A 109,889-nucleotide genomic window follows, 5' to 3' on the forward strand; every position below is an offset into this window, starting at 1 on the left:
GTTGGTTGGTAGGCTGGTAGGTTGGTAGGTTGGTAGGTTGGTTGATTGGTTGGTTGGTAAGCTGGTACGTTGGTTGGTTGGTTGATTGGTTGGTAAGCTGGTAGGTAGGTTGGTTGGTTGGTAGGTTGGTTGGTAAGCTGGTAGGTTGGTTGGTTGGTTGGTTGGTTGGTTGGTAGGCTGGTTGGTTGGTAGGTTGGTTGGTTGGTTGGTTGGTAGGCTCATAGGCTGGTTGGTTGGTTGGTTGGTTGGTTGGCTGGTAGGTTTTTTGGTTGGTTGGTTGGTGGGCTGGTGGGTTGGTTGGTTGGTATGTTGGTTGGTTGGTTGGTAGGCTAGTGGGTTGGTTGGTTGGTAGGTTGGATCCCTCAACCACTAGGGTTGTAGGGGCACGATCTCGGTTGCCCTAACCGCCATAGTCATAGGGGCACCATTTCGGTTGCCCTAACCGCCATAGTCATAGGGGCACCACTTCCTGTGGCGTGTCTTGCGCAAGTACAGCCCATTCCTCTGAAAAAACGTTTCTTTGGTTGTTTGCTCCCCTATATGAAAATGATTGGAATGGTTTCCATGGATACCAGTAGCAGGAGAAGCCTCTTGATCTGAAATACTCAAATACAGCACCTTCATCATTTGGTCGCTGTTATTGTTTGTGTAAAGCAGCAGTTCTGGTTCTGCACTTGCACAACCACCAAATTAGGGAGCAGTGGCACTGTCATTGGCAATGTGTGCTGTTTAGATTTAGCCTCCACGCAGTTCATACAGCACACAATACGAGAATTCAGTATGAAGTGTAAAAGACCCTCAAGTAACCCCACGAAAAAATATTTTACACGGATGTAGACGGATAGTAATGGGCAAAATGAAGCCTCATGAACCAATTAGACCTTACGTGACATGTTTCACTACTCTGTGTTTCATATATCTCTCTACTGAACTCTGCTGCAGTAATGGAGTATTGCAGCTACATCATTGGGATCCGGCAAAAACAAATCTTAATTGTTGATAAATTGTAATTCCTCGACAAATAAAGTCAATAATAATAATAATAATAATAATAATTTCCTTGTATTGTCATTCTGTATAACAATGTACACAGAACGAAATGTCGATTGCACCTGACCCGTTGTAGCGAGCCGATGCAGCCGCAGCCAACAGAGGGCGCCGCCGACCACTTAATAATGCATGCATGTCATTTTTAAAACAACATTTGATTGATTTTTATCCAAGAAAACAAATGTGTTCAATGCAAAGGGACTTAATCTTCTACGTCTCTTGGACAAGGTTTCTCCAGCCTAAACTGAGTCAATAAATACAGTTGGCTGACTATATAAGACATCACTATTGCTGACTAAGAATGACTGACTAAGTGAAGGACAACAAACAATCAAAAACAACTCTCTTCACATCCGTGTGGAAAAAAACATTCTGTTTCACTCGCTGTATCTGCACGCCAACTCGCTCCTCGTGATGTGTCGTTCTTGAACAAGACGGCTCTATGAGCCGACTCTTGAAAGGGGACGATAGGAGCCGGTTCCCCTCGAGGCGTTTTTCTCCCCTTGTGATTGGCCGATATGCTATTTTCATGGATTCTGTGTTGTCAAAGTTAAATCAAAATCGTTTTGTATTTATCTTTTTCTGTAGATCTGTAAATATATTAATATGTTTCAAGGACAATGTATGCTTTAAAACATCTTTTCACCATTACATTTTTTACATTAAAAGTGTAACGTTTATACTTGTATTTTATTAATTTGTTGTTGGACTGAAAATTCCATGTTTTCAATCCATGTGAGATGTCAGATATTCTGAGTTGCTCGACTTCAAAGTTGCTTAGTTTAAAAAGGTTTAAAATGCAAATAAGTTAAAAATTTGCTGTGGCGTAAAACAATACATCCGTCCGTTCATCCATCTATTATCTGCACCGCTTATCCTCAATAAGGTCGCGGGGGTGCTGGAGCCCATCCCAGCTGTCTTCGGGCAGGGGACCCCCTAAACTGGTTGCAAGCCAGTCGCAGGGCATAAAAAAATATATGGTATTATAATTTAGTCGAATTTTTTTGAATTGATTTATTTTGTGCATAATGTTACCCAATAATTGGAAAAATATGGATTAAAGAAACAAAAGCAATCTAAAGGGCCGTTTAGAAGCTGAGAAGGCCGGCTCTTTTAATGAGCTGAGCCGAAAAAGACAGTTTTATAAAAAGAGCTAGAACTCCCATCACTACTTTCTCCCCGTTTGCACCGGATCCAAGCCCTTTCTCTACCTGCGTGACACGTCAGCAAGAGTGAGCTATGGGTCGGGCCTGGTCAAATGACCAAATCCGCTCGACCGAAAACGAGGCTTCATTTTCCCAGTCACGTGATGCCACGTCAACGACAGACGCTTCGAGCAGGGCTTCATTCGTCACGCCTTCTCTACACAAGCTACAAAGCCCCGCTCCATTTTGCCCATCACTCAAGACAGGCGAAGAAAGACTCAAGAGTAACAAAAGTCTCCTCCCGAAAGCTAAGTTTGACGAAGCGTACGAAGCACTTCACTGCAACCACTGTCATGATTGCCAAAATGAAGACACCTGGGGCAATCGTTTGGCGCACAGGAGCGCTTTCTCTGATTGGCTGGCACTCTCCTCTTAAGCTGTCAGTGCCCAGAGGAGAGTGTAAGACCGTGCTTGTGTCTTTCTGTGTGTTTTGCCAGATTCCAGTACCAAAGACCTTTCCTGTTTGATTCCTGTCTGCCTTCGGTGTCAACCTGTTTCTGCCCCACGCTTCCGACCTGCTCTCCTGCCCTGGCCATCGACCTGCCCGCTAAGCCGTATCGATTCTGCCTACCTGTCACGGAACTGCCATTGCTTCTAACGCTGCTAGCGACCGACAATCATCGGCTTTCTAAGCAAGCTCTGTCAGCTCAATCCAATAAAGATTCCTTTAAAACGAACGCAATTGGGTCCGAGATTCCATTCTGGTTCCTGACAACCACTGAGGTGGAGATGAGGAAAGACTAGATTGCTTGCTTTGTTAAAACTGTTGTCAAGAAGCAAAGCGATGCTGCCACTACTAATAAAAACAAAATTGAATGTGCAAATAGGCAAAAATAAATAATAAAAGTATGAAATGCGCAAATCTACATATGATAACAAAAAAACTGACTACTATTAGTAGCAATACGTTTAACGTTTATTCTGTTTATATTACTGTAAGCCTGCAATGGGGGTTACATAAGAAGCTAGTTTTCTGTTTAGTTTCGACTATTATTGCACACACCATTTTGTTGTTTCGACTGTTATGAACTGTTAACATCATTGCCACTCCCGACCAACCATGTTGCTGTTCTTTGAGGTTCACGGCCTGTAGAGCTGATAGTCTTTATAGCTCTGAGGAGAGCCTTTAGAACAGGTTGGAAACTCTTATCTGAGGTTTGGCTTTCTCTCCCTGTTCTTCTTGCAAGTTCAAAATTCACTAATGGCTTTTCTCCTTATTTTGAGTGTCTACTAAAGGGTAAGCCTATCAAAATAAAATAAAAACTAAAGATGATCTAGACTTTCATGGAAATTCAGATTATAAAAAAGGTCAATTTGACATTGAAGAAAAAGGTTACTGTACTTTAAAACGTCTTTTTAATTATTTTTTTTCTGCTATGGTGTACGCACCCCAAATAGTTGTACAGTGGAACCTCGGTTCTCAACCGTTATCCGTTCCAGAACCCTGTTCGAAAACCGATTCGTTCGATCACCGAAATCATTTTTCCCATTAAAAATAATGTAAATCGTTTTAATCCGTTCCAACACCCTGAATGTTTACCTTGAATGTTTAACGTAAACATAAAGCTAACCCAGGCGAATCGTACGTTCGCGTTATCGTAATCTTCCGTACGAAAGATTACGCTAACATGAACGTGTAAAAATTAAAAAAAAGGATAGAGAAAAGAATTATGAATAGGATTTCTTACCTTTGTGGTGGTCAGCAGAAGGCACAGGTGGACGGTGGGGTATTCTCTAGCAAGATCAGACACTCCACCTCCTTCCTATTTTGCTATTATTTCTTTCTTAAATGCAATAGTTGTACGCACTACTTTTCTTTTTTCACCTTTAGCAACTTTGCGGCTTGCACTGACTTTCTTCGGAGGCATAATTAGGGGCTAAAACACTTCGTACACCTATATTAAAAGCGAAAGCAAAACGAAGCACATCCGCACGCGATAACAGTTAGTCACGAAAAGAGCCATCTACACCCGTACGCCGCTCAGCATCGCACCCTAGCGTACGCACTCACGCATTACCGGCGTTCGAACTCCGATTTTTTGACCGAACAGCGAAGCAAGAATTTCTCGAAATTTTGGGTCGGACTCCGATTTGTTCGAACTGAGAGGTGTTCGAAAACCAAGGTTCCACTGTACTTGGTATTGGTGTCTACTTGAGGATTCATAGTGGTCTAAAAAACAGTGTTGAACACTCATTATGAACGGTGTTGGTAGTAACGCTGTTGTAAAGCGTTATTTTTTCAGTAACGGGGTGATCTGACTCATTTTTTTTCTCTTTTTTCCCTTATTGTATTCCCTCCCCCATTTTCCTCTTAATTTATTAAAATCAGTTTATACTGTTTAATGCTGGTTGTTATTTGATTATTCATTCATTATTCATTATCTGCACTGCTCAAATTCGCTCACTCATTCACACCTAGGGACAATTTGGACCGGCCAATTCACCTGACATGCATGTTTTTGGAATGTGGGAGGAAACCGGAGTGCCCGGAGGAAACCCACGCAAGCACGGGGAGAACATGCAAACTCCACACAGGGGGTTCGATCTCATGACCTCAAAACTCTGCCGCACACGCGTTAACCACTGCTCCGCCGTGCTGCCCGTTATTTTATCATATTGTTTACTATTTTTATTTGTTGCTTTTCAAATATAGGATACATCTATTGCTGGCAATAAACATTACAGGGTTCTATTACACTAACTACATGTCAGTTTTTCTTTAATCAACTGACTCAAACACTGTTCATAAAATTTCCAATTCTTTGACATACAACTTCTTTTAAAAGTAAAGAAAATTATGACTTTCCCTGGTAACTAGTTTCTCATATTATAGAATAATTGGGTCACTAACTCAGTTACTTTTTGAAAGAAGTAGTGAGTAACATTTTTAAAGTAACGTGCCCGACACTTTATAAGTACGAAACGGTTCTGGATCTTCTCACAATAAAGAACCAAGTTGAATTCCATCCCAAGTCTAAGCTCTTCAGGCATTTTCCAGGAAATGTTTGTTTTGTGAAGCATGACATTCACAAACAAAACATTACCTAGTTGGCACTGCAAATAGACCGACTAGTTCTGTTGAACTCTGAGCTCAAGGCAGCGATCACAACACGAAGGTTCTGTGACATAATTCAGAATGATCCAATTATTCTGTTTTGGATTGAACTATTGTAGAAATCACTGTGCTCTGAATGAATTAATCTTTTTATTTCGAACATAACATAAAAAAGCAAAAATCAAAATAATAAAATAAAACACACAATGTTATCGTACACGTTCGAAAGGGAGTAGGAAGAAGCATATGCTAATTAAATCCTAACCCTTTGACTTCATTAATAATTGTGTCTCACAGTTAGCTCTTTTGTGTATTTACATACAACAAACACATATTTAATATACATGTTTACATTGGCTCTGTGGATACAGAGTCTCTTTATTATCATCATCACTACTTCCATCACTTATTTTACCATCATCTGTCAGGACCAGAACGGAGACAGGACCCACTTGCGTGTGTTTCTCTCAGTTTTATTGGGAAGAAAGGAAAGGATTGCACACACAATCCGGTGATCGCTGGTCGCGGGAGACAGGTCGCTCTGAACGCGGAAGCGGCACTTCCGTGGCGAGCGATGGCGGTGTAGGGAACGGAAAAAACGGGTCAGCAGCCAGGACAGGAGAGCAAAAGCGTGGTCGGGATCAGCAACGAGTCGAAAGCCAGGAGAGGAGACTAGACGTGGTCAAGATCAAAAAACGGGTCGAAGCCGGGAAACATACGGGAGCAAAAACAGGAGTGAGTCAGCGTCGAAAAGCTTGAGAGTAAACTGAGGTTCGCAGACGGACTGACAACAGGGGACGGATAGGAGTGGGTTAAAATAGGGACTGAGAGCCAATCAGAGTCCAAGGTAGTTGGCGCCAAAGGAGCAAGAAGCAAATTGGTAATCATGACATCATCATTATCATTATTGCTATTTACACACATTTTCGGCATATCATAAAATGAGAGTATCTATTATGATAACATAGTTCTCTTTGTTGCTCATGGGGAAACTGATTGCTATGTGGTGTGCGTTTTCCGTCATACGAGTATCTTTGGACCTGCTACCTCAGGGGGTCCGCGTTCAGGCAGCAGGACCACCATTCTTGAGTGTCCTAATCCGTGCATTGAAAAGACAAGGTACGGGAACTTGAACCAGATGCCTCCAGCATCAAGCTCCCAATTGTCTGCCCTAACCCTGAGATGTGAAGAATATGTCTGTTTTGTGTTCTTTTTAAGATGTATATTTATGTGATCGTATCCCCATTTATTAAGTTTTTGTTTGTTTTTCACCATCCTCACCAACATATTTATTTACCTCATAGTTTTTGTTTATAAATATAGGTCCAGATTGTGATGGATTTGCATAATATTATAGTGACAGTTATATAATAACAATTTTCATCAATAGCAATACGCATAGACATATAGTTGATAAGGATAACAATAACATAATAGTCATTATAGTTGTTGCAATAATAATGAGCTTAAATATTAGCTTGACCCATCTCTAGATAAGGTTTCTGCTCACGTGCATTATTTGGATACCAATAATACTACTAATAATAACAAGAATAGTCACATAAATGTAATAATAATAATAATAATAATACAAGGTTAATTTAGTTTAGTTTTACTCATCTATTAACCATATGCTAGTAATCACTAAATATCATTCAGACACCTATAATGACAATAATAACAATTAGTGACAGTTATAATATTTATTATCAATATCATAATAATATAATAATGACAATAATAATGTTGATTTGTTTGCATCTTCCATTTGCACTATTATTCAGACACCATTTTCTTCTTCTCTGTACTTTGCCAATATGCAGAACAAACGAAAGGTGCAAGACCTTTTTAGGTAAAGACTGTCAAGTATGTTGCTGATAAGAATTGAAAAAATGTATGAGTACATCTGGTATCTTATGATTTCGGGGCAAGATGGCGGAAGGAGTGTTCCCTAAACAATAATGTAAGTTGGAAACAGAACTCCTTGTAACCCACTGGAATTTGACTCTGCGTCACTCAACTACTGCCGAAAGCTCGAAAATACCGCCCGAAGTTTCAGTTGCATCCTATTTTCGACGAATTGTACCCACGTCACATTGCGAAAATGAGCAAAGAAAAACGAGGAGCACTTTTGCAACATGACTACTTCGAAAAAATTGAAACAAATGCCAAGGGACAAAAAATGTCTTGTCGTCCTCAAAAGTGGAAACAAAAAGCAGCTGTTGAAAATCAAGGGGATTATGCCGCTATTATGAAGAAAATGGAAATATCCATCTATTATTGTCACGGGACCAGACCAGATCGGAGGCAGGAGGCAGGAAGGATGAACTCATTCGCGTTAACGATCAGTACTTTTATTTAGCAAAATAAAAGTTGTCCAACACTCAGGGACAAAACAAAACAAAAACAGGCTTACAGGCAAACAGGAACTAAGACTAGGGATACTCACAAAACAGGCTTTTACTCAAAACGTGCAAACACAGGTTTCCTCCGAATCAAACAAAACAGGACAGAGCAAAACAGAACAGAAAATGCAATGAACCAGCAACCGGCAAACCCCAAAACCCGCCTTTAAGAAGCACACACGCTAATTAGATGATCTACTACAGCCGGTGCCCAAGGGGCGGGGCCAGCCGGTCGCCACGGCGACCATCCTGGACATGACAATTGTCTGCACCGCCTATCCTCAGTAGGGTCGCGGGGGTTCTGGAGCCCATCCCAGCCATCTTCGGGCAGTGGGCAGGAAACACCCAGAACTGGTTACCAGCCAGTCGGAGGGCACATAGAGACAGACAACTCGTTAGCTCATTCACACCTAGGGACAATTTAGACTGGCCAACTAACCTGACATGCATGTTTTTGGAATCTAGGAAGAAACCGGTGTTCCCGAAGGAAAGTCACACAGGCACGGGGAGAACATGCAAACTTCACACACGGTGGTTGCAGCAGCTGGAATTGAAACCTGGGCCAGCATTTGTTTTAAAGAAACTTTCTGGGTGCCCGGAGGAAACCCATACAAGCACGGGAAGAACGTGCAAACTCCACACGGAGTGGCTGCAGTCGCTGGAATTGAACCCTGGACCAGCAGACATGCTAACCACTCAGCTACCATGCCCCCAAACTTGAAATACTGCTTGATGAATTTGAACCCATAGAACTGGCGCTAGAAAAAGTAAAAAAGCTGTAAGTCAACACTCTCAAATAATCGTGAACATCACACAAAATATTGACAAAGTCGCTAAGTCAGTGGATGTCATCAAGCAGGAAACTAAATATCGCTAGAGCGCTGGATGCTGAAGTACATCAACCCAAAAGTTGACAATTCTGAGTTGGAGAAAAGGTTGGCTGAAGCTGAAAGATACAAGAAAAGATGGAATCTGCGTCTGAATGGATGGAGGACAAGGAAGAAGACACCTGGGTCATCGTCATGGAAATCATCTGCAAACTAAAACCAAAATGGAAGGAGAACATGCATTTCATCGTGGACTCAACACCCCTGGTCCACATCAAAACATCATGCAGTTCATTAAGACGCTTTAGAGCTGACATCTGGAGGAGCACCAAAAACCACGCTCTCTGCAAAGAGATCAGCATCTCCTTCACCGAAGATCTCACCAAGGAAGATCTTGAGGCCTTGGAAAACGGTGTGGCCCAAAGTGTAGAAGGCAAGAAAAGTGGGACTGAGAGCGGTTCTACAGAGGTCCACATGCGTCGATCAATGGACAGAAGGTCATGCCGTAATCAAAATTAAAGAAAGTTATTTTGCAGCTAATTCTTTTTAGATATAGGGTTTAGCTACAATTATTTATTAACAATATCGGATAAGACTGACATTTGTTTTTTTCTACAAAAATAGTTCTAATATTCATTGTTCAATTTGTATTTTTTCTTTTTATGAACGAATTTAGCACCAAAATTTCATTATTATCCGTCAATACAAGGTGTTTAAAAACATTACTAAAAGAAAGTTTTCTGTCTTGAAAAGGACAAAATTATGAGATCATTTTCCATCAAGAAACTCATTCTACAAAAGAAGATGCTGGATTTTGGTCCACTCTACACCATCTATTATCTGCACCGCTTATCCTCAGTAGGGTCGCGGGGGTGCTGGAGCCCATCCCAGCAATCATCGGGCAGTGGGCAGGGGACACCCTGAACTAGTTGCTACTCTACATACACAATGGGCAGATCAAATTTATTACAGCCATGGCACAACAAAGTCAGCAGGGGTCGCCATCCTACTAAATAATTTTACAGCCGAAATCATATCCTGTATAGCTGATTATATATATAAAATATGTATTTCTAGACTTTTACAAAGCTTTTCATTCAGTGAAAATTAGATTTATCCTATCGATGCTTGAAGAATTTGGCTTTGGATTAATGTTTAAGAAAATGATTGAAGGTTTATACCAAAACATTAATAGTTTTGTGTCCTTACTTCAAGGTACACCAAGTTTTAAGATAAACGTTGGTATCCCACAGGTAGTTAATAAAATTAGTTTGAGACGCCATCTATATCAAAAATAGCCAATCTATTGTAAAACCTAAAGTTCTAGGCCCTGAAATAGTACTTTAACTTGATTACTTTCAATTACTTTTGGATTACTCCAATACCAAATATGCTAATAGAAGACAAAAGAAAGTAAATATGAATAAAATGATTAAATTTAGTGCAGGCTTGAGGAGTAACGGAATACAGGGAACGGCAAAAATGATGTTGGCAAGCTGTTTGGATTGATTTTCATTTTGTTTCTGTCGCATTTTATGTTAGTTTTGCCGGAGATCAAAGAGATCAAAGCCAGGAGAGAAAGCTTACCACGTGTTGTGAGTCATCATTGTATTCATATTTAGTTTCTTTTGTCTTTTATTAGCATTTTTGGTATTGGAGTAATCCAAAAGTAATCGAAATAATCAAGTTAAAGTAACCCTACCCAACCCTGTAAGCCAATTGGCTGATGACACAACTCTTTTCTTTCAAGTTCCAATTGCACAACACAACAACAACAAAAATAAAAGTAAAATTTTAGCAATACATCTGCTAATTTAAAAGACATTGATAACATACCGATAGAAACAACCGTAAAATACAACAAAAAAAAGAAAAACAAAATCAAATTCCGAATTTGTAAAACAAAATAAAACAATGTACATTTTGCTCCCGTCTGTTCCCCAGCTTCGACCCGTTTTTGATCCTGACCACTTCTACTCTCCCGTTCCGGCTTTCGACCGCTTTGTCCCCGGCCACGTCTACTCTCCTTTTCTGGCTTACGACTCGCCTACGACCACGTTTTTGTTCGCCAGTTCCGGCTACTTACTAATTTTTCCGTTCCCGACACCTCCATCGCCCGCCACGGAAGATCCACTTTCGCGTTCAGAGAGACCTGCTTCCCGCGTCCAGCAATCACCGGATCGTGGGCGCAACCCTTTCTCTTTCTTCCAATAAAACTGAGCAAGTGGGTCCTGTCTCTGTTCTGGTCCTGACACCTACCTTGTGGAGACATCCGACCAATGCCTAGCGCGCATGCGCACAAGGCTGATTGCAATTTTCTAAGGACAGTACTTAAAATCTTTGTTTTGACCAAGTCTTATTTGGTTCTTTGACCTCTTCAAAATACTGTTTTCTGAAGTAGCTTCTAAGCAGTGTTCCCTCTAAGCTGCGCGCGTGCGCAATTGCGCACAAGAAAATCTAGCTAGCGCACAAAGATGAGGGCTCAAAATTACTAATTAAGAAGCGACTTAAGTCAAAGTTACAGTGCATGAAGGTAAAAATACACGGGTTTCCCTGACGTGTCCTAAATGCGGTATTTTGAAGTTGAGTCGGGGTAGAACGAAGTTGAGTAAAGTTAGTAGAGCTTGTCGAGAACAGTCTTCTTCGGCTCGGCTCACTTAAAGGAACAGGCTCTTTCGGGTCCTAAACGGCTCTTCCGGTTGTTTTTGCTTCTTTAATCCCAACATGAACAAATATTATGTAAAATTATGCACAAAATGACTTAAAGGAAGGGGGGAATAGAACAAAAAGAAAAAAATATCTAAATGAAAAAGTAGTGAAAAACTGAGAAAAAAGAAATCAAAGGAATAGAAAAAAAGAAGGACAAATTTAGAAAAAAGCCAGAAAAAAAGAAAAGAAAGAAATGTAGGAAAAAAGTAAATAGAGAACAAAAAGAAAAAAGTAACAGCTCAGAAAAAATAAAAACAATGAGATTTCTTTTGAAGGAATTTAAAAAAAAGTAGAAAAAAAACACGGAAAAAAGAAGAAAAAGTTTGTGTTGCATTCAAATAATTTCCTATTATATCAAGTGAATCTTGTTGCCAACATTGTACTTCCACTAAAAAATGCGATTAAGTACAGTTCTGTATCTTACAACCGACTAAACAAGCCTCCAAAAATGTTAATATTATGCGACAAAATATGTCTGGAAATAAAAAGAAATGGATGTCTTGTGAAAGAATTGTAAGAACAAACGACGTTTGTAGGCCGTACAACCTTTGCAATAGTACATGAGTCAATTCATTCAAAAGAGAAAAATCATTTTGCATTGCCGGAAACTCAGCAAAATGTAACTTAATGTCAAGTTTTGGACATGTTTGATAATGAATTATCTTGCCACACCTGGGATTATGGTTGCTCACTGTTGTTTTAAGCGTTTCTCACCGACTTTGGCAGCACGGCGGCGCAGTGGTTAGCGCTTGTGCGGCACAGTTCATGTCATGGGAACCTGTCGTGGGTTCAAATCCAGCTCCAGACTTTCTGTGCGGAGTTTGTATGTTCTCCCCGTGCTTGCGTGGGTTTCCTCCGGGCACTCCGGTTTCCTCCCACGTTCCAAAAACATGCATTTCAGGTGAATTGGCCGGTCCAAATTGTCCCTAGGTGTGAATGAGCGCATGAGTTGTCTGTCCCCGTGTGCCCTGCGATTGGCTGGCAACCAGTTCAGGGTGTCCCCTGCCCACTGCCCGAAGATGGCTGGGATGGGCTCCAGCCCCCCCGCGACCCTAATGAGGATAAGCGGTACGGCTAATGAGATGAGATTGCTTCTAAGCCTAGTGTATTTTTCCGTGGTTACTTCTTAGCATGGTGTTAGTTGACTACGGTAATTACTGTATTTTCCGCACTATAAGGCGCACCGGGTTATAGGGCGCACCCCGAAAAAATAGATTTGGTCCTATATTTGACATACATAAGACGCAACGGATTATATGGCGCTACAATGGGAACGTGGACAAAACAGTCAGATAGTTCAGTCCAACTTATTACCCCCTTAACATTCCCAAAGCTTGCAAAGAAGCAAATGCATGTTGAGAACACGTGCGGATGCGTTGTCCGTACGATGTCACTCAAATGCATCGTTCCAAATATCATTCGGAAGGTTAAAGTCTTGGGATTCAAGAAATGCCAACCATTCCTTAGTTTCTATTTTCTTTTTCGCTCGCAACTTTACTGTGCATATGACAATAAACACTTGGAATTGAGTTTAATTTAAAAATAGACACTCCATTCCATCCATTATCTGCACCGCTTATCACAGAAACATCGAGTTCAGTCTGAAACAAGATACAGGGAAAATATATAGCCGGAGTAGCTCACCGAAGTCGTTGTGTTCAATAATAATGTGCAACCATGGTCCTCTTATATCCGTGAGTGTAGTAAATCCAGGAGAGTAAAATATCTACAAATACATTACAGAATAGTAAAATACTGTTTTCTCTATGCCGTCAACCCAACGTGCTATTCACATTCATCTTTTTCGGCCAATTGCAGGCTTTGTTTTGCCGCTTTAGCCTATGCCAGCCTGTAAATGATAATGAATAACTTTAGCCAATAGTGATCGATTCAAATAATGATTGACACATTGGTTAGCCAATGAAACGCCGGTAAATAAATCCCAGCATACACTGCGGACTACTTGGCGTTCGGGGGAATATCTAGTCGGCAGCTGCTGCATTACTTGCAAGACTTTGCGACCTAATATTGATCCCTTAATAAGGCGCACTGTATTATAAGGCGCATGGTCAGCTTTTGAAAAAAATAAAGGCTTTTAGGTGCGCCTTATAGTGCGGAAAATATGCTACACAGTGTATGTATGCATGCCAACCCTCGTTATATATCACGAGTAAAAGTTCTGTTTGCGATAAAAAAACAAAAAAAATACATGTGGTATAATATTTAGGACTCTATTGCCCCTCTGTAGGGTCCACCAATCAAAAGCATCCAGTTGGGTGAAGCTTTATTAAAAAGCGATACAAACTCCAAACACTAGTCGCATCTGTTCACAGTATATGACAATCCTTCACGTGCCATGAGGTCTTGAGGTAGATGCATATGTTAAACACATTCAATATGTAAATGACACTTATTCTGTTAACGTTTTGTTAGAAAATGACGATGTTGATGCGAGTTTTGCTAGAAATGGCATCATCTCTGAAAAGTCTATCAAAGAGTCCATATAGAGGTTACGTATTCCTTACGGCTCCGTGGTTTTACAGGGCCGGCGTATGACCACATCTACCGGTCCCGGTGGAAGTCCTCGGATCAGAGACCAGGCTTCAAGGCGGCGCATTCCCACCATGCTCACACTTTGGATCTCCATCACCTCGTCGCCGGGATTCATCTTATCCACTGGGCCGCCTGTGGAGAAGTCTCTATGAATTCAAACATTTCCAGTATGGTTTGGGGCGGTTTTTGAAAGGCCACCTTGAAAGATCTTCTTTACGGTGAGTGGTTTGTCCCCAAGACCGACGCCTCCATCCAGACTGAAGCCCAGATCTCGGCCTTTTTTCTCCAGGTGCACGTGTATTCGCTGACCTGAAATAAAGACTTAAGTAATCTTGCTTAAAATTCCACCGTAAATTTTATATTTATTAAAAGCATGTTCAAATGAGAGTTTTGTGATTGAGACCATCAACAATCCTTTAAATACATGAACTCGAATTTGAAGAAAATCTTGACAGATGAAATAAACAAAATTTAAAAGGTTTGATGAACCCAAAGCTAGCAAACACTTGCTAATCATAGAGCATCTAATTCAGGGGTGTCAAACTCATTTGAACTCGGGGGCCACACGATAGAACAAACATTCTGTCGGGGGCCGGACTAGTAGAGAAAGAAAGAAAAATAGATGAATAAATAAGAGAAAGAGGGAGGGAAAAGGGGAGAGGGTGGGACACAAAGAAAAAAAGGAGAGAGGGAGAGAGCGTGAGAAACAAAAGTGATAAAAAGAGAAGTCGTGAGAGTGGGGGAAAGAAAGGGAGAGGAAGAAAGAAATCCAAAGCGAAATAGACAGAAGGAGAGAAAAGAGAAATGAAAGCGCGAAGGGTAGGAAGAGAGAAAGAGAAAAGAGAGAAAAGGAAAAGAGGAAGTTAGAGTAAAAGAAGTTAAAAAGGCACAGGGAGAAGGAGACAAAGAGCAAAAAAGAAAAAGAAAAAGAGAGAAATAGAGAGTGAAAAAGACAGAGACAGAGAGTGGGAGAAAAATGGTGGAAAAGAGAGAGAGTGAGAGAGAGAGAGAAAGAAATACAAGTACAGTGTCTTTGTTTGAGGCACCTGGCTTTGGCAACATCAAGTTGACATATTTCAACCTGCAGCTTATTTTTCTCTTGCGCTTCTCTCAGTGTTGTCTCGCGGGCCGGATTCAATCCCTTAGCGGGCCTGATCTGGCCCGCGGGCCGCCTGTTTGACACCTGTGATCTAATTCATCCTAATTTCAGATGTTTGCTTTTAAGCAAAAGCCTCAGGGCTAGCCGCTAAATACTATGAGTTATTCATTCTAGATCAGGGGTGTCAAACTGATTTGAAGTCGGGGGCCACACAATAGAACAAACATTCTGTCGGGGGCCGGACTACTAGATTGAAGAGAAAGAAAAAGAGAAAGAAATAAGAGAAATAGGAAGGGAAAAGGAGAGAGGGCAGGAAAAAGAAAGAGAAAGAGAGGGAGGGAGGGAGGGAGTGAGAGAGCGTGAGAAACAAAAGAGATAAAAAGAGAAGTCATGAGAGAGGGGGAAAGGGAGAGGAAGAAAGAAATCCAGAGAGAGATAGAAAGAGCGAAGGAGAGAAAAGAGAAAAGAAAGCGCAAAGGGCAGGAAGAGAAAGAGAAAAGAAAAAAAATTAGAGCAAAATAAGTTAAAAAGACACAGAGAGAAAGAGACAAAGAGCAATAAAGGTAGAAAAAAAAAGAGATACACGGATAGTGAAAGAGAGTGGGAGAAAAGAGGTATAAAAGAGAAAGAGTTAAAGAGAGAGGGAGAGAGCGTGAGAAACAAAAGATAAAAAGTTGTGAGAGAGGGGGAAAAGAAAGGGAGAGGAAGAAAGAAATCCAAAGAGAAACAGAAAGACAGAAGGAGAGAAAAGAGAAAAGAAAGTGCAAAGGGTATGAAGAGAGAAAGAGAAAAGGAAAAAAGGAAGTTAGAGCAAAAGAGGTTAAAAGACACCAAGAGAGAAAGAGACAAAGAGCAACAAAGGAAGAGAAAAAGAGACACAGAGAGTGAAAGAGACAGAGAGGGAGAAAAGGGGTGGAAAAGAAAGAGAGAGAGAGAGAGAGAGAGAGAGAAATAAATACAAGTACAGTGTCTTTGTAAGAGGCACCTGGCTTTGGCAACATCAAGTGGACATATTTCAACCTGCAGCTTGTTTTTCTCTTGCGCTTCGCTGAGTGTTGTCTCGCGGGCCGGATTCAATCCCTTTGCGGGCCTGATCTGGCCCGCGGGCCGCCTGTTTGACACCTGTGATCTAGATGAAGAAAAACAGCCAGGAAGCATGATGATGGGTCCACCATCATACTTTACTGTTGGTGTTTGTGTCACAGAGGGAAACTTTTAGGAATTACCGCGCCAAAATGTAGCCAGGCTTGAATGTTTTACCTTTATTGTTTAAAATATTTTTGTATCGGACCTCCAGCTATTAATGCCACTTGTCATAACCATGTGTAAAATACAAATGCTTTGCAATTTGAAGTAAAATACAACGCCATGCGCTTTGGAAATTGTCCTTGGACTGTGCTGTTAGACAATAATTCCAGAAAAAGCATACTATAAAGTAGATCAGGCTGAAAAATCCAGCCCGACCCGACCAGCCCAAGCCAAATTAACTTTGAGGGACTGAGTCCGAAGAAAACCCTAATGTGCCTGTTTTATTTGTGAGAGTAGAGCCTCTCTCCCTCTGATTTTTTTTATATTATCCACCCATCATCGTTCTTAGTTTATTTTTCTTTGTGGCGAATCTGCAAGGGCGATGAATTCCGTCCCCCCTTTAACGCAACACAGCACGCTTCCGTGCTTCGCTTGGTGAACGTCCATGCGCTTGGTGTGAATCAGGGACAGAATCCTTTGCGTGTGCGGATACTCCACCGAAAATAAATAGAAAAAAAAACAATGACGGGTGGTTAATTAAAAAATGTCTGCTAGAGAGAAGCCCTCATCCTCACAAATAAAAAAAAGTCCTCACAAATAACATTTTATCTAAAAAAGTCAGCAAGAGAGAAGCTCGGCTGAAAGCGAACTAAAGATTGTCATTTCAGGCCCGACCCAAATTTATGTTCGGCCCAGGTTGGCTTCAGGCTTAGGATCTTACCTCTACTATAGTGCTTAAATGTATTTATCCAAAGGCACATTAAATCGCAATAAGCAGGTGCTAATTTTACAGTTTCAAAATAAATGTCATTTTGATTACTGTAAATTCCGGACTATAAGCCGCTACTTTTTTCCCTAACTTTCAACGCTGCGGCTTATTCAGTGATGCGGCCAATTTATGTCATTTTTCTAACGGCCGCCAGCGGCACTCGAGTTTTGCTACCATTAACTGCCCTGTCACAGTCACCGTTTGGGATAAAAGCTATATTATTATTATTAAAGCTTTGAAAACTCTCTCAGTGTACAGTTTTTCTTTGTAAATATGTGTAACTCATGTATAATATGTATTTGCAACTGTATATTTTTGTAATGTATTTATTTTAGACACTTATTCTGATATGTTTTGCAAGGGTGAACGAAAAATGAGGGGCGGAACAAACGCGGGGTGCCGAGTTTAAGTGGGGACCGCTAAAGGTGAGGGACAAACAAGGAAAGAAGAGGGGCTAAAAAGTTGGTTAAAGAAAAAGGAGTTGCGTGAGTAAATGTGTTCATCTGATATATTTTTCCCACCCTTACCTTTGGAAATATACACTTTTTTCCTTGGATTACTTTCAACGGGACCCGGACTCTGCCGGTCTGCATCAAACCTTAAGTACCGGTATCATTTTCCGATCATTTTGCCGGCTGTGATTTTTGGACTGTGTACTTTAATGAAGGACATTTAGTTTCAATCGCGGGACTTGAAGTCGGGTTTGTGTTAATTTTGTGTTTGTGTTACATGTTTAAATGTGGGCGTGTGCGGCTTATATACAGGTGCGGCTTGTGTATGTACAAAATTGGTCTTCCTCTTAAAATGTGGTGGGTGCGGCTTATAATCAGGTGCGCTCTATAGTCCGGAATTTACGGTACTCACATCCCTGTAAGACAGTGTGCAATCTTAGTCGTTGATTTGAACTTCCCTTCTCAAAATTATAGATTTAAGTTACCTTCCATCGTGACAATTGATCATCTTGGTCTCATTTCAAATCACATAGCCCAACATTTGAACCTGGCACTGTAGACATATCCACTAGGTTAATATCTTAACCAGTTTCTGAAGTCTGTGTCAGCGTTGGTTGCCGAGTCTGGACCTCGTTCCGATTCGAAGTGCTTCTTATGTCACCCCTCCTGAGGACAACCACTCCCATTTCTCGAGTCTTAGCCCGTCTTAAGACCCTCAGAGCCTCCCAGTGAGTGTAGGCCCCCAGGGCAGTGCCATTGATGGATAGGATCTGGTCGCCTTCTCGGATAGAGCCTTCTTGTGCTGCCACGCCGGTAGAAAAGACCTTGTGGACCTATGATGGTCACCAAAGAGAAGAAAGTATATTACGCAACTATATTTGAATATTTTGGGTGAGTGTGAAGAGTTATTTTACTAACAATGACTGGTTTGTTCTGGTCAACGCCCCCAGCTATACTGAAGCCAAGGCCGACCGCCACCTCTTTGTGCAGGACAACCACATGCACATCATCCTGCATGGACATTAGACATTATGTAAGACATCTTATACAGTGTTCTCGTTTGCCTGCGTCCCTGCGTCCTAGACGCATCATTTTTGCTGGGGACGCATAGTGTCCAATCAACGTGCGTCCCCGGGGCGCAACTTTTTTGACACAAAATTGTCATTATTACCCGATTATTTTTTTAACAAAGATTTACCGCACTCCAAACTTTTCGTCAGGCAGATCCGCCATTGTTGTTTTGGTCTCGCGGTTCGAGTTTTCGTCTGCGCGCCGATCTCGGCCAACGAGATCTTGTTGCTTCGAGATTACGTCATTGTTGTGGTGCTTGTCGTCGAGTTAAGGTGAAAATCAACCCAAAATTGGTAATTTCTTCAGTGTCGGTAATAAGTCAAAACATAATGCAGAAAGCGGTGACGACGGCAATAATTCCGGCATGAAAAAAACGGCGGAGAAATTCTTCAGAAGACCGCGAAGGCAAGGAAAACACGTGCGTTGAAGCGAACGATTCGACGAAAGAAAATAAAAGGATACTCTTAGCAAGAAAAGGACTTTTCTGCCAAAATGGACTAAATTATATTCCTGGTTATGCTATGAGGAGGATGATAATGGAGGATACATGTTCTGTGATGCGTGTACCCAGCGTGACAAAAAAACTGGATTGCATAAATCATTTTACAATACGAACTTTCAGAACAGAACATTGGATCGGCACAACGACAATAAAAAACACAAATTAGCTATGGAAATTCTGTTGTTGCAGGAAGAGAGAGGCAAATATGAACGGATACGACATCAAAAAGAAGACTTGGCCATGCTTTCACTGCTAAGGATAGTTAAGTAGATGGCAGTATTTTGTATAATGTACAATATTGTGAACTGAAAAATCTGAAGAGATAACTGATTTGTATTACCAATAAACTGTGATGATTAAAATTGAATGAATATATAGATTTAAATTACATATTTGTCGCCGATTTACAATTTCAACCTTGATAACACTAAATTTTGGGGACCCATAGATCTCTGTTGGGACCCATAGATTTTTGAGCATGCGAGTCCCTGGGACCCATCACTTTTCACAGGTAAAATGAACACTGCTTATATTGTGATGAGCAATGTTGATTTCTGGGTAACTTTTAATTATAGGATTCCCTGTTAACAGTAGTGTAAGCCAAAGTGGTTACTGCTAGGTATTTTACCCTGACTATTGTGGTTAGTCTAATCAGTTTAGAAAGACTACAAAGCTCTGTGACCTTGAATAGAACTAGAAGTCCAAAAGTAAAAATGCAACAAGTTTCACTTTTGAGTATGTGCACCTGTAGACTGCTGTCTCCCAGACTTCTGACATCTTCCAGCAACTTTTCGAGCTCATCGCTAGGCAGCACAGACACGCATGACAGCGCGGACACTTCCGAACTCAGAGAAGCAGATCTCCTGCCTGTCGGTGGGCTCTCGTCACTGTCATTCTCTGAATCTGAATCTGCGCCAGTGAAGTGACATAGCTCTGCAAAGCTTAAGACGCAAGGACATTTGATGTGGAAACAAGGAGAGATTTGATTCACATATTTGTTGTACATACCTGAGAGAGAAGCTTTTGCGATCAGACATGCTCATGTTGCTAGTGATTGTCACTGAGGACTCCCCGGAGTCTGAGTCGTAGTAAGAATCGTCATCCTTTTCTGTACTGTCGTCATCCTCGAAAGCTTCATCCTGCTTCCAGGCTTTCCACCCAGCGACCCAAGCATCCAGGTCCAACATGTGTCTCTTTGATTTGGAGTCATTGTCAGGGATATCAGGAAAGAAGTTGTTGGGGGAGGTGGCTGGGGGGATCCCAGTGGTTAAAATGTCTTGTTCAGGAGTCGCAGTTGCTTTTGTATTTTTTGTGAGTGTAATTGAAGAGGTGCTGTCAGGTGGTGGGATTGGAGTGCTTAATGGGGATTGGTTTGGAGAGTTTGTAGGAGTCTTGTCATCGTCAGTGACGGCTAAAATAATCAAAGGTGGTCTTGTTTTCTTTATTCCAGAGAGCTCAGCATAGGGGCGTGGCTCATAGTCACCTGAGCTCAGCAACATGGAGGATTCGGTGTTGTTGGTTCTCAAGGTTTCATCACTTGAGAGTTTACAAGAGTCTGGGGCATCCATATGCATGTTTTTATGATGAGCAGTGACTTCTTTGAAGTGTGATTCTACAGGATGCTTGACCCTTGAGTAGTTTTTCACACCCTCTATGTATTTGTAAACACGATCCATATTTGTCTCTTCATTCAGTGTAAATTCAACCCCCGACTTTTGTCCAGTCTCATCCACTGACAAAGACCTTTGTGACAGACCTTTTAGTTGACTGAATTTGTCATCAGATTTTCGAGTAGTCTCTCCTTTGAGCCCCATAAACTTGTCATCTAGAATGCAGCTCGTTTTTTCAGACTCACTCTTCAACCCATCATGGGCAGTATTGAGTCGTGTGGGCACGGAAAAGGCCCTTCGTGGCATCATGTTCTGGCCTTTTCCAAAAACCTGGGCTCTCTGAGTCAGAGCCTCAAATTGATTGATCTTGTTTCTCACGCTGACTGGAGGTGAGAGAGTTTCTTGTTGTGACCTCCTCCTTTCGAAATTCACTTTGATGTTTGGATTTGGCTCAAAAACGTCTTCATACATTTTTAATTCAATCTCACCAATCCCTTTTCCTTTATCCTGCATAATTCTCTCTCTCTGTGTCCCAACTGTCCTGCTTGACTCAGATCGTCGCAAAAAAGATGTTTTATCTGGTATGGTCTTCAACTGAGAAGCCCTGTCTGATCGAATTTGAGCAGCTCTGGTGTTCCTGCTCCTTGCTCGATCCAGAGACATCGTCTCCATTGACCCTGTAAACTGGCTAACATCACCGTGGTTGACAAACCTATAAATTCGTTTATCCCATTGTGTCTCTGGTAGTTTTGTGCGGGTCCTTGGACATGGTGAGGCATTACAGTCTACAGCCTTAGTATCTATAGGTACATTTTGGTAGCTTTTTTCTTCATGTTCAATGGAACCATGACTTGTCAAATCTCCCTTTTCTCCATGGCACAGGTTTGGCAAAATGTTGAAGACTGAATGACGATGCACTTTAGATTCAACTCTTCCATCAAACCAGTCACTTTCTGGTGAAAATGAACCCTTTTTGCTAGAGTCCTCAGTCTTGGCTGGACCATAGAGCTTATCAATGCGGTCCAGTATACTCTGGCCTCTTTTAGTCCCAAACGAAGCAGTCTCTCTGGTGTCAGTAATGAGTTCTGGGGCTGACCTTAACCTTGAAGGGCAGGAGTTACCCCTACAAACAGTTTCCAAAGTTTGATCGAAAGGCCCTTTGGGACTTTTGCTGACCGGAGATACACTTGCAGAGTTATATGTCCTAAATGAAGATGGGGACCTGCCTCTAAGGTCTGTAGTTTGTCTCCCCATCTCTTCACTTTCATTTAAATGCGCAACCACATTGGATCGCCATGTGTCCTGATCTGGACTGCTCGCCCCTGACCTCCAATCAAAACTCCGACTTCTACTTGGCAAATTCCGCCTCCATTCTCCTCCAGTCCTATTTTGACTCTCAAATGGAGAGTTACAGTTACGAGTTCGGTTGTTACCAAAGTCTGCGGTTTTGCTTTCTATTTTCTCACTGTGAGGTGGATTGGAATGGATTGTGTTACTTGTTTTGTTGTCATTAAACCCTTTGACAATTGTGGTCCGTACATGGTTGTCCGATGTGAATCCTGCTCTGAAATCCTGGCTATTGATAGATCTGGTCCTCTTGACCACTCCACCAGATCCAGTTCTTGTCTCTTGTTTTTCAACTAGATCGACTGAAGATGAAACACGTTCCTTCCCAAAACCTGGCCTGCAAGGGAGGCTGCTTGAGGAGGAGTTGGCAGATCTGACAGGAAAACGTGTCAAAGTCCTGTGATTGATAAACTCAGTCACTGGAGTGTGCAGCAAAAATGCATCCATTGTGGAAGCATAAACAGAGTTAATGACACCCTGTCGAAAGATTGCGCAGGATTTAAAAACAAAAAAAAGTTGTAAAGGGGCAGTAGAGCAGCGATCAATGTCAGTTTATTTATTCCCACACACAATTAATTATGAAAATAGTTGTGTGTAAATGTTTCACTTCTACTAATTAAAGTTTGCCGTTCGGTTGCAGTCATTTTTCTGTTGTTCTGTCCATGGAAGTCTTTGTTTCCACAGCAAGTCTTCAGGGAAGAGATCCCAATGCCTGCCAAGCATAAAGAGTGAATAACCATCTAATTTCATAGCGCGAATAAAATCAAGTGTTATGATCCGTAGAAATGTGGCTGCCGTGGCTTTTCACAATTCCAACTTTAAAATAAATCACAGACTGGTTGAGGAACAAAACTTTTGACAGAATGGCAAACATGGTGTGGAGTCGAGAAACAGCACGTGCCAATTAGACAGCTCAATTATTAAATAAAGCTGTGAGATCAGCTTTCAAATCAAGCAGACCAAAAAAGAAACCCTTCAATGAGTCCATTCATGCAAGTCTGTACAATACACTTTAACAGCTGTTTACACTAGCAACATGGTCATACTCCAACTGTCAGCCAAACCTGCACACAGAAACTGGAAAAACTCACCGCACCACAATCCAGTGAGAGACAACATTGGCGAAATATGACACAATCGTCGGTGTGCAGCACGTATCGCTCGTACGCAGCGAAACAAAGTCAACAAAACACTAAAACCTCCATGCAGAGAAGAAATGAAATGATCTGCATTTATATAGCGCTTTTCAAGTCAATGACTTCCCAAAGCGCTTTACATTGTGCTTCACATTTCCCAATAGCGGCCGTGATCTGTGCAGCCATGTAAGGCTCTAACCTGCTTATTGGGGGTAATTGGGGGTTCAATGTCTTACCCAAGGACACTTCGACATGTAACACGGACAAGCCGGGATTCGAACTGGGATCCCTTAATCCTAAGACGATCGCTCTACCTCCTGAGCTACTGCCGCCCCAGAAACAATGTGATAAAGGGGATAGCGATGAGTTTATTATTCAATTACAGCATACTGTAAGCAAGACCGAGATAGACGACGAGGAAACCACTGGCAACAGAGATGGTTGTTCGATCAATTGTTCTGGAACAGCAAGATTCGTTTATTTAATAAACAGCAGTCTTAAATGAAACACGTTCAAATGCACGAAACGAACAGAGGCGAGTGTCAGCTTACAGATACACCTGTTTTGCTTGATCGCGAGCCTCCCATCTGGGTAACCTGGGCAACGTGCCTCGCTCTAACTCAAACTTACAGCGACTGCCATAGAATTCAGAGAAAAACCTCAAATATACACAAAAAACTGTGCTCTCCCATCAAGAAATGTATCCAATGGCCTTACCTGAGTTCAAGAGTCAACTACTGTTGTACTAAAACGGGTTCATAGTGAAGGCAGTGGCATCAGTTCCTTGCATTTCTTTTCTCACTCAGTCTGTCTGCTAACGTTGCAGGAAGGGATGTGCGCAGTGACGCAAACCGGCCACACTGGTCTATCTTCTTGTCCTCTGTCCCAGACACGCTCTCCTCCCACTTCCGTTGTTATGTTCCCTCTCTTTTACACATCTCAGAGGGTAACATTTCCATTTGAAGCGTTATGTTATACAGCCTATTGAAGATACACATTTATATTTTCATACCTGTCAACCTCCAAGGCTCCATGGCCTTATAAAATGTCGTATTTCCCCTTACAAAATACAAAATAATCTTACACCATATTTTTTTTTCAAACGTGTTTATTTATGTAGTTTAACATGTTATATTGTACATGTGTTTCGTTATATCATATATATTGTTAATTAATATTTAGTTGTGAGCAGGGTTGGGTAGGGTTACTTTAACTTGATTACTTTCAATTACTTTTGGATTACTCCAATACCAAATATGCTAATAAAAGACAAAAGAAACTAAATATGAATAAAATGACTACATTTTGTGCAGGCTTGGAGAGTAACGGAATACATGGAACGGCAAAAATGATGTTGGCAAGCTGTTTGGATTTATTTTCATTTTGTTTCTGTCACATTTTATGTTAGTTTTGCCGGAAATCAAAGAGATCAAACCAGGAGAGAAAGCTTACCACGTGTTGTGAGTCATCATTTTATTCATATTTAGTTTCTTTTGTCTTTTATTAGCATTTTTGGTATTGGAGTAATCCAAAAGTAATTGAAAGTAATCAAGTTAAAGTAACCCTACCCAACCCTGGTTGTGCGATACTAAGTTGCTCGACATGAATGAGGTTTACTATAAAAAAGTTCAAAAATGAAGTAGCTTGGACGTTCACTGTAGAAGGGAAAAAAAATACATGCAAATATAATTAAGTAGAATAATACATTTTCTCATTCAAAACATTCATTTTCTGCATTAAATTATTGTTGGTAATATACTGATTAAAGGGATAACCACAAACCTGTCTTTTTTTCATTTTCTCCTTTTATACTTCCTTTTTTTTCTTAACTTCTTTATACAACAATAATGATTCGTAATATAATGCATCAAAGCAAGTGAGCCATTTGAGAGCCGGCGCTCCGTAATGAGTTGAGCCGAAAAAGCCGGTTCTCTAAAAAGAGACGGACTTCCTTTTACTGCATAACTACCGCAGGAAATCCGAGGCGGCAGATGCATGCGCACAGTAGCATCAAACCGCTCGCTTCGTTTGCAACAAAAAAAAACCATACAGAGATAGAGGCTACCGCGGCGAACTCGTTTGACTCGATTGATTTCCCGTTTCGTGACAGTCGGTGTATACCGGATGGTACCCATAATTGACAAATTTGCGTTTTTCCTTACAGATTTTCTTGTACGTCGTTCACGTCTTAAAATGCATCATAAACATACTTTGTAAAGCAAAAACGTACAGGTTGACAGGTATGTATTTTTAATCATTGAAACAAGCCTCACTATAGTCGATTGCGACGACCTCACCATGGATTAAGACTCATTCAATTTCAACACACCTCAGGCTAAATACAAGTCCAATCGTGCAGGGTGAGCAGGTATCCAAATACATAATGACAGAGTTACTTTAATTGGGAACAGACAGCACAATGGGCTCAAGACGGAAGAAATACTAACAGGGGATAAATGCATGAACAAGTGCACCTCTCAGTTGACATGCACAACAAAGCATGAACCACGTCGGGCTTGCATTCTGTAATGTTAGCTTGAAGGGAAATTTCGGGCAGAAGGGTTACGAAAGAACTATTGTTGTGTGTGTGTGTTATCATTTATAATCTTTTAGAACAGGATTAAAAATCCTTTGAGTACACCAAATTAGTCAACACTAATAACTTTAATAGTGAAAGAAAAACTCTATAGTCCATTTATTTGCTTAGTGGGTGGAGTCTATCCATTCCACGATTTATAATTCTTTTAAAATGATTGTTGATAAATTACTCTGGCAGGAGAAGTACCCAAAAGGAAATGCGTGTGTGCAGGGTTGGGTAGGGTTACTTTAACTTGATTACTTTTGGATTACTCCAATACCAAATATGCAAATAAAAGACAAAAGAAACTAAATATGAATAAAATGATGACTCACAACACGTGGTAAGCTTTCTCTCCTGGCTTTGATCTCTTTGATCTCCGGCAAAACCAACATGAAATGAGACAGAAACAAAATGAAAATCAATCCAAACAGCTTGCCAACATCATTTTTGCCGTTCCATGTATTCTGTTACTCCCCAAGCCTGCACAAAATGTAGTCATTTTATTCATATGTAGCTTCTTTTGTCTTTTATTAGCATATTTGGTATTGGAGTAATCCAAAAGTAATTAAAAGTAATCAAGTTAAAGTAACCCTACCCAACCCTGCGTGTGTGCATGTGGATCTGAGTGTATTTTTGTGTTGGGTTGAGATAGTGTGCAGGATTTAACGTCACCCAGTGGTAAAAGAAAAAAACGTCATTCATCAAAATAACTACTGTATATATATTTTAGTAATAATAGAAAATGCACAAACTTCTCATAGGTTGAAAAAATTACATTGACAGTATTTTACATAACAGAGAGGGAGCTAACATGCGTGTCGGCCATCTTGCTGGTTGCTTTTTCTTGCTTTATTCCATTTTCTTTTCCTTAATTTTTCATTTAACCTTTTTTGTTGAATACCTTTTCCTTTTATTTTTTTTCAATTTTCCTATTTCTTTTTTATGTTTTCTCTTTCTTTAATCCTTTTCTTTATCATTTCCTTCTTTTTTCTCTTTTCACAAATTCTTTTTTTCTCTTTTTTTATGTAGTTTCATCTTTTGCTTCATGAAAGTCTGGGCAAAAAAAAAAAAAAAAAGAGAAGTGGTGGTTTTTGGTCACGCCAAGTCTCTGTAGTTTGGATTCTTGTGCTTTTTAGCACTTGTTTTCAGTTACACTACACAATACAGGAACATCTAGTGATCAAATATTACACAATGTCCCTTTAAAGTCACTTTATTGTACATAATGCTAATTTGAGGCAATATATTATGTATAATCAGGGTTGGGTAGGGTTACTTTAACTTGATTACTTTCAATTACTTTTGGATTACTCCAATACCAAATATGCTAATAAAAGACAAATGAAACTAAATATCAATAAAATTATGACTCACAACACTTGGTAAGCTTTCTCTTCTGGCTTTGATCTCTTTGATCTCCGGCAAAACTAACATAAAATGCGACAGAAACAAAATGAAAATCAATCCAAACTGCTTGCCAACATCATTTTTGCCGTTCTATGTATTCCGTTACTCCCCAAGCCTGCACAAAATTTACTCATTTTATTCATATTTAGTTTGTTTTGTCTTTTATTAGCATATTTGGTATTGGAGTAATCCAAAAGTAATTGAGAGTAATCAAGTTAAAGTAACCCTACCCAACCCTGTGTATAATAATTACTTTTAATCACATTCTAATGTATAAACTGGAGAGTTTCTCTGAAAAGCAGGAAGTTTGACAAAAGTAACACCAGAATTGGTGCAATTGAAGTCATAACCTGTAGAATTGGGAAACAGGATATCTATCACAGAAGTAAAACGGCAATTACAAATGTATATTCTTTTGCATTTATTGGGTTTAAGTTCCTCGTTTGACACTGCATAGTCAATTGACCAAATAAATGCAGAAAAGGAGAGTCTACCAGACAATAATACGAGTTTGTCGTCAGAGTGCGTGTTTGTGGAGTTTGCTGGTTATGGTTTTTTGTTTATTTATAACTGAAAAAAACTTTGAGGTCGGAAATGGATTTCCCAACTTCCCAAAAATCCAGAATGCAACATTGGTTATATTTAACTTTCACATTACCGAAAGAGCCTCATAGAATTCCATTCCTACTCTGTTGAGTGTGTACAACTTATCGATGCGCATGAGCAAAGTATATTTTTTTAGAAATAGTGGAAGAGAATTCAATTCAATTTAAAGTGTTTATTGTCATATGCACAGTAAAGAACCTCGTTTCCCTCCACGATGAAATTCTTACTTTGCTGTCCAAACAGTTGCCAGTGTAATAAATCTAAGAAACTATATACACGTTCGCATAAAAGAATATTACGAATATTAAAAGGATAAAAATACAAGATTAACTCAAGATGAGTTAAAGCAATAAGATGAAACACAAAATGTCATTTAAACTTCTGTCACTTACCTTAACACTCCCCCCAAAAATGTCAAAAATGCTGAGAAGTTTGCTGGATATGGCCCAGATATTATTTGCTTTCCACTTTCAACGAAAGACTTTTGTGCAGTAAAATGTTCATTAAGGGGTTTCGGTAAAGTTTTTTCCAAATTCATTATAATGGAAAAAAAAATGTCCTCATTTCAATCCATACATTTATAAAAAAAACCCTTATTTCCATACAATTCTTGAAATCCTAAATTAAAAATAATCTATTTACCGGTAAACTCATGTTGAAAAAAAAATATATATATATATCCATCAATTATCTGCACCACTTATCCTCAGTAGGGTCACGGGGGTGCTGGGGCCCATTACAGCCACCCTCGGGCAGTGGGCAGGGGACACCAATAAGTGGTTGCCAACCTATTGCAGGGCACACAGAGACAGACAACCCTCTCACTCTTTGACACCTAAGGACAATTTGGACGGGCCAATTAACCTGACATGCATATTTTTGGAATATGGAAGGAAACCAGAGTGCCCTGAGTAAATATGCAAACTCCACACAGGAAGGTTTGACAAATTATATATATATATATATATATATATATATTATCCATCCATCCATCTATTATCTGCACCGCTTGACCTCAGTAGGGTCGCGGGGGTGCTGGAGCCCAGCCCAGCTATCTTCGGGCAGTGGGCAGGGGACACCCTGAACCGGTTTGCAGCCAGTTGCAGGGCACATAGAGATAATTCACTCGCTCATTCACACCTAGGGACAATTTGGATTGGCCAATTCACCTGACATGCATGTTTTTGGAATGTGGGAGGCAACCGGAGTGCCCGGAGGAAACCCACGCAAGCACACGGAGAACATGCAAACTCCACACAGGAAGGTTCGTTAATAGCTCTACTGAATATCAAAATTGTTCCTGCTTATTTTAATCATAATCATTCAGTTCTTACAACTCGAATACAAGTTTATGTTATTTCAAAGGACCTGTACGACTATTTGGAATTTTTTGACTGGCTGCTGCCATCTCCTGGCTTGTATCGTCATTGTGGCGTTCATCAAGCTCTTTAAGTTGGGCGTGCAAGTATGTGCATTTCTAAGATGAGCTCAAATATAAACTCTTTTTTTTCACCATCTTTCGTGGGTTTGGGGTTGGTGTTTGGACTGTACTTGAAACAGGCCTTTTCTTACTTTCACCATTTTCATGCCACACAAATGTAACAACTTCGCTGAAAGATAAACGCAGGTAGGCACATTAGAAAACCTGTACAAAGGCTCTTTAAACTCGGTTAGGCATCGTTAACTCATACTTAATAGAGAAAGTACTCTACTTTCAACGTCTAAAGGACACCTCTAACCTTTAGGTATGTGACTTGTGTAATTTCTGGCGACGTAACCCTTAACACAACAAACACCATGATTGAATTTGACTGTGGAAAATGTATCGTTCTTCCTTAATCTTCAACAAAAGGTTCTACAAGCAGAAGGATATCACCATCACTTCTCGGATTCTGCAACATCAAAAATTTAAATAAAGCTATGGTTTGCGTAAAACAATGCCACCATTTCCAATTACTAAGTCAGTAAGCTACGTTAGTGGTTTTAACCAATCATTAGCATTCGCCTAACACGAGAAAGATCCCCGGTTCGAGACATGTTGAATTGGGGAGGGATGGGCGCCACCAGGAAGTACTCACCCAAGACACACCACAGGATATTGTTAAGTTGTTAAGGGACCCAACTGAAGGATTTTATATTTTATTTATTTGACTATAAGGGATTTAATATAATTTCATACAAATTACAGTTATTGAATGCAATGAAGATTTTTCACAGAGGAGGCTGAAGTACGATGACATGTTGCGCCGTTCCATGTGTGGAGTGTTTTGGCTGGGGAATTTTGATAACGGGGACAAGGGCTGACGCCGGAGGAGCCTGTGACGCGGGAAAGGAGACATTGTTTGGAGAAGTTGTTCTTATAAGGTTTGTTGGTGTGAGTTTTTTAGACGTGGTCGTGCCTTTCGGCGAGGAGGTGGTGAAGCTGGCACCTGACCCGCCCCTTGGGGGGTGGCCAACGCCCCGACTTGTGAAAAGACGGTAGACAGAAGACGGAGGAGAGATGGGAGATCAGATCGGAGAATGAGAGGGAAAAAGGAGGCTCGAGGAAGCCTCGAGCGACAATAATTCGGCTAATTTTATGGAATTCAGTTAGTTAAATAATTTAAGAAAATAAACCTGACCCCGTGTGGAAATGCCGGTCTCTTGTCAATATTTTTCCCTAAATAAAGATACGAGCATGCATTGTTAGGAGAAAGTAGTTTGTGTTTGGTTAATGGAGTCAGATAACTAATTCAAACAAATTGGTAAACGGTACATTTTAAACCAACCAACCAATATCAATTTGGTGCGATCAATTATCAAATTAGATGTCGAGCAACATCAAAGCTTCATAAACTTACCTTTTTGCTTGGCTGGTTTTCATTTTTGTCCAATTTCTACATGGAAGTTGAACCTGTTAGCATTAGTCAAGCTCAACTGTGTCAAAGTTTAGCCGACATTGCACACAACAGACCCAGAAATCAATCAATCAATAGTCAACAGGCCTTTAAGGGTTATTTAACAATGAAGCGTGACAGTTTGACTCCAGCAGACACCCACCATGGTTCCTGACAAAAGAATGGCGCACTGTGTTTTTCTTGCAAATGCTGCCCACACTCACAAGAGCTTGGGAGTCATTCCATTGATGGAACACAGTGGAAGAAAGGTGCCATTGTTTGAGAGGGATAAAATGGCCGACAGGTGGAAGACTTGTAGGGAGGTGTCATTTGCAAACAAAACGGCTCTATAAGCCAGCTCATATTAGCGAATGACGGGAGCCGGCACGCCCAAGATCAGAAGTCAGCTCTCATTATGACATTTTTCTCCCTCTGTCTTTGTTTTTATCTTAATTTTTCACGATGCGTCTTTAAGAGTGTAATACAGTGGACAAAACAATCCAAAAGTAATGAGTCAAAACAGGAAAATGAGCCAAATTTGGACTCAAGTGAATGATAATTAATAGTTTATGGATCCCTTAACCACCAGGGTCGTCGGGACTTCGGTTGTGTGTCTCGGGCTAGTACAGCCTGGCGGCACCCATTCCTATCCCGGCCGTTTTTAAGGGGAGTTTTCTCCCCCACATGAAATGGAGAGTATTGGTTTTCATGGGGGCATCACGGCGGCGCAGTGGTTAGCGCATGTGCGGCACAGTTCATGTCCTGGGAACCTCCTGCGCGGGTTCAAATCCGGCTCCGGACTTCCTGTGCGAAGTTTGTATGTTCTCCCCGTGGGTTTCCTCCGGGAACTCCGGTTTCCTCCCACATTCCAAAAACATGCATTTCAGGTGAATTGGCCGGTCCAAATTGTCCCTAGGTGTGAATGAGCGAGTGAGTTGTCTGTCCCTGTGTGCCCTGCGATTGGATGGCAACCAATTCAGGGTGTCCCCTGCCCACTGCCCGATGATTGCTGGGATGGGCTCCAGCACCCCCGCGACCCTACTGAGGATAAGCGCTGTAGCGGATGAGATGAGATGAGATGGTTTTCATGGTTACCAGTAGCAGGAAAAGCCTCCTGATGTCACAAGCCAGGAACGGAGACAGGACCCAGTAGCGTTCATTTTACTCAGTTTTATCTAAGAAAGAGAGCAGTGCTTGCTTCCATGATCCGATGATCGTTGGTCACTGGTAGCTGATGGCAGGAACGCGGGAGTGGCACTTACGTGTCGAGCCAGGGTAGTTGTAGACAGCGAGAAAATATAGGTCAAGGAGCAAGGGCAGTAACGAGTCCAGAAAAGAGGTCGACAACAGGTATCAGGCAGGAAACAGGGCAAAACAGGTCGATGGCCGGGACGGAGGAGCAAAGCAGAAACAGGTCCAGAAACAGGTCCGCAACAGGTATCAGGCAGGAAAAAACTGGGCAGGATAATGTCGGATAGCACTAAGCTTGCCTAGTTGAGAGCATAGGTTCACAAAACGGTCTGACGCCGGTAACAGGGAGCCGGGGGGTTTAAAAAGTGGCAGGGACCCAATCAGCGACCAGGGCTGTTGGCGCCAAAGGAACGGGCACAAGTGCCTCGCATCAGTTATCATGAGACCCCTGATCTGACTCAAATACAGCACCTACATCAAGTAGTCACCATTGTTTAGAGTCATCCTGTGCCTCTCAGATGAGCCAGACCTTGGTATTGACCGGCAGCGGCATGTGACAATACTGATACCAGATCGAAAATCAAAGGGGAAAGACTATTTTGTTCCAAAATTTTGAGTATCACATCGTACAATACGCATTGGATTTCTTGTGGTTTTCATATTTTTGTCGAAAAACAAATACATAAAGATGACGTACTCTGCTTTTGTGACTTTTAAAGGCTTGAGGGCTCTTTGTCTGGTAAAAGACTTTGTGTTTTGTATATTTTATATCTATATTCAAATTGATTATGCTTAAATGAATAAATAACTAGATAAATGAAAAATGAAATTGTTCTTTCAAAAAATAACAAAATAAGTTAGATTAATATATAAATAAATTATTAAATGTAAGTGTTTCATTGAAAATACATGAATAAATGAACACATCAGTATTTACATATATTGACTGTCTACAATTACACATTTTTAATTTATATTTGTGTAGTTTCAGTCCAAGTTAGTTAATAGTTGATTGTAAATAGCTACCAGTGATTTTATTGTATATTTTCAGCGAAGATGAGTTAACGATTTGCATTTTCTTTAATTAGTGTGAAGAGTTAAATGTCTAAATGTTAAAGGTTCACTATGGAGTGAAAAAATAAGGTTATTATAATGTGGTAGAAAAATACATTTCCAATTAATTGTTTATTCATTTTCGTGCTCAATATTACATTATTATTATTGGTAATATATTAGCAACACCAAAACTCTGAAGAGCCGTTTGGGAGCCGACTCTTTTTAGTGAGCCCAGCCGAAAGATTCAGTTCTCAAAAAAGAGCTGGAACTCCCATCACTAAACACCGGCTTGATAGACAATTAAAAATAATGTGTTCAACGCGAATATCATGGAGCGGTATTTACCAAATTTATTTATTAATTTTGTTTATAATGGTTCAATGATTTAAATTGTTTGGTTTCTGTCACTTTTATCTAAAAGCAGGTAGTTAATGGCGCTTTTATCTGGTTTCTTTTCGTAAAAAGGGTAGGGTAAAACGTCATTTCACCACGTGACCAACCCGGAAGTCAACAAACCGGACGCCAATATGTAACTTTTAAAAACAAGAACGTTTCTCCGATTCGTAACTTGAGTAACGAGCTTATTAATGAAGAATTTCACCGCATGGTATCACCAGAAGCCTTCCGCTGAGAAAACAGCACATTTTCGCCGTTCTCGTTGGTTTTTTCCTTCCTTATCTGTCGATTGTATGTACAAAAATGAGAATTGATTCTCCTCTGTCGAGCGTCAACGTCGTGCTCGTCATGGCCTTTGGTAGTCTGGTAAGTCCAAATCTTTTTAAAAACAAACAAACTTTTTTGCTCTTTGCAAATATTTTGTTAATTCAAGTCTTCATCATAACTTAGTCATCATTCCTGGTAATGTTCAAACCTCATGTTGTTAGAAAATGATATAATGAAATTGTCTCATCTCATTAGCCGTACCGCTTATCCTCATTAGGGTCGCGGGGGGGCTGGAGCCCATCCCAGCCATCTCCGGGCAGTGGGCAGGGGACACCCTGAACTGGTTGCCAGCCAATCGCAGGGCACACAGGGACAGACAACTCATTCGCTCATTCACACCTAGGGACATACAAACTCCGCACAGAAGTCTGGATTTGAACCCACGACAGGTTCCCATGACATGAACTGTGCCGCCGTGCTGCCATAATGAAATTGTGAATATGTTTAATTGCTGTTTAAAGTGTCGATACAAATTGTTCAAACCTCATATTTTTTATTTGCTGCTAAAAGTGTCAATATAAATTGTTCAAACTAAACTAAAAATCATACACTTACCCAAGGTTGGGTAGGGTTACTTTAACTTGATTACTTTTAATTACTTTTGGATTACTCCAATACCAAATATGCTCATAAAAGACAAAAGAAACTAAAAATGAATCAAATGATGACTCACAACACGTGGTAAGCTTTATCTCCTGGCTTTGATCCCTTTGATCTCCGGCAAAAGTAACATAAAATGGGACAGAAACAAAATGAAAATAAATCCAAACAGCTTGCCAACATCATTTTTGCCGTTCCATGTATTCCGTTACTTGGTGTCACAAATAAACTTGACTTGACAAAACATCCAATTGACAGCAATGAGAAACTTCTCATCTCAAAATCTTAGTGCAGCATTGTTTTCTCTATTTTTAGGACTTACAATACTGAGATTGTGACTGACAATGTCGTATATACCAGATCACAGTATAGCGGGAGCATAATGTTTGTAACTTGTGAAAACAATGTTGGGTTTCAAAACTTTTGTGTGCCTCTTAATATTTTTTGTGCCCTTCTTGCTTCACCCTCAAGACAAAACAAATTAGATCACGGATGGAATCATTTTTCCTCGTTTTCCTTTATAGGTCTTTGTCTTGTTATTTATCTTTGTGAAAAGGCAAATTATGCGACTGGCCATGAAATCTCGTCGTGGGCCCCACGCTCCTATTGGTCACAATGCTCCTAAGGTAACAAGAGGTTAAGCATTAACGTGAGCCTCAATGTGCTGCTGCTCTATTTTGTTTTGTATGTTTGTTGCAGGAGCTTAGGCAAGAAATCGAAGCCAAACTGTGCCAGGTTCAGAAAATCAGCTTTGAGCCTCGTTTGCTTTCTCCAGAAGACAAGCGGCTCTATTCTGGTGTGTTTGTTAGATGCTGGCACACACTCATCATTTGTGAAAAAGAAATTCTCCGTTTTATCAATGTGGCTAATATATGTTGTGTTTATTCATATGCACATGGAAAAAGCCAACATAAGCCTTTGCGCACATGTTTCTCCAACCTGTATTCCGCTTCTTTTTGGCATTCGGTCGTGAAATCCTCCATAAGGGACAACGACGCAGTGCTCCTTACCACAACGCATGCGCTCTTTATGCAAAAACACTGCGGTGACATCTGAAAATATTCCAGATGACCTTCTGGAGGATAAATTAGTCAATTAGTTCCCTCGTCCCCCCACAATGATGACAAACTTCTCGCTAATTGTTGCTGTGGCAACCCTCAACAACAGTAAAAGTGTCGCTGTTAAATCTCATCTGTACTTTTCCACAATATCTTATGTGTTTTCTTTTCGCGTGCATTACTTTTCAGGAACATTTGCCTTTCCTGTGTTTAAGTCAGGTGTCTCAAAGTCAATTTACTTTAGGGCCATCGGTGGCGAATTAGGGCCACCTCATGGTTTTCCCACAACACACAATAATTCCGCTATTCTCCATTATAATTATTTTCCCCACACAAAATTAGCTTTCAAGATAAGAAACCTGTTCTCGGTTCACGGATACCTTAACCGCCAGGGTCCTGTATTGAGAATTAATAAAAAGATTAACTTAAATTAATTAATAATTAATTATTATTAATGTCCAAAGAACTTTTAAATTAAAATTAAAAATTAAATGAACTATTAAATTAATTAAATTGAAATTCAATTTAAACAGTCAAAGTAAATAATACTAAAATATATAACAATAAGGGCCATTAAAAAGACTTGGGAAACCAAATACAGTTATAAAGCAGAGAAATCAAATTACCGTAGTCAGAAGTCCCTAGGTGCGCTCTCTCTCTCTCTCTCTCTGTCTCTCTGTCTCTCTGTCTCTGTCTCTCTAGCTGTATCTCTGTCTCTCAAGCTGTATCTCTGTCTCTCTAGCTGTATCTCTTTCTTGTTCTTTCTTGTGCTTGAAATTGGAGCAGCCAGCCAAGTACAATGACTTTCAAATACCCCATTTAAAAAAATTTTCGAGCCTTGCCTTATGAATTCGCACGGAGGTAGCATGCATATGAAGCTTGCGCGGGCTGCACGTTACATTTTCACATAAAGGCGGGGGCTTCAAACTGTCGTCATGCGGGAATATAATTAGCCCCTCGGGTTGCGAGTTTGAGACCCCAGATTTAAGTGTTGTATGCAAACATGTTTTATTATTTTGTAAACAATGCTATTTGTGACAAAAGTCGCCATGTTTAATGGTCGTGTGATTTAAAACACTTAATTGATAACTTGAAGCTGCGTCTAGTGTGCAGTGGACAGCTCCGTCATAATGGCGCTGATTGCTGACCCGGTCTTGCTAATGTCGCTCCTTCTTTCCAGGGCTTAATGCACTTCTCTAAAGGTTTGCATTTGGAATTCAGTCTTATTCCCCATCTGTGTGTCTATTTGGCAGATAGCTGTGACTATCGGTACAGAATGAGAGCCCTCGATGCCATCAGAGACACAGGTCACTTAACAACCTTTTTCCTCACACAGTTATCAGTGGGCAGAAGTGAATTTTAGTACAAATGAACATCTGTGTTCTCAATTTTCTGTGCAGATTTCCCTTTTCGTGAGCTGGGGGGATCATCCAGCGCCGTGACAGGAAAACGATTCCGGACATGGCTTCTGCAGCTTAAAAATTCGCATTGTCTCTTCCGCGATGGGCAGAGTGGTCTGATCGACACGGTGCTAGATGGCTACTATAAAGCACGACACGGCGACAAGGTCAGCATATTTTTTCTTACTTTTTTAACAGGCCCTTTCATATGTCTGTAAACATTGTGATGTATCCAGCTCGGTAGCCTAGATCACAGGTGTCAAACGGGCAGCCCGCGGGCAGAATCAGGCCCGCGAGACAACACTCAGAGAAGCGCAAGAGAAAGAGAGCTGTAGGTTGAACTAGGTCCACTTGATGTTGCCAAAGCCAGGTGCCTCTCACAAACGCTGCACTTGTATTTCTCTCTCTCTAATCTCTCTTTTTCTCTCTCTCTCTCTCTCTCTTCCTCCATTTTTCTCTCACTCACTCTATCTCTCTCTCTTTCACTCTGTCTCTTTTTCTCTTTCTTTGTTCCTTTTTGTCTTTCTGTCATTTGACCTTCTTTTGCTCTCTCTTCATTTTTTCCTTTACTCTCTTTCTCTCTCTCTCTCTTGCTTTCCCCTTCTGTCTTTCCCCTTTCTCTCCTTCTCTCCTCTTTTTCTCTTTCTATTTCTCTTTGGATTTCATTCTTTCCCTTTCTTTCCCCCTCTCTCACTACTACTGTTTTTATCTCTTTTTCTCACGCTCTCTCTCTCTCTCTGTCTCTCTTTCTCTTTTTGTCCCACCCTCTGTACCTTTCTCTCCCTATCTTTCTCTTATTTCTTTCTCTTTTTTCTTTCTCTCTAATCTACTAAACCGGCCCCTGAGAGAATGTTTGTTCTATCGTGTGGCCCCTGAGCTTAAATGAGTTTGACACCCCTGGCCTAGATGGTAGGGCGCCCGCTCTGAGACTGGGAAGCCGCATACTGCATACTGTTCCGACACAAATTACGGATTATTTTTTTTACAGATTGATTGATTTTATTCTCATCAGAATTCCTAAATGTAGGGTGCATCGTTTGAGGTGTCGTTAAATATTTTCTCTATTACATTTATGTTAACAATGCACAACTGAGTTCAAAGAGCCCCTAAGCTTTAATTTCCAGTGCGCCTGTCTGTTTTTTTTTTACTTCTATCAGCTTGTTGGGGTTGGGACATATTAGATTGGAGAAACGGAGGTTGGGGGAGTGCTGGAGACAGACGTTATGCCCATCCCTGCAGTTTTTTATTTGTGTTTCCATTTGTAAGTGGGCCACAAAAATTGTGAAAGTGAGAGAAAGCCCGCTTCTAAATGCCAACCCAAACCCCCCAAAAGATGAAAAAAAGAGTTTATTCTTGCGCGTGCCTTGCCTTAAGTGTATTTAGTAAAAATAATCATGCTGCCCTCCAGTGGACTAACGTGAAATAGCACTCCAAACCGAACACCGTGGGGGAAATTATTCTTCAAGTCCTTACAGTTGAAGTAATGTTGCTTTTCATCTCCAAACAAGGATCCATCTCTGATAAAACTTTCTTTTTTTGGCAGCTCTTTTTGGGGTACAGTGATCTGTTGTTTATCGCGGGGTTTGGGTTCAAAACCTAGGCGAAATCCGTGCAGTCGAGACTTGGATTTTTTATCATTGTTATACAATTAAATGCACTACAGTACTGTGTATTGAAATCAATATAAACGCATAGCCTCTATTGACAAGGACACACACACACACAAAGTCCAATGAGGCTATGATAAATGCCCTCAGATAAGATACACTGACTTCCTAGAGAAAAAATGGGGAGGTTAAAAATTAACCCAGTTTGGGTCAAATGTGGACATATCCACGGCTTGAATTTTTCAAAAAAGTGAAGATTGACACACAAATGGAATGTTTTTCAGCATTTGTGAAATAAAGTAATAGATGATGCATAAGTACAGTATTAAAACTGCAAAGTTAATTCTTCAGGGTTTGTATGGGTACTTGAAACCCTTAAACGCCTCAAATTTAACGTTGTGTTTTCAAGGATTAAAAAGAGCTTGAATTTTGGGTGGAGTGCTAGGAAATGCTTGATATTGTTGCCATGGTTCTCCACAATCCGTCTTAAAAATGAGTCAGACACTGCCATCTGTTGGCTTCGATTTACCATTGTTCTTGGGATCAAGAGATCGCAGGTTCGGCTCCCTGCTCCTCCGTGTTGTATGTCGAAGTGTCCTTGGGCAAGACACTGAATCCCTAATGCCCCCAATAAGCAGGTTGGCGCCTTGCATGGCTGAATGGTCGCTATTGGTGTGTGAGTGTGTGTGTGAATGCTTTGAGAAGCCTTCATTGACTTGAAAAGCGCTATATAAATGCAGACCATTTACCATATAATTTCATTCATAATAACTGGCCAACAGACAAAAGTACAAAATAAAAACTACTGCATGCAGCTGTTTGACGAGTGAATGTAAAAACGTTCTATGTACATACGAAAAGGGGACATGCAAGGACAAGCAAATCGAATTATTTGAATGAAATTCTGTCTCAAAGTCCAGTCGTGTTGAACTCTTGAGAATGAGGCGCAATTTTAGGAGGTACTTCCAACGTCACGCCATATTGTTGTGGCCTGCGAAAAGGGAAAACGGTCTCGTCAATAAAACCAAAAATATGGCAATGTCTTTGTGAGTGTTTGGCAGGGGCACCTGAGAGCATGTCCTTCAAAGCCCAGCGCAGTGATGAAAATATTGATGAGGACGGTGAAGAAGACGAGAACGGTCGCTATGTTGTTCATGGTGTTCAACTTGGCGTGTTTGCGCACGTCATTCAGGTCGTACTTTACTGTGGCAACCCAGACAAAGAAAAACAAAACAATTACAAACAGGGTTGGGTAGGGTTACTTTAACTGGATTACTTTCAATTACTTTTGGATTACTCCAATACCAAATATGCTAATAAAAGACAAAAGAAACGAAATATGAATAAAAGTATGACTCACAACACGTGGTAAGCTTTCTCTCCTGGCTTTGATCTCTTTGATCTCCGGCAAAACTAACATAAAATGCGACAGAAACAAAATAAAAATCAATCCAAACCGCTTGCCAACATCATTTTTGCCGTTCCATGTATTCCGTTACTTCCCAAGCCTGCACAAAATTTTATAATTTTATTCATATTTAGTTTCTTTTGTCTTTTATTAGCATATTTTGTATTGGAGTAATCCAAAAGTAATTGAAAGTAATCAAGTTAAAGTAACCCTACCCAACCCTGCTCGTCCGTTCTTGATTTCCCCGTTTGTCTCCTGCTACGACCCGTTTTTTGACCCCGACCACGTTTTGATCTCCCGTTCCGGCTAACGACCCGTTTTTTGACCCCAACCATGTTCCTATCTTCTGTCCCGGCTATTGACATGTTTTTCTGTCTAACTAAGCTAAGATCTCCCGTTCCGGAGATCCACTTCCGCATTCAGAACACGTTCCGATCCCGTGACCAGCTTGCTTCCCGCGTCCAGCGAGCACCGTATCGCTGGCGCTGCCTTTCCTCTATATGTTACTCCCCAAGCCTGCACAAAATGTAGTCATTTTATTCATATTTTGTTTCTTTTGTCTTTTATTCGCATATTTGGTATCGGAGTAAATCAAAAGTAATTGAAAGTAATCCAGTTAAAGTAACCCTACCGAACCCTGATTACAAATACAGGAAGATTTGCCAAACCCCAAACAGGTTGCAGTTACTTGCCAATAAAAACAAGCAGGAGGCCCACGATGACTTGCAATGTGATGGACACACAGAGCAAGACGACCAGAGGGATGTAGAAGCGATAATGAGGCCCCACGTAGAGAACTGTCTTTAGCTGTGACGAGTTAGCCATCAGTAAGGCCACGTCCAGCATGCTCTGAGCCGCGCTCTTCTTGGTGGCGTAGTGATTCAAGTTGAGGGTCCGTTGCACTTTGCCGGACTGGGAAGTCAGGACCTGTGGACTTCTTTTGGTTAGCTTACAATGAGCATCCATCCTTCCTTCTTGCCATTTATCAGTGTCTGAAACTCGTGACAAGAAGTTAGCGGACACCAGGGCAGTCAACTCTAAAAAATTACCTGCCTTTCCATAATGTTGCCTGCCCCATTTTTCACAACTTGAAACACAATCAAGACGACTCATCGCAAAAAAAATCATCGTTGCAAAGTATTAAGGATTGATAATCAGAATATATAACAGAACAACACTTTAAAATTAAGTTTAGTATAAATCTACTTATATCATTCATTGCTTGTACTATGTACCTGTATTTACTCATCTTCATTCATGCAATGTTAGCGTTCCTTTGTCTGCTACAAGCCACATGAACTCCTCTTTCCACGTTGCTTCTAATGTACGTTTACATTTTGAAGCGTCGTAAATTTTGGTAGCTTCTTTTGAATATTTCTTCTAGGGCTGAGGTTTTGGCTTGATTCCTAACCACTTCTCCATTTTTCTTGTGTTCTCAGTGCGTCTATTTTGGAAAATGATATGCAAATGCACGACCTAATAACGCTCGGGAGAGTCCGGAAGCACGAAGTTTTTCAATGCAGGCTTCTGATTGGCTGCCGAGTATGCAAATTGCCAAACGAATCGAAATTTCCAAACCGAACGAAGATTTCGAAATCGAAATAAAGCAAACGTTTGTAACAAGCTACCATTCCATCCTGTCTAAAGTTTTACTGCTTTTATACCTCTCTTCCTTAATCTCTTTTATCTAACCATGTATTAATCAACCCACCCTTCCTAGTTAACTTTTACATCCTCACTTTTTAACCTGTCAAGTTGATGTAAAAAATTCTATGTACTTACTAAAAAAAGGACATGCGAATACGTGTCAATCATGTCATTGTTTATAGCAGTGAATATTCTCAACATGCCAAAGCAGGAAACATGTTTGCTTTTCTGGGTCAACCATGAGAACAGTGGAAGATAGTTTTCATCCATCCATCCTTTCATCCATTTTCTGCACCTTTTATTTTCACTAGGGTCGCGGGGTGCTGGAGCCCCTACTCAGCCATCTGCGGGCAGTGGGCAGGGGACACTGAACTGGTTATCTGCCAGTTGCAGGGCACACAGAGACAGACAACCATTTACACATTCATACCTAGGGACAATTTAAATGTTTTGGGATGTGGAAGACAGAGTTTCTAGATAAAACCCACACAGGCATGGGGAGGACATGCAAACTCTGCATGGGGAGGCCAGTAGACGTATTTGAATCCCGGATCTGTGGGAGCTGATGCGCTAACCACTCAGCAGCCGTGCTGTTCGATAGTATTTATTCATTCATTTTCCAACCGCTTTATCCACACGGAGGTCACCCATTCCAACTAGCTTATATATTAGGTACTTCATACCTGCCTCTCTACCATCATTCTTCCAGCCTTTATTCCTTACTTCCTTAAAAAACACCTACATTCATTCTTGCATAACTTCCTTTGTTCTTTTATGCTTTCTTTTTTCAATACTCCCTTATTTGCTCTCTTTCTTTCCCGCTTTCATTCTTTACTTCGATCTATCCAGAATCAATTCAATCAATCCTTCAATCTGTCCTTCCAGCCATCCTACTATCAGCTCTTCCTTCCTTCCTTCCTTCCTTTGTTCATTCGATCAGTCTTTAATTGCTATTGTTTTTTAAATAAACTGAAGCATATAACAGATAAGTCACGTCAAGTCATAATTATTTGTATAGCCCTTAATCAGAAAAATATCTCAAAGGAATGCACAGGATTACAATGGCACCATTGCCTGATCTTAAACCAACATGCGGGCAAGGGAAAACTCAAAACCTCAGCATGAGGAAAAAAGAAACATTGAGAAGGGGCCTCACAAGTGGTATTCCCCCTTCCAGGATGACCAGGGTGGAACAGATTTAGCATTGAGTCACAGGACACAAACATAGTAAACATCAATAAAAGAGAACACTAGGTAAGTGGGCTGGGATATCAAGGAGGTTGCTTGTTTATTTCATCACAAGCACTTACTGTACATGTGTAGCGAAGAGTCTCAGAAAGGAGTGGCACACACGCATGTGAGTGCTGACTCATCTTGTCAAAGAACTAATCCTTTACACTGACGCAGTTTCCCCAACTCTTGTATCTTACCCATAACCATGTTCTTTGGACAACAACTGTGAAACATGGAAAGTCCTATATCCCAATATAAGAGAAAATAAAGCAAAACAAAATAGTTTTGTTGTGTTTGTTCACACACCCAAACACATTTAGAAGCAAACACAGATAGAAAGGCCCGAGGCATTTTAGGTGTGTGTATTCACAAAACTCAGGTTACACAGGTGGGTGTGACATGACACTGGAACTAGAACTTTCTTTGAGTAACAATGATCTCGTTCATCTCAAAATATCAGAAGACATAACTTCACATAACTCTTTGCCGATCCAGCATTCTTTTAGAACGTCATCTTTCTATCTATCTATCTATCTAGACATCTAGACATCTATCTATCCAGACATCTATCTAGAGATCTATTTTTCTATCTATCTAGACATCTATCTATCTAGACATCTATCTATTTATCTAGACGCCTATCTATCCAGACATCTATCTAGACACCTATCTTTCTATCTATCTAGACATCTATCTAGACATCTATCTAGACATCTATCTAGACATCTATCTAGACATCTATCTAGACATCTATCTATTTATCTAGACATACATCTATCAATCCATCTATCTAGACACATATCTATCTATCTATCTATCTATCTATCTAGACATCTATATAGACATCTAGACATCTATCCATCTCTATCTAGACATCTGAGCATCTATCTATCTATCCAAACATCTATCTAGACACCTATCTATCTATCTATCTATCTATCTATCTATCTATCTATCTATCTATCTATCTATCTATCTATCTATCTATCTATCTATCTATCTATCTATCTATCTATCTATCTATCTATCTATCTATCTATCTATCTATCTATCTATCTATCTATCTATCTATCTATCTATCTATCTATCTATCTATCTATCTATCTATCTATCTATCTATCTATCTATCTATCTATCTATCTATCTATCTATCTATCTATCTATCTATCTAGACATATATCTATCTAGACATATATCTATCTAGACATATATCTATCTATTTATCTAGACATCTATCTATCCAGACATCTATCTAGACATCTATCTTTCTATCTACCTAGACATCTATCTAGACATCTATCTATTTATCTAGACATATATCTATCAATCCATTTATCTAGACATCTATATAGACATCTAGACATCTATCCATCTCTATCTATCTATCTGGACATCCATCTATCTAGACATCAGGACATCTATCTAGACATCTATCTATCTAGACATCTATCGATCTATCTAGGCATCCATCTATCTAGACATCTATCGATCTATATATCCATCTATCTAGACATCTACTTTTCTATCTAGACATATATCAATCCATCTATCTAGAGATCTATCTATCTCTATCTCTCTATCTAGACATCTACCTATCTATCCATCTAGACATATATCTATCTATCCATCTATCTAGACATATATCTATCTATCTATCTATCCAGACATCTATCTATCTAGACATATATCTATCTATTTTTCTAACTAGACATATATCTATCTATCTAGATATCTATCTATCCAGACATCTATCTATTTATTTATCTACACATCCATCTATCTATCTATATATCTTTCCATCTATCTTCTTACCTCTACGTCGTTAGGTTTATTGAGAGCGATGGCCTCACCGTTGAGCGAGCGTTCTGTGTCCATGTCGAGATTCGTTTTTCTTGCTGTTTTCGCTTAAAGTATGACAAAGGAAGATTACTGCTGGAAGTAAAGCACACGGGAGAAAACTAATCTCGCTAGACAGGAAGAGCGAGTCAATGGTTACATTGAGAAGAGCGACATGCTCACTGTAGTAAGGAAAGTCGAAGTGTCAAATAAATAGTGCACATGTTTTAACCCTTCCTCCAAGGACGTGACCACGCCCATTACTATTGGTACAGATCACACATGACAAAGTTAAGGCCTGAAGGCCCACTTCATTCCACAACATAATATTATGTGGTTCGGAAATGCCAGTTATGCGTCACCTTCTTGACTTGTCTGGGTCTCTTTTATAGAAAACAGTTACCTGGTTTTTCATTGAGAATAAAAGAGAAGTGTAAACCTATAAACATGTGTCCACCAATTTTTTTAGTAATATGTCAATATGATTTTCCAATCACGGTGGCTTTCTGACTGAAGATGTGCAAAACATATGGAGTCCTACTCATAAAGACTTGTGGCTGTGATAGTCAAGTCTAGTCATGTTTATTTGTATAGCCCTTAATCACAAACAGTCTCAAAGGGCGGCACAGACCACGGATTATTGCAAACTATAGACTATTATTACACCATCCCCTGATCTAAAACCTACATGAGGGCAAGGAAAATTTCAAAAACCTCAACATGAGAAAAATGAAGAAACCTTGAGGAAGGACCGCACATGAGGTCACCCCCCTTCCAGGATGACCAGGCTGCAATGGATGTTGCAATAACAAATAATACAGAGATATTGTCAACATAAAATATAGGTTATTCATATGCTATAGAATAGAAGTGCGTTTTAAGCTTTGATTTAAACCACTGAGGTTGCAGGGAAGAGCGTTCCACAGCACCGGGGCCCGAACAGAGAACGTTCTTGAACCTGCGGATCTCTTCTTGGCTCTTGGGAACACTAGTAGACCAGCATTTTCAGAGAGAAGTCTCCGGACCGGAACATAGGGCGAAATTACATCTGAAAGAGATGAGGGAGCAAGTCCATGCATGATTTTGTATACTACCAACAGAACCTTAAAATCAGATCTTAAGCTAACAGGGAGCCAATGCAGGTTAGCTAAAATCGGGGTAATGTGATCAAACTTTCTTGTCTTAGTTAAAAGCCTCGCTGTAGCATTTTGTACCAGCTGAAGGCTCTTTATTTTGGACTTAGGGAGACAGGAGAGTAGTGCATTACAGTAATCGAGACGGGAGGTAACAAACGCCTGAATTATAATCTCCGCATCCGACTGAGACAGCATAGGTCGAATTTTAGCAATGTTACGAAGATGGAAAATTGCTGTTCAAGTAATATTCTTAACGTATGTTTGAATGGACAGATTTGGGTCAAATATGACACCTAAAGCCGCCATGTCGTGCATCTGTACAGACATTTGATATGTGACGTATTCACATGGTCTTTAGAAATCTCTTCCCGTATGCGTTGAATCTACTTATTAAAAAAGACCATAAAGTCATGGGGTGAATGGGTAGAACTATTTGGAATAATCTGTTGCCTCATTAGCGATGCTACAGTGTCGAAAAGGATTTTAGGGTTATTCTTTTGTACCGCAATCACCTTCGAAAAATAGGCTGATTTTGCAGAGGCAAAGGCTGCTTTATACTTCAACAAGCTGTCACACCAGGTTTGATGGAAAACCTCAAGCTTGGTAGTGGCAAAAGGAGCATGTTGTGCCGCTTATCCACTTGGGTCGTAGGGGCACCATTTCCTGTGGTGTGTCTTGGGCAAGTACAGCCCAGTGGGGCGCATCTCTCTCCAGGCCAACAAATGTTTCTGCCCGTTATGTTTTGCGACAGTATTTAAAAGCTCTAAGGACCGATCATAACGAAAAGCAAAACCGCTTTAAGGGGCTCGTGTTGGCCACAAAACAGGCTGTTCGCTGTCCATGTTCTCGCTGCTCGTGTTTCACCATCACTTCCGGTTGAGCTTTAAGGTTGCGACATTCCCTTTCCGGTAAAATTTGAGATGGGAAAGTGTTTTGGGATTAGTAAATGTGCTTTTTGTCTTCTCAAGTTGGATTTAGGGCTAATAACTCTACTGAGACAGCCCTGGTTAAGGTAACCAATGATCTTCTACTGGCAATGGACTCTGGCGCTTCATTACTGTTGTTGCTGCTGGACTTTAGTGTTGCCTTTGACACTGTGGACCATACTAGAACGGTTAAAAAAATGGATTGATCTCTCAGGAACTGTCCTCTTATGGTTCAGATCCTACCTCTCAGATAGGACGCATTGTGTTAAATATGGTGAAATGACATCTGAGCCATTTGTAAGCTTAAGTTGTGATTTTAAGGTTCTGTTGGTATGAAAAATCATGCATGGACTTGCTCCCTCATATCTCTCAGATACAATTTCCCTCTATGTTTCGGTCTGGAGCTTTTGCACCTAAAATGCTGGTCTACTCTTGATCCCAAGAGCCAAGAAGAGAACCACAGGTTCGAAAGCCTTCTCCATCTGAGCCCTGGTGTTGTGAAATACTCTGCCACCTGAGATTTGATCTGAAACCTCAGTGGAACTGTTTAAATCTAGGCTTAAAACAAACTTCTATTCTATAGCTTATGAATGACCTATATTTCACGTTGACAATATCTGTGTATTGTTTGTCAATACAACATCTGTTGCAGCCTGATCAGCCTGGAAGGGGGATTACCTTATGTGCTGTCCTTTCTCGAGGTTTCTTCATTTTCCTCATGTTGAGGTTTTTCCTTGCCCTCATGTAGGTTTTAGATCAGGGAATGGTGTCATAATAGTCTGTAGTTTGCAGTAATCTGTTGTCTGTGCAGCCCTTTGAGACTTTTTGTGATTAAGGGCTATACAAATTACCATTACTAGACTTGCACCTCTTGGCCACGGTAGTTTGAAAATGATGTGTAAAAGAGGCTTGAAAATCCCTGCTCCTGCCACAAGGCGTTCCGATGAGCAGGGGATTTTACACATTTACACATAACTTTAAACAAAACCTAAAAAAAAAAAAAAACTCTAATGAAAATATATCATGCGGAAAATTACCATCAAAATTAGGTGCTTAAAAAAGTCCCCACTTTTTTTTCCTAATGTCAACATTTTCATTGCACAAAGTCCCCCCTAACGCCTATTACCAAAGACACACGCGCACAAAATCTGGATTTATAAATTAGTTAAGATGACCAATAACTACTGTCTTTGGGACTCTTTAGCCAATCAGAATCCAGAACACGACGCACTACACAAATCTGTGAAGTAGCCTGAAAAGTAAACTCTCTGTGATTGCCCTTGAAGGATTTTATACGTTTGACTATAAAGGATTTGATACGATTGACTACAAATTACATTTAATGCAATAGATATTTACTGACTGTGCCTTTATTCACTGAACAGTAAATGATCAGGGCAGGCTGGTGGAGGATGTTGTTTACAGAACGGAACGTACCGCTAATAAGATAATCAGCACATCCAGGCCCTGATGACGTAGAAACGCTCGGTGTTGTTTTGAGTACCCCAGACATCGGGACGCTCGTCTACGAGATGGTGAAGCCCAGGGGGCTTCCTTGGCACGCCCATGGGAGGAGCTGGCACACCATTATGTGGGGAGAAGATACCCAATAGGGAAAAGCTAAAGGACTTCAGAAGAAGGCTTCACACAGACTCAAACGTCACTAATTCGGCCGTTTTAGATGGAGTACACTTAAATTGTCAGGGAAATTAAATCTACCCCCGGCTTTCCTGTACATTTGTCCCTCAAGAAACGAGCGCGCATAAATTGTTGGGTGAATGTAGGTTGTGTTTGGTTAATGGAGTCAGATAACTCATTCGAACAATTTGGTAAACGGTACATTTTGATATTTAATTCCAACTATAACTATAACTGCACAATGTCCCGCATGAAATTGCAGGCTTTCGGCGAAGCAGAACTCGGTAAATACCAGGAGGCTCTCACAGAACTGGCCTGCGCGTGAGTAAACGGCGATGATCTTACCAGGGGCTGAACTTTAATTACAATTCAGTAGCAACGTTTTTCTCCACGCTTGTGGTTTCAGCGTCAAGAGCCAGAGCAGAAGCAGCAGCAACAGTAGCTCGGCCGGCCTGCACCACCAGACCGCCGCCAGGGACTTGACCCCCGTGGCCGCCCCGGAGACTTTAAGCCCCTCCCCTTCCTCTTCTCGGCCTCACCTGACGGCGACGCAGCAGCGCATCAAGAGGACCAGGAATCTTTTGGAGCTCAAGAGTTTTAAAGACAAGTACAACACTCTTGACAGCACGTTGTGAGGTGGCGCCGCCTGCTGGCTTTTTAGGGCCCGCATGTTTTCATTTCCCGTATTTTCCGCTTCATAACGCGCACCTAAAAACCCCAAATTGGTTCGAAATTTTAACCTTATAACCCGGTGCGCCTTATATACTGCAAAATACGGTGGATATGAATAGAAACGCATACAATAATATTTACACGTGTGGGTATCTACACAAAGTCTTACGATATATTAATGCAGTTGAGCAATAATTGATTGATCTAAAAACATTGCTGACCACAATCGCAAACCATTTAAGGCAACGGGAAACGAACCCGGGCCGCGGCGAAGATTGTGCCGACACTTACCCACTAGATCAAAGGTCTCCAACCTTTTGCAAGCTGAGAGCTACTTTTTGTTACTAATAATGCAAAAGGATACCAAGTTTGGTCAAATAACTTCTTATGTTATTACCAGGGTTGGGCAGGGTTACTTTAACTGGATTACTTTCAATTACTTTTGGATTACTCCAATACCAAATATGCTAATAAAAGACAAACGAAACTAAATATGAATAAAATGATGACTCACAACATGTGGTAAGCTTTCTCTCCTGGCTTTGATCTCCGGCAAAACTAACATAAAATGCGACGGAAACAAAATGAAAATAAATCCAAACAGCTTGCCAACATCATTTTTGCTGTTCCGTGTATTCCGTTACTCCCCAAGCCTGCACAAAATTGAGTCATTTTATTCATATTTAGTTTCTTTTGTCTTTTATTAGCATATTTGCTATTGGAGTAATCCAAAAGTAATTGAAAGTGATCCAGTTAAAGTAACCCTACCCAACCCTGGTTATTACTATGTTGTAACTTTGTTATTACCTGGTTGATTACTGGAAGTAGAATTAAATAGATAACTAGATACTCACAATAACCCATTTTTCTCTACTATTTCTAGAACAGGTCTCCGGGCATCTCCGCTATCCCTAGGTGATACAGATCACGTACGAAAGATATGAATAAACGCAAAAAAGCGCCACAAAATGTATCTGATGATAATTTGGACCAAAACCATCAAGATTCTCTAAACAGTTCAACAACAGCATTGAATTTACTTAGATTAAGATTTTAGGTGAATTTTACAGAATTGTTAAGGGGTTAAATTTCAGGAAACAGTGCCCTCTCCTGGGGAGCTTTGTTAGTGTCGCTGTCTAGAAATCTTTGAAAAAAACGCAGTGTCTTGCGATGACAAAATCGCATTATGTCACATCACAATATCCGTTAGATTTCAGTTAATCGTGCAGCCCTAATCTGTATCACTAGTTGTCAAAAAGGTAGGTGCCGGCTCTGTCACCGCCACAACCCGGATTCTATTCCCGTTGCATATAAGGTTTATGATCTTTGTCAGCGCAAATACAGTAGCTCTTCCTGTAGGTTTATATATATGACGAATTACTAGTTTATGGGGGGTGCTCCCTATAATCCTTTTTGGTCTCATGGTGCGAAAAATACGTATTTTTCTCCCTAGGTAGAGCCTTTCTAGGATCCATAATCCTAAAACTGATTTAAAGTTACTAACCTGTCTTTTTCTACAACAAAAACAGATTACAGCAATGATTGTGCTTTTTTTATGGAAAGCAAATTCCGATATGAATATTGTATTGTAGTCTTAATATATTCAATCAAGTGCAAAATATTTTCTGGACCCTGGGTCGCCGTTGAATAACCCCGAGGTGTCCCCAAGCCACATTTTTGAAAACCAATCGCCTATCCCTTCTGACTTTGGACACTTTTGCCTGAATTGAGCGCAGGGTCCACTTTGGACCAGTAATCATAAAGACAAAAAAAGGACTTCATGGTTAAAAGTTTTGACTATTGAAGTAAATGGTAAATGTTCTGCTTTTATATCGCACTTTTCAAGTCAATGAAGACTTCCCAAAGTGCTTTACAATGTGCTTCACACTTACCCATTCACACACACACTCACACACCAATAGGAAGTCAGCCATGCAAGGCGCCTACCTGCTTATTTGGGGCATTAGGGATTCAGTGTCTTGCCCAAGGACACTTCGACATATAACACGGAGGAGCCGGGAATCGAACCTTGATCCCAATGATGATGAGAACTCTACGTCCTGAGCTAATGCCGCCCTAAAGATGTTTACATTTTCTGCATGTACGCCGTCAAACGTTTACATATTAATTTTGCTGAATAATGTGTTATTATGAGGTAGTATTACGCACACCCTGTCAAAGAGACATACAAAAAAAAAGTTGTACGCTTTTAATATTTTTTTATTCGAGAAATCTTGAATTTTAAGGAAACGTTTTTATGATGATTTCGAAACAAAAGCAATAGTATTTTTAAGCAAGCGAACAAACCCTAAAGAGTAGTTTGTGTTCAGACAATTGATCTTTTCAGGTGATATTTAAGCACAGGTTTACATAGGACATAAAGCAACTATTGTGCCTCATTTTTACATAGTTTTTCTTTATTTTCAAAATGAAAAATGTGGATTTTCTGCCTGAGATTTCATTATAATTTTTGATTGATCAACACTGAAGAAACATTGCATTGGGACAGTGAAAATAAGTGTGTAAATAAAGGCCATGGCTTACTGGAAAGATGTCCTCTGGTCTGATGAGACAAATATTCATCGATTTGGCTTAGATTTTGTGAAGCATGTGTGGCCGCAATCAGGTGAGGAGTACATTCTGTTTGCGTCGTGCCTAAAGTGTCAAGCATGGTGTTGGGAATATCATGGTTTTGGGCTGCATGAGTATAACTGGAATTATGGAGTTGCATTTCATTAAGGGAAACACATGTACTGTGTAATACTGGAGCAGATAATGATCACTTTCCTCCAGAAATTGGGTCGCAGGGCAATGTCCTCAAATACGATGACCAAGGGTCTTCTGAAGGGGCTAAGGGTAAAGGGGATGGACTGGCCAAGCATGTCTCCAGATCTACACCCAATAGAGCATCTTTGGAATATCCTCAATCGGAAGAAGGAGAAGCACAAGATCTTGAATATCCCCCAGCTCAGTCATGTTGTCAGGAGTGAAAGAGCATTCCCGTGAAAATTTGTGAGTCTCTGGTCAAATCCGTGGCCAGGAAGATTAAAGTGGTACATTCCATTTCATTTACTCGTTTCAGGCAGTTATAATCTTTGCATACACACACATGTTCTGCAAAATCATAGTGGCCACACAAAATAGTGAACTTTAGGAACTTTCACTTCATGGTGTACTCACTTTTGTTACTTATGGCTATATCTTGAGTTTTTGAAAAGGAAAACAAACATTTACACTATAAGCTTTACACAAGACTACTTTTCATTGTGTCAAAGCGATGTTTTTTCAGTTTTAAATCTCAAAAATATGAATACACCCCCTCTCAAAAGAGTGATACCTGAATTTAGGAGTAGATTTTCCTTTTTTTTTTTTAAATGAGTGGCTTTTTTTCCCCCCTCTGAACCGATATGATACCTCGCACATGCAACTTTTGCCTTAGTATTGCAAGAATTAGGGCTGTATGTATTTATGAAGTCGGCTTGACCAAAACGAGTTACGATGCCACGCGGGGAAGAAGACAATCAGTGTTTATTGCACAAAACAAAGACTAGCATGACAACTGTTACGTCACTTTTACTGAAACGTGTGTACTTCTTTTTATTTTTTGCCATTTTAAGCCTTAAATTGATGATTCACTAAAGCCATTTGTCGATTTTGATTCTTCGTGATATGATTTTATTGCTATTGTTTTTGATTCATCCTGAATGTAACATGGTTCTTTTAATAAATTTGTTATTCAGAAATCTACTGTAACGTTTGAAATATAATATGTTGTGATTTCAATATAATTTGCCAAATAAAACTGACCTTTATTGTCTTTTTAGGTGTTTTTTTTTCTACCCCGTTTGGGTAGTGTGCGGAGGAATCCCAGCAGAGGGCGCTCCTGAGCTTTGATTGGATCGTAGGGACATTGTTTCCACCACGTGAGAAAAAACAATAACAATTCAGTGCAGTAATCAAATCATGTTTATTTGTATAGCCCTTTTTTACAAGAAGTCTTAAAGGGCTGCACAGACCACAGACTATTGCAAACTACTTTTTCTCTCTCTTCTTTTCCCCTCTCATTTTCTCTCTCTCCTCTCCCTTTCTTTGCCTCTTTCTCTCCCTTTCCCATTGAATTTCTCTATTTTTTTCTCTCTCTCTCATTCTCTCTATTTGCCTCTTTTTCGTCTTCTGACACTCTTTTTTTTCTCTTCTCTCTCTTTTGCTCTCACCTATTTTCTATTTTTTTTTTCTCTCTCATTCTCTCTATTTGCCTCTTTTTCGTCTTCTGACACTCTTTTTTTTCTCTTCTCTCTCTTTTGCTCTCACCTATTTTCTATTTTTTTTTTCTCTCTCATTCTCTCTATTTGCCTCTTTTTCGTCTTCTGACACTCTTTTTTTTCTCTTCTCTCTCTTTTGCTCTCACCTATTTTCTATTTTTTTTTCTCTCTCATTCTCTCTATTTGCCTCTTTTTCGTCTATTCTCACACTCTTTTTTTCTCTTCTCTCTTGCTCTCACCTATTTTCTATTTCCCCGTCTCTCTCCCTTTTCTTCACGTTTTTCCATTCTCTTTTTTTCAAATTTCTTCTTACTTTTTCTTCCTGTTTCTTTCTCGTTTTCTCTTTTTCACAGTTTACTCCTTTTCTTCCTACTTCCTTTCCCTGTATCTCTCTCTGTCTCTGTTTCTCTGTCCCCCCCCCCCCTCTCTCTCTTTGTTTCATCGCGCCTCGGCCGAGACATACCTAATTGGTATAATGGCGGCGCCCTCTGTTGGCTGCGGCTGCATCGACTCGCTACAACGGGTCAGGTGTATCGACATTTCGTTCCGTGTACATTGTTACAAAGAATGACAATACAAAGGAAATTATTATATTATTATTATTATCTACGAGCGCGGCCCCCAGAGAGCCCCTCTTTACCACGTGGCCCCCGAGCTCAAATGACGCCCCTGCAATAATAAATCAAGATCATCTCAATGACTGTGGAAAGCGTTCTCACACCCGGCCCGCAGGCCACGATTGTGCACCATCGCATCTTCCTATAGCAAGATCAGTACTCGAGCTTTTCTGTTCAACAATTTAAGGCTGCAATCAAGACTTTAAGCCAGGAGATGGCGGCAGCGTAACACATGATTCCGCGTAGCATTGCTTAGACCAGGGGTGTCAAACTCATTCTGACTCAGGGGCCACACGATAGAACAAACATTCTGTCGGGGGCCGGACTAGTAGATTAAAGAGAAGGAAAAAGAGAGATAAAGAAATAAGAGAAAGAGAGGGAGAGAAAAAGACATAGGATAGGGTGGGATAAAAAAAAAGAGAAAAAGAGAGAGAGAGAGAAAGAAAGTATTAAATAAGAGAAAGAGAGGGAGAGAAAAGGACATAGGGTGGGACAAAGAAAGGGAGAGAGAGAGAGAGAAAGAAAGTAATAAATAAGAGAAAGAGGGAGAGAAAAGGACATAGGGTGGGACAAAGAAAGAGAGAAAGGGACAGAGAGAAAAGAGAGGGACAGAAAAAGAGAGAGGGCGGGACAAAGAAAGAGAGAGAGAACGTGAGAAACATACTGTAAGGGACAAAAAGAGAAATAGTGAGAAAGAGAGAGACAAAAAGAAAAAGAGAGAGAGGGAGAGAGCGCAAGAAACAAAAGCTAAAAGTCGTGAGAGAGGGGGAAAAGAAAGGGAGAAGAAAGAAATCCAAAGAGAAATAGAAAGACAGAAGGAGAGAAAACAAAAGAAAGCGCGAAGGGTATGAAGAGAGAAAGAGAAAAGAGAGAAAAGGAAAAAAGGAAGTTAGAGCAAAAGTGGTTAAAAGAGAAAGAGACAAAGAGCAACAAAGGAAGAGAAAAAGAGAGACACAGAGGGTGAAAGACACAGAGTGGGAGAAAAGGGGTATAAAAGAAAGAGAGAGAGAGAGAGAGAGAGAAATACATAAATACAAGTACAGTGTCTTTGTCAGAGGCACCTGGCTTTGGCAACATCAAGTTGACATATCTCAACTTGCAGCTTGTTTTTCTCTTGCGCTTCTCTGAGTGTTGTCTCGCGGGCCGGATTCAATCCCTCAGCGGGCCTGATCTGGCCCGCGGGCCGCCCGTTCGACACCGGTGGCTTAGACGATCTTAAATACGCTTTTTTCATATTTTGGGTTTGTTCCGCCCCCAACAGGCCTGATGAAAGTAAGATAAAAGCAGATAGGCGCAACAACAAAAATAAAGCATAAGGGCTCTTTAAACTCGGATGGGCATTGTTGACACACACTTAGTAAAGAAAATATTTAACTTTCAACTTTTTAAGGAAGCCACAAACTATGCACCCCTCCATTAAGGTTAATGAGATATTTTTACCTGATAAATTTCTTGGTGGATATTGTTCCAAATTACTTCAAAACTATGATTCCAACAAATCAAACATTTTCAACCCTCGTGGCATGCACGTACACTTTATGTACATTTTCGCGTTTCTTTGTATTTTCAATCAAACAGAGCTTTGAAAAGTCAACACTTGAGAGCTCAAATTTCCTTCAGGTTGTGGTAGTTATGTGGATGCTCAAAATTCTGCTGTGATTTATGTCATTGCATTTGGGAGCCAACTATACACAAATCGTGCTATGTACATTATTTGGGTGTAAAGACAGCATTTGTAATTCATAATCTTTTATATGTCCTAAACCTGGTTTGTTGGTGATAGGAATGAGTGGAGAGGTGTTGTAAAAGGATAATGGGATGTTTGGACGCGTTTTAAGGGATGGGCAGGGCACCCGTATGATGCGGCAGGGGTAAACCAGCGAAAGTTGTTGAACAGGAGAGTGTGTTGTGTCACTCTGACCCGAGTGACATGGCCGCTTTCTTGTGTCCCGTTTCATCTGGAGGGACCAAAGCATGGCCAATGTAGGTGATAAATGGCTGAGTTATCACACTTTTTAAGTTCACGTCAAAATAATGTCCACTGACATGCATTGTGTCACAAAAGAAAACACATCCCACAAGGGTTAAAAATGTGAAATTTTATCCATTTGTGGCATGCATATGCCTTTATACTTAAGTAACTGAAGACAATTGTCTCATCTCATCTCATTAGCTGCACCGCTTATCCTCAGTAGGGTCGCAGGGGTGCTGGAGCCCATCCCAGCAATCATCGGGCAGTGGGCCGGGGACACCCTTGCTAGCCAATCGCAGGGCACACGGGGACAGACAACACGCTCGCTCATTCACACCTAGGGACAATTTGGACCGGTCAATCCACCTGAAATGCATGTCTTTGGAATGTGGGAGGAAACCGGAGTGCCCGGAGGAAAACCACGCAAGCACGGGGAGAACATACAAACTCCGCACAGTAAGTCCGGTAGCTGGATTTGAACCCACACAGGAGGTTTCCAAGACCCTAGAACTGTGCCGCACACGCGCTAACCACTGCGCCGCCGTGCTGCCCTAAGACAATTGTGTTTTTTTTAAAAACATTTTCTCCATTTATCCTCGGGATAGTGTGACAGAACCATTTTATTAAAGGGACACTGTAATGTTTACGAAGATGCCGCTGCATTGCGTCGTGCAACTGAAAACGAGTGCTGCAAAGCACAAGGACAAATACAGACTACGGAGACTCAAAATGACCAAAAAGCATAATTTCTCATCTCGTTTTTACTCAGGCTTTTACAATTTTGGGTTTTTTTGGGGGGTACTTAGCAGCAAGATGGCGGACAATCATTTCAGGAAAAAAGCAAATTTATATGAGAATTTGTGTATTTTTGCATATCATTTAATAAAGGTTGTTTTTATTTACCACAAGGAGGCGCCAAATAATACTCAATGGATCTTTTTACTAGAATGTAGTCAAGCCTTTTACAAGGGTTTTAGTTTTTGGGGTTTGGTGGCAACAAGATGGCGGACAATCATGTCGGCGCCCTCTTGGTGAGCCTCATGTTATGTAAAATAGAAACAAATTTCTCAACCTACAAGCATATTTTTATGATTTTTTTGCTTATAACTCAAATCAATGTTTTTTTTTTGTTTAACAAATGGAAGTTTTTTTGACACTGGTTGTTGGATCCCTTAACCACTAGGGTGGAAGGGGCACCATTTCCTGTGGTGTGTCTTGGGCAAGTACAGCCTGGTGGCGCCCATCCCTCCCCAGGCCATTTCGAACCTTTCGCGTGCTGACCACTGAATTACGTCGGAGACGCTATCCTATACACAATGTCTCTTTAAGATATCCTATTCAAACAGAAACGTTGCCTTAATGTGATGCTTTCCCAAAACACGGAGGCTTTTAATCAGCCGGAAGCTTTTAATAATATAAATAAATACAAAGTACAAAGCGTCAAGAAATACAAACTGGAACGAACATTCACAAAAACAAATTTACATGACAAAAGCAAACTGAAATGCTTTCAAGGAAAAAAAAGGACATATCTGCCTCAACTTCTGCACACTAGGTTTTGTTAAGTGCTTTCCTTCAAAAATGGCGGTTATTTGAAATACAATCAACATAGTCTAGATTCATTATTCGCGGCTAACTTTTGATGCCAGGTTACTAAGCAGTTCTTCGTCTACTTAATACAGTGAAGAAAATAAGTATTTGAACACCCTGCTATTTCGATATTTCTCTTAGAAATCATGGAGGGGGGTCTACAATTTTCAGCGTCCTCTGTGAGGGAGATAAACTAAAAAGAAAAATCCAGAAATCACAAAATAGCAGGGCGTTCAAATACTTATTTTCTTCACTGTAAGTCCTCTGCACAAGCGAATTAATGAAATGCATGTTATAAAACGTTACAGTGCAGGACAAAAGAGGGCAAAACGTAGCTCAGCTCGACTCGGATTATCCTTGTTCGAGCTGCTGTTTGGATTTGGTCCGAAAAACCGCTCCGGACTCAAGACTTGATCTCGATGACTTTGATGAATGGGAGTGGCTTGGTGGAGGAGGTGGACAGCTTGAAGGGTTTGCTGCAAAGGAGGGAACAAAAGGATGGTGAGCGAATAATATGAGTAAAGTTTTACATTGGCCTCTAGATGTCGCTGTATTACGTAGTACAGACTTTTGAGCTGCAGGCCCCACAGGGTTAAAATTTTAGTAGAGAGGTCGGGTCAGGATTAAATATCTTATTATATATTTATTAATCAGGCATGAAAATCGTTCCATGGTTAAAGACGGGGTGTGGAGGCGATATCTTCCGGTACATGGTACAACAAAATTAACTATTGATTCATTTATTATCTCGGCTGAATTTAGCCTCGAGTCAGTTGCATGAAAGCAGGATAAATTCTGCCCAGTTACTGTGGTGAAATATTCTCTATAGTTAACTTATTCCTAGGTTAAGATTATACCCTGAGAACAATCTGACAATTCTACTCTCGCGTGTGAAAAAAGAGTGTGTTTTTATAATTTATTTTAGTTGCACATCTAAACATTCTAAATTTTGATGGCGGACATTTGCGCTCAAACACAAAAAAATGGTTCCACTGGTAAATAGTTTTGCTCATTCCAAGTAATATCGTTATTACTTTTACAAAGTGATAAATCACCTGAAAATAAAACCCGGCCTCTGTACTAAAAAAGTACTTATTTGCCTATTTTTATGTCTCCTTTTTTTTTTATATTACTTTCGGTTGACAGGCCATATTAAAAAGCCTGCCAGGCCTGAAAAAGTGACATAGAGCCACTAAGGAGAGCCAAAGACCCTTATGTGGCTCCAGAGTGTTGAGTAACAAGCTATTAAACGCCATGTTTGAAAAGCTTGTGCTCCTCACATAAAATCACTGGTTTGAAAACGGGTAGGATAGTCTGGTTGGCTGAATATATTAAATAAGTACAGGATGTTTCATTTGTCTCAGGTTGTTTGATTTACTCTGCAGAATGCTGTGCATTTAATTATTGAACTGTTTACTTTTGTTGTGAAAAAAATATTTGAAGTACAGTAGCACACGTCTACTTGACCAGTTGTCTGACTTGAGACCGATTTATGCTACAGAGACTAACTTCATATTGTTTCACTCTTGCCTTTTGTTTAGAAGAAAATGTTGCCAATGTCTACTTGACAAGTTGTCTCAGGTTGTGAGAGTTCGATTTAATGTATTAAACTCACTTTGTATTGTTAATTGATGATTATTATATTCTGTTTTTTTTTTCATTGCACTTCAAGTGTGGGATACTGGTGAGGTGCATTAAATGTTACAAGGTTCTAAAGCAACTCCCTGTCCTTTCTTCCCTATCCAACTGACTCGAACACTCCCCAGAAAATGTTACATTTTTGACAAAAAAAAAAATGTACTTTTTAGAGTACTGTAAAGAGATACTTTGTTTGGTAACTATTTACTTTGACTGAAGAAGAATTTAGTTACCAACTCAATTAGTAAGTTTAATGGCTGGAGAAGTTGGCAATAGAAATCATCTGCCCCTGTTTAGCCAATCAGAATGCAGAACACGACGCTTGATGAAAATCCGTAAAGTTGGTCAAGTAAATTGCAAGGGATAACTGTAATATTGCTTAAATATTATATAAAATATATTTTTTTTAATGAATAGCATTTTTCCACCACTAGGAGGCGCTAAATAATACACAATGGCCCCTAAAGAGTTATAAAAAATCACCTGTATACAATCTGCGGATTCCGCTCCGCCGAAAGGTAAGAACTGCTTTTCTGTTCTCCCAGGAAGTGCTCCATCTGGTCCCGCATTTCCCGGTTCTGCACACAAACCAGCTCAGCGTCAACGAGAGACAAGAGCTGCTTCTCTGGAAGGAACGTCAACTCGGTTTTGTAGTCCTCTTTGAGGAAGGGAGAACTTTCTTCACCCGACTATCGTCTCCGGATTCAAAAAGTTCATCTGGTCTGAAGAAGAAAGGCCATTGTTCCTACCTCCGCTTCCAGGAAAGCCACTTTCTCCTCCAGCTCTTTGATGATGCGATCGCGCTCTTGGATCACCATGCGTGAGTTCTGAAGCTGAGAGCAGAAGAAGACGAGAAGATGAAACGAAAATCGAGGAACGGAAAAAAAATGGAGACGGTTTCCTTGACTCCGGCCTCGCCCACCTGCTCGATCATGTGTCGGACTTTCCTCTGTTGGCTCTTCAGCATATCGTCCAGATGATGGATCTTCTCCTTGAGGATGGCCACTTCCTTCTCCAACTGCTCAGCCCTGAACGTGGGAGATTGGCCTTGTTTTTAAAGGGACATTGTGTTTTAGATTTGACCACTAGATGTCGCTGTATTGTGTAGTCCAGGGGACTCCAACGTGGTTCACGGGCGCCAGGTAGCCCCCTAAGACCACTTGAGTAGCCTGCGGACTGGTTCTGATAATCTATCGTGGGTCATTTCTGGCAAATGTGATTTCTTATTGGCAGGAATTTCAAACATACTAAACATTCTAGTTTTATTCCCCATGTGATGCCAATTCAACAGCCACGGACCCTGATCTGCTGTTGGACTCTTTTTCAACTCCCATCTTTCTGAAAGAACTCGTCAGATCGTCTGCGAACCTATGCTCCCAGCTAGGCAAGCTTTTGTGACTCTCCGACTCTATCCTGCCCTGTTTTCTGTCTGATTCCCGTTGCTGTCCTCTTTTCTGGACCCGTTTATGTTTTTGCTCCTCCGCCCCGGCCATCGACCTGTATTTCTCGCTGTCAACGACTACCTTTGCTCGACACGTTCCGGCGATCTGCTACCCGTGACCGACGATCATCGGATCGTGGATGCAAGTCCTCTTTTCTCTTCTAAATAAAACTGAGTAAACAAACGCAATTGGGTTCCGTCTCCGTTCCTGGTGTGTGACACCGGACGATCGTTCGTAAGTTGAATTTGTTAGTAAGGTGCTTCAGTGCTATATTTTTTATGTTTAAGGTTGATATAAGTACAGTATGTTTAAGGCTTGTATAAGTAGCCTGTACTTTTTAGTCCTAAAAATTAAACATTTAATAAAATAATATGCTCTATAAAGATAAATAAAGTTAAGTTTAACATACTTTTGGAAGATGAGCTTCAAGAGTTCAGCTACTTCCTCCTCATTGGCAGAAAGTGGGTGGAAAAAAAGCGATCCAACCATTTTCTCAACCGCATCAAGCTTTCTTTTTCCACTTTAATTAAAAAAAAAAAAACGTCTCGCCTCTTCTTTACACTTTACACTAACCATATTGAATGGATGCACGAGATATTAAAGAATAAAATGTCAAAGTTCTTAGCGCGCTAGCGATACAGTACACGTTGTTATGATTAAACGCGAACCAGAAAGTAAAAGCCGGATTTCTTCTTCGAGGTGGATGCTAGGTGACCTCTCAAAGCGCGACGGAAAGGAACACTAAAGTACTGTCCTCCACTCGGAAAAAGGTGGACACAATTTAAAATCTAACAGCAATGTCCGGATATTTTTCGACATCCCGAAAAAAAATGTATCTACCGTTTTTCAGAAGTCGAATGGTCCTAAGTAGGCGAGCGTCTGTATATTTTTCTATAGCTCCTAGTTAAGTTTGTATGGCATGGTAAGTTGGTTCAGGTGTAAAACCGCCTTCACTAAACTGTTAAAATAAACCAATTAATGCAAAACAAGAACATACTTTTTTCCCTATTGTTCGTGAATGAATGTGTTATGTTTTAAAAAAAAAATTCTTTGTTATCCATGAGTATAATATAGTGGGTAGGCTACTAAAGTAGGTTTAATAATGAAGCATAAAACCGAAAAAGTTCGGTATGCTAAAAATGTTTTTCTTTTACTGATCTGGCCTGCCTTAGAACATCTGGCGTTTGTTTCACATCCCTGGTTTAGTGGTTGACTGAGCTTATTCAAACCTCAATAATTTCATTCGGGTAACAACATAGTCATAACACAGTAATAACACAGTAATAACATAGTAATAACATGTTGTTTTCAAAATAAATATCGATCGGGTAGTCCTTTGCGCTAATTAGTAAGAAAGGTAGCTCTCAGCTTCAAAAAGGGTAGGGACCTCTGGTGTAGTATTTAAAAAATTGCACATTTATATGATAGGTCACACATGATTACTAATTTTCTTTTCACAATGAGGCGCTAAATAATACAAAAAAACGACCCACAAAAAAAAAAAAACCAAGCCTAACCTCTTCTCTCCCTGAGGTCCTTCCTCCTTGACACGCCGTAAGGCCAGAAGCTCCGCCTCTCGCTCTCGTATGTTCTCCCTCAAGGTGGCGCTCTCCTTCTCCATTCCTCCCAGTAACCTCTGGAGCTCATCGATTCGCTGGTCCTTCTTCTCTGAGTCTTCCTTGGTGATCTTCAGCTTGTCCTCCTGCTCGCTCAGACGTTCACGGAGCTCGCCACCTTCAGCCTGAAGAAGAGAGGGCTTTAGTGGCATATAAGCTTTCTATCATTCTCTCTCTCACTCTTTTTCCCTCTTCCTTACTCTCTTTTTCCTTAACTTTTTGTGTCACTCTTTCTTTCTCTCTCTTTCTCTTCTTTTCCTCTCTTTTATTATCTCTCTCTTTGTCTCTTCCTATTATTCTCTTTCATTATCATGGCGTATCAGCCTCCCTTAAGTCCCTTTCCTCACATGGTTAATCTGCACCTTGCCATGTTTTACCATCTGTCTATTAGTGTTAGTCACTGTCGGGGATATTGGGTGGGAAGAATGTGGGGGATGTCTTTTATTGTTTGATTTTTGAAGTGTTTCTAAAAGAGCACTTTGAATTGCATCTCATTGTCTGAACATTGCTATATAATAAAGTTTGATTGAGATGTTTTTTTTCATTGAATAATTGAATCATTTTTTCTTTTTTTACATATTATTTTCTAATTTATTTAGTAGGTAGATTATTTCTTTAAAACTCGCATTAAATCAGTAATAAATTCTAAATTAAAATCTTTTCAAATGGATTAGCCTCCTATTATTATTATTATTATTACTACTATTATTACTATCATCATTTTATTTCCGTATACTGTATAATGTTTAAGCTTTCTACACTGCACATTTTCTAGTTGAAGAGAAAAATGTAGAATATATCTATTTTATTAAAACATCATTTTTCAAAGTAAAATTTCCTTGCTAAGGGTCGAATAATTGATCTCATTTAATGTATGATTTTTAGTATTTTACATCATTTTCTATTTTTTTCCTTTTACCATTTTCTCTTATTGTATTGTATTTATTTATTCAGCCAGTATAAACCTTAAACATGATATATACAAGAAATCAATTGACACGCGAACTCTCAATAATGATAATATGAATTAATATGATGATGAATTTTAATTCATTGATTTTATGATGTTTTATCTGTGGTTTTAATGCATTTTAAAAACCACATTTTAAATTTTCAATGTCTTTTATTGTGTGTTTTTAACCTGTTGCCATTTCTGTAAAGCAGCATTGCCTTGTGTATGAATTGTGCTATACAAATAAACTTGCCTTGCCTAATATAATAGATGTAAAAGAATAAAAATAATAGAGTAAAAAAGATATTGTAGTGTATAATACAAGGTAATTATATAGAATAGTTTAAAAAGAAAGAATATGTAAATAACAAGACTAGAGTAGAATAGATCGGAGGAACGTCGTTGGCATAATCATACTATGCATAATAACATAATTAATACAAAAATTTGACTGAGAATTTTGCTTGAAATTTTAATATCTTCCTACATTTTTTCCTATTGATTGTTTCTTCCCAATATTTGTTAGTTTATCAACTTGCTAGCAGCTCCGAATTATCCTGTTTTCTTCAGACAGTGAACGCTGCTTACTATTTATTTCTGCGATATAAAAAGGGGAGAACGTTAATAATAATAATAATAATAATTTCCTTTGTATTGTCATTCTTTGTAACAATGTACACAGAACGAAATGTTAATACACCTGACCCGTTGTAGCGAGCCGATGCAGCCGCAGCCAACAGAGGGCGCCGCCATTTTACCAATTAAGTAAATCATTCTATTTTCCTATCGTACACTTGCAGAGAAACTTGCAAGGTTGTTCATTAACTTGACTATCATTATTGCGCACATCCTTCCATCCATCCATTATCTGCACCACTTATCCTCAGTAGGGTCGCGGGGGTGCTGGAGCCCAGTTATCTTCAGGCAGTGGGAAGGGGCCACCCTGAACTGGTTGGACCGGCTAATTAACCTGACATGCATGTTTTCGGAATGTGGGAGGAAACCGGAGTGCCCGGAGGAAACCCACGCAAGCACGGGGAGAACATGCAAACTCCACACAAGAAGGTTCAATCTTACACACTCGCTAACCACTGCGCCGCTGTGCTGTCTATTGCACACAGTGGTTCATTATTATGGGTCACTGTTCATTATTTTGACTATTATTTTCTACAGTGGCTAATCATTTTGACTATTTGCGTTGTTTAGATTGGCCAATCATGTTGCTTTTCTTTGATATTCCACACCCCTTCGGGCTGATCTGCTTTTTGTCGGAGATTAAATAAAAAGAAAGTGCTCGGGGCAGACCTTTTTCAACAGGTTGGTATTACTTATGGAAGGGTTTGGTACAATCCTTTCCTGTTCTCCTTGAGAGTTCAAATTCTATTGATGTCTTCTCTCCTTATTTTGAAAGTTTACTAAACCATAAACTGATGAATACTTAAAGTGATTTTGTTTGTATTGCTTGGAAAATTCTGCATGATGCAGTGTTCATTTTACCTCTGAAAAGTGATGAGTCCCGGGGACTCGCATGCTCAAAAATCTATGGGTCCCAACAGAGATCTATGGGTCCCCAAAATTTAGTGTTATCGAGGTTGAAATTGTAAATCGGTGACAAATATATAATAGAAATCTATATATTTATTCAGTTTTAATCATCAAATTATTAATTCATTTTCTGCATCAAATTATTGTTGGTAATATACCGATTAAAGGGATCACCACAAACCTGTCTTTTTTTTATTTTCTCCTTTTATACTTCCTTTTTTTCTTAACTTCTTCATACAACATAATAATTCGTAATATAACGCATCAAAGCAAGTGAGCCGCTTGAGATGAGTTGAGCCGAAAAAGCCGGTTCTCTAAAAAGAGACGGACTTTTCACCACACAACTCGAGATCGGCGTGCAGACGAAAACTCCAAACGCGAGACCAAAACAACATCTGCCGGATCTGCCTGACAAAAAGTTTAGAGTGTTTGAAAAAAAAAGTAATCGGTAATAATGACAAAAATGTGTCATTATGTGTCAAAAATGTTGCGTCCCGGGGACGTACGTTGATTTGAGACTATGCGTCCCCAGCAAAAATGATGCGTCTAGGACGCAGGGACGCGGGCAAACCAGAACACTGATGATGGGATTCGAGCTTGTCTTTAAGGCACACACCGCGGTTCCTACTCAGATGAATGAAGTCACCTGCAGTCTTTCTTTTTCCTCCTGGTGTTTTTTCTCAGCGTCTTGCAGTTGCACATACAGACGCTTGCTGACTTCTCTCAGCTTTGCCCTCTCGGCCTCCTCGTCGGCCTCCTGCAAGACGAGACAACAACGGGGTGAATGCTTGTGCCATGATGTCATGGGAACTCCTCTCCGGGAGAAAGCAGACGTGTTTTTGTTATTGTGCGTCAGTCGATCGCGCCTATTTCTGCCACTGTGACTCATAATCATCGTTAAAGTAATGAGGGCCGACAATCATGAAGACAGAAACCATTAGACTGAGACAAAGCTTGAATGGAATTCCGGCACGGTATGAAGAGTAAAACAAACACAAAGAGGGACGACCTGTGCTAGCAGCGCATCCTCTTAGGTGCTTGGTGTATATTTACCTTTATTTTAATCCAAACTCTTATTTCATTACAATTACGTAACTGTTCTCGCCACATATCAAAAGCAGAACTGAAGCAACTGTCATGATTACTGATTCGGGGCCCTGGTCGCTGATTGGCTCCTTGCCACTTTTTAAACCCCCCGGCTCCTTGTAACCGGTGTCAGACCGTTTGCGAACCTATGCTCCCAGCTAGGCAAGCCCATACCTTCCGACATTTTCCTGCCCTGTTTTCTCCTGCCTGATACCTGTTGCCGACCCGTTTCTGGACCCGTTTCTGCCCTGCTCTGCCATCCCGACCACCGACCTGTTTTGCCCTGTTTGCTGCCTGATACCTGTTGCCGACCTCTTTTCTGGACTCGATACCGCCCTTGCTCTCCCGTCCCGGCTAGTGACCAGTATCCCTGCTGCCTATAATTATCCTCGCTCGACACGGAAGTGCCACTTCCTCGTTCCAGCCACCTGCTACCCGTGTCAGTCGATCATCGGATCGTGGAAACAAGCACTGCTTTCCCTCTTTATCAATAAAACTGAGTAAACGAACGCTACTGGGTCCAGTCGCCGTTTCTGGCTTGTGATAGCAACTTACCTGTTCTGCATTTTTGGCCTCGCTTTTCTGATGAGAAGACGTCATTTTCTTGAACGGAGAAGAGACTTTCCACCCATTGGTGTGAATCTGCACACAATTGACAAGGATATTGATAATGTCTGCAAAGTTAGATACAGTACCACATACAGTAGGAATAGACATGGCGAGGACTCCAGAGCTTCAGTCTATTGAGGAAGTGACATCATTCTGTGTAAAATGTTGATCAACATGGTGGCCGACAAAGAAATTTGACTGGTGTTTTAGCGGATGGTTATTCTAAATTTTTTGGATTGCTGTCTAAGCTCTGGCAGGCGTCTTGCCCAAAATTCGATAGGTGGGCCACATACACCCGACCACAGTTCCTAAGCCCTTGTTCATTGTTAAGATTACCATATTTTCACGACTATAAGGTGCACCTAAAAGCCTTTATTTATTTTCAAAAGCTGACCTTGCGGCTTATAATACAGTGCGCCTTATATATATATATATATGGATCAATATTTAGTCGCAAGGTCTCGCAACTAAGGCAAGCAGCCGCCGACTTGATTTTCCCCGGGAATGATGGAACGGTGCATTCGCACTGATCGCTGCTTGGCCCTGTGGTTAGGACCTTGACTCAGCCTCTTGGCTGGAAGCAAGTGTTTCGGCCTCTTGGCTGGAAGCAAGTGTCTCGGCCTCTTGGCTTTGTAGCGTATTATGATTTGACCGATAACGGATAATGGATAATTGATAAAGAATATAGAACAATAAACCATACAAAATCCTGCCCCATAAGTGAAGTGGTCCGCGGTGCATGCTGGGATATATATGCCGGCGTTTCATTTCCTAACCAATCATCATTTGGATCGGTCACTATTGGCTAAAGTTATTCGGAGGTAAAGGAGGCAGGTCCTTTTAGCATTTACAAGCTCACATAGGCTAAAGCGGGGCAAAACAAAGCCTGAAAGTGGCCGAAATACGACAGTAGTCTGTATTTGTAAACAGGAATTATGGTGCTAAAAAGACAGCTAGCTGTGAGATTTTATATTGATGTCCATGCTACAGGCATTTCATCCTGGTCATTCTGGAAGGGGGATTACCTTCTCAAGGTTTCTTATTTGCCTCACGGTTGTCTTTTTTGAGTTTCAGATCAGTGGATGTTGTAATTGTGCCCTGTTCAGCTCTTTGAGACTCTCCACGATCAAGGGCTGTGCAAACAAATATTGTATAAAAAACCTTTGGGTCATTTCTGGTTGCTAGCTAGCTGTGGTGCTGTTATTTTATGATTATAACAATTTTTGTGATAAAAAAAAAATCTAATCTGGTGTTTGGTTGTTTATTGCAAGTCTTAAACTACCCTCGTCCATTTTATGATCTCAAGTGCATACGTTCATGACGGCAATACCCTGCAACACTCGTCATGAAGGAATTGCCGTAGAATTTATCAGAAGGATGACAACTCAATGGTGAACCGTAAACAACAATCCTAATTGCTGAACATCTGTTAACAATTCTAAAAGATTGACGGCGTTGGAATTGTCCTAGATTATCGATAAATGTATGTTTAAAACGGTGAGGTAAACTCTTCTATAAAGCAATGACCAGAGACGCATCCGGATGAAATATTGTCGAAAAAGTATCTGTAAACCCCTGATCATTCCTGCCCAAGTATTTCGCTTCATCATTGTTTTATCAACAAAAACATGCCCGGCATTACGGTTACGCAGAATAATCACGATCATTGACCGCCGGTATTGCTATTGTTGAACGTGCCATATCTATTCCTCTGTGTCTATGTACAGTACAGAATAACATTTAGAGAGCAAACCAGCGGTCTTGTGGCCCGGTGCTACCTACCTTATTTTTGGACGCCATTTGCTCCCTCAGTGTCTTAAGGCAGTAGCGCACCTGTGTGAAAGGCAAACACCCAGTCTGAGACATTTCATCTGTTTATTTTGGTGATCAAACAAGACTGCGGTTTGATCTCATATTCAAAATAGGCTACGCAAATGACAACAGGTGAGTGTGTGTGAGAATGACCTCTTGTATCTGTGAAACTTCATCTGAGAGCATCTTAAGACTCTGGTTCTGTTTGTGTGTCTCTTCTCTGCGAGCCTCCAGGTATACCTGTGACAAAAGTAGTGCCAATTATTACTATCTTAAAACACAAAAACCTCTTAGACAAACATAAGAAATAATACACATCAGGAAAAAAGGACATGCTGTCAGGAACGCGCCTTGGACCGCTCGGCCATCCTGACATAAACTTACTTTGTGAAGTAATCATGATGAAGCTGCATGTCACTGTTGTGTTGAAAAAAATCTAATGAATATATATAGTGGAGGAGGGAACTTTAATCTTTTTAAACTTTGATTAAAGTGTGTATTGTGCTGTCAGTAATTTCACGTTCTGTTGACATTAGTTGGCTTTCTTGTTTCCTTGCCCTCGTGTCGGTTTTAGATCAGGGGATGGTGGCATAATAGTCTGCAGTTTTCAATAATCTTTGGTCGGTGCAGCCCTTTGAGACTCCTTGTGATTAAGGGCTATACAAATAAACATGACTTGACATTTTGTATTGCTTTGGACTAAATAGCCTCAAAATGGTCAAGAACTTTACTTATTGAATAATTTTCACAGAAGTTGTCAGGAATGGGATTCAAACCCATACTTGTAGAGGAGACTACAACCTCGATTGCAGTACCTAAAACCGCTCAGCCACCTAGAAGTATGACGAAATGTGAGGTAAATATGGAGAGGCAGCATGTACCCTATGCTGCAAAATAATATCTAGATGTATATATAAGGAAATTAAATGTTTTTGAGATGAAGTGTTTGAGGAGTATGTTAGGAGTGACAAGGTTGGATAGAATGAGAAATGAAATTGTGAGAGACAGAACTGGAGTAGTAGTGGAACTGAGGAAGCGTGTGGATAAGAGAGTACTCGGTTTGTTTGGACACATGGAGAGGATGGATGAGGCGCGAATGTTAATGAAATAGGATTTTGGGTATTTTTGCTTTCAGTTATATAAGGTATTTCACTTTTTTCCGACAGTAATTTTGTGAACAATACACCGTTGAATTGAACAGGACATTTTTAAAGCGGACTAAAGGTATTTATAGCTGTTCTTTTAGTAATTAGAAGGATCATAGATGTCTTCCTAATCTAGTTCTAAGTATTATCAACCACATTAAAGGGCAATTTGAATATGAATAGAAAGGAAAATTTATGCCACAAAACACTTGTCAGGAGTGGGATTCGAACCCACGCCTCCAGAGGAGACTGCGACCTGAACGCAGCGCCTTGGACCGCTCGGCCATCCTGACTCATATATAAATCTATATATCATACCGATTTCATTAGGTCAAAAATGCAGCTGGGTTGTTCCAAACAGCTTTCATAAAAGATCCATCCGTTATCTGCACCACTTATGCTCAGTAGGGTCACGGGGGTGCTGGAGCCCATCCCAGCTATCTTCGGGCAGTGGGCAGGGGACACCCTGAACTGGTTGCCAGCCAATCGCAGGGCACACAGGGACAGACAACTCGCTTGCTCATTCACACCTAGGGACAATTTGGACCGGCCAATCCACCTGAAATGCATGTCTTTGGTATGTGGGAGGAAACCGGAGTGCATAGAAACGCCACACAGAAAGGCTGGTAGCTGGATTTGAACCCATGACCTCAGAACTGGGCCACGGACACCCTAACCGCTCATCCACTGTGGCTCCCATGAAGAACTCCTTACGTCAAAAATCATCTGACAAGTGGCAGTGTATGAGTGGATTATGAGGGTTATGCAAACAAGCACGCCACTGATTCCCATGAGACTTGGTGCAAAGGTGGAACCCATTCCTTGCTCAGACTTGCTCAAGTTTAACGGATCTCATTTTGATCTCAGCTTGTTTTTTTCCCTTAAAAATCAGTAATGCATGCATCCGTTTGAAAGGTTCTTTGGTTCGCACCCACCTTGATGACTTCCACTTGCTCCTCTGTCGATTTTACAGGTTCAGGTGGCAGAAGAGTCCTCTCACTTGGAGTCTGCACCAGCCCAAACACGCGTCCCACAGGCTGGACAGAAGATAACATTTGAGATCATCGCATTAGCACAAAGGGTGTGAGTCTTACTAATCACGTGAATGAATTCTGGACAGATGAGATCACCCGGGAGGAGCTGCAGCTTGTTTGGGATCGATATTACAAAACAACCCTAGGAGCGAAAGTGGCGAATAATTACATCCAGCACGGAATTGAGTCATGGACAACATTTCTTTTATACTCCCTTTGGTAACGCAACAACATTAAAGAGGGAGGGAAATTAAGGACACAGGGGAAGAGGCGGGAAAAAGTTATGCAACAATCTGGTAACAGTTTGGCACTCGGATTGGTTGACAAGGTCTTTCTCAAGAAGTCCTGTGGACTCAACATATGGGAACCTCCCTAGATGGAAAAACAGATGTTTCCCTTTGGACTCATGGAAACAAGCAATTGTAGAAATAGTATTGATGCATGGCAAAAGTGAGTGTAAAAACTATGCAAATGCATTTTTTTTTTTTTAACTTTTAAAAGCAACAAGTAATTACTGTATAGGTAAAATAAGTGGATAAGGGCTGTACAAATAAATACGAGTCGACTTGGCTTAAAATTATCCATCCATCCATCCATTGTCTTCCGCTTATCCGAGGTCGGGTCGCGGGGGCAGCAGCGTTAAAAGGGAAGCCCAGACGTCCCTATCCCCAGCCACTTCCTCCAGCTCATCCGACGGGACCCCGAGGCGTTCCCAAGCCAGCCGAGAGACATAGTCTCTCCAACGTGTCCTGGGCCGCCCCCGGGGCCTCCTGCCGGTGGGACATGCCCGGAACACCTCCCGAGGGAGGCGTCCAGGAGGCATCCTTATTAGATGCCCGAGCCACCTCAACTGGCTCCTCTCAACGCGGAGGAGCAGTGGCTCTACTCCGAGTCCCTCCCGGATGACTGAGCTTCTCACCCTATCTCTAAGGGAGAACCCAGCCACCCTGCGGAGGAAACTCATTTCGGCCGCTTGTATCCGGGATCGAGTTCTTTCGGTCATGACCCAAAGTTCATGACCATAGGTGAGGGTAGGAACGTAGATCGACTGGTAGATCGAGAGCTTTGCCTTTCGGCTCAGCTCCCTCTTCACCACGACAGACCGGTAAAGGGTCCGAATGATGGCAGACGCTGCACCGACCCGTCTGTCGATCTCCCGTTCCATCCTACCCTCACTCGTGAACAAGACCCCAAGATACTTGAACTCCTCCACTTGGGGCAAGACCTCCCCCCCGACACGGAGGGAGCATACCACCCTTTTCCGACTGAGAACCATGGCCTCGGACTTGGAGGTGCTGATCCCCATCCCGGCCGCTTCACACTCGGCTGCGAATCGCTCCAGCGAGAGCTGAAGATCACGGGCTGAGGAAGCCAACAGCACCACGTCATCTGCAAAAAGCAGTGACGCAATGCTGAGGCCCCCAAACCGGACTCCATCCCCGCCAAGGCTGCGCCTAGAAATTCTGTCCATAAAAGTTATGAACAGAATCGGTGACAAAGGGCAGCCCTGGCGGAGCCCAACCCTCACCGGGAACGAATCCGACTTATTGCCGGCAATGCGGACCAGACTCTGGCACCGGGCATACAGGGACCGCACAGCCCGGATAAGACTGTGCGGTACCCCATACTCCCGAAGCACCCCCCACAGGGCCTCCCGAGGAACACGGTCGAATGCCTTCTCCAAGTCCACAAAACACATGTAGACCGGACAGGCAAACTCCCATGCACCCTCAAAGACCCTGAAGAGTGTATAGAGCTGGTCCAGTGTTCCACGGCCAGGACGAAAACCACACTGTTCCTCCTGAATCCGAGATTCGACTTCCTGGCGGACCCTCCTCTCCAGTACCCCTGAATAGACCTTACCAGGGAGGCTGAGAAGTGTGATTCCCCTGTAGTTGGAACACACTCTCCGGTCCCCCTTCTTAAAGACGGGAACCACCACCCCAGTCTGCCAGTCCAGAGGCACTGTCCCCGATGTCCACGCGATGTTGCAGAGGCGCGTCAACCATGACACGCCCACAACATCCAGAGCCTTAATGAAGTCTGGGCGGATCTCATCGACCCCCGGGGCCCTGCCACCGAGGAGTTTTTTGACAACCTCGGTGACTTCAACCCCAGTGATACGAGAGCCCAACCCAGAGTCCTCAGGCTCTGCTTCCCCAGAGGAAGACGTGCCGGTGGAATTGAGGAGGTCTTCGAAGTACTCCGCCCACCGATTCACAACGTCCCGGGTCGAGGTCAGCAGCGCCCCATCGGCACTATACACAGTGTCGATGGCACACCGCTTCCTCCCCCTAAGACGTCGGATGGTGGACCAGAATTTCCTCGAAGCCGTTCGGAAGTCGGCTTCCATGGCCTCGCCAAACTCCTCCCATGCCCGAGTTTTTGCCTCGGCAACCGCCAAAGCCGCATTCCGCTTGGCCAGCCGATACTTGCCAGCTGCTTCCAGAGTCCCACAGGCCAGGAAGGCCCGATAAGACTCCTTCTTCAGCTTGACGGCATCCCTCACCGCCGGTGACCACCAACGGGTCTGAGGGTTGCCACCGCGGCAGGCACCGACTACCTTGCGGCCACAGCTCCGATCAGCCGCCTCGACAATGGAGGCGCGGAACATGGTCCACTCGGACTCAATGTCCCCCGCCTCCCTCGGGACATGGGCGAAGTTCTGCCGGAGGTGTGAATTGAAACTTCTTCTGACAGGAGATTCTGCCAGCCGTTCCCAACAGACCCTCACAACACGCTTGGGTCTGCCGGGTCGGGCCGGCATCTTCCCCCACCATCGAAGCCAACTCACCACCAGGTGGTGATCAGTTGACAGCTCCGCCCCTCTCTTCACCCGAGTGTCCAGAACATGCGGCCGCAGGTCCGACGAAACGATGACAAAGTCGATCATCGAACTACGGCCTAGGGTGTCCTGGTGCCAAGTGCACATATGGACACCCTTATGTCTGAAAATGGTGTTCATTATGGACAGACCATGACGAGCACAGAAGTCCAATAACGAAACACCACTCGGGTTCAGGTCAGGGGGGCCGTTCTTCCCAATCACGCCCTTCCAGGTCTCACTGTCATTGCCCACGTGAGCGTTGAAGTCTCCCAGCAGTACGAGGGAGTCTCCCGGGGGCGCGCTCTCAAGCACACCCTCTAAGGACCCCAAGAAGGGTGGGTACTCCGAACTGCTATTTGGTGCATAAGCACAAACAACAGTCAGGACCCGTCCCCCCACCCGAAGGCGGAGGGAGGCTACCCTCTCGTCTACCGGGGTGAACCCCAACGTACAGGCGCCGAGCCGTGGAGCAATTAATATGCCCACACCGGCTCTGCGCCTCTCACCACGGGCAACTCCAGAGTGGAAGAGAGTCCAACCCCTCTCGAGAGGACTGGTACCAGAGCCCAAGCCGTGCGTAGAGGTGAGTCCGACTATATCTAGTCGGAATTTCTCAACCTCACGCACCAACTCGGGCTCCTTCCCTGCCAGAGAGGTAACGTTCCATGTCCCAAAAGCCAGTTTCTGTAGCCGGGGATCGTCGCGCCAAGGACCCCTCCCTTGGCTGCTACCCAGCTCTCTGCGCACCCGACCCCTTTGGCCCCTCCTACAGGTGGTGAGCCCATGGGAAGAGGGTCCCACGTCGTCCCTTCGGGCTGTGCCCGGCCGGCCCCCGTGGGTAAGGGTCCGGCCACCAGGCGCTCGCCAGCGGACCCCACCTCCAGGCCTGGCTCCAGAAGGGGGCCCCGGTAACCCGCGTCCGGGCGAGGGAAATCGAGGACCAAAGTTTTCTCTCATCATTAGGGGTCTTCTGATCTGCGTTTTGTCTGGCCACTCACCTAGGACCTGTTTGCCATGGGTGACCCTACCAGGGGCTTAAAGCCCCCGACAACATAGCTCCTGGGATCATTGGGACACACAAACTCCTCCACCACGATAAGGTAGCAGATCAAGGAGGAGGCTTAAAATTATAATAAATAAAAAAGGAGTATAAAAAAGTAATCAAAATAATGATAGAAATAATGTGGGAAATTTAAAAAAAAAAAGATTATTACAGATATTGAGAAAATATATGTATTTTATACAAAAATATTAATAAAATAGGTGTAAAATTTAATTAACATAAAAATTAAAAATTTAAAAAGAATCAACATTAAAAGATGTTATTAAAGCCCTTTGAGACTCTTCGTGATTTAGGGCTATACAAATAAAGATGACTTGACTTGACTTAATATAAACCAAAACAAAATATTCCCCCCAAAATTACATATACAAAACTAAGATTAAAAAAAATATAAATTAAAAGGTTAAAATCTAAAAACACATATTAAAAAATATATGAATTATTAAAAAATATTAACAAAAATTGGTAAACATAAAATTCAACATACAAAATATTCCCCCAAAATTATTAAAGAAAAAAATAATACAAACAGCTCCTTAACTAAATACAAAAAAAACACATGCAGAATTTGTAAAAAAACAACAACAAACAAACAAAGATACATTTAAAACATTACAAATAAAAGATTAAATTCTAAAAACAAAAACAAAAAGCCAATCAATTATTAAGAAATATTCCTTTAAATGAATTGAAATAAAATTTAACATACAAAATATTCCCATATGTAATAAAAACTAAAATATTCATACGGGAATCTCCTAAACTAAATACCAAAAAACCCTTGATTTGGAAATTTTGGTTCATTTGGCAATTTGCATCCAGAAATGGTTATAAAAAATAAATTAAGATGAATTAAAAATATTACAAATGATAGGTAAAAATCCAAAACACAAACCAAAAAGTAAATACAAAAAATAAATCATGCAAAAAAGCCCGTTTCAAATAATTGAGGGAATGTTTTAATAGAAAAAAAACAAAGTAATTGTGGGGAATTTTACCACTTTTTACAATTTATTCGTACATAATAATTTGGTTCATATTCTAGACAAAAAAGATCAAGACGCAAAGGTAAAAAGCAAAAGTAGCAAAACAAAAAAAATAGTACATACACAAGTACACAAAAGAGTGTACATTAAAAACTCACTAAAAAGTACTACTTACGCAACACATAAATACTGGGCATGTTGTACCATCCCTGCAACGAGAACAAAATCTAAACTTTCACGCATTCCAAAAATCCCTCAGCAACAGGTAGTCAAAAACGGAACACAACCATAAACCTGACATCCTCACCTCATCGGTACAACACGGACGCCTAAAAGAGAAATCTGCAATGTCCTATCATCTACGCAATCTTCTGCACCCCAAAAATCTTCTCACCTTATCTCGGTGCTGCCGAGTCTGCCCCGAGCTGCGATCCGTTTGGCCAATGTCGTGCAGTGTCAGCCTCAGTCGCCTGCAACCCTCCTGCAAAGAAGAAGCAGCAGGAGAGAAACCCACAAAGGGACCGTTATGTGATGGAGACTATTTCGAAAAAGATTCGGAGAAACTGAGTCACTTAAGTGGAAGGAGGCGGGAAAAAGGCGGGGGGTGCGCACGTCAGAAGAGGGAACTAAAAGGCAACGAGAGGCAAGCCGTCTGCTTTCGATCGAGCGCCGTCTACGTCACTGGGATGAGGCTCGAAAACACATGGTGGATGGTTTCCATAGTAACCAGAGTTTTCTTTTCTGAATACTGTAAACAGATACTACAATGTATTTTCTTTTCAGTCCTCTGTAGGGAAGTCACTTCAGCAGGGAAATCCTTTGCCAGGAAATGAAAGGGCGTGTGTGTCCCAATAGAGGGGATACCCTCACAACCCCATCCCTTTATCCATATGCGTCAAACAGGCGGCCCGTGAACACACAACACTGAGCGAAGCGCAAGAGAAAAATGGGCTGTAGTTTAAATAGCAAAGCATCTGCAGTAGTATTTCTCTCCCTCTCATTAGCGGCGTTAGCTCAGGAGGTAGAGAGCTCGTCTTGGGATCAAGAGATCGCAGTTCGAATCCCGGCTCCTCCGTGTTACATGTCAAAGTGTCCTTGGGTAAGACACTGAACCCCTAATGCCCCCAATAAGCAGGTTAGCGCCTTACATGGCTGCACGGTTGCTATTGGGAAATGTGAAGCACACTGTAAAGCGCTTTGGGAAGTCTTGACTTGAAGAGCGCTATATAAGTGCAGATCATTTCAATTCTCTCTCTCTTTCTCTCTCTCTTTCATTTTTCTAATATTTTTTCTTTCTCTTTCTTGCTCTTTTTCTCTTTCTAGCTTCCTCTTTTTTCCTCGTTATCGTCTCTCTCTCTTTCTTTCATTTTTTTCCTCTATTGTTTTCCTTCTATGTCTTGCTCTCTTTGTTTTTCTCTTTTGCTCTCTCTAACTTTCTCTGTCTTTCTCTTTCCTTCTCACCCTCTCTCTTTCCTGCTTTTTCTCATTTTTTTCCTATTTCTCTCTCTCTTTTGCTCTTTCCTTCTTTTTTCTCACTTTGTCTCACTCTTCCTCACTCTCTTTTTAATGCTCTATCTTTTTCTCCTTTCTTGTTCTTTTGATCTTTCTCTCTCTTTCTCACTTTCTTTAATTTTCTTTTCGGTCTCTTGACTCTTTTTTTCTCTCCATGTGTTTCTCTCTCCTTTTTTCTCACTTTCTGTCTATCGCGTTCTCTCTCTCTATTTCTCTCACTTTTTCTCCATGTTTCTGTCTCTCTCACCTTCTCTGTCTCTTACGCTGTCTCCCATGTTCTCTTCTTCCCCCCTCTGCTTTTCTCTCTTTCTTTTTTTTAAACCTACTAGTCCGGCACCCGTGAGATTTTTCTTTTAAGCATGTGGCCCCCAGCTCAATTGAGTTTGACACCCCTGCCTTAATCGGTGTGTGTGTTTCCCTCGGATGCGGGGGAGGAGGTCAGCAACATTATATAACACATTCCTAACAACAAGTTTTGACTCCCAGCCAAATCGGAGACACACAACAGGCTAAGAGAAAAAAATGCTCGCAATGTTATCATTGTAAACTCTCGACATGGCTTATATAAACGCCTTGGGATCAAACTAATGTGTGATCTATTAAAAACAAAAGTTAATATTTAATACAGAGGATTATGATGAACAGGTGTGGTGTTTGATGTGGGTGATGATTGCTATAAAAGTTGGGTGTGGCCTGATCAGGATTTTTTTATTTGCCTTCTTCGATGAGAACTAGGGCACAGAGAAAGTAAGGGGAATAAAATCAAAGTGAACATGAATCCAAGAGAATAGAAAACCTAAAGCAGGGGTGTCAAAGTAAAATGGACAGAGGGTGATACCAGTGTCTGAAATAATGTCCGCCCGGACGCCCGGGGCGTGCATCTTTTACGTCCGGCGTACAACTTACAAAACGTCTCAGTTTTTTTTCAAATCAAACGTTTGCTTTATTACAATTTCGAAATCTTCGTTCGGTTTGGAAATTTCGGTTCGTTTGGCAATTTGCATACTCGACAGCCAATCAGAAGCCTGCATCGAACAGGTTTGGGTAGGTTACTTTAACTGGATTACTTTCAATTACTTTTGGATTACTCCAATACCAAATATGCTAATAAAAGACAAAAGAAAACTAGATATGAATAAAATGATGACTCACAACACGTGGTAAGCTTTCTCTCCTGGCTTTGATCTCTTTCATCTCCGGCAAAACAAACATAAAATGCGACATAAACAAAATGAAAATAAATCCAAACAGCTTGCCAACATCATTTTTGCCATTCCATGTATTCCAAGCCTGCACAAAATTTAGTAATTGTATTCATATTTAGTTTCTTTTGTCTTTTATTAGCATACAGTAATTGGTATTGGAGTAATCCAAAAGTAATCCAGTTAATGTAACCCTACCCAACCCTGGCATCGAATAACTTCATGCTTCCAGACTTTCCCGAGCGTTATAAGGTTGTGCATTTGCATATCTTTTTCCAAAGTAGACGCACAGAGAACACAAGAAAAATGGAGAAGTGGTTAGGAATCAAGCCAAAACCTCAGCCCCAGAAGAAATATTCAAAAGAAGCTAACAAAATGTATGACGCTACAAAACGTAAACGTACATTCAAAGCATCGTGGAAAGAGGAGTTCACGTGGCTTGTAGCAAACATTGCATGAATGAAGATGAGTAAATACAGGTACATACTGATGGCAGATGAAAAACAGCGATGTGATATACATTTAATAAATGTTATAAGTAAGTTTATAATAAACTTAATTTTAAAGTGTTGTTTTGTTATATATTCTGATTATCAATCTTTAATACTTTGCAACAATCTTTTTTTTTTTTTGGGGTGATTAGTTGTCTTATTGTGGTTCAAGTTGGGAAAAATGGGGCAGGCAACTTTATGGCAAGGCAGGCAACTTTTCAGAGTTGTCTGCCCTGGTGTAACTTTTTGCCATGAATTTTAGACACTATTTTAAGACTTTTGAAAATTGTGTTTAAGACATTTCAATGCCTTTTAAGACTTTTCAAGGAACCCGCAGGAACCCTGTCAGAGAGCTAAATACAAAATTTTGCTATGAGTCAAGGGACAGACTGATGCAATGTTGGATATGTTTCAAATAGCGCTAACAGAAAATATAATAAATATATTCTAATATGATCAGTTAAATCAATATTTTCTTATGGCTGCATTTCAACTTTTCAATAAAAGAACATGAAATGAAAGAAGTCCGTATTATTCAGTCCCAATCAGTGGCCTATATTTTACCAAAAGTGTGGCATATTAGTTCAAAGAAAAATATAATAATAGTAATTTTCTGTTATTCAGCCAACTGAAATACGATTCCTGGTGTATGATACAACAAATAATCTAAATCATTAGCGGGGCCGAAGAAAACCTTCCAAATGTGGCCTACGGGGCTAGACTTTGACATCCTTGTTTTAAAGAAACAAGGAAACAACCGTGTGAATGCACTTTTAAGAGTTCTCTGGCTGACTTACTTTTTGTACTATTTGGCAAGCTTCCTCAAATATTTACGGACAAAGGAAAGGGTGAAAAAGTCCCAAACAATGGATTGACTTCTGTTCTACTACAACATTCCAAAATCTTGCACGTCGGGCTAATTGAAGACAGCATTTTGCAATGTTGAAAAACGTGTGTGGATAATTCCTGGTATTTGATATGTCGATTGAGATATTTTCAAGTTCAAGTGCTAATGGAAAAAGATGAAGTGCTTCCTTCTAGCATATACAGTTTCATAAGTATGATATTATAACTAGAGAAGTGAAAACTTGACAAAAACAAATATTGTCACCAAAGATAGTTCTCTTTTTTACTATCTAGTCAAAGTTTTTGGTATCTGTATAGCAACATGAGACAGTAATGCAGGTTAGCCATTGGTATCAAGAAAATGGGGTAACTTATATCGAAGGTATTTTGTGGTCCAAGGAAAATACTATTTCAGCTTTTGCTGATGAAATGAGCTGCATTTATATAGCGCTCTTCAAGTCAAGACTTCCCAAAGCGCTTTACAGTGTGCTTCACATTTCCCAATAGCGGCCGTGATCTGTGCAGCCATGTAAGGCGCTAACCTGCTTATTGGGGGCATTAGGGGTTCAGTGTCTTACCCAAGGACACTTCGAGATGTAACACGGAGGGGCCGGGATTCGAACTGCGATCTCTTGATCCCAAGACAAGCGCTCTACCTCCTGAGCCACTGCCGCTGATGCAGATTTTCAAAGTAGAAGATAACAAAGCTAATTCAGGTGTTGGAGACAATGACAGAAACTGTCGGCACAAAATTAAGCTAATTTTGGGCAATCAAGCAACATTGCTAATTTCATAAGAACATATAGCATACTGACGTGTATAAAAAAAACCATCAGCAGTCAGAATACGTTTCGCTGTTGCTTTAAATAGTCGTGGTTTATAAAAATCCACAGAGTATTGCGAATTAAGACTGGGATACTTAAGTAAACTTATTGGCCCTTTTGCATAAAAGAGCAGTGTTGACTGGATGGCTGAGTGGGAAAACTTCACATTTCGCAAATACAGTTGAGAGTGCAAATCCCAACCGTGTATTTTAGTAGGTTTGTTGTATTTTTTTTCCATTTTTTTGTTGTTTGCATTTAAACTTGTCCAGAACGGAGACAGGACCCACTTGCGTTACGTTTCTCTGAGTTTTATTGGAAGAAAGGGAAGGGTTGCCCCGATGATCCAGTGATCGCTGGTTGCGAGGAAGCAGGTCGCTCTGAACGCGAAAGTGAGACTTCCGTCGCGAGCGATGGCGGTGTCGGGAACGAAAAAATACGGGTCAGTAGCCGGGATAGAAGAGCAAAAACGTGGTAAGGATCGGAAACAAGTCGAAAGCCAGGAGAGGAGAGTAGACGTGGTCAGGATCAAAAAACGGGCCGAAGCTGGGAAACAGACGGGAGCAAAAGCAGGTACACTGAGGTCCGCAAACGGACTGACCACAGGTGACAGATAGACATGGGTTTAAATAGTGACAAGGAGCCAATCAAAGTCCGAGGCAGTTGGCGCCAAACGAGCGGGCACAGGTGCCACACAACAGTAATCATGACAAAACTGAGGAGGTAGAGCGCTCGTCTTGGGATCAAGAGGATCGCATGTTCGATTCCCGGCTCCTCCGTGTAAAATGTCGAAGTGTCCTTGGGCAAGACACTGAATCCCTAATACCCCCAATGTGCAGGTCGGCGCCTTGCATGGCCGCTATTGGTGTGTGAGTGCGTGTGTGAATGGGTAAGTGTGAAGCACATTGTAAAGCGCTTTGGGACGTCTTCATTGACTTAAAAAACGCGATATAAAATGCAGACCATTTACCATTTTACACCTCGTTTCTTTGGTGGGTAAGCCTGTTCCATTATGTAGGCCAGAAAAAAAACAGTGGTCATCAAAATCAGAACTAGAACAATACAGGAGCTGTTGATATAGCAAAGAGGGTGGGTGAGGAACCTCCTACAGAGCGGAAAACAGAAGTCCAAAAATTCCTTCTTTTTTGATATGGCCTTCTCACGTTACATCTGTTGGGCCATTTGGCGGGATGGAGTGGAGGGAGAAACAATAGGACAATTGTTGAGAAGGTATTACATAAGGAAGCTATTTACACATGCACATAAATGCCAGTGGCTGTAACGTTATACAGCCACTGCTGGACAAAAGGGGCGCAGTGGAACAAACCTGCATGGAAAAAAACAAACGAAACGGGCGCATAAATACACAAGCGCTGACTCCATAACAAGGCAGAAACCAGAGCCCGACTTTGCGCTCTAGCCAACAATGGGCACAAAAGATGGCGAGCTGGCTGGAGGCTTTAAAAGGATACGGAGACACTTTGTGCTCAGTTTTGGCACCGGGAGGCGGCCCAGGTTGAATTATTGAAGCTGGAGGGAAGAAATCACGAAAAGCACCTGCTGCATTCCGAGCATGGCAGCGCTTCTTGTGCATGTGTGTGAACGTGCAATAAATCACTTCCTAGTCTCTCCCCTTGTCTCCCCTTTCTACCTGCAGCACACATGGCATCAATCCGCTTTTTTTACAACCTCCTAAGACAGGGGTGTCAAACTCATTTTGACACAGGGGCCACACGATAGAACTATGTCGGGGGCCGGACGAGTAGATTAAAGAGAAAGAAAAAGAGATTAAAGGAAATAAGAGAAAGAGGGAGGGAAAAGGAGAGAGGGCGGGACAAAGAAAGAGAGCGAGGGAGAGAGCGTGAGAAACAAAAGAGATAAAAAGAAAAGTCGTGAGAGAGGGGGAAAGAAAGGGAGCGGAAGAAAGAAATCCAAAGAGAAATGGAAAAACAGAAGGAGAGAAAAGGGAAAAGAAAAATCGAAGGGTAGGAAGAAAGAAAGAGAAAAGAGAGAAGGAAAAAAGGAAGTTAAAGCAAAAGAAGTTAAAAATACACAGAGAGAGAAAGAGACAAAGAGCAACAAAGGAAGAGAAAAAGGGAGACACAGAGAGTGAAAGAGACAGAGAGTGGGAGAAAAGGGGTGGAAAAGAGGGGGAGAGAGAGAGAGAGAGAGAAAAAGAAATACAAGTATACTGACTTTGTTCGAGGCACCTGGCTTTGGCAACATCAAGTTGACATATTTCAACCTGCATCTTGTTTTTGTCTTGCGCTTCTCTGAGTGTTGTCTCGCGGGCCGGATTCAATCCCTTAATGAGCCTGAACTGGCCCGCGGGCCGCCTGTTCGTCACCTGTATCCTAAGACATTTCTCCTTTTTCTTTCTATTCAATTGAGCCGCACCCCATTGAAACTGGTCCAAATTTCCCAATCGATGAGGTAAATGCTAACAGGTTATCATAAAACACTTCCGAATTGTTGACCAATATATGGTTCAAAAGGCCTTTTTACACCGTACTTACTAAGGCATGCCAACAACAGAACATTGTGTTCCTTGTAGGTTAGAGAAAGAGCACATTTGAATAAGGGCAAGCTTGTAGCGAGATTGTGTTGTAACAAACACAGTGGGAAAATAGATTTATGCTAATAGCATTTTGACCTCAGCCAATTGCGCCCCAATAAATGATTGGAATTCCCATTTTTAATCGATAATGAAGTCAAGTCAAGTCATTTTTATTTGTGTAGCCCTTAATCACAAAAGAGTCTCAAAGGGCTGCACAGGTTATTGGAAACCACCGACTATTAATACCGACTATTATGACACCATCCCCTGATCTAAAACCTACATGAGGGCAAGGAAAAACTCAAAAACATCAACATGTGGAAAATGAAGAAACCTTGAGAAGGGACCGCACATGAGCAGTGTTCCCTCTAAGCTGCGCGCGTGCGCAATTGCGCACTGCTCGCACATTCTCAGCGCACAAGAAAATCGAGCCAGCGCACAAAAATGAGGGCTCAAAATTAATAATTAAGAAGCGACTTAAGTCAAAGTTACAGTGCATGAAGGGAAAAATGCACGGGTTCCCATGACGTTGTGTCCTAAATGCGGTATTTTGAAGTCGAGTCGAAGTAGGACGAAGTTGAGTAAAGTTAGTAGAGTTTGTCGAGAACCGGCTTCTTCGGCTCGGCTCACTAAAAGGAACCGGCTCTTTTGGGTCCTAAACGGCTCTTCGGGTTGTTTTTGCTTGACTTAAAGGAAGGGGGGAATAGAACAAAAAAGAAAAAAATACCAAAATGAAAAAGTAGTGAAAAGCTGAGAAAAAAAAGAAACAAGAGGAAGAGAAAAAAAGAAGGAAACATTTAGAAAAAAGCCAGAAAAAAAGAATAGAAAGAAATGTAGGAAAAAAGTAAATAGAGAACAAAAAGAAAAAGGTAACAGCACGGAAAAATAAACACAATGAGATTTTTTTAAAGGAATTTAAAAAAAAGTAGAAAAAAACACGGATAAAAGAAGAAAAAGTTTGTGTGGCATTCAAATAATTTCCAATTATATCAAGTGAATCTTGTTGCCAACATTGTACTTCCACTAAAAATGTGATTAAGTACAGTTCTGTATCTTACAACCGACTAAATAAGCCCCCCAAAATGTTAATATTATGCAACAAAATATGTCAGGAAAGAAAAAGAAATGGATATCTTGTGAAAGAATTGTAAGAACAAGCGACGTTCGTAGGCCGTACAACCTTTGCAATCGTACATGAGTCAATTCATTCAAAAAAGAAAAATCATTTTGCATTGCCGGAAACTCAGCAAAATGGAACTTGATGTCAAGTTTTGGATATGTTTGATAATTAATTATCTTGCCACACTTGGGATTATGGTTGCTCGCTGTTGTTTCAAGCGTTGCTCACCGACTTTGTGTGAACGCTCAGACCCGTGGAAAATTACAGGGAACATTGCACATGAGGTCAGGCTGACCAGGCTGCAATGGATGTTGCAATAACAAATAATACACAGATATTGTCAACAAAAAATATAGGTTATTCATATGCTATAGAGTAGAAGTGTGTTTTAAGCTTAGATTTAAAGATATGAGGGAGCAAGTCCATGCATGATTTTGTATAATACCACGAGAACCTTAAAATCACATCTTAAGTTAACAGGGAGCCAATACAGGTTAGCTAACCTTACAAACACAACGCGGCACCAGTTTACTTAGGGAAAAATAGCCTATGTAAAGTATGCAACAATATTAAGTCAAGTAGAGTCAAGTCAAGTTTATTTGTATCGTCCTTAATCACAAGAAGTGTCAAAGGGCTGTACCGACTACTATTAAACCACAAAATTCACGTGTAATTTAGGAAATAATGTCATGATTACCGACGTGATGCACCTGTGCCCGCTCCTTTGGTGCCTCGGACTCTGATTGGCTCCCTGTCACTATTTAAACCCACTCCTTTCTGTCACCGGTTGTCAGTCCGTCTGAGAACCTCAGTTTACTCTAGGCAAGCTTGTTTTTGCTCCCGTCTGTTTCCCGGCTTCGACACGTTTTTTTATCTTGATCACATTTTTTGCACTCCTGTCACGGCTAATGACCCGTTTTTTCCGTTCCCGAAGCTGCCATCGCTCAGAGCGACCTGCGTCCTGCTATCACCGGATCGTGAGTGCAATCCTTTCCTTTCTTCCCAATAAAACTGAGTGAAATGTAACGCAAAAGGGTCCTGTCTCCGTTCTGGTCCTGACAAATAACTGAATGTCTGGTTGACAGCTTCCTGAGGTCAACATCATTCATAACCTATTGAATAGAAGTTGGTTTTGAGCCTAGATTTTACCACTTCCACTGAGGTTGCAGGTGGAATCTTAGAGGGAAGAGCATTCCACAGCAGCCATCATCTAATCGCCTACATTAAAGACATTTTAGCAAATTTCCATGAAGTCTTAGAATTTGTAGAAAGGAATCACCTGGAAAAGGTGTTGACAAGTCGGGCTATCGCTCATTATGACGTGTTGTCTCGCGCATTTCCGACGGATTGTCAAAAGCTGGCAAAAACAGACGTCATTGGTTCAGTTTTTCAAGAAAAACAAGGCAAAAAGGGTGAATGAATATTTTTATTATTTCCTTTAATTTTTGTTTTTTTACACTATGTTCATTAAGAGGATGCTAAAAACACGCATGTGCACTGGGTTACCAGGCAGATTTTAAGCGATAGCCAGTTTATCCTGGAATGAGTTATTAAAAAATACGTTTTCGTACACAAATTGTAATACGCCATGAACAATTTAAAATTATTTAAAATATGGGTAAAGCGTATATTAAGTTGATAAGTACGTAGTAGCTAATTTTAAAACTATTTTCTATAACATCTAGACTAATTTCTAGTGAAAATATTTTGTTTCCATAACTTTCGCTGATCTTTTTACCCCACAATAAACTACATGTTTAATAAACTTTCATATATTTTCATTTTTTTTAAATCTTTAAACAGATACATTGGAAATTATTTAGCGCCTCCTAGTGGTAAAAAAAAGTATTTGTTAAAAAAATAACAATCCTTGAATGATATGCAAAAAAACACAAATCATGTAAATTTGCTTTTCTTTAAAAAACTCAGTGATCAGGAATTTTGTCTCATCTAGAGGGAACTGACAATATCGTCCGTCATTGTGCTGCTACGTGTACCACCAAAAACCCCCAAACGTGTAAAAGGTAGGGTAAAAAAACAAGTAGGAAAATAGTGCACTTTGGTCACTTTGAGTCTCCGTGGTTTGTAGTCTTTTTCGTTTTTAGTAGCACTACACAATAAAGCGACATCTAGTGGTCAAGTATTACACAGCGTCCCTGTAAGCAGGGGAGGGTCTGATGCTTTTTCTAAGTGGTGAAAAATGTTAATGCATGAAGGTGATGCACACATTTAGATTTGAGATAATCAGACAGCACAAGAGAGAATGGAGCACTATGCCAACACATGCAAACGGAGGTAAAGACGATTTTTTTTCTTATCCCAAGAGCCAAGAAGAAATCTTCGGGTTCGAGAGCGTTCTCCATTCGGGCCCCGGTGCTGTGGAATGCTCTTCCCTCTGAGATTCGATCTGCAACCTCAGTGGAAATGTTTACATTTATGCTTAAAACACTCTTGTACTCTATAGCGTATGAATAATCTATATTGTAAGTTGATAATATGTGTATTATTTGCCTTCATGTAGGTTTTAGATCAGGTGATGGTGTCATAATAGTCTGTGGTTTGCAGTAATCTGTGGTATGTGCAGCCCTTTGAGACTCTTTGTGATTAAGAGCTATACAAATAAACATGACTTGACTTGACATTTTCAAATAGATCTTTTTTCACTTTTAGGAAAAATCCTGCATTATAAAACATAAAAAAATACAGTATACAGTTACCATAGGTTGGAATTTTCATTTTCAAAACAGACTCATATGATCGAAAAATGCTGAAGCACTCTACATCACCACGGCAAATTCAAGAGCGGTGTAAAAATCTGTTCTTGGCAGAAGTGCTGAACTCTTCTCTCCTTTTCCAGACAGTTTGTCTCTATTTTACTAAAATCAGTGGAAGATATTTACCATATTTCTTAGACAATAAGGCGCACCAAAACACCCCAAATTAGCCAGAAATTTGACAGTGCTGTCATGGTTACCGACAGGGTTGGGTAGGGTTACTTTAACTTGATTACTTTCAATTACTTTTGGATTACTCCAATACCAAATATGCTAATAAAAGACTAAAGAAACTAAATACGAATAAAATGACCAAATTTTGTGCAGGCTTGGGGAGTAACGGAATACATGGAACGGCAAAAATGATGTTGGCAAGCTGTTTGGATTTATTTTCATTTTGTTTCTGTCGAATTTCTGTTAGTTTTGCCGGAGATCACAGAGATCAAAGCCAGGAGGAGAGCTTACCACGTGTTGTGAGTCATCATTTTATTCATATTTAGTTTCTTTTGTCTTTTATTAGCATATTTGGTATTGGAGTAATCCAAAAGTCATTGAAAGTCATCAAGTTGAAGTAACCCTACCCAACCCTGATTACCGATGTGTATCACCTGTCCCTGCTCCTTTGGCGCCCACTGCCTGGGACTCTGATTGGCTCCCTGTCCCAATGTATACCTTCTCCTATCTGTTCACTTTTGTCAGTCCGTCTGCGAACCTCAATTAACACTAGGCAAGCTTTTTTCGACCCTGACTACCACCTGTTTTTTGCTCCTGTCTGTCTCGCGGCTTTCAATCTCTTTTTGTTCCAGACTACTCTCCTTTCTGGGCTTACGACTCACTTCCGACCCTGATTACGTTTTTGCTCTCCTGTCCCGGCTACTGACCCGTTTTTCCGTTCCCAACACCGCCATCGCCATACAGAAGATCCACTTCCGCGTCCAGCGATCACCGGATCGTGGGCGCAACCCATTCTCTTTCTTCTAATAAAACTTGTGAGCAATGTTCTCTGTAATTTTCCTCACGGGTCTGAGCGTTCACACAAAGTTGGTGAGCAACGCTTGAAACAACAGTGAGCAACCATAATCCCAAGTGTGGCAAGATAATCAATTAGCAATCATGTCCAAAACTTGACATCATGTTACATTTTGCAAAATTATTTTTCTCTTTTGAATGAATTGACTCATGTATTATTGCAAAGGTTTTACAGCCTACAGATGTCATTTGTTTTTACAACAATTCTTTCACGAGATTTTCATTTTTTTTTCCTGCTATCTTTTGACGCATAATACTAACATTTTTGGGGTCACTCAATATTTATCGTAAATTCCAGGCATTAAGCCGCTACTTTTTTCCCAAACCTTCAACCCTGCGGCTTAATTAGTGATGCGGCCAATTTATGTAATTTTTCTAACAGCCGCCAGCGGCGCTCGAGTACAAAAGGTAAGATTTAGACCGGTGGAATATATGTGCCGAGGAAGACTGCAACTTCTTAGCTTGTGCACAAATTAAATTAGCGTAGAGATATCCTCATCATGCACATTGCGAAAAGAAAAGCAAATGACGCAGCTTTTAAGCTAAACGCAATCGAGCAGTCCGATTAAGAAGGAAACAGAGCTACTGCACGTTAACTTTACTTTGCGAGCGTGTTGCTAGCGTGTTTTTGAGTAAGGGAGCGTGGGACGACGTTTGTACGACATAGTCTCTTTCCCATACTGGGGAAGACGACTTTGATGACGTCAGTTATGAGAAGGAAGATGAGGATGGTTTACCATGATTTTTACAAATACGGTATATTTTTTTTAACAGATCCGTTTACTGTTTTGTGAGCGTGTTGCTAGTAGCTTTTTGCTACCCTTCACAGGCACGGTTTGGGATGAAAGTTATAATATTATTATTAAAGCTTTGAAAACTCTCTCGGTGTACCGTCTTTCTTTTTAAATATGTGTAACTATGTATAATATGTATTTGCAACTGTATATTTTTGAAATGTATTTATTTTAGAGACTTATTCTGATTTGTTTTCCATGGGCGAATAAGAAAGAAGGGGCGGAGCAGACGCGGGCTGACAGGAAGTGGAGTAAAGGTGAGACGTGTTTGTTGTCGCGGCTGACAACAGTGGCTGTATATTTTTCCCACCCTTACCTTTGGAAATATACATTTTCAACGGGACCGGACTCTGCAGATCTGCATCAAACTTTAAGTACCGGTAACATTTTCCGTTCACTTTGCCGGCTGTAGTAATTGGACTGTGTATTTTATATTCAGTTACAATCGCGGGACTCAAAGTCGGTTTGGGTTAATTCTGTGATCGTTTTGCATCTTACCTTATGTAAAGGTGCGGCTTGTGTAAGTACAAAAGCGGTTATCCTTTTTAAATCTGGTGGGTGCGGCTTATAAGCAGGTGCGCTCTATAGTCCGGAATTTACGGCAATTTATTTTGTCACTCAATATTTAAGTTTCAGTTACAATCCATTGCCTGAAAAGTGCTTTCCAAAAATGATGATTTGATTTGTGCCTGGAATATTCTGTAATAAAACCAACGGAACTGCTCAGCTTTATGGTGATTTTTCTTTACCTGTCTCACAACCCTGACGCAGAAAGAAATGAAGTCTTTCTCTTTGCACGCTATGACTTTTAGGGAGCAAAAAAAGTATAGGGCCCTGTTCCCGGTCAAGGAAGCAGACGTGACAAAATGATCTAGATGGAAGCGTCATGACATGATGTGATGTGTGCTTATAGGGTGAAAGTGTCACTTGCAAATGCTGATGGTAAATAATTAAACCATCAGGAGCGATAAGATCCATCTAGGTGACGTGCGCAGACGTTTGAGCCATGTCTGAGTGTGTTCGCGCTGTCTAAGCTTGTTAAAAGGAGGCGGCACAGCACAGGTGCTGCTGTAATTCTTTGCCGAGGGATAAACTGGGGGAGGGTTAGAGAATAACAAGAAAAACCTGCAAAAATCATTCGAACGAGATGGGTTCCTGCGTATCGTTCGGAAGTTGAATGTCTTGTGAGCAATGTTCTCTGTAATTTTCCAGGGGTCTGAGCGTTCACACAAAGTCGGTGAGCAGCGCTTGAAACAACAGTGAGCAACCATAATCCCAAGTGTGGCAAGATAATTCATTAGCAAACATGTCCAAAACTTGACATCAAGTTACATTTTGCTGAGTTTCAGGCAATGCAAAATTATTTTTCTCTTTTGAATGAATTGACTCATGTAACTATTGCAAAGGTTGTACGGCCTACAAACGTCGTTTGTTCTTACAATTCTTTCACAAGATATCCATTTCTTTTTATTTCCTGATATATTTTCTTGCATAATATTGACATTTTTGGGGGCTTATTTAGTCGGTTGTAAGATACAGAACTGTACTTAATCACATTTTTTAGTGGAAGTACAATGTTGGCAACAAGATTCACTTGATATAATTGGAAATTATTTGAATGCAACACAAACTTTTTCTTCTTTTTTCCGTGTTTTTTTCCTACTTTTTTTTAAATTCCTTCAAAAAAATCTCATTGTGTTTATTTTTTTTCCAAGCTGTTACTTTTTTTCTTTTTGTTCTCTATTTAATCTTTTTCCTACATTTCTTTCTTTTCTTTTTTTCTGGCTTTTTTCTAAATTTTTCCTTCTTTTTTCTCTTCCTTTTGTTTCTTTTTTTCCTCAGGTTTTCACTACTTTTTCATTTTGGTATTTTTTTCTTTTTTGTTCTATTCCCCCCTTCCGTTAAGTCATGTTGTGCATAATTTTACATAATATTTGGTCATGTTGGGATTAAAGAAGCAAAAACAACCCGAAGAGCCGTTTAGGACCCGAAAGAGCCGATTCTTTTTAGTGAGCCGAGCCGAAGAAGCCGGTTCTCGACAAACTCTACTAACTTTAATCAACTTCGTTCTCCTTCGACTCGACTTCAAAATACCGCATTTAGGACACAAGGTCAGGGGGACACGTGTATTTTTGCCTTCATGCACTGTAACTTTGACTTAAGTCGCTTCTTAATTAGTAATTTTGAGCCCTCATTTTTGTGCGCTGGCTAGATTTTCTTGTGCGCTGAGAATGTGCGAGCAGTGCGCAATTGCGCACAGCTTAGAGGGAACAATGCTTGTGAGTTAAATGAAAATGCTACAAAGGCGGGCTACGAGGTCGCACGCTGATCGCCAAGCAAACGTTTAACGCAGGGTGAACTTATTAAAGAGTGTTCAAAGAATGCCAAATGTCAGTCCTCACATATTTTCAGTTTGCCAAATCTGGCCCGCTTTCTGAAAAATTTGGAGACCCCTTGTCCAGGCATTGGTGGGGATATTTGAATTAGTAGTCACCAGTGGGGGCCAAAATGATGATTGCTCGATATTGATGGGCACACGTCCCCTCCGTCCAAGCCAAATCAATGTTTTTTTTCCCAAATATTAGGCGCTCCCAAAAAAACAAGAAATTGCCAGGGATTAGAAAGTGTACTTTATAATCTAGTGCACCTTATAGACTGGAAATACAGTAAACAATATCTTAAATGCATTACAATATAACGTCTAGATATAGATGCCATTTATGTAATTTTAGTTGTGAAATAACCAGTTCAGGGTGTCCCCTGCCCAGTGCCCGAAGATAGCAGGGATGGGCTCCAGCACCTCCGAGACCCTTCTGAGGATAAACGGTGCAGATAATGGATGGATGGGATAGATAGTTGTGAAATAAGATTTCCGAAATAGTTATGTTTTTTACCTGACATTTTTAATCTGTAGTTTTAATTTCATGCGCCTTATAGTCAGGTTCGCCTTGTATATGAAATAAATAGTTTACAGACAAATATTTTGAGGGTGCGCCTTATAATCCGAGAAATTACAGTACACCCTTGGAATGTCGAACATAAATTTCTCACATCAACGACTTGGATTATATCTGAAATTAATTTTGAGTCATTAAGAAAGTTTTGTTGCAATAACACAGCAAATCAAATGAGAATTGATCTATTTTTCTTAATTTTAAAATACACGAATCAGGTAATATCTATGTAGTTTACGTTCAAATACGCTTCTCACATAAATTGTAGAAATAATTTTGGGTATTTGCGATATTTGCGAATCAGAATACTACTCCTAATAATAATAATACAATATAAGACACACTATAATATATCCTTGTCAAACACTATTTTTACTTGAGTTTATGTTAATATTTAGTTTTAAAGCATGCTGTACTTGCTTTTTTCCCCAACAAAAAAACGAGAGCACATAAATATTAGAATAGCAATGAATTAGAATTGTTTTATCGTCATTGACGACAACGCATTGAACATTGTTTGAAGCGAGATTAGACACGGCACTCCAGGATAAACACGTTATAGACACTTAAAAATAAGATGACGAGAATGTTAAGATAACAGGCAAATATATTTACAAAGTAATGCTTAAAGATTGTCCTAAGTTTTTATTAAGTGAATTGTAAATAACTTAGCCATATTATATTAGCAATATCAGCGATATTGTTACGAAATTTCAAATATTGTTTTCAACTTTTTACTATTTTAACTATGACATTTTAGAACTTTATATCAATTTTAGCATGTTACTAACTGACTTCTGTGCGTTTATTGACAAGTTTATAGGATTTCTTACCGTGTCATTTTGTTGCTTTCGGACGTCCTCCACTGTGCACATACTTCTTGTCCCGCCGTTCATCATCATCATGTCTCTCGCGTAATAATATTGATAAATAAAACAGACAACTCAAAATAAATAGTAAAAAAGGAGCCCGGTTTGAAGCGGGTTGTGGTGTCTCGCCGTCTGTCCCGGTGCAGTGCAGGTCTGAAGGTTTTACACCGGCTTCTGTTTTCTTTTTTTTTTTTAGTGCCGATACAACTCTCTGTGCGTCACTGTTAGGCCACGCCCACTTAAAAATCCAGTGACCAAATAAGGAGACTTGGCTGGAGGTGAACAGATAGTCCCTCGCTATAACGCGGGTCACTTTTCACGGGTTCGGTTCTTTGCGGATTTGCATCGAGTTCTGCATTCTGATTGGCTAGAGTTTAAGGGGTGTGGAACAGGTGGCCCCGCTAACGGATTTAATCCGGCTCACGAGACACCGCTCAGAGAAGCACAAGAGAAAAGCGAGCTGCAGGTTGAAAAATACCCACTTGACGTTGCCAAAGCCAGGTGCCTCTCGCAAATGCTGTACTTGTATTTCTCTCTCTCTCTCTATCTATCTTTGTCCCTTTGTCTGTGTCTTTTTACCTTTTTCTCTCTCTCTCTTTCACACTCTGTCTCTATTTTTCTCTATTTGTTCACCTTTGTCTGTGTCTTTTGACCTTTCTCTCTCTCTCTCTCTCTCTCTCTCTCTCTTTCACTCTCTCTTTCACTCTCTCTGTCTCTATTTTTCTCTATTTGTTCATCTTTGTCCCTTTGTCTGTGTCTTTTTACCTTTTTCTCTCTCTCTCTTTCACACTCTGTCTCTATTTTTCTCTATTTGTTCACCTTTGTCTGTGTCTTTTGACCTTTTTCTCTCTCTCTCTCTTTCACTCTCTCTTTCACTCTCTCTGTCTCTATTTTTCTCTATTTGTTCATCTTTGTCCCTTTGTCTGTGTCTTTTTACCTTTTTCTCTCTCTCTCTTTCACACTCTGTCTCTATTTTTCTCTATTTGTTCACCTTTGTCTGTGTCTTTTGACCTTTTTCTCTCTCTCTCTCTTTCACTCTCTCTTTCACTCTCTCTGTCTCTATTTTTCTCTATTTGTTCATCTTTGTCCCTTTGTCTGTGTCTTTTTACCTTTTTCTCACGCTCTCTCTCTCTCTCTCTCTCTTTCCCTCTCTCCCTCCCCTGTTCTCTCTCTCTCTCTCTCTCCCCTTCTTTGTCCCAACCCTCACTACTTTTCTTTACCTATCTTTCTATTATTTCTTTCTCTCTAATCTACTAGTCCGGCCACCGAGGGTATATATATATATATATATATATATATATATATATATATATATATATATATATATATATATATATGTATATATGTATATATGTATGAATGTATGTAACTTTCAGATAAATGGATTTATTACACAGTCTTGTCAACTTGTTTACCTCATATCTTATTCATCTTTTGAACATTTTGAATTCTATACACGGAATAACAATTTTCGTTCGAGGGGGAAAAAAAAACTCTTTTATTAGACCGATTCCGTTTTACCCATTTCAGCTCTAATCCGGATTGCTTCGGTCACTCGTAGCAGACAACGTCATCGTAGGAGGATAATATTGTGGTGTTGAACATAGCTTGGCTTTTTGTGAGTAAATAGGTGCTGCATTGTGTTCATTGTCGCTTAATAAGGGGAAGTGCAATAGCGATTGGGTGAAGTATCGTATTGTGGCGATAGGTGAATAAGTAAATTCGAAAGTATGGATAGTCAGAGTGGCTTGCGAAATTATTTGGCCCCCTTGAACTTTGGGACCTTTTGCCACATTTCAGACTTCAAACATCAAGATATAAAACTGTAATTTCCTGTGAAGAATCGACAATAAGGAGGACACAATCATGCAGTGGAACACACTTTTTTGGATATTGGCGTAAAAGCAGCACACCTCATCAGCCTCAACACACCATCCTCACAGTCAAACATGGTGGTGGCAGCATCATGGTTCGGGCCTGCTTTTCTTCAGCAGGGACAGGGAAGATGGTTAAAATTGATGGGAAGATAGAGGGAGCCAAATACAGGACCATTCTGGAAAAAAAACCTGATGGAGTCCGCAAAAGACCCAAGACTGAGACGGAGATTAGTCTTCCAACAAGATAATGATCCAAAACATAAAGCAAAAGCTACAATGGAATGGTTCACCAAAAACATATCAAGCTGTTCGAATGGCCAAATTAAAGTCCTGACCACAATGCAATTTAGAATCTGTGGAAAGACCTGAAAACTGCTGGTCACAAACGCTTTCCATCCAACCTCACTGAGCTCGAGCTGTTTTGCAAAGAGGAATGGGCAAAAATATCAGTCTATCCGTGTGCAAAACTGATCAAGACATACCCCAAGCGACTTGCAGCTGTCATCGCAGCAAAAGGTGGCGCTATAGGGCTGAATCATTTTGCCCACCCACTTTTTCGTTTTTTATTTGTTAAAAAAGTTTAAACTATCTAATAACTTCATAGTTGTGTCCCACTTATTGTTGATGCTTCACAAGAAATTACTGTTTCTTATCTTTGTGTTTGAAGTCTGAAATGTGGCAAAAGGTCACAAAATTCAAGGGGGCCAAATAGTTTTGCAAGCCACTGTAGGTGTATTAATGACCAAAAATTATTAACTTGATACAAATATTAACATGATGTTTTAAAAGAATGATTATATATATATATATATATATATATTATAAATACCACAGCCATATCCCCCTAGTGGGAGGTGGCTATAGTCATTTCTGACTCTTTTTGGGAGATTAATTCAGAGGAGGGGATTCCCAGCCCCCTCGTTCAACCCAACTGAGGTGTTGGGAGTCATTAGGTGATCAAACCCCCCAATTCCAACCCCCAATGCTGAACGCCAAGCAGGGAGGCAACGGGTACCAATGTTTAAGTCTTAGGTTCGACTCGGTCGAGGCTTGAACCACGACCTCCCAGTCTTGGGGCGGGCGCCCTACCCCCAAGGCCACCGAGCTGGAAAACTCACATAATTCCTACTATAAATGACACATTTTCAGGGTTGGATAGGGTTACTTTAACTAGATTACTTTCAATTACTTTTGGATGACTCCAATACCAAATATGCTAATAAAAGACAAAAGAAACGTAAAAGGGCAGCATGGCGGCGCAGTGGTTAGTGCTTGTGCGGCACAGTTCATGTCATGGAAACCTGTCGTGGGTTCAAATCCAGCTCCGGACTTCCTGTGCGGAGTTTGTATGTTCTCCCCGTGCTTGCGTGGGTTTCCTCCGGGCACTCCGGTTTCCTCCCACGTTCCAAAAACATGCATTTCAGGTGAATTGGTCGGTCCAAATTGTCCCTAGGTGTGAATGAGCGAATGCGTTGTCTGTCCCTGTGTGTCCTGCGATTGGCTGGCAACCAGTTCAGGGTGTCCCCTGCCCACTGCCCGGAGATGGCTGGGATGGGCTCCAGCCCCCCCGCGACCCTAATGAGGATAAGCGGTACGGCTAATGAGATGAGATGAGAAATGTAATATGAATAAAATGATGACTCACAACACGTGGTAAGCTTTCTCTCCTGGCTTTGATCTCTTTGATCTCTGGCAAAACGAACACAAAATGCAACAGAAACAAAATGAAAATAAATCCAAACAGCTTGCCAACATCATTTTTGCCGTTCCATGTATTCCGTTACTCCCCTAGCCTGCACAAAATTGAGTCATTTTATTCATATTTAGTTTCTTTTGTCTTATATTAGCATATTTGAAATTGGAGTAATCCAAAAGTAATCGAAAGTAATCCAGTTAAAGTAACCCTACCCAACCCTGCACATTTTGATATTCCCGGCACAGTCACCTGGCTCACTTTGAACTGCGTGACCCAAGAAACAGACAATGCGGCATAAAATATGCTGAACACATGCTTGGTAAATAACCAGTCTGCTTTTCTGATCCTTCAGCACTCTAGGCAGTTCACACCTTTATTATTTATTTATTTAGAAAAAAAAAACAATAGTCTTCTAACAAAGTCTAATCCAGTTAAATTGAAAACCGCAGGTGAATAAACAGAAGGAAACCGCCGTCTTGGGAATCAAACGAGTTTGAATAAAACTGGAATCCAAGTTAAGGAGCCAAACAACAGACCACAACAGAAGAATCTTTAGTCCACTGTATCCGAGTGATCCAGACAGGCGCAGACCTTCTAAGACACGGGTGTTAAACAGGCGGCCCGCGGGCCAGATCAGCCCCGCTAAGGGATTGAATCCGGCCCGCGAGACAACATTCAGAGAAGCGCAGGGTTGGGTAGGGTTACTTTAACTGGATTACTTTCAATTACTTTTGGATTACTCCAATACCAAATATGCTAATAAAAGACAAAATAAACTAAATATGAATAAATGACTAAATTTTGTGCAGGCTTGGGGAGTAACAGAATACATAAAACGGCAAAAATGATGTTGGCAAGCTGTTTGGAGAGATTTTAATTTTGTTTCTGTCGCATTTTGTTAGTTTTGCCGGAGATCAAAGCCAGGAGAGAAAGCTTACCACGTGTTGTGAGTCATCATTTGATTCATCTTTAGTTTCTTTTGTCTTTTGTTAGCATACAGTGTTCGGTATTGGAGTAATCCAAAAGTAATTGAAAGTAATCAAGTTAAAGTAACCCTACCCAACCCTGGAGAAGCGCAAGAGAAAAACAAGCTGCAGGTTGAAATATGTCAACTTGATGTTGCCAAAGTCAGGTGCCTCACACAAAGACACTTTACTTGTGTTTTTCTCTTTCTATCTCTCTCTTTCTTTTCCACCCCTTTTCTCCCTCTCTGTCTCTTTCACTCTCTGTGTCTCTTTTTCTCTTCCTTTGTTGCTCTTTGTCTCTTTCTCTCTCTGTGTCTTTTAACCTCTTTTGCTCCAACTTCTTTTTTTCCTTTTCGCTTTCTCTCTTCCTACCCTTCGCGCTTTCTTTTCTCTCCTTCTGTCTTTCTATTTCTCTTTAGATTTCTTTCTTCCTCTCCCTTTCTTTTCCCCCTCTCTCACGCCTTTTTATCTTTTGTTTCTCACGCTCTCTCTCTTTATTTCTTTGTCCAGTCTCTCTCCTTTTCCCTCCTTCTTTCTCTTGTTTCTTTATCTCTCTTTAATCTACTAGTTCGGCCCCCGACAGAATGTTTTTTCTATCGTGTGGCCCCCGAGTTAAGATGAGTTTGACACCCTTGTTCTAAGACCATAATGGGGTTAGCAATGGGATTGACGTGAAATGAAACTGAAGAAACAGCTGCACACGAGAACTTAATTCGCCCCTCAGATAATGACGCAAACTACATTTAGACGTGACATTATCTCACTCGGGGCGTTTCTGGTGAGAGGTATGCAGTCGGGAACAGGCTCACGGAATTCGCCCAATTAATGACATCACAGGACAGAAAGTTGCGAGGAATCATTAGTTACCAGAAATATTTTGTGACGTGGTGACTCAGATGATTATCAGTTGACATAGAACAGGGGTCAGGAACCTTTTTGACCCAAAGAGCTATAAAAGCAAAAAATGTTTTAGACCAGGGGTGTCAAACAGGCGGCCCGCAGGCCAGATCAGGCCCGCTAAGGGATTGAATCCGGCCCGCGAGACAATGCTGAGGGAAGCACAAGAGAAAAACGAGCTGCATGTTACAAAGCCAGCTGCCTCTCAAAAACACTGTACTTGTATTGACCCTTCTCTCTCTTTCTCGCTCTCTTTATCTCTCTCTCTCTCTCATCCTTCATTTTCTCTCACTCTCCATCTCTTTCTTTCACTCTCTCTGTCTCTTTTTCTCGTTATTTTATCCTTTTTGTCTCTTTCTCTGTGTCTTTCTACCTTATTTTGCTCTCTCTTTTTCCTTTTCTCTTTCTTCTTTCTTGCTTTCACCTTCTCTCTTTCTACCCTTCTCTTATCTCTGCTGCTCGCTTTCTATTTCTCTGTGGATTTCTTTCTTTCTCTTTACCTCCCCCTCTCTCACTAGTTCTCTTTTAATCTATTTTGTTTCTCACATTCTATCTCTCTTTTCTTTTTCTCTTTTTCCCTTTCTCTCTTTGTTTGTCCCACCCTCTCTCTTTTTCATTCTCTCGAATCTACTAGTCCGGCCCCCGAGACAATGTTTGGTCTTTTGTGTGGCCCCCGGGTTAAAATGAGTTTGACACCCCTGCTCTAGACAAAAGCTAATTCTTCAGCACATTTTATTTCACTGTGTGTCATTTGATGATTTCATCAAATGTATGAAATGATAATAATGCCAAATCCGGTGTCCCAAATCAATTACAATGGCAATTACAATTTGTCTTCCACCTTCAGTTAAGAGTGTTGACCACTCACTCTCATTCACACCTAGGGACAATTTAGACCGGCCAATTAACCTGACATGCATGTTTTTGGATTGTGGGAGGAAACCAGAGAACATGCAAACTCCACACTGGAAGACTGGTAGCTGGATTGGAACCCATGATCTCATAACGCGCTAACCACTAAGCCGCTCCGTCGCCCGGTGATGTTTTCTCTCTTTAAACCGAACACATAACCTAAAAACAATTAACGAGTAGATAAAAATAGCCTGGCAGGCTAAAAAAAAACTAACCTGAAACCTGCGATAAACAAAGCCAAGACTCAAACCGCACATCTGGAGGCACGAGCAAACAATAGGTCGCACCTCTCAACATCAGCCCAAATTGCCTCAACACACATGCCACAAAACTTCCATCGGACAATGCTCAAGCGGCACAATAAATGGAAACTCCATCCCCGCCTTCACAAAGAATGTCCACTCGTGATTTAGTCCTCTGGCATAACTGGTCTCGTGCAGGTTTTTTCTTTAGACAATATAGGTGGCGCCGTTTCATGCACATTTTTGGGATGGTGAATGTCACATTTCTTAAATGTCAAGTTGATGACATGCTGGAAGTGGGACATTTTTTACTTGTTTACCCGATGTTGAAATGAAACACAGACAACTGAAATATATACACTGATAATATGCACATATTTCTTATATACCACGGGTGTCAAACAGGCGGCCCGCGGGCCAGATTAGGCCCGCTAAGGGATTGAATCCGGCCCGCGAGACGACACTCAGAAGCGCAAGAGAAAAACAAGCTGCAGGTTGAAATATGTCAACTTGATGTTGCCAAAGCCAGGTGCCTCTCACAAAGACACTGTAAGTGTATTTCTTTCTCTCTCTCTCTCTCTCTTTTCCACGCCTTTTCTCCCACTCTATGTCTCTGTCTCTTTCACTCTCTGTGTCTCTCTTTTTCTCTTCCTTTGTTGCTCTTTGCTTCTTTCTCTCTCTGTCCTTTTAACTTCTTTTGCTCTAACTTCCTTTTTTCCTTTTCTCTCTTTTCTCCTCTCTTCCTACCCTTTGTGCTTTCTTTTCTCTTCTCTCTCTTTCTGTCTTTCTATTTCTCTTCGGATTTCTTTCTTCCTCTCCCTTTCTTTTCCCCCCTCTCTCATGACTTTTTACCTCTTTTTGTTTCTCACGCTCTCTCCCTCTCTCTTTTTCTTTCTTTGTCCCGCCCTCTCTCCTTTTTCCTCCCTCTTTCTCTTTTATTTCTCTCTCTCTTTATCTCTTTATTTTCCACCCCTTTTCTCCCACTCTGTCTCTTTCACTCTCTGTGTCTCTCTTTTTCTCTTCCTTTGTTGCTCTTTGTCTCTTTCTCTCTCTGTCTTTTTAACTTCTTTTGTTCTAACTTCCTTCTTTCCTTTTCTCTCTTTTCTCTTTCTCTCTTCCTACCCTTTGTGCTTTTTCTCTTTTCTCTCCCTCTGTCTTTCTATTTCTCTTTGCATTTCTTTCTTCCACTCCCCTTCTTCTTCCCCTCTCTCATGACTTTTTATCTCTTTTGTTTCTCACACTCTCTCCCTTCTCTCTCTTTGTCCTGCCCTCTCTCCTTTTCCCTCCCTCTTTCTCTTATTTCTTTATCACTCTTTTTCTTTCTCTTTAATATACAAGCCCGGCCCCCGATAGAATGTTTGTTCTATCGTGTGGCCCCTGAGTTAAAATAAATTTGACACCCCTGTTATATACCATTCATACATTTTTATCTTTTTAATTTATTTTACACACACCCACCCCCGGTTTTGTTATACTGTTGTATAATGACAATGAAGGTCCATTCATTCATTCAGGTGGAGTTCATCTTTGTTTGTATAGATGTTGGCATTTTGCATAGAAATGTCTTCCTTAATCCCGTCTCATCCCTTCTGCTGTGTCGGGGTAAGAGCAATATGAATTGCGTAGGGTTTTAATTATCATTATAATCATTATTATTATCATTTAGAGCAAAATAATAACTGTCATTACTGATTCATTGGCATTTCAAGTAGTATTTTTTCCAATTATACTGGTTGAAGAGGTTTTTTTTTAGATTTAAAAACACTAAAATAAGACAAATATACTTATAACATAAAACAAGATAAACAAGTTCATCTCATCTCATTAGCTACACCGCTTATCCTCTGTAGGGTCGCGGGGGTGATGGAGCCCATCCCAGCGATCATCGGGCAGTGGGCAGGGGACACCCTGAACTGGTTGCCAGCCAATCGCAGGGCACATGGGGACAGACAACTCACTCGCTCATTCACACCTAGGGACAATTTGGACCGGCCAATTCACCTGAAATGCATGTTTTTGGAATGTGGGAGGAAACCGGAGTGCCCGGAGGAAACCCACGCAAGCACGGGGAGAACATACAAACTCCGCACAGGAAGTCTGGAGCTGGATTTGAACCCACGCAGGAGGTTCCCAAGACATGAACTGTGCCGCACATGCGCTAACCACTGCGCCGCCGTGCTATCCGATAAACAAGTTCATTGCATTTATTTTACTGTAACATTATCATTAGTGTTATTATTTATTGACATTTTTAGGGGATTATTGACTTATTGGTATTTTAATACTTTCTTTTTTTACTGGAAAATGTTTTTTTTTTTGGGGGGGGTTAAAATAAGAAAACACCACAACAAAACAAAAATAATACTTAAAATAAACAAAATGTCCTCATATTTGTTCAATAAAACACGGCGGCGCAGTGGTTAGCGCATGTGCGGCACAGTTCTGAGGTCATGAGATTGAACCTCCTGTGTGGAGTTTGCATGTTCTCCCCGTGCTTGCGTGGGTTTCTTCCGGGCACCCACATTCCAAAAATATGCATGTCAGGTTGATTGGCCGGTCCAAATTCTCCCCAGTGTGAATGAGCGAGTGAGTTGTCGGTCTTTGTGTGCCCTGCGACTGGCTGTCAACCAGTTCAGGGTGTCCCCTGCCCATTGCCAGGAGATAGCTGGGATGAGCTCCAGCACCCCCGCGTCCCTACTGAGGATAAGCGGCTCAGATGTTAAAAATAAAATCATAAAATAAGGAAGATACAAAGATCATTCCTTTTGTTTTGAAATTTTTCGATAATAATAATAATTGGACCATTGGCATTTTAACTAATATTTTTCCTATTTTACTGAATAGGTTCTATTTTATCTGTAAAACCCTAAAATAACAAAAAAAACATTAAATTAAGCAATTTGTTCTTATATTGTTCCTCATAAATGTATTGAAAAATAGAACATAAATAAAAAATGTCCATTCAATTATTTTTCAAATTACTATGTTTTTCAATTTCTCTTGTGGGATAAGAAAGAAAATATGTGAAATTGCAATTTTGTAGAAAAATGTAGCAACATCCTTGTTTCGATATGGTAATACAGAATTTTCAAATTTCATAAAATGTAACTTATCAGAAAATGAAGTCATTTTCTTCTAAAGATGTTAATTTGACAATTAAGTGGTAAATGTGAAAAAAATCAGAGAAAATATAATTAAAATAGATATTCTGCCAATTTACATATTATACCACTTAGTTACATCAAAACTGTTTAATAGGTTTTGGATTTGTCTAACTTGCAAATATGTCTATTTAGTAAACATTGTATTCCTTTTTGCATAACTTTTTCAAAAGAGTGCAGGATGCAGCTCCCCTGCTGGATACTGCCTTTCATGTCGCACAATGGAAAAATGAAACTTTTGAAGTTGTGACCCGTTTTGGTCAGTGTCAACAACAGGGTCAATGATTGCGCAATATTTTCTTCCTTACCTTCTTCCTCGCAGTTCTTTGTGTGCCTTTTGTGAATCCTGATTGGGACATCATGGATCAAGGTCCTAAAAATATGCATCCCAAAAATAATCAGTGTAAAGAACAAAGCAGAATAATGTGCGTGAACATGTCTCCCCTAAAAGGCAACAGCAACATAGGGAATTGTTTTTATTCTTGTGTGTTTTGGGTGTGTGTACTGTTAATGAAAAGAGACACCATCCTGTAGCAGGAGATAAGAGAACACAATAACTCAATGAGTACTGTTCCTCCAAAGTTGAATGGACCAAGTAGAAACAGCATGGGAAGCGCACTTGTAGGCCAAGGAACCAGGGTTGGTTAGGGTTACTTTAACTGGATTACTTTCAATTACTTTTGGATTACTCCAATACAAAATATGCTAATAAAAGACAAAATAAACTAAATATGAATAAAATTATGACTCACAACACATGGTAAGCGATCTCTCCTGGCTTTGATCTCTTTGATCTCCGGCAAAACGAACATAAAACACGACAGAAACAAAATGAAAATAAAAACAGCTTGCCAACATCATTTTTGCCGTTCCATGTGTTCCGTTACTTCCCAAGCCTGCACAAAATTTAGTCATTTTATTCATAGTTAGTTTCTCATCTCATCTCATCAGCTGTACCGCTTATCCTCATTAGGGTCGCGGGGGGGCTGGAGCCCATCCCAGCCATCTCCGGGCAGTGGGCAGGGGACAGCCTGAACTGGTTGCCAGCCAATCGCAGGGCACACAGGGACAGACAAATCATTCGCTCATTCACACCTAGGGACAATTTGGACCGGCCAATTCACCTGAAATGCATGTTTTTGGAACGTGGGAGGAAACCGGAGTGCCCGGAGGAAACCCACGCAAGCACGGGGAGAACATACAAACTCCGCACAGGAAGTCTGGAGCTGGATTTGAACCCACGACAGGTTCCCATGACATGAACTGTGCCGCACAAGCGCTAACCACTGCCCCACCGTGCTGCCCTTAGTTAGTTTCTTTTGTCTTTTATTAGCATATTTGGTATTAGAGTAATCCAAAAGGAATTGTAAGTAATCAAGTTAAAGTAACCCTACCCAACCCTGCAAGGAACACATGTAGGCATCACGATAAACAACTAAAGGCCTTATGTCTTGAAAACAGAAAATGCACAACAAGGCAAATGAAGAGGATATGGGACGAAGTTGGAGTCAACTGATGTGACAGAACTATGCAAAATCGCCTGAAGGAAATGGGATTTTCATATAGGAAAGCTAAAAGGAAACCATCGTTGATGCTTAAATAGAAAAGACCAAGACTGCAATGGGTGAAGAAGTGGTAATCATGGACTTTGGATAACTGGATGAAGGTTATCTTCAGTGATGAGTCACGAATCTGTATTGGACAAGGTGATGATGCTAGAACTGTTTGGTGTCGTTACAAAGAAATTTACAGAGGACTGTCCAAAGAAAACATAAAAATTCCCGTAGTCCTTAATGATATAGGGCTGCATGTCAGGCAAAAGGCACTGAGGGGGAGGCACTGGTCAAATCTGTAATAAATGCACAAGTTTATTTTGTTATTCTGGACAACTTTCTTATTCCTTCAAATGAAAAAACAAACGTGTTTTCCAAGACGACAATGCGTTTTGCCACAGAGCAAAAACTATGAAAGCATTCCTTGGAGAAAGACACATCCAGTCAATGGCATGGCCTGCAAATAGCCCAGATCTCAACCCAATTGAGAACCTGTGGTGGAAATTGAAAAAGATTGTCCACAGCAAGGCTCCAACCTGCAAAGATGATCTGGCAAATGCAATCAAAGAGACTTGGCACCAGACTGATGATAATACTGCTCGTTACTCATCAAGTCCATGCCTCAAAGACTGCAAGCTGTCATAAACGCTAAAGGTGGTGCAACTAAATACTAGATATGTTTTGATTGTCATTCCTTTGTCTGTTTTTTCATGATTCCATATTTAATTCCTCAGAATAGAGTGATTCCATATATTTCCTGCACTTGCTCTATAAAACTATCATTTACTGACCATTGCAATGTTTTTTCTTAATTAATTTTAGTGTTTCTGAATGCTAATATGTTGCACTTTGGAATGACCTTACAATTGTTTCATGTTTGTGATCTGAGTTTTTTCTATCCATCTACCTTGGTCATATCCCTCGAGAGGGGTGACCGACAGCAAGACATACACATAGAGTAACAAAGAAAATAAAAAAGGGAAAAAAATAGCAAAAAACACACGCAAACACCCTACCCTACCTTTGCCAACCCAAATGCCCAAACAAGTTAGGCACCTCGGCGCCTAAGTTGGTCATACTTTCGTCCTTCCAGATGAAACAGGATATGAGAAAGTGGCCATGTCACTCGGGTCAGGGTGACAACATACTCTTCTGTTCAACAGCAGGGCCCGACAGCTTTCACTGGTTTACCCCTGCCGTATCATACAGATGCCCAGCCCATCTCTTAGAACGCGTCCAAACATCCCACTATACTTTTACAACACCTCTCCACTCATTCTTATCACCAACAGGAGCTCTAGCTTCCACTAGATTTAGACCTCTTTCCTGCAGTGCACTCATAACACCATCCATCCACGGCAATTGGTGCCTTCCTCTTGGAGTTTTTTCTACAGAATATAAAGTCTAAGTGAGGTCTTACCCAAGACTGGTGATCACATACTTCATGCTAGGAGTTGTATGTACTTCACATGGACAATTAATTTTTGTTTCAATCTGGTTCTTATATTTGGCAAAATCTCCATACTGTATAACTTATATTCAGAAATTGATTTAATAGTTTAAATGAGCCAAGGTATCTGCAACATCACGATAATTACTTATAATGAGCAAAATTATTTGCTCTGTAATTCTGCTTATCAAGTGTTAAATAGACACTATTCAAAAGGGAGAATTTGCACAATTAGTGTTTGACTAAATATTTACCCCACTGTAAATGACAGTTCATGCTTATTACTTAATATTCAACTCATTATTGCCTTTTATCTCTAATCAATGAAGTTTTCTTAAACTTCTAGGTCACCAAATAATACATTATGGCTCTTTAATTTTCTTAGTATACTAACATTAGACAACTCAACAAAATAAGAAAAACAACAATAGGGATAATGACTAAAACACTAAAAATAATATTTCAATAAAGTCTAAAATAAGACAAAAATATTTTAAAAAAATACTTGATGGAAGAAGAAACATTTTTCTTAACTTTTTGACTACAAAAATTTGCAGCGTAGATGAAATCTACAGTTCACGTCAAACAATCATTCAACGCCCATTTAAGAACACGGGAGTGCAAATGAGTGTTTATGATCAGCATGTGAAAAATGTGACTGAAGATTTACAAGCTGGAAGAAATGTTTTGGACATGACAGCAACATCACAACTTAGTGATGAGGCAACTAAGACGTGATGTCAACAACTCATGGTGACATTTGATAGCTCAGCAAGCAGCGGCCTCAGACTTGGATAACAAGCAAAGCATGCAAAAGCACCACCACTGACACCTGAGAAGATACAATTTGTAAAAGTAGGAAAAGTCAAGGCTACGTGAGACATTATATCGGCCATGAACAAACTATGGCTCGCGGGCTGCATACAGTCCAGTAGAGTTCTGAATCTGGCCTGCCAAACAAAAATAGTGAAAATATACTGTTATAAAAGCAGTACTGTATTTTACAGACTATAAAGGCACACCTAAAAAAACAAATGGCCAGAATTGCAAATGTGTGCCTTAGTGCTGCAACAACAAATCGAAAAAAATCAATGATTAAAAGCGTTGGCAACTAATTCGATCATCGATTCGTTGTACAGTAATCCCTCGGTTATCGCGGTTAATGGGGACCAAGACCACCCGCGAAAACTGAAAATCCGCGAAGTAGCGGCGCCCCTTTAAAAATGCTTAAAAAAAACCGTATCCAGTATACCCCCCCTGTATACAGTACACCATATAGAATACGGGTAGAGAGAGAGAGAGTGAAATTCATGTTATAACAAAAAAAAAAAAAAACAACTGTAAAATATGTTGTATGTACACGGAATAGGACTGCGGCGAAACCACCACGAACCATTCAGTATGATTGTATTAACCGCTCTCAACCACAAGCAGCAATCGCAGTTTATTTCGCTTGTTAACACTACCGGTTACATATTGAAAATGAAAACTGAAAAAATTTGATAATTGATGAGTGTTTGTGAAGCATTTTGGGAAACAACAGTTAAAAAAAATGGTCTGTGTTCATTTTAATGAAAGTGAAAGAGCTACCTTCTGACAATAACAACATACTTCAGCTAGCGGCATCGAACGGCTTTTACAACAAATACACGAAACCACACACAATTAGCCGTGTTTAGGTAGTACAAACAACCGCTCCCTTTTGGTATAATAAAGTCAAACTTGAGATGAAATGTGACAGAAGAGAATATACTGTACTTACGTCGTGTCGCCGAGTTCCTCCATGATAAACAGCGCCACATAAGAAAGGGGTGAGGTGGGAGGAGTTGAAGGAGGGGGGGTGAGCGAAGCGGTAACTCACCATGACTAAGCATTGTGTTAGGGCCTCCCCCTCCCCTTCACAATAAGAGTGTCCACACCATGTCCTCAGTTGACATAAGCTCGCGCTCAATGGCGTCAAGTCAATAAATGCTTTTATTGAGAAGGTAAGGTATAATTTTTAGACCCGCGAAGCTCTGAACGCGCAAAAGTGGATCCGCGAACTAGCGAGGTTCCACTGTATCACGTGATTTATGAGCACCAAGAATGTTAAATCACACCATTCCGTTGTGACGCTGGGAATTGTGGTACCGCTTTGATCCAGCAGAGGGTACCAAGACAGTTTTTTTTTTTTTTAAAAAGCTATGTTAATTTTTTATATACTGTACTACATTTTGAACATTGCATTATTTACAAAGAAAATTGACACTGAAGTCTCAACTTTGTAATGTTTGACTGTTTCATCATGAAACAAAGTTAACAATTTTCAAGGGTACAGACAGAAATAGAATACAGTAAAAAGAATCACAAAATTAAAAAAGTAATAATGACACGTTTGACTCTACCAAAGGGGCAAATTCTTGAGCACAGATTCATCAATTATAAAATTAAATTTAGTTGCAGCCTTAGTGCGCCTTATAATCCAGTGCACCTGATATACCAGAAAATACAGATAATATCATTGGAAATGCATGTTTAAATTAAGTGAAACTTCATGTAGTAACTGTTCTGCCTTTGAGACACCCAGAGTGGTCTTTGAGCATCCTCTTGTGGTTTACATGTTAATTTTTTGTTGCTAAACTGAACAAAGAGATTTGTTTATGGTAACGTTTTGTACTCACACTCCTCTTTGAATTGTTGTAAATGATACTGCATATGATAACTGTTCTCCCCTTGAGAAACTTACCATGGTCTTTGATTGCCCTCTTGTAGTTACCATGTCAATTGTTTGTTGCTAAAATTAATTAAATGATTTTAGTTGAGAAAACCAGATGTCAAAATGTTAATCTATTCTAAAATAAAAAAAAACGTCCCTTTTTGAAGGGACGGTTTGTAATATTTAGTGCCTTCTAGTGGTACAAAAAAAACTTTTATTCAGCAAAAAAACAAAAACAAATATTGATTAGAATACTAGGCAAAAATACATGAACTATTATACCAATGTGAATTAAAAAAAAAAAAGCAATCAAGAAATGTATAACCACACTTAGGTTGCCACCATGTTTGTCTGGCATCCAGCCTCCACGCTGTGCTCTCGCTGGCCCTTGCTTGCACCAAACAACACAGTGCCATCTAGTGGTCAAATATTACACACTGGGACTTCAGATGTTTTTATTTCTTATGCTACCCTAGCTTTTACTGTAGTTTTAATTCCATGTGCCTTATAGACGAAAAATAAATCATTAAAGACCATTTTGAGGGGGGGGGGCCTTATAGTTTGGTGTGCCTTTTAGTGTGGAAAATACAGTAAAGGTTTTCCCTTTCCTGCAATTCCATCATTTCCCCAACAACATTTATTGTTGTTGGAAGTACACTAGTAAAGGATTTTATAATTTTGACTATAAAGGATTTTACATGATTGACTACAAGTTACATAAATTTAGTTTAATGCAATAAAGATATTTACTGACTGCTTTGATTCAATGTACAATGAAAGGTCAGGGCAGGCATAAGTGGTGGCAGATGTTGTTTACAGGACGAGAAGTACTTCTGATAACAACGTTTGGGAGTGCGGTGTGAGATTGTGGAGCCTGCCCATGGGAGGAGACAAGACACCATCATGCGGGGAGAAGATGGCCAATAAGAGAAAGCTAAAGCTAGTTGTAGATGACACATAGCAAATTGGAGAAGGGTGGGATGTCTTTGATTTGTTTGTTGAAATGTATAAATGATCCTGGAAAGATCGAGGGTGGGATGGGGGTGTGGGGAGCAAGCCATCTCCTGTGAAATACACTTAGTTCTGCTGTTAGGAATAATAAACCCACCCCCGTGTGGAAATGTCGACCTTCCTGGTCATTTTCCTCTCAAGAAACGAGCGCACATAATTGTTGGATGAATGTTGGATGAAACTCTATAGCATACGAATAACCTAAACTTCTTATATGTAATAACTTGTGAAGCCCTCAGAGACTATTTGTGATTAAGGGCTATGCAAATAAAAATGACTTGACATGTAGGTCGTGTTTGGTTAATGGAGTCAGATAACTAATTCGAACAATTTGGTAAACGGTACATTTTGATAGTTTGATAGTTAATTCCCAACACTAGGTTCCCAGCTAAACGATTCATGACCAGAACTCCAGTGAGGCTTCCATGCATGGAACGGACCGTACCATCAAAGCCTTTAGTTTACGTTTCCATTTGTTTTAAGTTGACATGCAAGCCCTTCAATAGTAATGAGCGGATGCGAGAAAATGAAAAATGGACAGTGCACTGACAAGATTGGCAAGGTAACAGAACGATCATGACAATAATTAGCAGCCGAGTTGCTGGTAGCTTTAATTACGTTTTCAAAGAGAGCTAATTATATGATGATACACAAGTGTGGCCCCCATCGGCGGACTTTAACAAGCTCATAAATAATTTTTGCTTATTTGTTGATGAAAGAAGTCGAGGTGTCGCATTTTTTAGCAAGCATAAGCCAATTAACAACCTTGGTGTCACTCTTGTCCCAAGAGTCCCGCCGACATGAGTTTTAAATACCTTTTATCAAACTTTAAAAATACAAATTATATAATTTTGTTTTCATTCTTGCCTTTTGAATTTCCTGAAACATATCGGGTCTAGACACTGAATCAGCAGATACTTTAAAACAAATCCATCATTATTTTTCCTCCTGGCCCAGCCTCTCTGCAAAATGCAAGAAACCCACAGTTTAAAAACAATTGCCCACCCCTGCACTATTAGTTCCTATAGGGCGAACTGTTTAATTTATTCTTTAAGAATTGAGCTTCAATAACTCACTCCTGGAAGATGCATGCTGCCTTCAAAATTGCTTGTGAAACTGAAACACAACAAAAAGTATCCACAATTTGATCGCATAAAGTGTTAAAGAATACATTAATGTTTGTTTTTCTGCACAGGTTATGTGCGGTTGCCGAAGTAACAGCTACATATTACTGTTATTTTTGTTGTTCTAATACTGTAATATTCAAGGGTAGAATAATTTGCATGTTAATGCTCTATTGAGGTTGTGCACAAAGATTTTCTCTTCCAGTAGGGTGTTATAATCATTATTGAGGAATGGTATTTAATTCCAGAAATAATCAATCCTCCTGGTTCAAGCTTTGGATTTATTTGTCCCCCTTTCACCCAGTGAATCATTTGAACACTTCCTTAAAAGCTTGCACTTCCCTCAAGTAGGATTGTTGTAAATAGAAGTGTAATATCCTTTATATTGCCCCCAGGAATGTCCCCTGAATACACACAATCACTGCTATTTACATGTTGTAAATATTTGTTTACCACTGACAAAAGGCAGTTTTTTTTCTTTCTGAAACACACCAAAACAATG

The 109,889-nt window shown here is 40.6% G+C and overlaps 4 protein-coding genes and 1 non-coding gene across 9 annotated transcripts; 1 reads left to right on the forward strand and 4 right to left on the reverse strand.

The window, feature by feature from the left end:
• Nucleotides 1-13,518: 13,518 nt before the first annotated feature.
• Nucleotides 13,519-30,825, reverse strand: LOC148372783 (uncharacterized). Of its 5 annotated transcripts, none has more exons than XM_088327374.1 (8): nt 30,672-30,825; nt 30,473-30,548; nt 19,954-22,299; nt 19,691-19,886; nt 18,291-18,383; nt 17,959-18,205; nt 14,003-14,113; nt 13,519-13,936 (listed from the first exon to the last, which is right to left on the reverse strand). In XM_088327374.1, the coding sequence occupies exons 2-8, from the start codon at nt 30,493-30,495 to the stop codon at nt 13,773-13,775; spliced, it is 3,180 nt and encodes a 1,059-aa protein (XP_088183500.1). In that variant the 5' UTR covers nt 30,496-30,548; nt 30,672-30,825; the 3' UTR covers nt 13,519-13,772. The 5 variants fall into 5 exon arrangements, with proteins under 5 accessions (XP_088183500.1, XP_088183497.1, XP_088183499.1 ...); XM_088327371.1 differs by having other exon boundaries at nt 19,954-22,614; nt 30,672-30,771; XM_088327373.1 differs by lacking the exon at nt 30,473-30,548 and having other exon boundaries at nt 19,954-22,614.
• A 2,309-nt stretch (nt 30,826-33,134) lies between these two features.
• On the forward strand, nt 33,135-52,456 carry ltap1 (lipid transport auxiliary protein 1). The gene is made up of 7 exons (XM_088327375.1): nt 33,135-33,517; nt 34,603-34,704; nt 34,778-34,874; nt 36,390-36,443; nt 36,537-36,703; nt 48,230-48,288; nt 48,374-52,456. The coding sequence occupies exons 1-7, from the start codon at nt 33,455-33,457 to the stop codon at nt 48,600-48,602; spliced, it is 771 nt and encodes a 256-aa protein (XP_088183501.1). The 5' UTR covers nt 33,135-33,454; the 3' UTR covers nt 48,603-52,456.
• On the reverse strand, nt 38,888-44,464 carry LOC148372785 (ninjurin-1). The gene is made up of 4 exons (XM_088327376.1): nt 44,244-44,464; nt 40,244-40,478; nt 39,211-39,346; nt 38,888-39,134 (listed from the first exon to the last, which is right to left on the reverse strand). The coding sequence occupies exons 1-4, from the start codon at nt 44,304-44,306 to the stop codon at nt 39,053-39,055; spliced, it is 516 nt and encodes a 171-aa protein (XP_088183502.1). The 5' UTR covers nt 44,307-44,464; the 3' UTR covers nt 38,888-39,052.
• Nucleotides 52,457-56,883: 4,427 nt separating the features above from the next.
• tuft1a (tuftelin 1a) lies at nt 56,884-91,968 on the reverse strand. The gene is made up of 12 exons (XM_088327377.1): nt 91,769-91,968; nt 75,230-75,316; nt 69,861-69,962; nt 67,934-68,020; nt 67,751-67,801; nt 65,915-66,001; nt 64,920-65,030; nt 61,678-61,901; nt 59,641-59,746; nt 59,468-59,551; nt 59,202-59,296; nt 56,884-57,556 (listed from the first exon to the last, which is right to left on the reverse strand). Exons 1-12 carry the CDS (start codon nt 91,838-91,840, stop codon nt 57,484-57,486), a joined length of 1,179 nt encoding a protein of 392 aa, XP_088183503.1. The 5' UTR covers nt 91,841-91,968; the 3' UTR covers nt 56,884-57,483.
• Nucleotides 69,136-69,218, reverse strand: trnal-cag (transfer RNA leucine (anticodon CAG)). The gene has a single exon. It is a non-coding gene; the product is annotated as a tRNA-Leu (tRNA).
• Nucleotides 91,969-109,889: the final 17,921 nt, after the last annotated feature.

The sequence above is a fragment of the Urocampus carinirostris genome, chromosome 2 (genome assembly GCF_059441175.1).
Source record: "Urocampus carinirostris isolate Australia breed hairy pipefish chromosome 2, RoL_Ucar_1.0, whole genome shotgun sequence".
Classification (NCBI taxonomy): domain Eukaryota; kingdom Metazoa; phylum Chordata; class Actinopteri; order Syngnathiformes; family Syngnathidae; genus Urocampus; species Urocampus carinirostris.

Coding starts and splice junctions, on each gene's coding strand:
- LOC148372783 (XM_088327373.1), bottom strand. CDS start 22,349: ATGGATGCATTTTTGCTGCACACTCCAGTGACTGAGTTTATCAATCAC. Junction 19,887..19,953: donor CGCAAAAGCTTCTCTCTCAG/GTATGTACAACA, acceptor TTGCGTCTTAAG/CTTTGCAGAGCTATGTCACT. Junction 13,937..14,002: donor CGTAAAGAAGATCTTTCAAG/GTGGCCTTTCAA, acceptor ACTTCTCCACAG/GCGGCCCAGTGGATAAGATG.
- ltap1 (XM_088327375.1), top strand. CDS start 33,455: ATGAGAATTGATTCTCCTCTGTCGAGCGTCAACGTCGTGCTCGTCATG. Junction 33,518..34,602: donor TCATGGCCTTTGGTAGTCTG/GTAAGTCCAAAT, acceptor TTTCCTTTATAG/GTCTTTGTCTTGTTATTTAT. Junction 36,444..36,536: donor CGATGCCATCAGAGACACAG/GTCACTTAACAA, acceptor TTTTCTGTGCAG/ATTTCCCTTTTCGTGAGCTG.
- tuft1a (XM_088327377.1), bottom strand. CDS start 91,840: ATGATGATGATGAACGGCGGGACAAGAAGTATGTGCACAGTGGAGGAC. Junction 61,902..64,919: donor AGGAAAAAGAAAGACTGCAG/GTGACTTCATTC, acceptor TCTCTTCTTCAG/GCTGAAGGTGGCGAGCTCCG. Junction 59,747..61,677: donor GGACCTCAGGGAGAGAAGAG/GTTAGGCTTGGT, acceptor TCCCACGTTCAG/GGCTGAGCAGTTGGAGAAGG.
- LOC148372785 (XM_088327376.1), bottom strand. CDS start 44,306: ATGGACACAGAACGCTCGCTCAACGGTGAGGCCATCGCTCTCAATAAA. Junction 40,479..44,243: donor ATAAACCTAACGACGTAGAG/GTAAGAAGATAG, acceptor AGAAGTCCACAG/GTCCTGACTTCCCAGTCCGG. Junction 39,135..39,210: donor TTTGAAGGACATGCTCTCAG/GTGCCCCTGCCA, acceptor CCCTTTTCGCAG/GCCACAACAATATGGCGTGA.